The sequence below is a fragment of the Rhinoderma darwinii genome, chromosome 1 (assembly GCF_050947455.1).
Source record: "Rhinoderma darwinii isolate aRhiDar2 chromosome 1, aRhiDar2.hap1, whole genome shotgun sequence".
Taxonomy (NCBI): domain Eukaryota; kingdom Metazoa; phylum Chordata; class Amphibia; order Anura; family Rhinodermatidae; genus Rhinoderma; species Rhinoderma darwinii.
Window position 1 is genome coordinate 398,468,991 of NC_134687.1, and position 144,179 is coordinate 398,613,169.

Genomic DNA, 144,179 nt, shown 5'->3' on the forward strand with positions numbered 1-144,179 from the left:
CTTAGTCCTTGCACAATATCCATTGAGCAATTTCCTGTTGTAAACTAGACTCTGAGCAATTTACTGGACAGTCTGTTGTGTTAAAAGTATCCAACCATGATTACAAATTACCCAATTAATAAAAATTAACATAATATTTGACTTAAGCATTAAACATCTTCTCAGCTTCACTTATTTTTCCCAGAAGTTCCCAGTCACGGAAGTTACGTATCCACTGTCAAATCAATTAAAGAGAAACTGTCATTGTAGGAAACTTTTGACATGTCTTAGTGACATGTCAGAAGTTTTGATCAGTGGGGTGCGGGTGCTGAGACTCCCACCGATCGCTGAAACGAACGGGCAGAAGTGTTTACCTGAGCGCTTTGCCTCTTCGTCTTCGTCTAGTATGCCTAAAGACGAGATCACATAGAAAGTCTATGAGTGCGTCTCATAGACTATTAAAAACCCCATCCACGTGTAGAGGGAAAAAATCATAGCAGAATTGAGGGCATGCTGCAGATTTTCTAATCTGCAGCATGTAAATTCTGTTGCAGATTTTCACCGCGGATTTCCCCCTTTTGGGCTTGTCCACACGTAACGGAATTGCTGCAGAAAACTTCTGCAGCAATTCCGTGTAAACTAGCAGAAATTCCACTGCAGGAAAAAACGCACCATTCCCTGCGGTTTTTACTGCAGAAAATGGTACGTATTAGTGCTGCGTTTTTCTTAATGCTGGGAGACAGAGACATCTCCTCTGAAAAATGCAGCAATTCAGTCCACTTTCCGCAGCAGGAATTGACAATGCTGCGGTACGAAAAATATGCACAGCAGGTGAATTTCTGGTCGGATATCTTACGCAGCATGTGAATGAGATTTGTTAAATCTTACCCACTTTGCTGCTATTGTATTCTGCTACGTATTTTCCATCCGCAATTCTGATGTGGAAAATACTCAGCAATTCCGTTACGTGTGTACAAGCCCCTACAATGCATAAGGTAAAATCTGCATCAAAATCTGCCACAAAATTTGCATGTAACACATGCAGATTTCGTCCCAGATTAAAGAGAACCTTTCACCTCCCCAAACATGTGCAGCTGAGTGCAGCATGTTATAGGAAAGGCTTCACAGACCCTGTCTCACGTAAAATTATTTTTCTAACTCCTTCCGTTATTTACATATCGGTGCCGTTATATTTGGCGCCCGATATGTAAGTAAGCCCCTGAACAGTCAATGGGACGTTTCTAACTAACTAAAAGGCAAGGGGGCGTGATGTCTCCGCCCTGACACTGTCCAATCAGCTGCGGACAGTGTCAGGGCGGCTTGCGCTGTGTTCCCTCCCGCGAGAACACACACAGACTTTTTTTTACTTAATTCCGACCCCAGCTGTTTAACCCTTTTATCGCCTGACTCTTTGATTGCATCACCGGAAACCCAGTGATGCAATCGGAGACTGGGGAACCCTCGGCTGTCAGCCCTGAGGTCCTAGAAAGGACCCAGGGCTGTCTGCTTAGTAAGCCTGCTGTTAGGGCACACAATATGTTGCCCTAACAGAACTCTGTGTTATTGTGACACTGTGTAATGTTTTAGCATACACAAGTATGCTAATATATTATAAGTAAAAAATAAACTTGTAAATAAAGTTGTCGCATTATGTAATTAAATTTTGTTTAGCAAAAAAAAAAGTTATTATTTAGTATAAAATACATTTTATTGGTATGATTTACACAGTAGATTTTTTCTACTCCTCAAACCACATAGGAAATGTAGCAACAAGCCGGGAGACAGATGGTAATGGCGTCTGGAGAGACTAAAATGGGAAACAACCGGGTCAAAGTACCAAAACAGTACTAGTCAGAATAACAGACAAGGACATTAGATTACTATGAACACTATGAATATAAAAGAGAAACAGATATATTCAAGGAACATTTGAAAAAGTTAGAAAAATAAAGGATGACCAGCTGATACCACGAGTGAGACTGATGGTGCGTCTCGGACATGTAAATCACATTTTTATTGTAGCAATGTTATCTGTGTATATTTGACTTATGTGTTTGAATAGCTGCATTCATATATAAATAAATATGTTTATGTATTTGTTATACAAAATGTAGGTATGGTCATTCTTTAGCAATCGCAGGCAATATTGCCTTTGTCTTTGGAGGCTGCACTACTAACAAAGTTCTGGTAAGTGGCATTTTCTGTCATCTTTATTACTTTGTAATTGTAATATCACATAAAACGTCCAATATTGGCCACATAACACGTGAAATATCTACTATGGCCTATAACTATTGCACATATGTTTTCAAGCTATTTACTGTTGATTAATCATAAACCTAATTGAACACTTCATTTAATAATGAAACTCCTCTTCTTGTTGGGTGTAAAGTCTGGGGTCTAAAGGTTCAAACCTACAAATTCAAGCACGCTAAATACAAATACCCAACCGGCTGGTTCTCAGGTGCTTTAAACCAAATGACTGACTCCTTACAAGATGTTCGTCTCTTAGCATACAGTGTGGGTAAAGTCTGTAGTCACAAAGATGAATACTTCATTATTAAAGGGTTGTCCAACAATTAAATATAAAATTCCTCTGTTGTCGAAGAAAAAATAAACATTTTTAAAATTGAACCATTTAAAAAAAAAATATTCATGTGTGTAGATATTGATCTATTACTATGTGCTATATTACACTTGAATGGGAGAAGGCTGTAATACTGTGGACCACCGCTATAAGTGTGTCAGTGATTCACAGTGCTGCGGCCCCTTCAAAACAGCTGATAGGCGGATGTTGGACCCCAACCTATCAGATATTGATGTCCTATACTCAGGATAGGCCATCAATTTCTTAGGGCTGGAAAACACCTTTAACTGGTTGCCGACACAGGACGAGAATACTCGTCCTGAGCGGCGGGTACTTGGCGCATCAGGACGTGTATTCTCGTCCTGTGCGACAGCCAGTGTCCGCACGCCATGATGAGCAGGGCAATGGTTGTAACGGCTGTAATACACAGCCACAGCCCCGCTCTATCGGCGGAGAGAAGAGAAACCTCTTTTCTCCGGCGATAACCCCTTGAATTCCGCGATCAACACGTTTTGTTAAATAAATAAAAAAATAGTAAAGAAAATACACAAAAATAATTTTTTTTGTTACAATAAATAAACTTTTCAAAATATAAGTCCCAAAACATCAAATAATATACACATATCTGGTATCGCCACGTCCGTAACAACCTGTACAATAAATGTATAATGTTATTTATGATGGTCAGTGTATGGTGTAAAAAAAAGAACGAAAACCGCAGTGGGTCTGCTTTTTTTTGTACATTTTTGCCAAAATAACAATTTATAGAAATTAAACGATAATGTAAATGTACCAAAAAATGGTACATACATAAAGTACAACAAAGTCTCATACAGTTATGTCAGACAAAAAATGAAAACGTTATGAGCGCCGGGATGCAAAGAGGAGATATAGAATAATAGATCGGTCCTCAAGGCCAAAATTGGCCGTGTCCTTAAGAGGTTATTGCCTATGGGATACATAAAATCAGCCGAGTGAGCTCACCCTAATGGAGAGCATGAGAAGCAACCTCTTCATGGAACAGGATCAGACATTTAATGCATATCAAATCGATATATCAGAGATGTCTTTTGTGGGAAAACCTCCAGCAAAGTTCTGGTAAGTGTCATCTTCCATCACATTGCAATTGTAATATCACGTTCCTCCGTGACTGATCCTTTATATAGAGGTCTCTGATGTTGAACAAATCTCATTTTTATCCGGGCACCATGGATTAGAAGCTTCACTGGCAAATGTGTCTGACATATTCTTTAAACATATGATAAAATAAATGCTTCTTTGCTCATATATTTAGGAATATTATATTGAGTATGAAAAAGTAATTATAGTTTGATAATATAGTCATTTTATGTTAAGTTTCACAGTAGAATAGTACAGTATAACCTGACCTGATTAGTGTGCCTTACGTTAGACAAGCGGGTCCTAAGATCTCTGCCGAAGGCGAAGGCAGTGGAGGTCAATTGTGACATAAAGAAAAGCAGCTTGACCCAGTAGTATAATCGACCCCACCGATCCAACAAAGCAGTGTTTCCAAACTTTGTACCCTCATGTACCCTAAAATGGTCATATTTTAAGCCTTCCCTTGGTATTGCACAGGTGATTATTATCTTTGGGATATCCAGATGTGGATACACTTTATTATAATATTGTATCTACATGTATCGCCCTTCTTACAGTATTACAGATTACAATGGTAAGGGATTACAATGGATGAGTACCAATATAGAAAGATAGGGCCGAGGTTGGGGGAATCTACAGTATCATCTATGATCATTGGATGACTAAGCAGAAAGTTATTCTACTCGATCCGAATATTGTTTTATGAGGGATTTGTACAATGTAATATTCTTTTCTTGTAATCAGTGTAATAAATTATTCATTACAGAAATCAGTTTATTAGCCGTCAATATACAACAGGTTTAATTACAATATAAAAACCATCATCATAGGAAAATTTGTGTTTTTTTCTTTATAAATATTCTTGGCAATATTATTTTTGCTGAAAACACATATATTTTTAAGAATTGTATCAATTTGCCAAGTTATTTCAAATATTTTCAGAACTAATTAATGTATTTGTGGTTTTTTTATAGGATGAGAAGCCAGTTTATGTCAATGACTTTTACATGCTTACAAGTAAGAATTTCTTCCTCAATAATATATAAAATGTAAAATTGTGGTTTGTTTGGTTACACCTCGTTTTATATAATGCGGACAGTAAATTACTGACTTTTTTAAATGTTTTTTAATACATTTATTATATAAGCAAAAGCTGGGAGAGCATCCCAAATGGAGGAAAAGAATAAAAGGAAAAACTTAGGTTTCTTTTTTTGGATCCTCTCCAGGTTTTTACAAAAAAAAATAATATATATATATATAATAAAAATAACTGCACCAAACTGCGTTTTTGGAGCAGGGCTTCTTAATCTATGTTTGAGTATCTTTGTATGGGTAGCGATTAAAGGATTTTTACAGAATTAGGGAAACATGTCTGTTTTCTGCTAGAAACAGCACCACACCTGTCCAAGGCTTGTGCCTGGAACTGTAGCTCAGCTCCATTGAAGTAAATATGACCGAGTTGCAATACCACACACAACCTGCGGTGCAGGAATGGTGGAGAAACGGTGAATACAGTGTATTGGAAAGTTTTTCATTTGACTATTTTACACCTAGGGCTGGGCGACAAATCAAATTAATTTGATTAATTCGCCCTGGAGTCGTGTGACGATTCTGTTTTTAAACAGAATCTGTAATGATGGGGGTAGGGAAACAGACAAGTGAGCCCTAATCTACCCGCCACTCAGTCCCTGCCTACTTGCAACGACCCGCCCTAGGCGACGGGGTACAACTGGGCGACGGTCCCTACACTCAATAAGTGAACGACAGACAAACAGACAAGGGAACACAGAACCTAAGGGAAACGGGGCAGTTGCCCACGGCAACACCGTGAGCAACAAGAGTAGTAAACGAGCCGAGTCAAACCAGGCGAGTACGAGGTGCCAAACGCAGAGCAGAAGAGTAGTGAACAAGCCGAGTAAAACCAGGAGAGCACGAGGTACCAAACGCAGAGCAGGAGAGTAGTCAACAAGCCAGGGTCAATACGAAGCAGGGACAAATAGTACAAGAAGCTGCAGCAGGGCCAGGAAACCAACAGAGAAGATTCACAAGCAAGGAGGAACAGGAAAGGCAGGTATAAATAGACAGAGGACGGGAGCTAGCTCCGTCTGGCCAGGCTGCGATAGGCTCTCACACTCCTAAGCCTGCCATCCTGAGTGGTGGAAGATGGAGTCAGTCTCACAGACCTAGAAGCAGGTGCAGACTGATTACCTATGGGCATTGATAAAGAAGCTGTGCCTGGCAGATCCTTTACAGAATCGTTGAATCGATTTAATAATCTCACCGTCTGGCTGAGCTACAGGAGGAAGCTTTGCCCAAGCGCATCGTCACCTGTGACTAAAATGGAGTCGCTCTTTTACCACTGTTGCTCCCCTCCTCGGACGCTGGCCACCATTCCATCCACTCAGTAAGGAGAGAGGAGACACAGGACGCAACATTGCTGTCTCTTCCCACCTCCTCCGCAGTACTCATCTGTTAATCATCTATTGGCTGGCAGCTTATGAAGTCATATGCTGCCAGCCAATGGCGGTAGATCATTCAGAAAAGGGATGAGTGGGACAATGTAAACTAAGATTGGTGCCAAAGCCCCTGACATCACGGTCCATATAGGGACAGTGATGTCAGTAGGGGAGAAGGAAGCGGCTCTGCTCCGGGACAGCATCTCTGGGGAAGCCCTGACATCACTGTCCATATATGAACAGTGATGTCAGGAGCAGAGCAGTGTCCCAGACAGAGTCCTAGTAGTGCTCTGCTCGGGACTTTTGCTCTGTGATTGCCCCTGACATTACTATCCATATATGGACAGTAACGTCAGGGGCTTCCCCAGAGCCCGAATACCGGAGCAGAGCCTTTACTATCGCACTGCCAGGACTTCAAACTCTGCTCCGGACATTACTATCCATATATGGGTAGTGATGTAAGGAGCAGAGCAGGAATCCCAGGCAGAGTGCCAGTAGATCTCTGCCCGGGACTATAGCTCTGGGGTTGCCCCTGACATTAGGGGCTCCTCCTGAAGCGGAATCACCAGCGAGAGCGTCGGCAATGCTCTGGTTGGGGATTCCACTCCTAGAGGGAGTCCCAAAGGCGCTACCTACAGGGAGAGGGTCTGTGTGACGCTCCCTGGGACGGGGGGCTTTGTGGCACTACCTGGGAGGGGGGACAGTGTGGCACTACCTGAGAGTGGGGGCTGTGTGGCACTACCTGGGAGGGGTCTGTGTGGCACTACCTGGGAGAGGGGCAGTGTTTTTTTCAGTTTATTTAATAGTAATAATAAAATTGAGATTCAAATCGAAAATCGCTCATAGGGTTGAAAAAAAATCTAGATTTTATTTTTTGCCAAAATCGCCCAGCCCTATTTACACCCAAGCTAGAAAATACCTTTCATTACTAAATGCTTTGCTTTTGCTCTGGACAGACACAATACTGAATTACTGAATTTCATAATTCAATGTAGCCAACATTGAAAGGTAATTCAGGTGCAGTTGCATTGCTTACAGACACTCTTGACCTACAGCCTCGTAGATTATTTTGCACAAAAGACATACATACCAAATTCGTCAGAATTTTTCTGGCCACTAGGATAATGGTAATAATCCAAAATGTATAAATATAATTATAATTGGTGTTATGAAATGTTACGTAACTGGCAGGGATGTACGCAAGGGGGGGGGGGGTTTACACCCCTTTTAATTGTATCGGCTTCCAGGATGCAGATACAATTGAATCCTATGGCCCTACCCCACCACACCCTCTCAAAGGTTGCAAGTTGCTGCCTGCGAGGCACAGGGAACTCGACGCAGGCTGCCACGATGTGGGGTAGTCATCGATGCTGCCTGTGTCATGCCACTGACAAAGCGGGTGACCGGCTAGAAAAGGCTTGTATCCTGAGCTGCTCCGTTTATTGTGGGAATGGGGTTAGGTGCTCAATGTGTGGGGGAACTAAGGGGGCACTTTAACTGTGTGGGGGACACTAAGGGGGCATTTTAACTGTGTGGGGGCACAAAGGGGGCACTATCAATGTGTAGGAGCAGTAACTGGGCACTATTACTGTGAGTATGGCACTAAGTGAGCAATATTACTGTTAGAAAGGCACTAAATGGGCACTGTTACTGTGGGGAGGGCACTACAGGGTACTGTTACTGTGAGGAGGACACTAAGAGGAAACCATTAAATTGTGGGGGGCACTATACTGTGTTGTGGGCATTATTACTTTGTGTGGACACATGGGGGGGCACTGTTACTGTGTAGAGGCACTAAAATAGCACTATTACTGTGTAGGAGCACTAAGGGGCACTATTTTATGGGAGGTTACTATAGTCATGGGGCACCTGGGGTAGCAGTGGGAAGCAGTATTTGGAGAATCAGCAGGATAGTACTGGTAAAGCAGCAGAATGGGAAATTTTTGCAGAGGGTTGGGGAAAGGTGGGGAGGGTTCTAGAAAAGGGAGGAGCCAAAGATGTCTAGACAGCAAACTCTGCAGCAAAGATGTCTAGACATCAGACTCTTGGTAGTCTGTGCCGGATGAAGAAACAGCAAAATGAACGATTCCACTAAAAGAGGATGCGTCTGGCTTTCTCCCCGAACTGCGGCAGTCACATTCTCTGTACTACTACTACTACTACTACTACTACTACTACTGCTACTGCTACTGCTGCTGCTGCTGCTGCTGCTGCTGCTGCTGCTACTGCTACTGCTACTGCTACTGCTGCTGCTGCTACTGCTACTGCTACTGCTGCTGCTGCTGCTGCTGCTACTACGCAGCATAAGGACAGGCATGGCAGGCTACACAGTGCAACAGACTTTTTGAGCAGAGTATGTGGCTGACCGTATTTGGGAGAAAATAGAGCAAAGTAGTTTAGGAATCTTTCTCCCCGATAACCGACGGCCGTAGTCTCTGCTCAGCCTGCTGTTGTAGGAGCTATGAGAATGAGGGGAAGATCAGTGTGCAAAACTGAGTTTAACTAATGCTTCATAATGAATTTAAAGAAAAAAAAACCTTGATATAATCCTACGTACACCCCAGGAAACTGGTATCCACATTGTTAATTTTCTGATCTTGGGGAATAACCTCATGGAATTATGCGGAGTAGACAAAAATGTTTATTGTGGCACTGAATGTAGTGGACCCCGTTTAATAGTAAACAAAAAAAGGAAAAGGTGGTCAGGTCACCTAACTTAATCCATTAAATATGACGTGGGATCCATGCATGGAGGCATCTGGAGCAAGAAGTATTCAGAGGAATTGATTATCTACATTTAGAAAAAAATTCTCTTTCCATATAGCCATAGAAATATTTGCTAAAGGAGGGGAGAAAATGGCCCCCATTCCCCAGAGGCTCCTATCTTCTGGAGAAATAATCCTGGTCAAGATAATTCTACCGTCATGACCAAATTTTCTTTGATTAGTGTATGATCTATATCGTTCCAGGTAATAACATAGAGATTGTACAGCTTACATGTGTGGGTATGCTGGAATATAGAGCTACTACATCACAAGAAAGCCATGGGGAGTCACTGAACCATTTCACATTTTTCAAGGATGAAAAAATCCTTGATCTGTGATGACAAACCGCCGTGGAATTGTAGTGTTTGCTGAATGAATGTAAAGTTTTATATCATACGTACATACCAGGTGGATATCAGTGCTGGAACCTACTGCCTTTTCTTTATCAATGGTTAATAGTAGTTACCAGAGATTCCTGTCACCTGGAGAAGACGTTTTGGCATATATGACACCTAAGCCTGGTCTGTGCAAACTTACAAAGATGGGTCAAAAAAATATCTCCTCAGAACTAAGGGATCATAGTGAGGTGAATAAGCGGCCAATCGCCTACTCAATAAGCATGATCCTTTCTTATATTAACTCTTTCTCTCCATTCAATAAATACATAAGGTGCTTACCCACCTACTTCATCTCTTGAATGACAATTGTTGCCCACATCTTAAGAATAAATAGCAAAAGGTGCTGTGATTTTAGTAACGTATTTTGTGCAACTCTTTTTGATGTTAATCTAGTAAAGCAATGTTTATATTAAAGGACCCCTTTAGCCAAGAGTAGCTACTCAACCAAATATGAGTTTAATAGAGGGCTGTGATGTCCATATTGTATCACAAGAGCAAAAATGTACACAGTACATCTATTTATCAAACCAAAACAAAAGATCATATCTAGTTGTGTAAGTTGCACAAAATGCTGTACAATTGTTATAATTGGGTAAAATAATTTATTCAACAGTTACACCCAATGATCTAACATGGGAACTCATCCCACAGACTGGCCACATACCAACCCCCAGAGAGGGCCATGACATTTTGTAAGTATTATATATGATTAGTTTAAGAAGTTTTTCTTTGTTTCATACTCATTAGTTAGTGAATAAGTACAAATCCACAGATATCATAAATGTAAATTCTACATTTTATCTGATTACCTACATTCGTCTTCAAAATTGATCCATTAAATTGTTTCACAAAATCTTACCTAGTGTCCATGGAAAGGAACATTGTCAAAGATAGCCAAGTGAATTATCAAGTATTTAGTAAAATTTTTCTTTTTCTTTGTTTTTTTCCGGGTGGTGTTATATTTTTCATTGTTACTATTTTGGGGTACATACAACTGATTGACTAACTTTTATATATTTTTTAGTGGGTATAATGGGGAAAAAAAGCAATTCCGCCATTGTTTTTCGGGATTATTTTTTCTTATGTTGTGATGTACTATTTGCCATGATGTACTATTATGTAATGGAGCTGGAAAAGGGTTAGGGCACTAAGCTCTTAAAGAGGCTCTGTCACCAGATTTTCAAACCCCTATCTCCTATTGCAGCAGATCGGCGCTGCAATGTAGATAACAGTAAAGTTTTGTTTTTTTTCAAAAACGAGCATTTTTGGCCAAGTTATGACCATTTTTATATTTATGCAAATGAGCCTTTCTCAAGTACAACTGGGCATGTTTAAAGTTATGTCCAAGTGGGCGTGTATTGTGTGTGTACATCTGGACGTTTTTACTTGTTTTACTAGCTGGGCGTTGTGAATAGAAGTGTATGATGCTGACGAATCAGCATCATCCACTTCTCTTCGTTACCACCCAGCTTCTGGCAGTTCAGACACACAGCGTGTCCTCGCTCATCCGACGCGATGAAGTTCCTGTGGGAGGAAGTGAGTGACGTCACAGCGTGATCTCGCAAGGACACGCTGTGTGTCTGTGCAATGCCAGAAGCTGGGTGGTAACGAAGAGAAGTGGATGATGCTGATTGCAATGGGCTTGGCTGAAACACCCGAACTCAACAGAGATGTCTATATACTTCTGGCCATACAGTCTTTAACTGTGTGTGTGTGTGTGTGTGTGTGTGTGTGTGTGTGTGTGTGTGTGTATATATATATATATATATATATATATATATGCACACACAGTTAGGTCCAGAATTATTTGGACAGTGGCACAATCTTCACAGTTTGGGCTCTGCATGCCACCACCACATTGGATTTGAAATGAAACAACTGAGATGCAATTGAAGTGAAGAATTTCAGGTTTAATTCAAGGGGTTGAACAAAAATATCCTGTGAAATGTTCAGGAATTGCAACCATTTTTCTACGCAGCCTCCTCATTTCAGGGGCTCAAAAGTAATTGTACAAATTAACATTACCATAAATAAAATGTTTTTTTTTAATACTTTGAGGAGAATCCTTTGCAGGCAATGACTGCCTGAATTCTGGAGCCCATGGCATCACCAAACGCTGGGTTTCCTCCTTTGTGATGCTTTGCCAGGCCTTTATTGAAGCTGTCTTCAGTTATTGCTTGGGTCTTTCTGCCTTAAGTTTTATCTTAAGCAAGTGAAATGCATGCTCGATCTTTGCCTAAAAAAACTCCTGGGTTGTTTTGGGTCATTGTCCATCTGTACTGTGAAGCGACATCCAATCAACCTTGCTGCATTTGGTTGAATCTGAGCAGAAAGCATATCCCTGAACACTTCAGAATTCATCATCAATAAACACTAGTGACCCAGTGCCTATGGCAGCCATGCATGCCCATACCACCACACTGCCTCCACCATGTTTTACAGTGGATGTGGTGTGCTTTGGATCATGAGCCGTTCCAAGCCTTCTCCATATTTTCTTCCTCCCATCATTCTGGTACAGGTTGATCTTGGTTTCATCTGTCCAAAGAATGCTGTCCCAGAACTGGGCTGGCTTCTTTACATGTTGTTTGGCAAAGTCTAATCTGGCTTTTCTATTTTTGAGGCTGATTAATGGTTTGCACCTTGTGGTGAACCCTCTGTATTTGCTCTCCTGAAGTCTTGTCTTTATAGTAGACTTAGATACTGATACACCTACTTCCAGGAGAGTGTCCTTCACTTGGGCAGCTGTTGTGAAGGTTTTTTTTTTCACATTGGAAAGAATTCTACGATCATCCACCACTGTTGTCTTCCGTGGACGTCCAGGCCTTTTGGAGTTCACGAGATCAACAGTGCGCTCTTCTTTTTTTTTTGTCAAGAATGTACCAAACTGTTGATTTGGCCACTCCTAACATTTGTTCTATCTCTTTGATGGATTTCTTCATTATTTTCAGCCTAACGATGGTCTGTTTCACTTGCATTGAGAGCTCCTTTGACCTCATGTTGTGGGTTCACAGCAACAGATTCCAAATGCAAATGCCACACCTGGAATCAACTCCAGACCTTTTACCTGCTTAATTGATGATGGATTAATGAGGGAATAGCCCATGCAGCCCATTAAATAGCTTTTGAGATGTAATTCCTAAACCCTTCCTCAAATTAGGATGTGAATACCCTCAAATTAAAGCTGAGATTATGCACTTTTAGCCCGTATTGATTATATAACATAATTTAATATGTTTTGGTAAACAGCTAAAATGGCAAAACTTCTTGTTCCCCTAGCTTTTCATTTTCCGTTTACTTTTCCTATTCTCCTCCCCTCCTCTCAACTCCCACCCCCCTTTTTTTCACTCTTTTTCTCTCCCTTTTCTCTGCAGGTATGCTGCGTCACGTACAGACGGATCTGCTGATAGGTTCGTTGAATGTTAAGGGCTTATATAGCCCTGGAGAGCGATCCATCCTTCTGAATCTGTTAAAAAGTAGACATCTGTATGTTGCGTTCTTTAAAAAAACTCACTTATGTGAACAGAAACCATTCAAATTGTCCAACTTATGCTTTCCCCATGCTTATCATAGTTACACGCCTGACCCGAAATCCAGGGAGACGAGTATCCTCCTCTCACGTTCCCTTCCATGAGAATTTCTAGAGTCTCGCAGTGATGGCATGGGGCGAATGCTTCTACTTAAGGGCTCTGTTGCCTCCCACCTTTGCCTCTTTATACTTACCCAATGTGGGTCAAGGTACGGCTCTTATTAGCTTTTTAGAAACCCTTGAGGCATTCGGGGAGGGTACCATTGTCCTGGGCGGGGACTTCAATGTTGCATTGGATCCTACTATAGATGTCTCTAGCAGATCGTCGTCGATTTTGCTTTCCCAACTTTGCCGTATCAAACGGTCCCTTCATGACCAGAATTTCATTGACACTTGGTGTTTACTACACCCGTCAGATAGGGATTTTTCTTTCTATTCCCCACCACATGATACTTATTCCAGACTTGACCTATTTTTTATCAAACATCATTCTCTCCATTCCCTCAAATCTGCGGACATTGACACGATCACCTTCTCTGACCATGCGCTCGTCACATTGGTCCTTTCTTTTCATTCCCCGCTCCCTCATCAGTCTCAATGGACACTGAATCCCTCCCTTCTCAGTGACTCGGCAGCCACATCTGATATCCAACGCTCAATTGAGGAATATTTTACACTCAACGCCACAGACGATACTAACCCACGCGTAATTTGGGAAGCCCATAAATGTGTCATCCATGGTACGTTTATCAAACATGGCGCTCGTTTGAAAAAGGAATGCTCCACAGCCATCACCCATCTACTATCGGAGATTGAGATTCTAGAGACCTCTCATAAACGTTCCCGCGATCCAGATTGTAAGATATCTCTACTCCAGAAACGGGAAGACCTTAGAACCCTCCTGATGTCCAAGGCCAATGTCACGAGGGGTACGTGGATCCACTGGGCCGTACCGCCTTGATGGTATGGCAGCTGGCCAACACCACACAGGTCACAGTCTATAGTTCGTATAGTGTACCTGTGGTAACTCAGACAGTAGCAAGACAGGCTCAGCTGGGACTAGGCAGCAGGCAGATGTCAGGCGTGGTGTAGCAGGACAGGCGTGGAACACAGCACAGCACGACTTCAGCTCAACACAGCACTTAACCAGGATAGCACGGGATACAGGTTACAGGTAGCAGGAACAAGGAAAACTGGGAACTGGAAAACACTAGGAGACCATTTGCATAGACATACTAGGATAACGGCAACAAGGCTCAGGCAAGATAGGAAGGGGCAGAGCCCTTCTTATAGTCCAGGGTGCTCTAGAAGCGATCAGCTCAATCTCACACCAGTGTGCGCTCCAAGGCTGACTGAGCTCACGAGCGCACCCTGGTGGCCACTGTGGAACAGGACGGCCTTATGTGCAGACATCTCTGGAGAGAAGGGCGTCGACCAGACGGAAGGAGTTCGTGGTCAGAGACCACAGACGTTACAGCCAAAGCTACATTATCCAAATGTAAACTGCATTTTTATGAGTATGGAAACAAATGCAGTAAATCTCTCGCTAGAGCACTGCGTATTCAACAAACACATACTTATATACCCTTTATAACTCCTCCTTCCCGCCCTCGTGCCCACTTGCCATTAGACATAGCCTCCACATTTCGCGACTTTTACGCCTCTTTGTATAACACTGACTCCACTAATCCAGCCACCCTCTCTAGAAACTTCCGATTAAAACCTACATTGCAAACTCTGGCTTTCCCTCCTTATTGGAAGAAAATCTCACTGCCTTGGAAACTCCAATTTCCTTGCAGGAGCCGTCTTATGCCCTCAAACATTCTCAGTCGGGCAAAGCTCCCGGTCCTGACGGAATTTACGTTACCGTACTACAAAAATTTTTTTGATGCTTTGATTCTACATTTCTTAAATTCCTTCAACTCTTTTTCCACTTAATCAACCATCCCCTCTGATGCACTTAGGGCACACATAGCAGTGATTCCTAAACCCGGTAAAGACCCCTCACAATGCGCAAGTTACAGACAGTTTCTCTTCTCAACACAGACATCAAGCTCTTTGCAAAGATTCTTGCTGTACGTTTGGCATCGTTGCTGGGGGATGTCGTTCACACGGATCAGGCTGGATTCATGTTAGGTAGAGAGGCACGTGACAACACGACAAAGACAATTAACCTTATCCACAAGGCTAAGGTATCTAATATACCACTCATGTTCCTGTCCACAGATGCTGAGCAAGCATTTGACAGAGTCAATTGGACATACATGGAAGAAACCCTTCTCCTACTTGGCCTTAAATCCCACTTGATGGGCTGGATAATGTCCTTGTACTCTTGCCCCTCTGCTAGAGTCTGAAAACGGTATCCTCTCAGATGGGTTTTCAATTCACAACGGGACCAGACAGGGTTGTCCCTTATCCCCTTTCATTTTAGTTCTGACCCTGGAGCCTTTTCTTCGTTATATTCGAGCAAACCCTGACATTAAAGGGCTGAAAGTGGGTGCTACGGTGGATAAGGTTGCGGTATATGCGAATGATGTATTATTTTTTTTGACCAACCCATCCATATCCCTCCCAAACCTGATGCAGGATTCCAACAATTTTCTAAACTGTCTAATTTCTAAATAAATCTCTCTAAATCAGAAGCTATGAACATCTTCCTCCCCTCCCCTCTCTTACCTACCTTAGAACACTCCTTTAGCTTTAAATGGAACTCGGTAGCCCCCAAATATCTCGAGGTTAACATCCCAGCTGACTTGAAAAACCTATTCAGCATAAATTTCCCTCCTCTCCTTGCCGACATAAAGTTGGACTGCTCTAGGTGGACGAAAGGTACTTTCACGTGGATGGGACGATGCACCATATTCAAAATGAACATCCTTCCCAGGATCTTAAACCTGTTCCAGGCCCTCCCTATAGCCATCCCAATATCGTTTTTCAAATCGGTCAATTCCCTGCAAATATCATTAGTTTGGAATGACAAATCTTCTAGACTCAAACGCACACTTCTGTGTAGAACTAAGGAGTCAGGGGGCCTAGCATTTCCTGATATTAGAACTTACCATATTGCATCCCACCTCTCGTGGGTAGTCGATTGGTGCAGACACGCTCTCTTCAAACCGTGGGTGTGTTTGGAACAAAGTGTCTCTGAGGTTCCCCTTGCTGTCATCCCGTGGTTGGACCGTAATCAACTCAAACCTCTTCGCCAACAGCCTACTATTGGCCCTACTCTGCTATGTTGCTCCATCTCCTCAGTGAGGTCATCTCTTATCCCAGTTCACTCCTCAATGTATCCCATTCTGGCGAACCCATTTTTCCCATCAGGTCTGACAGACCCAGTCTTCGATCCTGGTTCACCTCAGGCAAGTTTAGAGCAGCTCATTTCCTGAGTGGTGCGGACTGGCTCTCTATTTCTGACCTGTCTGAGTTACCTGACCTTCAGCGCTTAGGTCATTGGAGATCCCTTCAACTTCAACATTTTTGTTCCTCCATTTCGTCCCCTTCTTTATGTCAAACGAACAGGACACCTTTGGAAGATTTATGTGTTGGATCTGATCTGATTCGACATACGTTGTCGAAAATTTACACTCTACTTCAGAATCCCCCTGATCTCCCTCCCCTAACTACCTCTCACAATGGGAGGCTGATTTGAACATTTCCCTCAACTACACAACGAAAACGCATCCTCACTCTGGCCCACAAGACTTCGATCAGTTCTCGCTATCAAGAAGCTAGTTTAAAACTACTATCTCGCTGGTACAGGGTTCCGGTTTGTCTGTACTGCTTCTTCCCTACAGTATCTCCCCTTTGTTGGAGATGTGGATTGGAGAATGGTACCTTCCTCCACACCTTTTGGTCCTGCTCTCTTCTTGTGCCGTATTGGGATGGAGTTAAGAAGGTGATCCGCGAGGTCACAGATACAGTCATTCCTCTGGATGCAGCTTTCTTTCTCCTCTATCACTGCGACATTCCTGTTATATATAAACGTTCACTGCTTCACTTTTTAGTGATGGCAGCATGTCATTGCATTCCATTAAAATGGAAAAATTCTTCTCCTCCTGCTCTGTCCCTCTGGATTTCCAAGGTCAATGACCTCATGCATATGGAAGACTTGACCTCCACTATCAATGACTCACATGATAAATTCTGCCAAACATGGGCTCCATGGATTATCTTTCAGAGCTCTGACTCATACAAAGACATCCTTCGGGTGATAAGTCTTGACCAAAAACCCGGTTGAGGTACTTTCGTGGCGACGTGGCATGCCTCACTATGTAGTACTACATTCCTTCCTCTCTTCTCATCCTCCTCTTTGCCTCCTCCTTCCTCCTCCTTATATTGGTCTTGTTTCTTTAGACGTTTACTCCAATTGTTATTTGACTTCTGAAAATCTTCTCACTCACCTTACGTGAGAATGCTCTACTGAACAGTTTCATTTCCCATGTATATTGTTTTTATATTCTTTTTTTTTTTTTTTTTTTTTTTTTTTGTATACTGTGAATTCAAAAAGAAAAAAACAAAAAATATTTTCCAAAACATACCAGGCACTCTTTGGGATAAGAATAATTTTGTATACATTTTTATTAAATTCCATATAAAAATATATTTTAAAGATTTTTCATATATAAATATATCTCTTTCCTCTTTTATCCATAATACAAAGATTTTTTATAGGAAAAGAAAAGGGTTTGAGAAAACACATTTGTTTCAAACTAGATGTACATAATTTAAAAAAATGTCTCCTGGCCAGGATACCAACACAGACTTTTATAACATTACTTCCATTAATTTATCCCCCTCTAAACACAATGACATGTCATGATGAGATATCTAGGTAATAGGTGTTCTATACATAAGCCATAATCAGACCCATATAAGAGATTAGCTATAAGAACCGGTTCTGAAGATTTTTTATCCAGACACCATTGGTCTCCGTTCACACTTGCGCTTTTTTCTTTTTACTCCTTCTTTTCTAATTTTGATCCGAAACCAACAGAGACAGTTCCTCTTGTATGATAGCAATGCAATTGTATATAAGGGGTTAAATATTCATCTTTAAATCTTCCTATACTCGGGGGCAGCCGAGATTTCACCCAAAGGTGAGCAAATTTAAGCAATCAGGATACTAACTCAGACTTTTATAACATTACTTCCATTAATGTATCCCCCTCTAAACACAATGACATGTCATGATGAGATATCTAGGTAATAGGTGTTCTATACACAAGCCATAATCAGACCCATACAAGAAATTAGCTATAAGAACCGGTTCTAAAGATTTTTTATCCAGACACCATTGGTCTCCGTTCACACTTGCGCTTTTTTCTTTTTTTCTTCTTTCTTTTTCCTCCTTCTTTTCTAATTTTGATCCGAAACCAACAGAAACAGTTCCTCTTGTATGATAACAATGCAATTATATATAGGGAGTTAAATATTCATCTTTAAATCTTCCTATACTCGGGGGCAGCCGAGATTTCACCCAAAGGTGAGCAAATTTAAGCAATGGAGCACGCTCCTACATTTAAGAGTCGGACACCATTTCAGACACCATTGGTCTCAGTTCACACTTGCATTTTTTGCTTTTTCCTCCTTCTTTTAGAATTTTGGTCCGAAACCAACAGGAGCAATTCCTCTTATATATGCAAATATAGATAAAGAGTTGAATACTCATCTTTATGTTGATCTCGCAACTCAAGGTGGACTGAAAGTTCACTCTTTTTCAATATGTTCCTCCTCCTGGAGCAATTGTAGGGTTAAGGCAGATTTTAGAAATATATCAATCGGGTTTTTCACCCCTTCAATCTCATCATTGGCATGAATTCAAGAGTATTCAACTCTTTATCTATATTTGCATGGCTATTATATAAGAGGAATTGCTCCTGTTGGTTTCGGACCAAAATTCTAAAAGAAGGAGGAAAAAGCAAAAAATGCAAGTGTGAACGGAGACCAATGGTGTCTGAATAAAAAATTAACGTGGATACCAGCATAGCAGGATTCCGACTCTTAAATGTAGGAGCGTGCTCCATTGCTTAAATTTGCTCACCTTTGGGTGAAATCTCGGCTGCCCCCGAGTATAGGAAGATTTAAAGATGAATATTTAACCCCTTATATACAATTGCATTGCTATCATACAAGAGGAACTGTCTCTGTTGGTTTCGGATCAAAATTAGAAAAGAAGGAGTAAAAAGAAAAAAGTGCAAGTGTGAACGGAGACCAATGGTGTCTGGATAAAAAATCTTCAGAACCGGTTCTTATAGCTAATCTATTATATGGGTCTGATTATGGCTTATGTATAGAACACCTATTACCTAGATATCTCATCATGACATGTCATTGTGTTTAGAGGGGGATAAATTAATGGAAGTAATGTTATAAAAGTCTGTGTTGGTATCCTGGCCAGGAGACATTTTTTTAAATTATGTACATCTAGTTTGAAACAAATGTGTTTTCTCAAACCCTTTTCTTTTCCTATAAAAAATCTTTGTATTATGGATAAAAGAGGAAAGAGATATATTTATATATGAAAAATCTTTAAAATATATTTGTATATGGAATTTAATAAAAATTTATACAAAATTATTCTTATCCCAAAGAGTGCCTGGTATGTTTTGGAAAATATTTTTTGTTTTTTTCTTTTTGAATTATTGCTCTCCGAAACGGCACCGTGCCATATATGGATTGCATATTTTGGGATTTCTATTAGGTATGGTTTATAACCATTTTTTGTGTTTAGCTCATACTGTGAATTCCTCTTGCTCTGTAAAATGGACCTTTTAGGTCATGAAAATAAAGAATAAAAAAAAAAAAATGCCAAAACTGGTGTCACTCTCCAAATAATTCTGGACCTAACTGTGTATGTATACGTGTATATATATATATATATATATATATACATACACACACATACATACATATACACACACACACACACACACACACACACACTGTAAAAAGGGGTAAAGGCATAAAGACAAAATAAAAAAGGAAATTGTTTAAATCCTAAAATTCTGTTTTACAAAATGCATCTTCCTCCACTTATCAGGCTCTTTTTAGCCCCTCTCCCTCCTAACTGTTCAATCACTCTGAATTTACTATCACCTCACTGAGGGATCAGATTATAGCTGCCATAGAAGTCTATGGAAAGGGAAGGGGAAGGATGGAGCAGAGTAAGAAAGAGACAGAGAGACACAAAAATGCTGCAGCTTTCTAGTAAGTGTTATATTTCACCCCAGTGCTGGATTCCGAGCTACATTGCCCATTACAATGTCCTCCATGCTGCATCTTCTATATATGCAATAGAGATAGCAGAGCAGGATTCTCCTCTTCTCTATGTGTGCAGTGTATAGAAGAGATGATAGCAGTTAGGCTCTGGCCACTAGCTCAGGGAAAACTGAGAATTAAAATATAGCCTGCAGAGGGGAAAACTGAAAAAAAATGCCATATACAACTCATATAATGGCCAGAAATATTGTTATTCCTCATGTACACACATATGCCAGCTTATTCTGAAAAGTCACCTGAAAAGTTAGTTACGCTTTAAAACAACCTGAATAAAGTTGTTTTTTATGGACTTGATCTTCACCTTTAAATACTACTTAAAGTTTGATGCTACAAACAACATTCAATTTCATTATTTACAGTGTTGTGAGAAAGAAAATCTTTTTATTTGGAGGTCACGATGACAAAGGTGCTGTTGAATGTTTACCAGGGATATACTCATTTGACCTGGGTAAGAACCGTTAAATGGTGTGGATGTTTTTGTTCAGTGCCTGTAGCAAATATTTATGTCTAAACCTAAAATTATTGGCTTTGGTGATGTGATTCAGAAATCTCTAGGGTTATCCTGGCCTGTTTCTATATTTATTGTGGTCATTTCAGGTACATTAAAATGGGAAAAATTAAAAACGAACGGAGCTGCTCCTCAAACATTGAGCCATAGTCTTGCCACAGTTGGTGAAAATGTCTTTGTTTTTGGTGGTATCTACCATGGAAAAGTTGTAGATGACCTGCACATGTTTAACACAGGTATTGTGCCTTATAGAACTTGTATGTTTATCTGTAGTTATATATTTTTCCATTACTTTAATGCTTTATTCCAATTAATTATGAGGTCAAGGTGAATGCCAGTGAGCCTGAGGTGAAACAAGAACAAAAGATCTTTGCTATGTTTGTTGTACTAGAATCAGTTTCTACTTTCAGTATAAGGAGGGGACAATTCAGAGACAATATTCAATACAATGTGTATCAGAATGATATTTAGACATTTTTATACACATGACCTTAGCTATCAATTTTGCATAACACTGAAAATCATCCCTATAGTTCCACATGTAAGCAGATTTTTCAGTTCTTGATGGCTCTTTATTTTGAAAGTGGCCAAATCAACATATGATAGATCTGTTTGCTTCTCCTTCCCTCATTGATGTGGCTTCTTGAATTTCCCTCTTGATAGATGGACATTCAACTCACCCCCACATGACTGGCAGGCAGAAGAGAGCAGTGGGACCATATGGGTCAACACTGTGCTGTCTCCCTACACAGCATAGCCAGACTGTTGCACTGTACTATTTTCCATATTACCAAAATGCTAAGAGATGTATTACTTCATAAGCAGCTCACAGCATCAGTATAATTATTTATTATTTTTTATATAACTATTTTTTATATAACTATAATATACTGCTCATAGTAAGAGTTATAATTAACCCCAGTGCTGGATTCACAGCTACAATGCTAATTATCCTCCATGCTGCTGCTACGGCTTCTATATATGTGGTAGAGATAGGGGAGCATGATTCTCCTCTTCTGTGTTTTCAGCGTAACAGATAGGCTCCACCAACTATCTTAGAGAAAACTGAGTATTAGTGCTAGAGCCTGCAGGGGGGAAAACTAATAAAAATATCATATAATGGCTAGAAATAGTGTTATTACTCATGTACACACATATTACAGCTTATTCTTAAAAGTCACTTGAAACGTTAGATACGCTTTAATGTTGATAAACAGAGGCATCTATCAGATTCTCTAAACAATCTAAGCTAACAGGTACAGCAGGAATCACTGAGTGTCCACCTCTAAACTCCTGATCAAGGAAATTTACGAAGAAAAATGCACCACAATTCAGGCTCAAATTGCGACACAGAAGTGACTTACATGGCGTGTGCTAAATCTTTAATGCATTTTAGACACTTTTTCCATGTTCCTCAACAGTCTTAACAAGTGTCTAAAAAAGAAATAGTAAAATGCACTTGATTTTTTAATTACCTGCACATTTTTTTTTGCGCAAAATACTGGTGTCAAATATGGCAGCCATGAGTTGGCATAAAAGAGAGATAAGTGTGTGGCAATTAGCTAGATGCACCAAATTTATCATTAAGCATGCCATTCTTATAAATTGTGCACAGTTGTATCTTATTTTATGACAGTATTAATTAATCTACCCCATTGTATGTAAAATAGTGCATCCCTCTCAGCCAATCAGCACAGAACCTAGTTTTTGATCCTTTACCAATGTAAATTTTTATTCATTTTCTTCTTAACAATGATTACATTTCAGTGTCGGAAACGTGGGTGCCAGTAAAAACATCTGGTTCATTGCCTGATGCAAGGTAAGAATCTACATTATTTTACAGATAAAAATTATGACTACTATCATCATAAATACATAACAACTGTCTTTGTCCAAACTATAGTAATAATATAGCATTAATGTGTTATATTAAGGTTGGGCCACGCATTTGCTACTGTTGGACAACACATATACATGTTTGGAGGCTGTTCAGCAGATGGAGTTTACTGCAGTGATGCGTACATGCTGGATACAGGTAAATTATTTCCTTTCGCACTAGACATATCCAAAAATAATTATAAAAAAATCTGTCTAGTTCATAACCTATAAAACTCTAGAAAGTTCTGTTTTCTCTTTTCTATCATAGAAGTCGATAAATGTTATTAGAATAAGTTTTCTGTGTTTAATAAAAAACAAAATTCTGTGCAGATGGGGCAATATGCATCAAGATCATTGACCAATTAGCAAGGCGCGTTGACAGTCTAATGTAACTTAGACTGCTTTCTGAGAGTTTATCATAGCTTGCTGGCATTATGAAATAATTTTTTTTTCAGACAAAACAAAGTTCTAAAAAATACATATGATGCAATGAACAAATAAATATGATGACAAAGGCAAAATAGGTTCTGTGAGTGAAGCACGGCTTTGTATGTTTGTTTCTAGAAAGAATCTGCCATGAGATAGGAGTACTATGTATAGGAACATCAGTAACATACCCATAGAGAGTAAAACCTGTCTGGACACATATATGCTGCTTCTAATGTTCAGATGAATTTGTCTTATCAGGGGTCCAGCATTAGGAGTGTCTGTCTGACGGTTTCAGTAACAACCAGTAGCGTAACTACCGCTGTAGCAGCCGTAGCGGCTGCTATGAGGCCCGCGTCATGAGGCGGCCTGTGCCGCCCGCCGATGCGGTCCCCCCCTATGCCTGGTGGCGCCGTTAGCAGTTGTTATGGCTGCTACAGCGGTAGCTAGTGACAGCCACCCCCTCTTGCAGTAATTGTACCTGCGTATATAGCACGCAGGTACAAATACATGCATTAGCGCTGAATGGCACCTGACCATTCAGCGCCTTACAATTACCCTAATTGGCAGGTAATGAGGTAATCGCGCCGCATCCATTGTTGAAAGGCACTGATTGACGGGGCAAGTAATTTCGCCTTGCCAATCAGCACCTTTCAATGACACTAGTGGCGCAATGACTACATCGCGCTGCTTGCTTCGTTCAGCCCCAGCAGACTTGCTCAGAAGAGACCAGGTCTGCATTGCCACCAGACGACGCGGGAACCAAGGAGTGACCTCTCCTTATATGATAGATATCAAATAGAGAGAAAGCGAAGCAGCACTCAAAATCAAAATAGGTTTATTCATCCAATATCCAATGCAACATTTCACCCTCTCTATGAAGGCATTTTCATGCAATCAAGCATTTTGCTTGAAGATGCCTTCATAGAGAGGGGGGCTGTATGGCACTATCTACAAGGGGGACGTGGGGGCGCTATTTACAAGTGGGGTGTGACACTGTCTACAGGGGGGCTGTATAGCACTGTCTACAGAGGGGCCGTATGGCACAATCTAAAGGGGGCACTATCTATAAGGGCGGCTGCGTGTGGCACCTTGCGGGGCCCCAGGCAAAAGTTTGCTATGGGGCCCAGTCTTTCCTAGTTACGCCCTGGTAACAACGTTCGTGGAAATGCTCATTGACCAACAGTTGATATATGACAGGGATCCCCTTTGTACTGTGCCTCCCACATTCATCTAAATGGCAGAAAAAGTATACAGTCCCAGTGGCAAATTATTGGCATTACCTGGTCCATTGTATGCTGGCTTCCTGGAACATGTGTAAATGGGAATCACAGCAATACTTTAATCAAATACATAAAATAAATGAAACCTCTGTTTTAATTTGTATTATATACATAGAATAGCATGATGCAGAGAAAAAAGGTAATATATTTAAATGAGTATATAATTTATTTTCTGTAGTCTAAGTAGTATGTAGAGATGGTTAAGCACAATAAGGGTGAGTTCACACAGAGTTTTTGCAGGAGGAAAATCTGCCTCAAAATTCTTCTGCGTTTTTTGCTTCTTTTTTCGTCCGCGGCCATGTCACTGGGAGGTCAGAGGCGCCCGAAGATAGGGCATGTCCCTGTTAAAAAAATGCCTCCCATTGAAATCAATGGGAGGCATTTCCGCCAATTTTTGGTGCGTTTTGCAGCGCGGTTCCCGTGTCAAAAAACTAGTCAAAAAACTCTGTGTGAACTCCCCCTTAAGCAGCAGTCGTATGCACTATGATGCAAAACAATTACCAACAACCACCATCTTCTTTATTATATGAAAAAAAAAAACATCACTGCTAAAGATGGCTATCCAAAAACTTGCCAAAATATTTTTCTGTGGATCCTGAAAATCTCATATCTATGGTGCCTCAGGTTGGATTTTAAAGGAACACCCCCGGCAAAGCTCATAAACTAGGTTATGCCAATTACAGGGGCCAAAGAGGCTGGTACATAACACAAGGGTTTAAAAAACACCAAAGAACGAACACATATGAAATGCAGGGGGAGGTAAGACCGCACAGGGAGATATAAGCCAGGGTCCGGTTATCCTAAAATCTGAATTTCTCAGTGAGGTAAGCGGCACAAGAAGTATGGGGAGTTAGTTGTCAGTTAAATGAGCATTCAGTCCATAGCTATCTTAACTCTATGGACAACTTTTTTTTTTTAAAGGTACATTTTATTATGACCTCAATAAAACTGGTATCAAAATCACAGACACAATAGGTATTACAAATGTATCCAATTGTAAAAGGTCAGAAAAGTAAAAAAAATATATAAGAATACATGTCTACATATATCAATTTAGTTATACAAACATAGAACAAAAACCCTAAGGCCCCATTCACACGAGTGTGAATCACATCCGTGTGCAGTGCGTTGAAACAACGCACAGCACACGGATCGATTGATTTCAATGGGGCCATTCACACATGCATGATTTTTCACGCAGCGAGATTCCGCTGCGTGAAACTCACTGCATGTCCTATATTGGTGCGTTTTCACGCACCTATGCACCCATTGAAGTCAAGGGGTGCGTGAAAACCACGCACCGCACACGTGTGCGGTGCGTGATTTGCCCATCAATTCAGTTGAAAATAATAATAATTTTAAAAAAAGATGTGCTTTGCAAATGCGTGCATAACGCATGGCCCTCGCAAAGCACACTGATGCATAACGCAACACACACGTACCCGATTCACGCCCGTTTTTCACCCGCATGAATGGGATAGGCTCGTGTGAATGAGGCATAACAAACAGCTTTCCATTACTCAAGAGAGAAAAATATCTAGTAATTGCAGTCCATCAGGAGAACCCAGTGGAAGAGTAAGCAGACCAATAGAAACATCAGCAGCTCCACAGTCCAAACAATCTCAGTAGGAATACATAAAATGGGGGAGCCAAAACGATTGACTAGTATGAGGGTTAGCCACCAAGGAATGCCATATTTTTGCAAATTTATCTGACCATCCGCATGTTTTATATGTGATTTTGAAATGGGTAAGTTTGGAGTTTACCATTGTAATCTATGCTATGAGGATTGTTTTTTTTGCATAGACCAATAAAAGCATCACAGGGGATCTAGAAGCTACAGTATTTATAAGTTCCTCCACCAGAAGGAGTAAGCAGACTTTCAGTTCAATAAATTCCATTACCTCCAGAAATAAAAAAAACTGGACATTCCCAAAACATATGTAGAAAGGAACCATCTACTCTTTGACAGCGTGGACAGATAGGAGAATATACTGTAGTTTCCCAACCCTAAACAGTTTAGAGGGAGTGTAATAAATCTGATGAAAATGTTTTCTCTCGGGGGCGTGGCTTTGACATGGCGCTGACCAGACGTGCTGCTTGAGAGCTCCGCTCCTGCACTTCCCTAACCCGCTCATAAGCACATTAATAAGCAATATTTTATCACCCTGATGGTCAGGAAATCCAAGGCTTCCACGGGGACTCCCTACTGTACACGGCAGATGTCTTCAGCCGGCTCTATCCAGAGATTTCTGACCGACGCTGCATCGGGAACATCATCCAAGATGGCGCCGCTGGAAGGGAGGCGAGATGGCGCCGGGACTTCGCTTCCAGAGGGGCTATCATCTGCGGCCGGCGTAGCTGCATCAGGTACTGCTAGTACCTTCCCCTCGATATCGGGCTCTCAGGGGCAGTTTCCCTCCTTTCTGGATGGGATTGAACTGTGCTCTTCTGGGGCTGAGATGGCGCTGCCTACGCGGGACTGTTCGCCACGTGGTGCCTGTAATGGCGGCCGGGTTTCTCCCTTATCCTCCCCTCATGTGCTGGGGCCTGCAATTCTGCCTTCTACCTCTCCCAGAGATATGGTTATCCATCCCTCCTCTCATTTTGGTGTTACTGCTGTCCTAGGGGATGATTTACAGGGCCTGAGACGACAGCTATCAGCATTGCCCACTAAACAGGACATGGAGCGTTATGTAAACCACCTGGAGACGACATATAAATCGGAAATACAATCTCTTACTACCAATTTATCTCAATTGTCCGATCAAGTACAGCGGATGGAAAGCGATGTATCAAATATTACACAGCAACAAGTTTCTCATGCCGACCGATTAGATCAGCACTCTCAGCAGATCCACACATTATTTAATCTTGCTGAGGATCATGAGAATCGGAATCGCCGTAATAATATTCGGCTGAGGGGCATTCCTGAGGATATCTCTCCGGGTCAACTCATTCCTGCTTTACAGTCTCTGTTTAATTCTCTACTTGGGCGCCCTGCTGACGATCCCTTGGAGCTGGATAGAGCACACAGAACCTTAGGTCCGCGCAGCCCGGATCCTGATAGGCCTAGAGATGGGCTATGCCGTGTCCATTTTTTTTCTCTTAAGGAGCAGATCATGAGGAAGGCTCGAGATAAAGGCGAGGTCTTCTTACAGGGAGTCAAGATCCAGCTGCTGTCTGATTTGTCCAGAATGACTCTGGACAAGCGCCGGGTGCTACGTCCTTTACTGGACGTCTTGAGAGAACATGAGATTTCCTATTCCTGGGGTCACCCCTTTCAGTTGCAGGTTCGCAGGAATGGCGCACTGCTGAGTGTTCGGGACCCGGGGGACGTTCCAGATTTCTGTGATGCTCTCCGCTTGCCTAGAGTCTCTCTCCCGGATTGGCCTTATGTTCCCATCCCGCCGCCGCGTCCACGGTCACGCAGGCGAGGTCGTTCTCCTGCTTCTCCTATGAGGCGTCATGATGGGCGTCCAGCGGAGCCGATGTGATGCCCTTTTAATGTCTCTGAATTGCAGCCTGCTGTCGGAGTTTAATTACAATGTTTATTGCGTTTATCAGCTGAAGCAATTATATTCGTAGTTACATATGGTCATTACTGAGTGGGTCTGCATTATGCTTCACAGGTGATTGCTGTTGGAGGCCTGGGGGTCACTAATAGCGGTCGATTGCCGTTAATATGCCACAATTGCGAATGTATTTTTTCTTATTATTTTTCTTTATTGCTAAACCTGTTTGTACATTTATGCTGATAATGAATGCATTCAGGGGTGTTCGCGGCTGGGGTTTCTTTAAGGCCCTAATAACAATGTAACTCCTTAATTAATTATTTTTGGGTAACGCAATAAGTGCCTTGGTTTTCCTTTTGTGTTATATCGTTATTTGCTATATAAAATTTGCTGGGTTGGGGGGTGCGGGGCACTGGCTAGACCTTGTCCTGACACTCCTCCTCTTAGGGTTTCACTGGTTATATCCGGTGTATATTGGATTGTTTCTCCTTGATTAGATCAAGGAGTGGGTGCTTGTTTCACCCGCTTGTTTGTCCTTGTTGTCGTGTCTCCCTTCCTTGTCTGTCCCGTCCTTTTCTTCATTGTTATAGCACATTTCTTGATTTGCTAGACATACGTGCGTTGGAAATGGCGCAGCTGAAAGTCTGTACATTTAATGCTAGAGGGCTTAATGTCCCGGAAAAACGGTCGCAGATATTGTATAATATGCACAAAGAACGGGTAAATATCCTGTTTTTACAGGAGACTCATTTTCAGGTGGGCCACACTCCACAGTTTACAAATCGCTATTATCCAGTGTGGTTCCACAGTACCAACTCGGAATCCTTGTCCAAGGGCGCTAGTATTTGTATACACAAGTCACTCTCTCATAAACTGGTAGACGTTCTGGTTGACCCGGGTGGTCGGTATGTGTTTCTCAAACTGTCCATTCGGAATAAGCTGTTCACCTTGGCTAATATGTACCTCCCCAATCAGGATCAGGCGCGAGTATGTTGTGGGTATTTGCGGAAATTGGAAGAGTTCACGGAGGGAGTTTTGATTGTGGGTGGTGATTTTAACCTGACGTTCGATTCTAGGCTTGACACCTCCTCGGGCAGGTCTGCGGTACCGAAATCCCATTTGGGAGCCTTGAAAACTGTGATGCATTCCATGCAATTGATTGACGTGTGGAGGATTCTTCATCCTCAGGTAAGAGAATACACTTACTTCTCCCCGATACACAATATGTATAGTAGACTGGATGCCTTTCTTATTAGCCACCATTTGCTTACCTGGCAACCTATTTCGGAGGTGGGCCCTATGGTTTGGTCGGATCATGCCCCTGTATTTCTAACGCTTACGTTTCCTAGTTCAGTACCCAATTTCCAATCTTGGAAACTTAATGATAATTTACTGGGCGACTCAGTGTGTGTGTCAGCCCTTAAGGACTCACTTAACAGTTTTTTTGAGGTACACACACGTGACACTACCCCATTACCACTGCAGTGGGAGGCGTTAAAGTGTGTAGTCAGGGGAGTTCTGATCCAACATGGGGCTCGGTTGAAGTGGGAAAAAGGGGTAGCCATTACGCGGCTCCTTGCTCAGATACGGGACCTGGAATCCCGCCATAAACGAGTGCTTTCCTCACAGTTATTTGCGGAACTCACTGCAGCGATAGAATCCTTGCGTTCTCTGATAGACCAGTCACACGCTCGATTCAGGGACCGTATGCGAAAACACTCGTACGAATTTGCAGATAAATGTGGCAAGTCTCTAGCACGGATACTACATCCTCGCACCCAGGCGTCGTATATCCCTAAAATTACTTCCCCCTCGGGTGGTGAGGTTCATGATCCGGTGGGGATCACCGACTGCTTCAGACAGTATTACTCGGCATTATACAATCTTAAAGGCCATTTTCAGGATATGCAGGTGGATGCGTTACGTGATAAAATAGACCGGTATGTACATGACACTGCGCTGCCGTCCTTGGGGGGCGGGGAGGCTTTGGGACTCGAGGAGGATTTTTTGGAAAGGTGGAGCGTGCTATTGGGGAATTCCCCTTGGGCAAAAGTCCAGGACCCGATGGGTTCAATAATAAATTCTATAAAACATTTAAGGATCAATTGGCTCCGTTCTTGACGAAAGTTTTTAACTCAGTGTCTTCCTCGTGTCCCTTTGCACCCCAGTCCCTTGAGGCTCATATTACCCTTTTACCAAAACCGGGCAAAGATCCGACGGTGTGCGCAAACTTCCGACCAATATCATTGATAAATGTAGATGTTAAGATTTTTGCGAAGTTACTGGCCTCTCGACTCTCGCCTCTCTTACCAGATTTGGTCACAGATGACCAGGTGGGGTTTGTGCGCGGCAGAGAAGCACGGGACAACACTAACAAGACCCTCCTTTTAACATCATACTGCCAATCCCATAAGATACCGATGTGTTTACTCTCGGTCGATGCGGAAAAAGCATTCGACAGGGTACATTGGGTGTTTCTCCGCAGTGTCCTGACACAGGTTGGCCTTGGCGCCGTTATGGTGGATAGGATTATGGCATTATATCAAGGGCCTACAGCCCAGGTTCGAGTTAATGGGTTGTTATCTGACTCTTTGTCTATTTCTAATGGCACGAGACAGGGGTGCCCACTCTCACCTTTACTCTATGTTTTGGTCATGGAACACCTGGCCGTGGCACTGCGGAACAACCCTAATGTTAATGGCGTCTATGTTGGCGCAAAGCACCACAAACTAGCATTATATGCCGATGATCTCCTCGTGTACATTACAACTCCCATGGTTTCCTTGCCATCTTTGACTGGGGAATTCTAGCGTTTTGGCCATGTGAGCAATTTCAAAGTCAACTATTCCAAATCGGAGGCATTGAATATATCTCTCGATTCTACCTTAGCCACCCATCTCGCTCGGGTTTTCCCGTTCAAATGGCAATCTACATCTCTAAAATACCTGGGGGTGCAAATTCCCACACACCAGTCGGATCTGTTCGCTTTGAACTACACACCCATTCTGCAGCGCACCTTGAAGGATTTAATGGCGTATGGTGGGAATCGCATATCGTGGTTTGGGCGCATTAATGCGGTAAAAATTGACATTTTACCCAAATTCCTTTACATATTCCAAACTGTCCCTATCATGATTCCAACGAGCTTCTTCCAAGTTTTGCATAGGGCCATAACTAAATTTGTTTGGGGCTCCTCTAAGCCTCGTGTTCGTTTTGCTGTCCTTAGTCGGCCGAAAAAGGAGGGGGGAGCAGGTTTGCCAGATTTTAAACGCTACCACCAAGCTGCGTTACTGATGCGATTAGTAGACTGGTTCCGTTCAGGTGCGGGTAAGCAATGGGTGCGCATTGAGAAGGCCATGTCTCCCCTAGCATTGTTGTCTCTACCTTGGTTGTCTGCTTCTCAGAGACCTTCATCTTCTCTGCCTTACCTCACACGTCAGTTTCTTGTAGTATGGGAGAGGATCATTGCTACGATGGACATTGTTCACCGTCCAGGCCCTCTAACCCCTCTTTTTGATGATCCTTCCTTTCCTCCGGCGGTGGGTGTGGACATATTCCTCTGTTGGGAGAGACAGGACGGTAGTTTCTTGGCTAAGACTCTTACACCTGAGGGTACAATTTTGTCACAGGCTGTGGTCTCCGGGGCCTACCCGGGGGGACGTCCGGTTTGGTGGTCCTATTTTCAATTGCGCTCCTATCTTTTTTCAATGGGCGACCGTTTTGCTTTACTGCAGGTTAAGACTCCTCTGGAACACTACTTGTTGTTGACTACTGCCCCCTCTCATGTGTTGTCTTTTTTACACGGGATCCTTCTCCCTAAATACGATTACGCTCAGTTGACATTCACAGCCGCATGGGATGAGGAATTGGGGATCCGACACTTTGCTGAGGAGTGGGGCACATCTTTCTTACTGGCGCATAAACTGCCGACTTCGTGCTTTGCCCAGGAAAAAAATTACAAGATTCTCACTAGATGGTATCGCTGTCCTTCTTTACTGCATAGGATATTCCCTGAAGTACCTGATGAATGCTGGAGGTGTGGGGAGGCTCATGGAACCATGCTGCACATTTGGTGGGATTGTCCCAAACTTCGTCCCTTTTGGGAAAAGATTTTCGATCTCGGTAATAAACTCTTTCACACTGAGGTTCAGACTTCGGCCTCTATTGGTTTACTTTCCATGGTTCTGGGATCACTCTCACACCTCAAAAAGAGTGTCTTTCGGCATTTTTTGACAGCAGCAAGAACAGTGATTCCTCGTCGTTGGAAGTCTAGCACTGTGCCTTCTCTGAAGGAATGGGTGACAGAGGTGAATGGAATTATGAGGATGGAGGAGTTGATGTCTGCTGATCAGGGTAAAGCTGAGCTCTTTGTCCGCACCTGGGCAGTGTGGGCTGGATTCCGGGGTGGTGATGATTTACCTCTCTGGCTGGATGGCCTCTTTTGAATATCTACATAAAGTCTACTTTTTGCGTGCTATACCCGTATGTGTTTCCCTTTGTTGTCTTGTGTTAGTGTTAGTCTGTCGTATAAAGTGCACTTATAGGCGATAATTGTTACCCACCTGTGGGGACTGGTTCCCCTAAATAATGCACTATCTTTGCTGCTCTTATGGGACTGTTATTCTCATTACATTCTTATATAGTTTTCGCCTACTGATTAGGAGGCTACCTCCTACTGCTGCTCTGTGTCTTTGATACTTTATATAATATTGAAGTGTTATAGTGCACTGTATGTGAATTTTGCAAATGTATGAAACTATGTATATGCTGTTTTGTTGTGTATATTTTCAAAATAAAATCTTTGATAAAGAAAAAAAAATAATGTTTTCTCTCAATAAGGCTGTCTCTTGCTTATATTAAGGGTCCAGTCAAAGCACTCAATATTTCTTTATGATCGTCAGTAGATATAGAGGGAAGAGTCTGAGACCATCGGTCTAGAGCTCTATCAAGTTTGTTAGAGGAGACACGTAATAATTGTTTATAAAGTATGGACATTAGCTTAAAGGAACAGTGTCACCAAAATTTTTTTTTTTATATCAGTTTTATGTTAGGGTTTTATTAAAAACGTTTATATTTATTTGTGTGTTTGTGTGTTACTTTTTTCTATTTTTACACTTTTTCTTCCCTATGGGGGCTGCCTTTTTTTTTCCATTTCTGTATGTGTCGATTAACGACACATACAGACATGGAATACAGCAGCTCCAGTCCCATAGGGACTGCGAACGGGGCCCGTTCCATCCACTATGGTGTACACCGTGTGTGTGGGAACGGCGCATGCGCCGCTCCCACACAGTCCGATTTGAAATGTGCGCCGTCTGGCGCCATTTTCCTGTGGACCTGAAGTCGCGGCCGGGCAGTAAGATTACTACTTCCGGTCGCGGCTTCCGGACTTGTGCACATGGAGCAGCGGCAGCAGACGGAGCGGACGGACCGGAGGGAGCGGCGGCGTCAGGAGCAGGTAAGTTAGGTCTGTGTATGTACGTGTTTCAGTGTGTTTTACTAGTGTATGTAAACCTTCTACACTGTGTGTTAGCTCAAAAAATGGCGACACACAGTGTAGGAGGTTAGACCGTTCAAACCCCTCGTTTCTCCCGGCACTAGCCAGGATAAAGGAGGGGGGGATTCTGAGAGCTCACTAGAGCGAGGGATTTTTTCCCAATTTTGCAGCATAAAGCAATGTGGTTGCTTTACCACATACAATGCTGCAATTTTGAGAATTGCTCCATTTAGTGACCAGTGCTGGGAAATATTATAAATTGAATCCAATTTATAATATTTCCTGACTCGTGAAAAAAATAAAAAAAATTAGAACAATGTTTAATCACCTACACACTAATTGTTTAACTAAAAAAAAAACAACATGTTTTGCTGGCAACACATTCCCTTTAACCAATGTTCCCTGCATCATCCAATCCTCCACTGGGGATGTACACAGTCTGACATTGTAACCTGCAAATTGTGACCAGAGGGCATGTCTAAGCTGATAATAATGGAATCTGAGATTGGATGACACTTGGTGTTTGGCCCTAATTTGTGCAAAAGTGGCAACTTTATCCTCTACCGCCACATCACTCAAAGTTAGTATACCTAAGGCCGCCCATCTACTGGGGTCAGAGAGTCGTGGTATCTGTGTCAGGAGTGGATTATACTAAAGAGGTGTCCTAGATGACCAGGACACCTCTTCAGACCAGAAAAGTAAGAGTGTCCTCTGCCAAACCTTCAATGTTGTCTGCATCAAAATTGTAAGTAAATGACCTGAGGGAGGGGCCTGCTCATATAATAACTTAACGAAGGCCTTGTAAAAACCAAATATTGACACCTCAAGGTCTGTAGAAGGGTAAACCACCACCAAACATACACTAGTTGACTGGCTAGGAAATAGACATAGAGATTCGGAAGGGCCAAACCGCCTTGCTCCATAGGTAGTTGTAGTGTACCAAAAGCAATCCGAGGGACTCCTCCCGCCCAGATAAAGGATCTATGATCCTTATCTACATTAGAATAAAATGAGAGAGGTAACCATACAGGGGAATTATGGAAGAGGTATAAGAATCTAGGGAGGGATTTCATCTTGAACAGATTAATACGACCCGTTACTGTAAGGGGGAGATGTTTCCAGCTATCAAAGTCTACCTTAAGTCGTTGTAGCAGGGGAGTAATATTATCAGGTATAAAAGTATGTGTATTAGAACATATCACTATTCCAAGGTATGTGATCTTATCGGCCCATTGCAGAGGAGAGGGAAGGTCAACCTCTCTGGCCCCTGCTTCCACCGCCATTATAAATGATTTCGACCAGTTCACTCATAGACCGGAAAAAGTTGTAACTGTGTCCAATAAATTCAGTAATGCTTGTAAAGACCATTAACCCCTTCCCGCACACGGGCGTAACTGTACGTCCAAAATGCAAGTGATTTCCCACATTCGGGCGTACAGTTACGCCCAAGCTTCAAACTGTCACCATGTCAACAGACATGGTGACAGCGTCCCGATCGCAACTGTCATAGACAGTTGCCGAGCAGGACTCGCGGGCACAGGACCAATCAGAGTGGTCCCGTGCCGGCACGTGCTGTGATTGGTCAGTCAGTACTGACAGGCCAATCACAGCGCAGGAGCAGTGGTTTGCCGGCATCTCCGTCTCTGACAAGCTCATTCCTGTCAGAGAGCTTGTGAGAGTCGGAGACAAGAAGAAATAGTGTTAAAGTGAAAAAAAGAACAAAAAAACCCAGCGATCTGCCCCTTTTCTGCCCTTTTGTGCCCACTAACCAGTGATCACCCCCTTTGGTGCCCACTGGTTAAGAAAAAATAAAATAATATATATATATATATATATATTATATATAATTTCAGTCCCCCACAGTGTCCTTCTGCCGTGCTGTGATCTGTCACTTGTCGCAGTACCCGGTCGCCATCACCCTGCTGTGTCCCTAGATTGCCCAATGCCCGAGTTCCCTGTTAGGTAGCAATGCCACGTCTCATTTAGTTTTTCCCCTGGTAGGTAGGGTACCCTTACTCATTGAATACAGCTAGGTCTGTTCTCATTCCACGGTTGAGAGTAGCGGTTTATTTTTTGATAAAAAAAATGTAAAAAAATAAGTTACAAAAAAAATGTGTTCGTTAGTGGTAGCAAGAGTTTATTAGTATGGCCAAAAGAGTCTTTTCAGCCGAGAAAGCATATGAAATGCTGTGTTCCGACACGGATAGCGCGAGTGAAGGTGAAGAGCAGTTCGTGCTTCCATCTTCCTCTGAATGCAGTAGAGCCGTAGGTCCTGCTCTGCCGGAGCTGACCTGGGAAGCTGCGGAGAATTATGCCCCCCAGGTGCCTGAGTTTACAGCCCCCTCAGGCATTCAAATTGAAATTACCGGTTTCAGCCCCATTGATTATTTTCAACTTTTTTTTTCAGACTCCCTTTTAGAATTAATTGTCCAGCAGACCAACCTTTATGCGGAACAGTTTATCGCCCAGAACCCCCACTCTTATTATGGGGGAAGCCAAAATTGGACCCCCACAAAACCAGTGGAATTGCGGAAGTTTTGGGGCATTTTTTTACGTTTTGGTCTAATAAAAAAGCCCAGTATTAGAGACTATTGGTCCCCTGACATTTTATATAACACCCCCATTACCGCACAGTAATGACAAGGAAGCGATTCGAAGCCATCCTAAAGTTCCTGCATTACAATGATAATAGCCAGTGCCCACCCCCACAGGACCCACATTTTGATAGACTATATAAAATAAGACCATTGATTGCCCACTACTCCCAATTTTTTTCCCAAGTTTATACCCCCCAACAAAATATTTTGGTGGATGAATCCCTAGTCAGCTTCAAGGGTAGACTGCACTTCAGGCAGTATCTACCCAATAAAAGAGCCCGATATGGCATAAAGCTCTACAAGCTGTGCGAAAGTGCCACCGGTTACACGTACTCTTTTAGGGTCTATGAGGGAAAAGACTCCCAAATAAATCCCCCAGAATGCCCCCCCTTCCTAGGAATTAGTGGAAAGATTGTATGGGATCTTGTCCATCCTTTGCTCGGCAAAGGATATCATGTATATCTGGACAACTTCTACAACAGCGTCCCATTGCTAAAAGTTCTCTTGTCCAGATCCACCTTGGCGTGCGGAACAATCCGCAGAAATCAGAAGGGCCTCCCCAAAAATTTGCTCGGTTACATCCTAAAATTAGGAGAGAGCAGAGCTGTCTGCAGCGACGATCTGCTCCTCCTAAAGTATAGGGATAAAAGGGACGTCCTTATGCTGACCAGCATTCACGACAGCAGAGGCAGCCTTGTCCCTGTACGCGGATCCACCACCCAAGTTCCCAAACCATTCTGCGTACAGGAGTACAACAAATATATGGGTGCCGATGACCTGTCTAACCAGGTTATAAAACCGTACAGCGCCATGCGCAAGACCAGGGTATGGTATAAAAAGCTGTCTGTGCATCTTACACAGATGGCTTTATAAAACGCCTCTGTCCTCTGCAGATATGCCAGCAGTGAGGATACGTTCCTGCAATTTCAGGAAAAGATCATAAAGTCCCTGATATTTGGTGACCAGGAAGGGGAGGGCAGTTCATCCGGCTCTTCCGTCAGCAGGATAATTCCCGGCCAGCATTTCCCCACAGAAATCCCCCCCACTGAAAAAAAAACAGAATCCACCCAAAAAATGCTGTGTGTGCGCCAAGCGAGGCATTCGTAAGGACACCACATACCAATGTGAGATGTGTCCCACAAATCCCGGCCTGTGCATGAAAGAATGTTTCAAAATCTATCATACCTCCTTCGATTTTTAATTCATTTATTCTTCATTCACCTTTTCGGTCTCCCATATTGGCCATGAATAATTATTCTTTTTTTTTACTGACCAGCCCCATTTAAAATTTGATCATTTAACCCCTTAAGGACGCAGCCTAGTTTGGGCCTTAAGGCTCAGAGCCCATTTTTCAAATCTGACATATTTCACTTTATGTGGTAATAACGTCGGAATGCTTAAACCTATCCAAGCGATTCTGAGATTGTTTTCTCGTGACACTTTGGGCTTCATGTTCGTGGTAAAATTTGGTCGATATATTCAGTCTTTATTTGTGAAAAATTGCAAAATTTAGAGAAAATTTACAAAAAATAGCATTTTTCAGAATTTAAATGCATCTGCTTGAAAAACAGACGGTTATACCACCCAAAATAGTTACTAGTTCACATTTCCCATATGTCTACTTTAGATTGGCATCGTTTTTTGAACATTATTTTATTTTTCTTGGACGTTACAAGGTTTAGAACATAAACAGCAATTTCTCATATTCTTAAGAAAATTTCAAAAGCCTTTTTTTGAAGGTGCCAGTTCAGTTCTGAAGTGGATTTGAGGGGCCTATGTATTAGAAACCCCCATAAAACACCCCATTTTAAAAACTAGACCCCTCAAAGTATTCAAAACAGCATATAGAAAGTTTTTTAACCCTTCAGGCATTTCACAGGAATTAAAGCAAAGTGGAAATGAAATTTGCAAATTTCATTTTTTCTGCTGAATTTCAATTTTATTCAATTTTTTTTTAGTAACAGAGAAGGTTTTACCAGAGAAACACTACTAAATATGTATTGTCCAGATTCTGCAGTTTTTAGAAATGTCCCACATGTGGCCCTACTGCGCTCGTGGACTAAAACACAAGCCCTAGAAGCAAAGAAGCACCTAGTGCATTTTGAGGCCTCTTTTTTATTAGAATATATTTTAGGCAGCATGCCAGGTTTGAAGAGGCGTTGAGGTATCAAAACAATGGAAACCCACCAGAAGTGACCCCATTTTGGAAATTACACCCCTCAAGGAATTCATTTATGGTTTTTGTTATCATTTTGACCGCACAGTTTTTTCACAGCACTTATTTGAATTGGGCTGTGAAATGAAAAAAATTATATTTTTTCCAATAAGATGTCATTTTTGATCAAATTTTCTTATTTTCACAGGGAACAACATACCCCATTTTGTTGCCCAATTTGTCCTTAGTGCGGCAATACCCCATTTGTGGTGATAAACTGCCGTTTGGGCCCATGGGAGGGCTCAGAAGGAAAGGAGCGCTATGTGTTTGTTGGAGTCCAGATTTTGCTGGATTGGTTTTCGGGTGCCATGTCGCATTTGCAGAGCCCCAGAGGTATCAAAGCAATGGAAACCCACCCGAAGTGACCCCATTTTGGAAACTACACCCCTCAAGGAATTCATTTATGGTTTTTGTTATCATTTTGACCGCACAGGTTTTTCACAGCACCTATTTGAATTGGGCTGTGAAATGAAAAAAATTATATTTTTTCCAATAAGATGTCATTTTTGATCAAAATTTCTTATTTTCACAGGGAACAACATACCCCATTTTGTTGCCCAATTTGTCCTTAGTGCGGCAATACCCCATTTGTGGTGATAAACTGCCGTTTGGGCCCATGGGAGGGCTCAGACGGAAAGGAGCGCTATGTGTTTGTTGGAGTCCAGATTTTGCTGGATTGGTTTTCGGGTGCCATGTTGCATTTGCAGAGCCCCAGAGGTATCAAAGCAATGGAAACCCACCAGAAGTGACCCCATTTTGGAAACTACACCCCTTCAAGGAATTCATTTATGGTTTTTGTTATCATTTTGACCGCACAGTTTTTTCACAGCACCTATTTGAATTGGGCTGTGAAATGAAAAAAATGATATTTTTTCCAATAAGATGTCATTTTTGATCAAAATTTCTTATTTTCACAAGGAACAACATACCCCATTTTGTTGCCCAATTTGTCCTTAGTGCGGCAATACCCCATTTGTGGTGATAAACTGCCGTTTGGGCCCATGGGAGGGCTCAGAAGGAAAGGACCACCATTTGGCCTACTGGAGCTTTTCTGGTGCTAAGTCATGTGTGCAGAAGCCCCTGAGGTACCAGTACAGTTGAAACCCCCGAGAAGTGATCCCATTTTAAAAACTACACCCCTTAAGACATTCATCTAGAGGTGTAGTGAGCATTTTGACCCCACAGGTACTGTGTAAAAGATAATGCGCAGCAGATGGTGCAGTGTGAGATTTGCAATTTTATATATGTATATGCCATTTCAGTGTCCAATATAGTGTGCCCAGCATGCGCCACCGGAGATATACACCCCTTAAATTGTAATGTGGGTTCTCCTGGGTACGACAATACCCTACATGTGGCTGTTATCAGCTGCCTGGGCATACGGCAGGGCTCAGAAGGGAAAGATGAGGGGGGTAAGCTGTGCGGAGTGCATCAGGGTAAATTAAAAATCAAGGGATGTATGATACATTTTAAAACAATCTTTTATACAGAGCCCTGGTTTTTCGGGACACGTGTCACATTGGTATATTGTGTTCTTCCTTATCCCCCTCTTATAGCAGACTCTGCACCTCTTTTGACTCTTTCCCTTTCCACCGGTTTGGGGACCTTCTCCTGGAAAGTGTTGCCCTGGTACGATGCGTGTGGCCTCGCTTCCAGAAGTACTGGGTGCCCCCCCTTCCTGGTCCCTAAAGATTAGATCTTGAAATTCCAGGAAAGTTCCCCTCTGGCCTGCACATCGACGTAGCACAAACGCATTGTACAAAGCCATCTGTATGATGTGCCCGGCCAGCTTCTTATACCACACCGCATGGCGCTGTAGGGCTTCAGGACTTGATTTGACAAGTCCATCTCTCCCATGTACCTATTGTAGTCCAGGATGCAGTCTGGTTTGGGGGTGGCCTTTCCTTCATATATCCTAAACCTGTAGGTATACCCTGATGCACTCTCGCACAGCTTATACATCTTCACGCCATACCTTGCCCTCTTACCTGGCAGGTACTGGCGGAATTGAACCCTCCCTTTAAAATGTACCAGGGACTCATCAATAGAAAAACACTTCTCGGGGGTGTATGCTTGGGAAAACCGGGCACTGGAACGGTCTAATAGGGGTCTCCGTTTATACAAACGGTCAAAACTGGGGTCATCTCGGAGTGGGCACGGCTCATTATCAGTATAATGTAAGAAGCGAAGTATTGCCTCATTTATTTATTTTTTTAGGTTCCAGTTCATTTCTGAAGTTGCTTTGAGGGGCCCATATATTAGAAACCCCTATCAAACACCCCATTTTAGAAACTAGACCCCTCAAAGTATTCACAACAGCATTTAGAAAGTTTATGAACCCTTTAGGTGTTTCACAGAAATTTAGAGCAAAGTAGAGGTGAAATTTACTCTTTTTATACCATTTTTTTTATAACACAAAAGGATTTATCAGAGAAACGCAACTCAATACTTATTGCCCAGATTCTGCAGTTTAGAGAAATATCCCACATGTGGCCCTCGGGCGGTAATGGACTGAAGCACCGGCCTCCGAAGCAAAGGAGCACCTAGCGGATTTTGAGCCCTCTTTTTTATTAGGCACCATGTCCGGTTTGAAGAGGTCTTGTGGTGCCAAAACATTGGAAACCCCCCAAAAGTGACCCCAATTTGGAAACTAGACCCCTTGAGGAATCCATTGTAGTTTTCTTGGGGTGCATGCGGCTTTTTGATCAGTTTTTATTCCATTTTTAGGTGGCGTGGTGACTAATAAACAGCAATTCTACTATTGTTTTTGTATACTTTTTTTTTTACAGCGTTCACCGTGCGCTATAAATGACATATTCACTTTATTCTGCGGGGCGATACGATCACGGCGATACCAGATGTTTATAGTTTTTTTTTATGTCTTATGGCGTTTGCACAATAAAATACGTTTTGTAAACAATCATTCACTTTTTGTGTTACCTTATTCTAAGAGCCAGAACGTTTTTATTTTTCAATCAATAAAGGCGTGCGAGGACTTTTTTTTTGCGTAACGAACTGTATTTTCCATCAGTACCATTTTTAGGTACATGCGACTTTTTGATCTCTTTTTATTCCATTTTTTGGGAGGTGAAGTGACCAAACAATTGTGATTGTGGTACGGTTTATTAATATTTTTTTTTACGGCGTTCACCGTGCGGGATAAATAACAAAATAATTTTGTAGCTCAGGCCGTTACGGACGCGGCGATACCAATTATGTATAGTTTATTTGTTTGTTTATATATTTTTATTAATAATAAAGGACTGATAAGGGAAAAAGTGGGACTTTTACTTTTATTACTTTTAAAACTTTTATTTTCTTATTTTTACACATCTTTTTTTAACTTTTTTTTTACTTTATTACTTTGTCCCACTAGGGGACATGAGGGCAGGAGGCCCTGATCGCTATTCTAATACACTGCACTACATGCGTAGTGCAGTGTATTAGAACTGTCAGCTACTCACTGACAGCAAGCATAGTGGGTCCTGACGTTGTCAGGACCCACTAGGCTTCCGTCTATGGCATAGCCGGACGCCATTGTTTGGTGTCCGGTTGCCATAGTCACCATCGCCGGCCGCTATCGCGTAACAGGCCGGCGATGGCAGCTTAACCCCTAAAAAGCCGCGATCTCTATAGAACGCGGCTTTTAAGGGGTTAATCAGCGGGGACACAGCGATCGGTCCCCGCTGTAGGAGCTGTGACAGCTGCTGAACAAGACAGCAGCGTCACAGCTCCTGTATGTGTCGGGAGGACGGCCGAAACGGCCGTTACTCCCGAGACGTACTATTACGGCATGGAGCGCGAACGATACAGCTGCCATGACGTAATAGTACGTCAAGGAGCGGGAAGGGGTTAAAATTTGTAAAAAAAACACCTAAAATAAAGCTAAAAATTCTCACTATACCAAGGACCCGAGTGAGTGTCTGTCTCATCCAGGTTGCAAATCTGGGTGAGAGGAATAAATCCAGATAAGATTGGTTGTCTCAGCAAATCTTTTTTTGCTGAGGCCTTTGATTTATTTTTTGGGTTGGATTTTATGGAATGGTGGGTAGGTTGGTTGTGGGACCTGCCATTCCCTCTCCCTCCATAGCGGGTTTTCCAGGTTGCCCTCCTTATTTACTCAAATTACAGTATTTCTTATTATACCCTTAGATGAATACCTAGAGGGTTTTCACTTCACAAATTAAAAATTCTCACTATACCCCTAGATGAATACCTAGAGGGTTGTCACTTCACAAATTAAAAATTCTCACTATACCCCTAGATGAATACCTTGAAAGGTGTTATATTACAATCTAAATCTTCTCACTATACCACTAGATGAATTCTTTGAGGGGTTTAGTTTCCTAAATGGGGTCACTTTTCTGGGTTTCTAATGTTTTGACACCCCAGAGCCTCTGTTTTCATGACACAGGGCAGTAAATGCCATCGTACTAGGCCTCAGATGTTGCATGGTGCTCTTTACATTCTGAGCCCCGCCACGTGCTCAAACAGCAGTTTATCTCCACAAATGGGGTATTGCCGTATTCAGGAGAAATTGCGTAACAAACTGGGTGCTTTTTCTCCTTTAACCCCTTGTAAAAATTATGAATTTGGGGCTAAAGCAGCATTTTCTTTGAAAAAAAATCTAAATTTTATTATTTTACTGCCCAGTGTATGAAACACCTATGGGGTCAAACTGCTCACTATACCACTTGAAAAATTCCTTGATGGAGTCACTTTTGGGGGGTTTCCACTGCACTGACACCTTTACAAATGCGACATGGTGCAGAGAAATCAATCCAGCACTCCAAAAGCTAAATGGCGTGCCTTCCCTTCCGAGTCCTTCTGCTTGCCAAAACAGCAGTTTATGACCACATGTTGTGTATTTCCGTACTCTGGAGAAGTTGCTTTACAAATGTTGGGGTGCTTTTCCTCATTTATTTGTTGAAAAAAATAAAAATTTTGAGGTAAAGCTACATCTTATTGGAAAATAATGTAATTTTTCATTTTAAGTCCCCAATTCTAATGAAATCTATGAAACACCTGTGGGGTGAAAATGCTCACTACACACCTAGATGAATTCCTCAAGGGGTGTAGTTTCTTAAATAGAGTCACTTTTGGGGGGTTTCCACTGTTCTGGTACCTTAGGAGCTTTACAAATGCGACATGGTGCTGAGAAATGAATCCAGCAAAATCAGCGCTCCAAAAGCTAAATGGCGTGCCTTCCCTTCCAAGTCCTGCCGCTTGCCCAAACAGCATTTTTTGACCACATGTTTGGTATTTCCGTACTCTGGAGAAGTTGCTTTACAAATGTTGGGGTGCTTTTCCTCATTTATTTGTTGAAATCTATGAAACACCTGTGGGGTCAAAATGCTCACTACACCCCTAGATGAATTCCTCAAAGGGTGTAGTTTCTCAAATGGAGTCACTTCTGTGGGGTTTCCTTTGTTTCGGCACCACAAGACCTCTTCTAACCTGACATGGTGCCTGAAATATAATTTAAGAAAAGGAAGGCCCAAAAATCCTCTAGGTACTCCCTTGCTTCTGAGGCTGGTGTTTCAGTCCAGTAGCGCACTAGAGCCACATGTGGGATATTTCTAAAAACTTCAGAATCAGGGCAATAAATATTCATAGTTACATAGTTACATAGTTAGTACGGCTGAAAAAAGACACATGTCCATCAAGTTCAACCAAGGGAAGGGAAAAGGGAAGGAAAAATTTCTACACATAGGAGCTAATATTTTTTTGTTCTAGGAAATTATCTAACCCTTTTTTAAAGCCATCTACTGTCCCTGCTGTGACCAGCTCCTGCGGTAGGCTATTCCATAGATTCACAGTTCTCACGGTAAAGAAGCCTTGTCGCCTCTGCAGCTTGAACCTTTTTTTTCTCCAGACGGAGGGAGTGCCCCCTTGTTTTTTGAGGGGGTTTTACAAGGAACAGGATTTCACCATATTTTTTGTATGTGCCATTAATATATTTATATAAGTTAATCATGTCCCCCCTTAGTCGTCTTTTTTCAAGGCTAAATAGGTTTAATTCTTTCAATCTTTCCTCATAACTTAAATTCTCCATGCCCCTAATTAGCTTCGTTGCTCTTCTTTGTATTTTTTCCAACTCCAGGGCATCCTTTCTATGAACTGGAGCCCAGAACTGAACTGCATATTCTAGATGAGGCCTCACTAATGCTTTGTAAAGTGGCAATATTACATCCCTGTCCCGCGAGTCCATGCCTCTTTTAATACACGACAATATCCTGCTGGCCTTTGAAGCAGCTGATTGACACTGCATGCTGTTATTGAGTTTATGATTTACAAGTACAGCCAGATCCTTCTCAACAAGTGAATCCGCCAGTGTAGCTCCCCCTAGGACATATGATGCATGCAGGTTGTTGGTACCCAGATGCATAACTTTACATTTATCTACTGGTCTGTGTTGGTTCAGAGCGCACAAGATTGAAAGAGGTGCACGAATAGGGTCCCAACCCAATTGTATATAGAAAAGTATCCGGCACACAAATGTGGTTCAATTTTGCGATTTTATTAAATTCGATGCCATGGCATCGAATTTAATAAAATCGCAAAATTGAACCACATTTGTGTGCCGGATACTTTTCTATTTACATTTATCTACATTAAACTTCATCTGCCAAGTGTGTTTCTCTGGTAAAAAGCTTCAGTATTACAGGAAAAATGGATTAAAATGGAATTTCTGCAAAAAAATGAAATTTGCAAATTTCCCTTCCACTTTGCTTTAATTCCTGTGAAACGCATAAAGGGTTAAGAAACTTTCTAAATGCTGTTTTGAATACTTTAAGGCTATGTTCACACGGAGTATTTTGCAGGAGGAATATCTGCCTCAAAATTCCGTTTGGAACTTTGAGGCAGATTTTTCTCTCCTTGCACGCCGATTTTCGCGCCGTTTTTCGCCCGCGGCCATTGAGCGCCGCGGGCATAAAACACCGTGAAATACGCTTTCTCTGCCTCCCATTGAAGTCAATGGGAGGTCAGAGGCGTAAACGCCCGAAGATAGGGCATGTTGCTTCTTTTTCCCGCGAGGCAGTTTTACTGCTCGCGGGAAAAAGACGCCGACGCCTCCCATTGAAATCCACGGGAGGCGTTTTCGGCCTGTTTTTGCCGAGTTTTGCGACGCGGTTTCCGCGTCAAAAAACTCGGCAAAATACTCTGTGTGAACATAGCCTAAGGGGTGCAGTTTTTAAAATGGGGTGATTTGTGGGGGTTCCTAATATATAAGGCCCTAAAAGCAACTTCAGAACTGAACTGGTACCTAAAAAAATAGGCTTTTGAAATTTTCTTGAAAATATGAGAATTTGCTGCTAAACTTATAAGTCTTGTAACGTCCTAAAAAAATAAAAGGATGTTCAAAAAACGATGGCAATCTAAAGTAGACATATGGGAAATGTTCGCTAGTAACTATTTTGTGTGGTATTACTATCTGTCTTACAAGCAGATACATTTGAATTTAGAAAATGCTAATTTTTTGCAAATTTTCTCAAAATTTTGGTGTTTTTCACACAAAAATATTGAATATACCGACCAAATTTTTTCACTAACTTAAAGTACAATATGTCACGAGAAAACAATCTCAGAATCATTTGGATAGGTAAAAGCATTCCAGAGTTATTACCACATAAAGTGACACAAGTCAGATTTAAAAAATGAGGCTGTGTCATAAGGTCCAAAAGTGGCTGCGTCCTTAAGGGGTTAAGAAAAACAAGCTTAACATCAGCATAAAGAGAAACACGCTCCTCCCAAGTGCATAACCTCTATGGCCAACTTTAGTGAAAAAAAATCAAGAAAATAAACATTATCGCCTCCTCAAGCGCTGCACTTGGCTATTCCACCCAGGCACAACTCTAGTTTGCTTATAACATATTTAAAGCCCTGAGTGTAGAGGATAATGCTGCCATTATTTACTTTTTTTTTTTTTCCATAGCTACTTTGTCGTGGCAGTGTTGTGAGATCAAAGGAGAGAGCCCAGCCGGAAGGAAATTTCACTCATTTACAGCACATCATGATAAGGTACTACGCAAGACAAAAAGGTGCAATAATACAGAATAGACAGGCCTTGTCAAATTGCCTCTTTGATGCTACCAAGTTACTAAATCTAAGCTTAAATGTAAGCTTGAGATAATACACTGAGATTTGCCAGGTACCCAATACAAATACACATTTAGCCATGTCTGAAAGCAAATACAGGTTAAAGGGGACCTGTTACTAGATTTTAAGGCACCACTAGCATATTGTTACACTGCTGGAGTTTAGCGACTCAACAGGCCCCTCTCAAAACTGTCCGTTTTAGCTTTTTGGCTAAAAATAAGTTCTAATACAGCGTACGCTGAATGTAAACTACCAGTGAAGAGACCTGAGATGAGTCCAGGTGTACTGCCCTCGGCTTCACCTGTGCAATGAGCATGTGCAGGATGCCATTGGACTTATCTCAGGACTCTTCTCCGGTAATATACATACAGAGTACGCTGTACTATAACTTCATTTCAGACAAAATTCTAAACCGGGCAGTTTTGAGAGGCATGTTTAGAACACTATTCTGGAAAAAATGTACAAAAAAAAAGGTGTAAATACATTGACAAATGTGGGCAATGGATGTAGCGATCATTGCAGCCAATCTGACTTGTCAACTCTTTTGTTCAACTAGATTTCGTACCACATCCTATTTCCAAAATTAAATATATAAATTATATACATATACTGCATATATATATATATATATATATGTATATATATATATATATATATATATATATATATATATATATATATATATTTACACAGTGCATTCAGAAAGACTTTAGACCCTTTCACGTTTTTTACATCTTGTCATGTTGAGGCCTTGTGCTAAAACAAAAACAAATTCTGTTGTTTCCCATTATTCTGCACTTAATAACCCATAATAACAAAGTGAAAACAACATTATAGAAAATTTGGAAAGTTTATTAAAAATGAAAAACTCCAATTTTGCATGGACATAAGTATTCAGACCCTTTGCTATGACACTTGCCGCCTCACCAAACTAAGTAATCGGGGAAGAAGGGACTTGGTAAGAGAGGTGACCAAGAACCCAATGGTCACTTACGCCTGCTTTGGGTACTATGCTCTCACCTAGTTTATCACAATTTTCATTCACACAAAACACCTGGCTCTCGTCCATTGATGGAAATATACATAAGATTAAAAAATTAATTCATTGCAACACACGACATGTAGTATACCAAATAAACTCCACTCTTTGTGATTTATCTTACGTTGGGTGCCTTAACGTTAGAATTAGAGAAGATCTTAACGGAGCCACTAATCCCGAAGTTAGAAATCCTTCTAATGCATGTAGACATTTTGTTCATGTGCATCAAGGGAACACCAGCAGCTTTCAGTTTTCAGGAATTGAGAGGGTTAATAAACCAGTACGAGGTCGTGATCATAGGAGAGCATTACTAAATCGTGAGGGATACTGGATTCTCATGTTAAATACTAAAGTCCCTAATGATCTTAATGAAAGAAACTATCTTTTTATGAATTACTGTTTTGTACAAATTTTGTAACTTTTTTGAGATCTTATATATTTTGTATGTTTTATATGTCATCCACTTTTCTATTATTGTATACACCTGATTAAAGTGGGTGGTTCTCTGGCTACTATTTCAGCTACACACTTTCACTTCCTCCCCTATCTATGAGTAATGGCTCTTGAGAGCTAGAAACGCGGCAGAGGGGACAGACGCTTTATGTTATCTGTTCACTTCATATTGCTTGGTTTTATCCGCTGGCTATTCTAATTAAAGATAATTATTTTTACATTCCACAAGGAGTTCTGATCCTTTCCTCCTGAATATGGCCAGAAAGAAGCAGGGGCATTGCTAGGGTCTTAAAAGGTCAGGGGCACAAGCCCCGAGACATATATTTACCACCACCCGCCAAAAAATATTTTTTCTTTTTACATATATAACGGAGATAGCATATCTATAAGACTAAGGCTTCTAAAGCTACACTGCTGGATAGAATTGGATGCATTGTCTCAGCAGACAGTATCACACATGATAGGCTTAGAGATATGGCCCCAGCAGACTGTATCACACATGATAGGCTTAGATACATGGCCCCAGCAGACAGTATCACACATGATGGGCTTAGCTATATGGCCCCAGCAGACAGTATCACACATGATGGACTTAGGGCTCATTCAGACGAGCGTAAATCTCGTCCGTGTGCTGTGCGTTGAAATAACGCACAGCACACGGACCCATTGATTTCAATGGGGCTATTCACACATGCATGAGTTTTCACGCAGCGAGTGTCCGTTGTGTGAAACTCACTGCATGTCCTATATATGCATTTTTACGCACCTAGTCGCGCATTGAAATCAATGGGTGCGTGAAAACCACGGACAGCACACGGACGACATCTGTTTGCTGTCCGTGTTTCACACATCAATTACACTGAAAAAAAGTGCTTGCAAGTGTGTGAAAAACACATTCCACACGCATAGCACACTGATGCAAAATCCAACGCACACGACCATATTTACACGCGTAAATCTGTCACGTTCATGTGAATGTAGCCTTAGATACAGGCCCGAGCAGTAAGTATCCTTGTACTAACCCTCAGGGGAAAACTTGCCATTTCTGAGGCCTCAAGCAAAGTTATGTCTCGGGGCTCTAATCAAAGACACCTGTAGAGGGTTCCCCACACAATGCCCCCTGTATATAGTGTCACAACCCCCTGTATGGTTCCACACACAGTCCCCTTGCCATACATCTCCCTTGTTGACAGTGCCATGCAGGCCCCTGTAGGTAGTCCCACATACCCACCTTCTCTCAGCAGACAGTATTATACATGATACGCTTAGATACATGGCCCCAGCAGACAGTATGACACATAGGCTTAGATACATGGCCCAGCAGACAGTTTTACACATGATAGACTTAGATACAGGGCCCCAGTAGACAATATCCTTGTACTAACATATATCCACACCCCAAGAAAAATGTGCGTGCGTGCGTGTATGTGTGTATATAATATATATATATATAAGACAGCATATCTGTAGCACCCTAATCCTATCCATAGCTATAGGGTCAGATACAGTGGTTCAGCAGACAGTATCACACATGATGGGATTAGATGCAGTGGCTCAGCAGACAGTATCACACATGATTGGATTAGATACAGTGGTTCAGCAGACAGTATCACACATGATAGGATTAGATATAGGGCCCAGCACGCTGACATTGCGGCTCCAGCGCTGGACCCAGGAAAGGTAAGTATAATAATTGCTTTGCTATTTTATGTGTTTCTACATTTATTTATTTTTGTGCGTTTGTGTTGTTTTACAGGTTCGGTTGTTGGACTACGTCGGATACGAGGACTACTTCGATTACGTCTTTTTTTATTCTCAATAAAATGGTTAATGAGGGTTGTGTGGGTTTCTTTTTATTTCAATAAAATATTTTTTTTATGTCCTTGTATTTTTTTAAACTTTATTACTACCGCCTTATTAATAGATGATGGTTGATTGACAGCGTCCATTACTAAGGCAGGGCTTAGTGTTAGCCGGTGCAGAGGCTAACACTAACCCCCATTTTTACCCATGGTACCCACCGCCACCAGGGGTACTGGGAAGAGCTGGCTACGATCCAGTACACGATCATCTGTAGGGCTCGTCAGGCAATGGAGTGGCCACAGGCTGGTATTATTAAGCTGGAAAGGCCAAAAACAGTGACCCTTCCCACCCTGGTAATGCTAGGCTGCTGCTGTATTGTATCTGGCTGGTTATGAAAAATGGGGAGGCCATGTCATTTTCTCCAATTATTTATTTAAAAAATAAAAATACAATTACATGGGGTCCCCACCAATTTTCATAACCAGCAAGATACAACACAACAGCAGCAGCCTAGCATTACCAGTGTGGGAAGTGCCACTGTTTTTGGCCTTTCCCAGCCTAATAACACCAGCCTGTGGCCGCCTCAGTGCCCCACCTTCACTACAGATGGTCAGGTACTAGATCGTACCCGGCTCTTCCCGGTACCCCTGGTGGCGGTGGGTACCAGGGTAATAATGGGGGTTAGTGTTAGCCTCTGCACTGGCTAACACTAAGCCCTGCCTTAGTAATGGGTGGTGTCAATCAGCCAGCGGCCATTACTAAAGCGGTAGTAATAAAGTTTAAAAGAAAATACAAAGACATAAAAAAAATATTTTATTGAAATAAAACCCCCCCAGACAACCCTCATTAACAATTTTATTGAAAATAAAAAAAGGCGTGATAGAAGTAGTCCTCGAATCTGACGTAGTCCAACGACCGAACCTGTAAAAAAACATTAGTAACACATGTTGTAGGCTTAGATGCAGGGCGCATGTGTGATACTGTCTGTTAGACCATGTATCTAAGCCTACCACAAGGTTCCCACTTGGAGCCTCAGCGGCTTGGTTACAGCTATAACAAGGTCTGGCAGAGGTAGTCCATTCACTGAGGCAACTGTCAACGGGCTCTCTAGAGGGGTGGTGGGCAATTACAGAAGGTCCATCAGATCTCTGGTGATGAAATTAGAAGCGGATCCAGAGTCCAGATAAGCAGAGACCTGATGCGTTTTCTCGCCGGACACTATGGTCACAGGTATGGACAATTTAGACGGAAGTCCATCTTTACCCAAGGTTGTCACTCCTAGCAACCCTAGGTTTTGGGATCTTTGGGGACACCGGCGCACAAGATGGCCATCGAGACAGCAATAAAGACAGTCCAGATGTGCGTCTGCGTTGTCTCTACTGGGTAGATAACTTATACTGGTCCGTTATTACCGACTCCTTAGGAGGATCAAGGTCTGAGGACAGCAGGGGTTGCTGCAAAGTAGGGACCAGACTAGGAAGTGCTCCCTCCCGTCGAACCTCTTGGAGGCATTCTTGGATCTGTATATTAATCCGGGCAGACAGAAGGATGAGGTCATCCAGTATAGACGGCAGATCCCAGGCGGCAATTTCGTCCTTAATTCTAGAAGATAGTCCATGCCAGAATGCAGCCATCAGAGCCTCGTTGTTCCATAACAGCTCTCCCGCCAGGGTGCGGAAGAGGATGGCGTACTCACTCACGGAGGTGTCTCCTTGGCGCAGGTTAATCAAAGAGACCGCTGCAGATGAGACCCGTCCAGGCTCCTCAAACACCATGCGAAAAGTCTGGAGTGAGGCTTGGAAGTCAAGGGTCTCTTCATATAGCCCCTCACACTTTTAGCAAAATAACCAAACTTTACATACTCACGTAAACCCGTACCCGTGCAGTCTTCTTCCAATGCAGGTCTGCTGGGGCTGAACGACGCAGCGCTGAGTGGCAGGGCAAGTCATTCTTCCCGGCCAATCAGTGCCTTTCAAAATTGCGTCGTTGAAAGTCACTGATTGGCAGGCTGCCTTGCCCTGTCATTCAATGACGCAAGCGGCGCGATGTTATTGCGCCGCTTGCGTCGTCAAAAGGCGCTGAGTGGCAGGGCAAGTCGTTCTGCCCGACCAATCAGCACCATTCAACGTGCGTCGTTCAAAGGCCCTGATTGGCAGGCTGCCTTGCCCTGTAATTCAACGACGCAAGCTGCGCGACGTCATCGCGCCGCTTGCGTCGTCAAAAGGCGCTGAGTGGCAGGGCAAGTCATTCTACCCGGCCAATCAGCACCTTTCAACGTTGCGTCGTTGAAAGGCGCTGATTTGCAGGCTGCCTTGCCCTGTCATTCAATTAGGCAAGCGACGCGATGTCGCACCACTTACGTCTGTGAAAGGCGCTGAATAGCGGGGCACGGAACATGTCCCGCCATTCAGCGCTTATGCATGTAATTGTATCTGAGTCCTATAGACGCAGGTACAATTATAGTGCAGGAGGGGGTGGCGGCGGCTGGTTTCAGTGGCGCCGCCGCCCCCTCAGAGAGGCAGCAGGGAGCCACCTGAGGCTAGATGCTCATCTCGCCTCATGGACGGTGTGGCCCTGGGGCCGTGTGGCCCTCCCAGGGAGGGGAGCTGCGTGACACTATCTACAGTGGGTACTACATATATGGGGGTACAAACTTGGGGCCTAACTTCTTTATGGGGGCATAAACAGGGCCTAACTTCTATATGGGGGCACAAAGTGACTTTTCTGCCATTTTACTGCTACCGTGATTTTCCTCACAAGGGCCCACATAAACCTTGAGTCACTCATGAGGGCTTTGTGGTCATCTCATCTGAGGGCACAGTACTGCTAATGCAATATAGAGATAGAGTTAATCCTGATATCATAATCTATTGATAAAAGCCATATTCAGCGCTACTCAAGCGGAGATTCATCTCCACATCATTGTATTTGCTCTATCTGTCAAACCTTTTCGGTTGGAGGCCTTAAAGACATATAGTGCATCATTACCCTTTAAGGACCATATCGTCCAGACGGGGCGATCGTCCCCAAATGAATTTGCCCTATCTGTCATGCCTTTTTATATATATATATATATATATATATATATATATATATATATATATATATATATATATATATATATATATATAAAAACAAATTCCAGACTCTACAGAATCTTACCTGGAATCCAGTAATGAAAATATCTTTGGAGTCCTCCTGGCCTGCTTCCTGCACTATATGCCTACCAAATTACATTTTCATAGGCTGCCTATACTGTACGGTATCAATTGTATCAAGTCTGTACAGTTAGCAAACCAGGACATGTGTTTTTTGTATTGATGCCAAAAGTTTTACAAGTGACAACCTTTGTTATAACATCATTATTATTAAATATTCTTTTTACAGGATATCTACTTGTTTGGAGGCATCACAGAAACGGACAATGAGACTGAAATGTTGAAATGTGATGTGATTAAATTAAGTCTTGGTATGTGATACAAAAATATAAATGTGTTATATAAATTAAATGTAAAAAAAAAACTGAGCAATCCTAATTATGAGCCATTTGTAATATTCATAGCAGCAGGTAATGAGTGTGTTGATCTTGTTTTAAGGGAAGTAACCTACACATTTGATGTTTGTGAGGATATGGATGTGACATGGGAAGCGCTTGATACTAGGTGAAAGTGTAAAAAGAAAAATACACTGTTAACAGAGGAATAAAGAACAGAAGCGGGTGGATTTTTTTAACATTTTGTTTCTACATTTATACTTTAATCTCATAAAGCCATTCTCTATCAATACAGATGTATTATATGGAACCTGTAATGGTTATTAGTCTATTTATATGCAGAAATGTTGTGAAAGGAAAACGACACTGTTGGCTCAACCACAGTTGATTTCCCAGATGTAAGGTATGTGTGTATATATATATATATATATATATATATATATATATATATATATGTGTATGTATATATATATATATATATATATATAAATAACACCAAGTGATATATAGGGAAAATGTGAAATAAGTTCATGGTATTGGTATGTATTTACCTTTATTCCAGAGCAAGCAACTGTTGAGTTGTTTATGGCAAGCAAGACTTGAAACATGTCTTAGGTATATTGTACTATGAATTCCTAAAATGTACTGATTCTCCTTGCAAAGAAAGACATTCTTAAAAAAAAAAAAAGTATGTAAAATAAAATTGGCTCTCTAGTGCCACCTATAGGTGATTATATCCGGGCATTCCAAATACATGACAAACCCTAAATATTAGGTTCTGGAACACTAAAACACAAGCAGTTCACCTGATCCATCTTCCTGAATCACTGTATCTTAACTACTGGTATGGCATTCATTTGCTCTATGATGTTCAAAAAGACAATATGGTTGAGGACATGCTTTTTTAATTAAATAAACATCTAAAGGATGCCCCCAAGGAGTTGAAGCAGTAGGTAGGTTTGGAAATGCTGCATATTACTTCCAAATTTTTTAGCTACTGGTTTAGTAAACTGTGCATCTACCTTCTCTCAGCCAATCACTTACATGAGAGTTTTTAACTGAGATGCTGATGAGTGAAGATCAATGTGAAAGGGAACCATTATTCTTTATATCTTGAGGCTGATATGTCATTCTGGTCCTGTCAAACTGACAATTTCCTAGCAGACGTAGATTTTACTCTATGGGGCGTAGCAAGGTACAGGCCTGTGCATGGTCCCTACCTTGCTATCCCCCCCTGGTCAGACTACTCCCCTTCCATTAAAATTATACTTCTTGCTCCTCTTCATGCCTCCGGCTCCCTCATCACTCCATCGCTGCTCATACGCTGGGCAGCATCAGGACGTAGTATGCGATGCAGCATTGATGATGTTAAATGCGTCAGGACCTTGTATAAGCTGCGTTGGAGTGATGACGGAACCAGAGGAGAGAAAAGGAGTGCCAGTGGCGTCGCTGACACCAGGCATCCAGGGCCCAAGTGACTGCCACATTCAATTGTATCTGCGTCCTATCAGCTGCCTGTTCCGCCATACACTAGGCTGCAAGCCACATTAGGCCTGCAGCTTATAAGACGCTGGGACAGGATCCCTGAGCAGGCCACCGCAATGACATCCCTGCATTGCGCCGGCCAACGCAAGGATTCCGTCTCGGTGTCTCATAGGCTGCAGAAATGAGGAGGCTGTAAGACTCTGCAGCTCTATTCTTAATGGGAAAGAGGCTAGGTAAGTATAAGTTTGTTTTTTTTTGTTTGCGGGCACTATCTACAAGGCGGGGTATGTCGTAACTATCTACAAGGGGGGTGGCACTATCTACAAGGGGGTGTGGCACCATCTACAAAGGGGTGTGTGGCATTATTTACAGGGGTGTATGTGGCACTACCTACAGGGGGGTGTGGCACTATCTACAAGGGGTATGTGTGGCACTGTCTAAATGGGGTGTGTGGAACTATTTACAAGGGGGGTGTGGCACTATCTACAGGGAGGTGTGTGGCGCTATCTACAGGGTGTGTGTGTGTGTGTGTGTGTGTGTGTGTGGCACAATCTACAATGGGGGTGTGTGTGTGTGGGGGGGGGGGAAATCTATAGGGGATGGGGCACTATCTACAGGTGGTGGCACTTTCTACAAGAGGTGGTTTTGTGGCATTATCTACAAAGGGGGGGGGGTGTGGCACTATATACAGGTGGCTGGCACTATTTACAAAGCGCGACTGTGTGACACAATCTAGAGGAGGCTGTGTGGCACTATCTACAGGGGGTGTGGCACTGTCTACAAGAGGGTGTGTGACACTATCTACAAGGGGGCACTTTGTGGGGCACTCTCTACAGGTGTCTTTGATTAGGGCCCCAGACTTAGCATTGCTTAGGGCCCCATAAATGAGAAATTTGCCCCTAGTACAAGGATACTTACTGCTGGGGACCTGTATCTAAGCCTATCATGTGTGGTACTGTCTGCTGGGGCCATATATCTAAGCCTATCATGTATGATACTGACTGCTGGGACCCTGTATATAAGTCTTTTGAGTGTGATACAGACTTCTGGGGCCCTGTATGTAAGCCTGTCACGTGTGATACTGTCTGCTGAGCCAACGTATCTAATCTTATCATGTTTGATACTGTCGGCTGAGACAGTGTGTCCAATTATATTCAGTGTGGTAGTTGTAGGGGCCGTAGACTTATAGATCTGCTGTCTCCAATATATAAAATTTTATTTTTCTTCAGGGTGGGCGGTGGTAAACTTATGTCTTGAGGCTTGTGCCCCTGACCTTTTAAAACCCTAGCAACGCCCCTGAGGAGGTGCTGAGGTTAGTATGTGGTGTTTTTTTTTTGTCTGATGGGGCGGAATGTATGGCGCAACGCTGCGGTTGTTGCGTCACAACTGTGGCGCACCACCTGCCCAAAAGATGCGACACATATAAGTTAACTCCAACTTTTTAGTCTATTAAGACTGGAGTATAAAATGCCAGTCTTAGTAAATTCCACGACTATCCTATGTAAAAAACATAATTTAAAAAATGGAGCAGTAGCATACAGTAGACAGATTACAGTTGACATTTGTTTTTTAAAGCACTAGTATTTATTAATTTCCTTACCTGGGTTTTATTCCCTTGGCAATAAGTAACAAATTATTATAAATAGTGGAAATTTATGAATTATATATCTTGCAATCTTGATCGGTAAAGGGCAGGATATTTATGACAGGGATTTTTAATATAATAATCCAGGCAGAAACACATTAACTATTGATGCACTGCAGCTTGGATACAATATGACTAATCTCATGACTTTAATCTGTTTTAGTAATACTTAAACCCTGCTAGATATTCTCAATCAATATACACTTTTCACAATACAGTCTGAATGAAATGTTCCTACAGTATATATAATATGCACTAAAATCATATAATTCTAAATAATGCACATGCTATTGGATTAGACATGAAAAAGTACCATTATTATTTCATAGGCTTTTCTTGGTATAGATGTGCCATCTGGTCATACTCATCCCATCTGTAGCCATAACTTTCATTACTTATTTCTGCAACTTTCACATCTATGTTGGAAATATGCAGCCAAAAGTAAATGTGTCTTATGTGTGAATGTCAGCCTTTAGACAAATGTAAATGCAAGCAGCAACTGGCGCCTGCAGATTATGCTCACCCTCTGCGCTGTGTAAGGGTACTTTTACAGTGGCAGATTTTCTCCCTGTAAGGAGCGCCGATCGACAATATAGCAAGTTGATTGGTGCTCATTTAGCTCCATTTACATGGAACAATCGTCGGAACTATGTGTCCCCGAATAGTTCAGGCACATACAGTTTAATTTATGTCGGCAGCAAATCCCTGTTTACATGGCAAATCGTGCTGCTGACAACCAATTATATAATTCCAGCATAAAAGATTCAATCAGCCAACAAACAAGAGTTTGCACGCTTGTTGGCTGATCGCTGGGCACTCGGTTACACGGGCCAATGAGCATTCAAAAGTGCGCTCGTTCGTCCCGATCATCGGTCAGTGTAAAAGGGCCTTAAATAGTCACAAATGCCCCTCGGCTTCCTTGATGTGAGGTTCCTTAACTTACAGCCAGGGGTGGACATATCATATTCGCTGCCACCCTAAAAGCAGCTTGCAGCTTCCTATTTATTAGAATACATGTAAGGGACTGAACTAATGAATTTCATAGTTCACAGCTAATATTGGATTGTTAGGGAGACTTATGGGGGAGGCTGATCTATGATGAGCTTTTGAAGAGCAAGGGTGTCATGACTGTGGGGTATGTGGACCCACTAGACCGCTCCGCTGTAGCGGAGTAGCAGCTGGCCAAACAAGAGTCAATGATATTCTTTAGGACAAGAGTACCTGGATAGAAGACTTGGCAGACACTTGGCTTAACAGACACTTAGCTTGGCAGAAACTTAGCTTAGCTGACACTTGGCTTATGACTAAGACTCTGTTCGGTTCGAAACGCGTAAGCGTCCTTTCCCGGGAAAGTTTTATTCTGTTTTTAAATGTTATGGATTAAAAATTTATTTTTTTATTGGATCGAGTGCTGGACTTTATCTTCAATCTATCTATGACACTTGGCTTAGCTGGCACTTGGCTTAGCTGACACTTGGCACAGATGAAGTGTAGTTGTCTGGGCCCTCGGGCCGGCACGTGCATCAGGCATAGATGGTAAACTCGACTCCAACACTAGACTTCGCACTGGAACAAACACAATTACTGGATATGGGATACAGGTTACGGGAAAATAGGATACACAAAACAGCTAAGGGACCATTTTCAAAACGAACATGGGTAGACACAACAACATTCAGGCAAGGAGGAAGATGGCAGAGTCCTTTTTAAAGACCAGGCTGCGTTGGCATTAGGTAGGGTCAATTTTACTGGTGCGCATGCTGGCTATTTAAGTCCGGGAACGAGCGCGCGCACCCTAGAGGAAGCAAAGGAGAGCTGCAGACGCCGGCAAGCTCCAAGTGTCCTGCGGTCACGTCTGCCGGTGAGTAGGACGTGCCTACAGTCAGTGACCGCAGGCACAACAGTACCCCCCTTACGCCCCAAGACCTCTCCTCATGACTAAACCCTTTCCAGTCCACCAGATAGAAGGTCTTCCCTCCTACCCTCTTGTAGTCCAGGATCTCCTTTTCCTCAAAGACATCAGAAGAACCGCTGGGAGCAACTGCAGCATCAGGGGATTTTCTGTAATGGTTCAGGACCGCAGGCTTTAGGAGAGACACAAGAAACGAGTTGGGAATTTTGAGAGTAGGAGGCAGCCGAAGCTTATAGGCCACAGGGTTTATTTGTTGCAAAACCTCGAAGGGGCCTAGAAACCTGGGAGTGAATTTGTGGGAAGGAATCTTTCGACAAATTTTTTTGACGACAGCCACACGTTTGACTCCAGGGGAAAACTGAGGAGGAACTTTTATTTTCCTATCGGCATATCTTTTCATGGGATCAACTGACTTTCCCGTGCCCTGCTATCTGTATCCTGTATCCCGTGCTGTGTTTTGTTCCTGAGCCTGTCTAGTGTTGGAGTCGTGTTGTGCCGCCTGCCGTTATACACCACTTCTGGTGTCATCTGCCACTCCTGGTATCATCCGTCATGTCTGGCACAACCTGCCTTGCTTGCTGGTATACACCACGTTTCGTGTCATCTGCCTTCCCTTGTATCATCCGCCACGTCTGTCGCAACCTGCCACATTTCCCACCCGTGCCTAAGCCTCTGCCACTATCTGGACTATCTCAGGTACCCTTGTGTTACGAACTTTTGTATAGACTTTGCATAGACTGTGACTTGGCCAGCTGCCTCTCCACTATGGCGGGGCAGGCTAGTGGGTCCACATACCCGAAGATCTTGACAATACGCTCAGTCAACGGATCCCGCTGGCCAACCTAAGACCACGGTTCAGGTGATGCAATCGGATATGCGTGACCTGCGTGCACACCAGGATCAAATCCTCGTGGCAGTAAACTATCATTGCCCGACTGGTTCAGCCCCCTGCTCCTCTTCAAGTTGCTGCTGGCGCTCCACTGCCTGTTACTCCTCCTATCTGTTCCAGATCCACAGTTTCGCTGCCTCTACCACCTTTATATGACGGAGATCCTAGAGGTTTCCTCAACCAATTTACCATCCATTTTAGACTGCATACTCACATCTTCCCCTCTGATGAGGCCAAGGTAGCGTTCATCATTTCCTTTCTTGCTGGTAGGGCCCTGGCATGTGCGAACACTATCTTGAAACGAGGGGGCCTTGAATTCTCGGACCTTGCGTTATTCCTAGAGACTTTTTGTACTGTGTTCGAGGAGCCAGGTCAAACATTCTCTGCAGCGGCCACACTGCTAACTCTCAAACAAGGAGAGTATGCCATCTTTTGTACACTGGCAGCAGAGTTGGCTTGGAACTATGAGGCATTGGTGGCGACATTTTGGCAGGGACTGTCCTCACACATCATGAAAGAGTTAGCAGCCCGTGATCTTCCTTCTACCTTGGATGCTCTTATGCTGTTGGCTACCCGGGTCATTTCCACAGACTGGCACCCTCGTTCCAGAGACCACTATTGCCTCCTCCTGTTGCTCTACCTAAAGAACCTATGCAGGTAGACGGAATCAAATTATCTGAGCAGGAGAAACAGCACAGACGCTCTTCAGGTCTGTGTCTGTATTGTGGGCTTAAAGGCCATTTCATTCGCCAATGTCCACAAAAGCCGGGAAACTCCAGCACCTAGGTTTGGTTGGAGAGACAACCCTAGGTGGTACGACGCCAAACGTCAAAGCCTCTCCCAAGTTATCTATTCCTGTGACCATCATCTCTGGAGAGACATCACACTCCTCCTCGGCCAATCTGGATTCCAGAGCAGCTGGATTTAGTGGATCGCCTACATCTACCCACAGTTCTTCTAGAGAGACCCCTGGCTCTTGCCTCTGTAAATGGTCTACCATTGCCCAATCCTATTGTGTCTGTCACTAAACCACTGACACTACAAATCGGAGTTCTCCACTTGGAACAGATTACCTTCCTCGTTCTACCTAAAGCATTATGCTAGTTTTGCGGACGTCTTCAGTAAGAAGGAAGCAGAGACTCTTCCCCGCCATCGCATCTACGATTGCCCTGTTGAATTACTTCCTGATGCCTCGCCACATCAAGGTCTAGTTTATCCTCTCTCCCTGCCAGAGACTGTAGCTGTGTGTACCTACGTTAACGAGAACCTCGAGAGAGAGGGTTAATCTGGAAGTCATTCTCTCCGGCCGAAGTCGGATTCTTCTTCGTGAAGAAGAAATACGAATCTCTTCGTCCATGTCTCGACTACTGGGGCCTGAACCAAATTACGGCTAAAAATAAGTATCCCTTGCCTCTTATCTCAGAAATTTTTGATAGAATACGTGCGGCCAAGTTGTTCACAGAGCTGGATCTACCCGGAGCTTATCACTTGATCCGTATCCACAAAGGTGACGAGTGGAAAACTGCATTTAACACTCGAGAAGGCCAATACGAATACCTCTTGTTGCCCTTTGGACTATGTAATGCTTCAACTGTGTTCCAGGAGTTTGTAAATTCGATTTTACAAGACCTGCTGTATGTCTGTGTGGTGGTCTATCTGGACGACATCCTGATTTGATGACATATCGGAAGCATGTTCGCCAAGTTCTTTCGCGGTTAAGGGGCATCGTCTATATGCTAAATTAGAGAAATGTGTTGTAATGACAGGGAATAGGGAAACAGACAAGTGCACCCTAAACTACCCGCCACTCAGTCCCTGCCTACTTGCAACGACCCGCCCTGCGACGGGGTACAACTGGGCGACGGTCCCACACTCAATAAGTGCACGACAGACAACCAGATAAGGAAACACAGAACAAAGGGAAACGGGGCAGTTGCCCACGGAAACACCGTGAGCAACAAGAGTAGTAAACGAGCCGAGTCAAACCAGGAGAGTACGAGGTGCCAAACGCAGAGCAGGAGAGTAGTGTACAAGCCGAGTCAAACCAGGAGTGTACGAGGTACCAAACGCAGAGCAGAAGAGTAGTCAGTAAGCCAGGGTCAATACGAAGCAGGGACAAGTAGTTCAAGAAGCTGCAGCAGGGCCAGGAAACCAACAGAGAAGAATCACAAGCAAGGAGGAACAGGAAAGGCAAGTATAAATAGACAGAGGGCGGGAGCTAGCTCCGTCTGGCCAGGCTGTGATAGGCTCTCCCACTCCTAAGCCTGCCATCCTGAGTGGTGGAAGATGGAGTCCGTCTCACAGACATAGAAGCAGGTGCAGACTGATTACCTATGGGCGTGGATACAGAAGCTGTGTCTGGCAGATCCTTAACATGTGTGTTCGAGAGGAACTCTCTGCTCTTCCTCGGCTACATCGTATCTGACCGTGGTCTCAAGATGGATCCAGAGAAGGTGAGATCCGTCTTCGAATGGCCACGACCACAGGGTCTTCGTTCCATACAACGATTTCTGGGATTTGCAAACTTCTATCGGCAATTCATCCCGAAACTTCTCATCTCTGACCGTTCCAGTTTCGGCCCTCACCAAGAAGGGAGTGAACGCTAGGATTTGGTCTCCGAAGGCAGAATCAGCATTTACAGATCTCAAGAGCGCTTTCACCTCCGTATCTGTTCTCCATCACCCTGATGCTTCTCGGCAGTTCTTTCTGGAGGTGGATGTCTCTTCCATAGGTGCGGGAGCACTACTATGCCAAAAGAACTCTAAAGGCAAGATGGTGGCTTGTGGCTTCTTCTTAAAATTATTCTCTCCAGCAGAACACAATTATTCCATCGGGGATAGGGAATTGCTGGCCGTCAAGTTAGCCTTAGGGGAGTGGAGACACTTCCTGGTGGGTGCTATCCATCCTATTATCATCTATACTGACCACAAGAACCTTACGTACCTACAGTCGGCTCAACGATTAAATCCATGCCAAGCCAGATGGTCATTGTTATCCGCCCGATTTCAGTTTTTGCTTCACTTCCATCCTGGAGACAAGAATGTGAAGGCTGATGCCGTGTCTCGCTCCTTTGAAACCAATGACTCTGAGGAAACTCCTCAATACATCATAGATCCTTCTAGGATTATTGCCGCTAAACCTCTGAAAATTAGAGACATTCTTGCTGGAAAAACTTTTGACCGTCTTGCTGACCAGAAGAGAATTCTCCGCTGAGGACACAACTCTAAACTAGCTGGGCACTCTGGTGTCCATAAAACGCAGGACTTCATAGCTTATCACTATCGGTGGCCTACTCTGCCTGGAGATGTTGCACTATGTCTCTTCATGTATGAACTGTGCCTCAAACAAGTCTACACGCTCCAAACCTGCTGGTTTGTTACTACCTCTGCCTGTTCCTGATGCCCCTTGGCAGCATATCGCTATGGACTTTATCACTGTCCCCCCCCCCCCCCTCAGCTGGATGTACTATGATCGGGGTAGTAGCGGATCGTTGTTCTAAAACGGCACATTTTACTCCATTGATTAGTCTTCCGTCTGCTCCTCGCCTGGCAAATCTGTTTATTCTGCACATCTTCCGGCTACAAGGACTTCCTTTGCATATTGTCTCGGACCGGGGTGTACAGTTTACATCCAAGTTCTGGAGAGCCCTGTGCAACCTGCTAGACATTAAACTGGACTTCTCTTTCGCCTATCACCCGTGGTCCAATGGTCAAGTGGAGAGGATCACATTTTGGAGAATTATCTTTGCCATTTCGTTTCCGCCCAACACGAGAATTGGGTACAACTTCTGCCTTGGGCGGAATTCTCGTACAACAATCACATAAGTAATTCTACTGCCTCTTCTCCTTTCTACATGGTCTACAACCAACATCCACGAGTTCCTCTTCCTGTGCGAGCCATGACTCCTCATTTGGGACTTTTATTCATATCTGGCAGCAAACGAAGTCTGCGATCCTCCAGGTAGTGGACCGCATGAAAAAGCATGCTGATAAAAGAAGAAAAGCTCCTTCTCAGTTCTCTCCCGGAGTTCAAGTCTGGCTATCCTCAAGGAACATTCATTTGAAGGTGCTCTCATACAAATCTGCTCCCAGGTTCCTTGGACCCTTTGAGATCCTACAAAAGAGAAACCCTGTCTCCTATATGCTTCGTCTGCCTCCTATCTTCAGAATCCCCAACTCCTTTAATTTGTCCCTCCTGAAACCTGTGGTCCTGAACCGATACAGTAAAACTCCTAGTCCTGCAGTTGCTCCCATCGCTTCATCTGATGTGTTTGAGGTGAAGAAGATCCTGGACTGCAAGAGGGTAGGAGGAAGAACTTTCTATTTGGTGGATTGGAGAGGGTTTGGTCCTGAGGAGATGTCCTGGGAACCAGAAGAGAACCTTGATGCCCCTACCCTCATTAAGAAATTCCTCTCTCGCTCTGGTCCCAAGAAGGGGCGTAAGAGGGGGGATACTGTAACGTTCGTCGACCGTCGTTCCTACTCACCCCTCCGCGGCCATGGAATTGTGAATGCTGGCTGGCATCTCCTTCCTAGGATACGCCAGCACTCACTTCCGCTCCGCGGTGTCCCGTAGTGTGCGCACACAAACACGTGCCCGGCCTTGAAGGGCCAGCGCGCGCACATGTATAATATGGTTAGTTAGCCATAATCACCATGGATGAACTTTCAATCCCTGCCTGAGCGTATTTTTTCCATGTTCATATTGAAAATGGTCCCTTAGTGTTATCCTGCTCCCAGTGTTTCCCATGCCCTGCTACCTGTATCCCGTGCTGTGTTTTGTTCCTGAGCCTGTCTAGTGTTGGAGTCGTGTTGTGCCGCCTGCTTTTATACACCATGTCTGGTGTCATCTGCCACTCCTGGTATCATCCGCCATGTCTGGCGCAACCTGCCATGCCTGCTGGTTTACACCATGTCTGGTGTCCTCTGCCATCCCTGGTATTATCCGCCACGTCTGGTGCAACCTGCCACATGTAGCCCCATTCATGCATAAGCCTCTGCCACTATCTGGACTATCTCAGGTAGCCTTGTGTTATGAACTTTTGTATAGACTTTGCATAGACTGTGACTTGGCAAGCTGCCTCTCCGCTACGGCGGAGCGGCCTAGTGGGTCAACATACCCGAAGATCGTGACATGTATACAATGAAGAATGAAGTAGAAGCCATAGACTCACTTGTATGGTTATTGTATGAGAATTCCGCCCAAGGCAGAAGCTGTACCCAATTGTCATGTTGCACAGAAACAAAATGACAAGGATAATTCTCTAGTGTTTGGTTGATCCTTTCCACTTGACCGTTGGACTGTGGGTGATAAGCAGAAGAAAAGTCCAGCTTCACATCTAAAAGACTACATAGGGCTCTCCAGAAATTAGACATGAACTATACACCCCGGTCAGACACAATATGGAGGGGTAGTCCATGCAGACGAAAAATTTGCTGAATGAACAGGTTTGCCAGACAAGAAGCAGAGGAAAGGCTAGTTGTCCCATTTTGGAAAAATGGTTCACCTCTTCCCAGACAGTAGTCCATCCAGCAGAAGAGGGAAGATCAGTGATAAAGTCCATGGCGATGTGTTGCCAGGGAACATCAGGCACTGGTAGAGATTAGAGCAGAACAGCAGGTTTAGAATGAGAAGATTTGTTTAGGGTACAGTTAGCACAGGAGGAAACATAAAAATCTTTCCAGGAGGAAAGTCCTTGATCTGTAGATGGTTTACAGCAATAATCCTAGAATGATCAATAATGTGTTGAGGGCTTTCTTCAGAGTCGTCAGTCTCGAATGACCGGGACAGGGCATCGGCCTTAATGTTTTAGTCCGTAGGACGGAAGGGAAGAAGGAATCAAAATCTGGCAAAGAACAGCGACCATCTGGCTTGACGAGGTTTTAGTCGCTGTGCAGACAGCAAATATGAACAATTTTTGTGATCTGTGAAGATGATGATGGGATGAGCAGCCCCCTCTAGCAGGTGTCTCCACTCTTCCAAGGCTAACTTGACAGCATGTAATTCTCGGTCCCCAATGGAGTAGTTGTGCTCAGCAGGAGAGCAGAGTTTGGAGAGAAATCCACATGATACTGCCTTACCCTTGGAATTATTTTGAAACAGGAGTGCTCCAGCACCAATGGAAGAGGCATTAACCTCCAAGGAAAACTGTCGAGTCACATCAGGATGAAGGCAGAAGTAAGGTGCTCTTGAGATTGGGGAATGCCGACTCTGCCTCAGACGTCCAGTCCTTTGTGTTTACTCCCTTCTTGGTAAGAGCTGAGATGGGTAAAGGGACGAGAAATTTGGGATGAACTGAAGATAAAAATTAGTGAATCCAAGATATTTCTGTATTTCTCAGAGACCTTGAGGACGTGGCCACTCCAAGATGGACTTCACCTTTGCCGGATCCCTTTGAAGACCACGATCAGAGATAATATAGCCCAGGAGGGGCAATGATTTATTTTCAAATATGCACTTCTCGAATTTCGCATATAAGCTGTTCCCCCTTAACTGCCACAAGACTTGGCGTACATGCTTCCGATGTGTCATCATATCAGGTAAGTAGATCAAGATGTCATCCAAATACACCACCACACAGACATACAGAAGATCACGGAAGATGTCGTTCACAAATTCTTGAAACACTGCTGGAGCATTACACAGTCCAAAGGGCATTACAAGATACTCGTAGTGACCATCTCGGGTGTTAAATGCGGTTTTCCATTCGTCACCCTTGCGGATACTGATCAGGTTATAGGCCCGCGTAGATCTAGCTTAGTAAAACTTTGGCTCTACGAATCCTGTTGAAGAGCTCAGAGATAAGCGGCAAGGGGTGCTTGTTTTTGACCGTGTTTTAGTTTAAACCACGGTAGTCGATGCATGGTCGAAGTGATCATCTTTTTTCTCCACAAAGAAGAATCTGGCTCTGGCTGGTGAAGTAGACTTCCTGATGAACCCACTCTCTAGGTTCTCCTTGACATACTCCAACATGAAAAAAATGGAGAAAAATGCCTCCAGCTCACCTTGTTTGCTAACTTGCTTAGATAGCTCCGCACGGATCCTCGTGTCGGCTCACGACAAAATAGCAACGGCGGGGAAGAGAAAGTGGATCCAGCGTAGATGCATAAAATGGAAACTTGTTCCGAGTTTAATTAATCAAAAAACTAAAAAATCAGGACTTAGTTGCAGATGTAAAATCCTGGAGTGTGAGGAGAAATAACATAGATAGAGAGGGCCTACGCGTTTCTGACGCTTCCAGCGTCCTTAGTCATGGCTGATAAGTCCTGATTTTTTAGTTTTTTGATTAATTAAACTCGGAACAAGTTTCCATTTTATGCATCTACGCTGGATCCACTTTCTCTTCCCTGCCGATACTCCAACATGGCCTGGGTTTCCGGCAAGGAGAGAGGATAAACCCATCCACGTGGGGGTGAGGCTTCAGGGAGCAACTCGATAGGATAGTCATAAGGACGATGAGGAGGAAGGACCTCTGCCTCCTTTTTGCTAAAAACATCTGCGTAACCAGCATACTGTGGAGGCAGTCCAGAGAGAGACTGAGGCAGTGAAGAAATAACAGGACACACCTGAGGCAGACAGCGGTGAAGGCATCGGGGTCCCCATTGGAGGACCTTTCCGGAATTCCAATCAAGGACTAGAGCGTGCTGGCGAAGCCATGGCAATCCCAGCAGGATGGGGTTAATAGCTTTGAATAGGACATAGAAAACTATTAGTTCTGAATGGAGGACCCCTATCTGTAATCTCAGAGGTTTGGTGATTGATAGGATAGGGTCCATCAGAGGTTGTTCATCTACAGAAGCGACCACCAGAGGTTTTTTCAGAGGAACTGAGGCCACGTGGAAACGGTCTACTATATCCTACTGGATATAAAGTTTGAAGCCACTCCAGAATCCAAATAAGCATGAACAGAGTGTGATCCTTCACCGGTGACACAGGAGTAGAAAGTCTGGGAGAGAATTTAGTAGTGGCGGTCGATTCATCTAGGATTGTCTCTCTAATCAACCTTGGTGCTGGAGTTTCCCGGCTTCTGAGGGCATCGAATGTCTGTGCTGCCGCTCTTGGTCGGACAGTCTGAGTCTGTCAATTTGCATTGGCTCCTCCAGGGGTGCAATAGGAGAGGGCAGTAGAGGTCTTTTTAAATTTGGGTGCCAGTTGACACTCTTCTCCTGGCGAACTTCCAGAGTACGCTCTTGGATCCTCATATCGCTCTGGGTTGCCAGGATTATTAAGGCATCCAAGGTAAATGGAAGCTCTCAAGCTGCCAGCTCATCTTTTATACGAGTGGCAAGTCCCTGCCAGAAAGTTGCCACTAGGGCCTCGTTATTCCATTCCAGCCCCACTGCCAACATACAGAAGTGGATGGCGTTCTCTCCTACAGTAGATTCCCCTTTCAGGGAGTCAGTAGTGAGACAGCAGCAGAAGATGTTCGGCCCAATTCCTCAAACACGGTATGGAAAGTCTCTAGAAATAATGGTAAATTACAGGATTTCGGAACTTCTCGTTCCAAAATGGGGTTCTCCCATGCCATGGCTTTGCAAGCCAGGAGAGCGATAATAAAAGTGACCTTGGCCTCATCAGAGGGGAAGAGATGAGTCCGTAACTTGAAGTGGATCTTGCACTGATTAACCCCTTCGCTGACCAAGACGTGCTATTACGTCCGGGTGTGGGGGGTGATATTTGGAGCACGCTCACACGCTCCATATGCTGCAGGTGTTGGCTGTATTTTACAGCGGACACCCGGGACTAACAGCCGGGAGCAGCAATTGCGCTGTTCCTGGCTGTTTAACCCCTCAAATTCTGAGGTCAATCGCGAACGCAGCATCTGAGGCATTGAAAAGAGGGGGGCAGCCCCCTCCGACAGCTCATCGCCCCCCGCCCCCGCAGTGAGATCGGGGGCTGATAGCGGTTCTTATGGCAGCCCAGGGGCCTAATGAAGGCCCCCAGGGCTGCCTTCATTCTGCCTCTGTTAAGCCCTGCCTGTGGCAGAGCTTAACAGTTGCCTGTAAAAATGACGATATACTGCAATACGTTAGAAAATAAAAAAATGGCTTCGTCCCAAAGGGGTTAATGAAGCCTCTACAGGTCTTTGCATCCCCGTCGTAACAAGGAGGTAGAGGCAACGAAATTCCAGACCCAGAACAGGCAGCAGGCTAAACAGGAGGTGGAGTAGAGGGAGTAGCCACGGGTGGAGGATCCAAATGGGTAACTATGGAGTTAATAGCGAGTAGAAGCTGATCCTGTCATGCTCGGAGATCAAGTATGTCTGCTTGTATTAATTGGACCGCAAATTTGGGTTGACCAGCAGGATCCATGGCCTGAGCGTACTGTCAAGACTGTTGGGTATGTGGACCCACTAGGCCGCTCCGCCGTAGCAGAGTAGCAGCTGGCCAAACAAGCGTCAATAATAGTCTTTAGGACAAGAGTACCTGGATAGAAGACGTGGCAGACACTTGGCTTGGCAGATACTTGGGTTGGCTGACACTTGGTTTAGCTAACACTTAGCACAGATGAAGTGTAGTCGTCTGGGCCCTTGGGCCGGCACGTGCACTGGGCACAGATGGTGAACTTGACTCCGACAATAGAATTCGCACGGGACAAACACAATTACTGGATACGGGAAAACAGGATACAGCTAACTATTTGCAAAACAAACATGGGTAGACACAACAATGCTCAGGCAAGAAGGAAGAGGGCAGAGTCCTTTTTAAAGTCCAGAGTGCGTTTGGATTGGGTAGGGACACTTTCACTGGTGCGCGTGCTGGCCCTTTAAGGGAAAGCAGAGGAGAGCTGCATCCACGTGTGCTGGCGCCTCCGGGGAGGGAGACACCGGCAAGCTCTGAGTGTCCTGCAATTGCAACTGCCGGTGTGTAGGACATGGCGGTGGTCAGCAACCATGGGCAGAACAAAGCGGCTCATATTCTGTTCTTGCATGGGGGCCTTCTGCTGTCTGTGCCCACCTCTGCTTGCTGTATCTATAGAGTCGAATAGGTTGCTTTGTAATAAGAGTTCAAAGTTAACATTGATCGTAATGGGGTTGTCTTGAGCTGATGAAGAAGATCACTGCACAGACCTCAAAGAATATGGGTCAGACATATGGGTCAGAGTCATGGCAGAAGATGTTTTCAGGTGAGACTTCTATATAAGTCATTTTTTTGCATTATGCTACATTATATATGTTTTTCTTGCAGCAAAGATGAAATGGAAGATGCCACTCTATTTTGGCATTCCGCCAGCATGCAGATATAAACATACATCTTTTGTTCTGCAAAGTCATGTAAGTGCTGTTCATATGGCTAATGTTCTATAATGTTGGAAGTCTCTGTTTTAGATCAGTTTGGACAATAATATTGCTAGTTTAACATGAATGTACAAAGCCTAGGAGGGTAGTCCAAGCACAAATCCTATGAGCCCATGTATCAGTATACAAAAATAATCTACTCAAAGCACTTAAAGGGGTTTCCACATTCAGAAAATACAGCTTATTCATTGTATAATGAAAAGTTAAGCAATTTTGTAATATACTTTTTGTATCAATTCCTCATGGTTTTCAAGATCTCTGCTTGTAGTCAATGATTAGGAACCTTCATTGTAAACTTCCGGTGGCTGAAAATTTGTCCTGGTCTTCTGATGATCACACGGTTGTCTGGTTTGTTACAAAGGAGAGCTCTTATGATTGTAAAGTAACTGTAAAGAGCCATACATCTGTTACATGACCAAGACAGACTTCTGTCTCTAAACGTAAGCAACGATGGTTCTCATTTAGTGACTACAAGCAGAGATCTTGAACGCCATGAGAAATTGAAACACAAAGTATATAAGAAACTTGCATACCTTTTCATTAAGCGCTAAAAAGCTTTATTTGCTGAAATCAGAAAACCCCTTTAAGCCCTAATTCACAGTGCATTCAGGGCATCCAATTGGTCAAATTTACTAAGTCAATTCAATGAAAATGGCGCACATTTATAGGAAACAGCCGTTGATTTTCTTTCCTGCCTGTAAGACAGTTCAAAATGTGCCAAATTTATTAAGAGGTGTGCGCTTTTAACTGAATTTTACACAAATCACTCCTACTACCTCTTCTACTTTAACTGACATAAAATACTCCATTCTTAGTAAATGTGGGTTATTGTTTTTATACTGCTAAGGAAAATAATTGTATACACTGGTCCACATCTACTAAGACTGGCGTATCTTACGCTAGTCTAAGTAAACAATGTAGTTGGAGTGATTTGCGCAAAATTTATTAAAAGACTTATGCCTCTTAATAAATTTGGTGCATTTTGAACTGTCTGATTGTCACAAAATAAAATCTGTGCCGGAATTTTCACTATTGTCTCCTTCTTTCTTCAATAAATGTGGCCTGAGCTATGTTTCCGTGGATACCACGCCCACTTTTCATGTCATTTTCCAAATTTGGCAAACGACAAGAAATGTTGCAAATTTTACCGCAAATGTAGTACACATCACTGTTTGTGACTTTTTTTAGTCACAGTTTACACCAAAATAGGGCATAAACGGCATAATAAATGTGGGCCATTGTCTAAAACAATGACCTAAAACTACTATAAAACTGGCATTTGGGTATATAAATTAAAACATCAGTAATCTGGTGTATGGACTAAAATGATAATCACATGCCAAAGTGGTCACGCCGAAGCTATCGCCAGCCCTTATATGTATTACATAGCATGACAATAAGGGGACTTTAAATCAAGAATTATAGCGCTATACTTTGAGGATTTTCTCTAGTATATTATGGTTATGTTAATAAAACATTTTTTCCCCAATATTGAAGCTTTTTGTATTTGGTGGAAGAAATGAAGAAAAAGACTTCAATGATGTAATGGCCATGAAACTCATAAACCCTTCCGACAGACAACCCAGTAAGTTATATGTTGCAATGTTACAATGGAATAATGTAGAAGTCAGTAAACAGAGTATGGTATATCCTTAAATAAAAACATACAATGAAATGAGAATATTGAGTTTCTATGGTTTAAAAAGTTGACATTATTTTTAATTATTTGCAGTAATGAAAGACATTCTGTTAGAATGTGGAATTCAAGGCATAAGTAATGGGTATGTATAACAATTTAACGATATATTGAAAATAGATTATACTACAACCTAAACTCCATATTCTTACTCTTGATGTTACCCTGTATTATAGAGTAAGGGAAATGTAGGAAACCCTAAGGCCAGGATCACACACGCAGTTTTGATGCAGCTTTTGGCTTAGTTTTCTTTAGACTAATCCAGAAGTGGATCCAAAAGAGAGAAAAGGTATAACACAAAGACTGATGCATCATTTTTCTTTTGTGTTCTCTCCTGGCTAAAGAGTTTGGCTAAAGAAAAATGGAGTAAAAAACGTTGACACAAAAACTGCATCAAAAACACGTTTGTGATCCTGGCCTAAAGGCTCGGTAGAATGTATGATTGTGATAGTCCAGTTATACTTACTGCCTCGTATAAGATAGATAGATAGATAGATAGATAGATAGATAGATAGATAGATAGATAGATAGATAGATAGATAGATAGATAGATAGATAGATAGATAGATAGATAGATAGATAGATAGATAGATAGATAGATATTTTATTATTGTTATGAGATAAGAAGTTGTCTTAGGCCTGGAAAACTATTGTACTGATGCATGTCTTTTCGTATTATTGTCTTTCTCATGCTTTGTAGATATACACCAACCAAAATCCCAAAAGTGAAATACCATCTTAGTGAGCTGGAGCCAAGAAAAGCCGGTTCTACACACACCATTCCTGTAAGTCCATATAAGTAAACTTATGATCATTTAATACATTTGGGTTGTTGCTTTGCAACAGGCACTATAGCCACAATGTGACTACTCTGGATCTCCAGACTTCTATTCAACAAAACCACAAGTCCTACATGATGATATGCCACCAGAATGCCTGTCCACAGCAGTGGAATTTGGCCATAGATCTTTCATACAGGCTTCCCTTCAGTCCAATTGCTACATTAAAAAAAATATCAGATCTCTGCATTCTTTAGTACTAACGATATTGACCCAAGACTTCTGCTAGATTTTCATGGCAAATGTATTAATTTTGTTGTTGCAGGAAGATAAACAAAGCAACTTTGTGTCTCTTCGTACTGAAGCGATAGAAAAAATAAAATCAGCCTTTGTCTTGTTAGACTCAGAATTTGAAAAATTTGATCTGTAAGTATTGCTGTGTTATTCTGCTATTACATATATGCTAATATTATATACAGGTCAATGTACCACCTACTGTAAATGATGTGAGTAATAGAAATGACCACGTAAAAGGAACTCTAAGGTGACTTGCAATGTTCTTAACCATTTAAAGTAAGAGGTTACATTATTTCTTAAAATAAAAAATGTAGCTGCTGCAGAACCTCGTTTCTCAGAGGAAGCAGGGGCTTCATCTGAATCAGTGATTGTACAGCATGAGGCACTTCTTTAACCCTTTCACGACCAAGGGTCATTGATGCCCCTGTGTCCAGGTCAAATTTTCAATTTTTTATATGCACTTCTTTGAACGATAATATCTTTGGAAACGCTTTGAATATCACAACTATTTTTACTTTGTTTTATTTACAAGACTAATGAGGCTTTCATTTTCTAGATTAGTTTAATGAATTCAGTGTTTTTAATTTTTACTATGAACAGACAAATCACAAAAAATTTAAGAAAAAATACTTTTTTGTAATTTTTTATATATTATTTATATGTATGTATATATATATATATATATATATATATATATATATATATATATATATATATATATACATACACTATAGAGCTCTGTAACAATTAGTCCTCTTCTCTCTCCGTCACCCTGGATCGCTGTGAGGGGAGAGTGAAGAGGGCTATATACACACGACCGTGAAAAGAATGACGTCAACAACGAATCAACTGTCAGTTTTTCATGGCTGTTTTGCATCAATGTGTCTCAAAATTTTAATCCCTCTGACAGTTTTTTAACCGTCATTTGCCATCCGTTTTTCATGGACGTTAAGAAAAATGGATGAATTTTTTTCGTTAGGGCTTTTGTCCCAACCTCCTGAAAACACCACAGTGCCCATGTAGATAGTGATGCAATACCACTGTATATAGTGCCACATTGCCCACATAAATAGTGCCAGTGCCCACATAGATAGTGCACACTGTAAATAGTTCCACAGTGCCCACATAGTGCCACAGTTTTCCCTGTAGATAATGCCCACTTAGTGCCACACACAGTGCCCATGTAGATAGCGCCACAGTGTCCCCTGTAGATAGTACCAATATAATGCCACAGTACCCATGTAGATAGTGCCACACCCCCTGTATATAGCGCCACCTCCCCTGTAGATAGCAACATCCCCCCTGTATTTAGCAATATCCCCGCTGCAGATAGCGCCATCCCCCCAGTAAATTGCACCCCCTTCCTCCAAATAGCACCACTGTAGCTCCCTGTAGGACCGGAAACCCTCTGGCCGAAGATTCCGCTCCTACAGGAAGCCCCTGATGTCTCTGTCCATATATGGACAGTGACGTCAGGGGTTAACTCTAAAAGCGGAATCCCCTGCCAGAGCGGAGATTCTGCTCCAGGAGTAGCCCCTGACCTCACTGTCCATATATAGATAGTGACACCAGGGGCTTCTCCAGTAGCAGAACCCCCTGACACAGAGCGATCTGACATGGGGGATTCTGCTCCTAGAGAGAGCAGCTGACGTCATTGTCCATATATGTGTTGGCCGGGGATTCCGCTCCTAGAGTGTGCCACTAACGTCACTGTGCAAATGGACAGTGACTTCAGGGGCTCTGTCTAAAAGCGGAATCCCCAGCCAGTGCGATCTGACACAGGGGATTCCGCTCCTAGAGTCAGTACAGGTGGCGCTATTTACAGTGGGGGGTGTGATGGAAAGACGGTGGGGGGCTCCCTCATTAAATCCGTTCCAGGCTGCCGACGTCTATACACGTGCTAACTGCATGGGGCATCGGCAGTTAGAACGTACACAGCCGTATGGCAGTTGTGAAGGGGTTAAAGTGAGGCTCTGTAGTGACTACGGTTATTTTGATCCTTTGTAATTTCATTATTTTTGCCGGTATATTTGTTCGCTGAGGATGTGGGTGCATAGTTGATGGTGAAACTGCAGTCAAGCAGGCTGTAAAACATCAGTATTGGAAATTATCCATGTGACATGAATTAACTGCTCTCATGACATAAGAGATATGAACCTAATGCTTACATTCATTGTGTTAGGTGTGTACATTCCTTCACGGTGACACAGAGCACATGATTTGGGGAAAGATTGTGTCATTGCTGTGACTTGTAGGCTACTTCAATATTACCCTATGGGAAAAAAAAGTTGCCAGTGAAAATCGTAAAAAAAAAAACAACAACTATTATTTTTACCATAGTGAAGCATTAAAATTGCTTGCCAGTCATGGAAATTATGTGATTTTACCACAAATCAGTGACCACTCTGTGTAACCTTGGAGCCATAGCCTTATTAATTTCTATTTTTCTTGTATTATCTAATTTTATTCATTCTTTTACACTATTGTGCAGCATATTGGATGTCAGACAATTGGATGCCATTTTATTATATATGTTAATAAAGAATGTGTTCATGTGCGTATTATATGGCTCCCTGCACATGCTGCAGATTTTGTTGCAGAAATCCATACAGAGCAGAAAAAAACCCATTTAGATGAATGAAACAGATGTTTATTCACAGAAATTTTTGTAACAAAATTTGCAATGTGTGTAGGGGGCCTATAAGATCTAGGCGTGAATCTCCCATGTAATAAGAATGTCAGCGCCATATGATCCTACATTTAGGCTATACACCAATGGTTGTAAATGGGTAGTTGGCCACAAAACAAAAGGAACAATTTACTTGGCCCATTCCACTGTCCTAAAAGGAGAAATAAAACCCTTTTTGTTCCTATAAATGTCACACAGAATTGCCAGTAATGATACTCTCTCCGAGCTCTACATCACAGAAGCCTCGGTTTACATAACAAGCCTTAAACCTCTGCATGAAGGTGGAATAAATGTTGTGTGCTCTGATTTTATGCTGGAGACACCGAGTTAGTAAAGGGTATAAATGTGTTAATGGTGAAAGCCTCTCGAAGCATTTTAAGATTCCAGGTCAGTGTATTTGTTAAAGAAAATCTGCAACAAACTTGGGTTAAGTGCATGTGAATGTGGTTTTACAGAATCACATTCACATAGTGCCAGAGAAAAACTGCCTGGATTTGAAGACATTCTTCGGATTTTCAACACATGTCAATTTTGTCACGGATTTCAAGCGCTGCCACTGCTTGGTATAGCGCATTGTTTTTGTACACATTGTGTGAATAGGATTTTCACAAATCTAAACTTAACCAGTTCGGGACCGGGCTATTTTGCGCCTTCAGGACCAGACACCATTTAGCCCTTTTTAGCACGCGTTAGTTAAATGGCTATAACTTTTTTATTTGTTGGGCTAACGACGTGATTTTTTGCGATGTTTTTTTCCGTAGACAATGCAGGTTTCTTTTTTTATCGTTTTTATACACACCTTTTTTGCTATTTTAGAGTTTTTATTCATAAAGTTTGAAAATAATAGTAAAAAAATAAGCTTTTTTATGTTTCAGCTATTTTTTTTGCTAATAACATAGTTTTACCCTAAAATAGACCTTTTATTTGTGATAGTCATTGTCTACCGTAAATTTTAATATATTACATGTCTATATTAGGGTAATTTGGTCAGCGCTAGTGTTACAAAAATGATTGGCGGAGAGGGAACGTTTTTTTTGGGGTGGGTATTTTATGTGTATTTATTATTATTTTTTTTTTTGCACTTTACTTTACTATCTTTTTTATTACTATGGTCTGTCCCTCAAAAGGTCAAAAAAGACCTTTGGGGAACTTTATATATATTTTTTCTTTCTTTTACACCATCTTTTTCCACTGTAACTGGAGCTGCACAGCAGCCCCAGTTACAGGGGAAATCAGCCCTCTCATAGTGACGATAGTCACTAATAGGGCTGTGCTGGGTCTTGTAAGACCCAGCAGCAGTCTCTCAGTAACGGCACCCGGCGATCATGTGACAAGTCACATGAACACCGGGAGGAATAGAGACAGCGCCGCTGCTGCTGTCTCTATTCCTATACACAGCGTTCATTGAGCGCTGTGTAAAAAGACATTGGAGAAGACAGAAGCAGCGAAAGTTGCTTCTATCCTCTCCTCAGGGTCCCCGGCAGTCACTGACAGCCGGAGACCCGACATTCAGCTGCCCGATAGCGCGGGCAGCAAGCTAAAACCCGAGCCGTAAAAAGTCTATGGCTCGGGTTTTAAGGACCCTGACCGCTGGCCGTAAAAATACAGCCAGCGGTCGAGAACCAGTTAATAGATTGAAACTTCCAGCCATTGGGGTAAATTAACACAAGCCCAAAACGTTCCAAAAACATCACGTGTCAAAAGTACCTTGAGATTATTTATTTTAGAGTGCCCGTACACTCTAGCATGCCAAGGGGCCAAGAAACGTGCAGCAAAATCGCAAGTTGTTTTACCGCAATTTGCTGTGCGGTTTTCAGCTGCACAGCTTGTACAGGTGAGAAACATTGAAGCCGTGTTCTACACCTCTGCAAGCTGTGCGGCCCTAAACTGCAGCAATTCACAGTAAAACCTAGTACGGGCTGGCTAAACTAGTCTTGGATGTGTAGCACAGCTGCTGCATGTACATGTGCATAGGTATCAGTTGTTGATAATGAATAATCAGATTCATTCATTTCTGCCATGTGAAGCTGTGAAACTGGTCCTTAGGTTAGTCTCACAGTTTTTTTTGTGCTCGTAAACCCTGGCCCCAACCGGGGGGTCTGATGACACAAACTAGCAGCATCATGGGGACCTATTACTTCGCATCATGAGACCTGCTCGTGTGAAACTGGCCATAATCAGATATACCAAGTATCCTATATTTCACAACTATGCATTATACCTAGTATTGTTACCTGTCATTAGGGTTAGACCTCATGCACATGGCCGTGCCTGTAATCCTTGGAGTATGGGAGCGCGGCCCGTATAATATGAAAAGTAGGACATGCGCCATAATTCCTGGCACGGTTCTACAGCACAGACCGAATAGAACTGAATGGGTCCGTAATTGCGGACCTTATTACGGTCCGCAATTACGGAGATTTTTTACGGTCATGTGCACGGGGCCTATCTATGTAAAACATACCGGGGGAGATTTACAATACAAAATCCAAATTGTATTCTTGTCGCGGTTTTTGCAACACCATAAACCGCAACAAAAATGGCAAGTAATTACACCCTTTATGAAAGTTTTGAAAAGTGTTAGAAAGGAGGATGACTAAGAGAAATGGTAAAATGCAATATATGTTTAACCCCTAACCGCATGACTCAGTAACTCGCGGGAAGTTACTTTCCGCACGAGGACGTATAGTTACTGAACCGTTCCCGGTGTACACTCTGAGTGACAGTGTGTATCGTTGAACCAGGAGAGCAAACTGGGAACTGGAAGAGCAAACCCTTCCCGGGACTTGTAGTTAAGTTCGTGAATAGTAACTATGCCCCCCCCCCCGTCCCATGTGACCAGCAATGCACCAATAGCAGCGGTCCATTGCAGGAGATTGTTGTGATTGGTGGGTCTGGTCAGACCCACCAATCACAGTGCGTTTTCACCCAGGTGAAAAATACCGGACACAGGCTCTGGTCTCTAGAGGGTGAAGAGAAGTTGGAGAGATCAGAGCCTGTGTCATGTTCTGAGCCCCCAAGAGTGAAATAAAGAGAATAACCCCTCGTTTCCAGCTCCCCTGTTTCCAGTGTATGAACCTACCACCTCCCAGTGTATAAGGGAGATTTATTTTTTTCGCCATAATTCACTAAAAATAATAATTAGATTTAGTTGTTAGGTAGTTGTCTAGCTCGTCTACGTCAATTCGTCACGTCAGTTTTCAGTTAGCCAGTGTCAATCCATCGCGTCAGTTCATCAGTGTCAATCTGTTGTGTCAGTTGTGTCAATCCGTAGCGTCTGTGTCAGTCCGTTGCGTCGCTTGTCAGTTAGTCAGCATCAATCCGTCACTGTCATTCGTGACACTTGTCGTCCAGCGTCAGTAAGTGTCAGTTAGTAAGTGTAGTAAGTGTTACTGTTATATAAAAAAATTGTGTTTGTTAGTGTTTTATGTGAAGGACAGGACAAAACAGCCCCCAAACTGTCCCCCCGTCCTGACCACAACTGGAAAGATAGTGTGGGACCTCCTGCACCCACTGTTTGATCAGGGTACAACTTGTACTTGAACAACTAGTGCACAACTGCACCCCTGTTCAAATCTCTTGTAGACAAAAAAAACTGTGGCGTGTGGGAAGGTGCGAAAAAACAAGTGTCACCTTCCCAAGACCCTCATCGGCCAACCCCCTGAAAATTGGCGAAAGCAGGGCATTGCTGCAGGATGGAGTCCTGTGTCTCAAATATAGAGACAAAAAAGATGTCTGCATGTTGACATCTATGCATGATGCCAGCTGCACCCCTGTCCCCACATGTGGATTCACATTATCCACAATCATGCCTGTGTGCATTCAGGCATATAATACATTCATGGGGGCAGGGCTGGCCTTAGGTTGAATGACGCCCCTTACGGGACTCTCTATTGCAGCCCCCTAAACAAACAAAAAATTAACCATATATATATATAGACATGCACATACTGGAACATATTTACTGTACATACATAAAGACAGATATTTAGACATACAGGTCAAATATACATACACACATTCTGCAATATATACATACATGTAAATATATAGACGTACAGACACACACACACACACACACACACACACACACACACACACACACACACACACACACACACACAGCAGATAAATACACAGACAGGAACATATACAAGTACATAAGAGGCACATATATACAAGCACAAAGACACATTCACAAACAGACCCATATATACCCACACAAGCACAGATATACACAGTGCAGATAATGTAGTAGATTTCACATGCAGTCCTATGTAACACCACAGATAACACAGTGATAACTCTCTGAGTACAGATAATGTAGTAGATTTCACATGCAGTCCTATGTAACACCAGATAACACACAGTGATAACTCTCTGAGTACAGATAATGCAGTAGATGTTACCTGCAGTCCTAAGTAACAACAAAATTAACACAATGATAACTCTCCAGGTACAGATCATATAGTAGATGATAATTATACCCACAGGCACATATAAACACACACACACACACACACACACACACACACACACACACACACACACACACAGAGGCATATATGTAAATATATATATATATATATATATATATATACACTACCGTTCAAAAGTTTAGGGTCACTTAGAAATTTCCTTATTTTTGAAAGAAAAGCACAGTTTTTTTCAATGAAGATAACATTAAATGAATCAGAAATACACTCTATACATTGTTAATGTGCTAAATGACTATTCTAGCTGCAAATGTCTGGTTTTTAATGCAATATCTACATAGCTGTATAGAGCCCCATTTCCAGCAACCATCACTCCAGTGTTCTAATGGTACATTGTGTTTGCTAACTGTGTTAGAAGGCTAATGGATGATTAGAAAACACTTGAAAACCCTTGTGCAATTATGTTAGCACCGCTATAAACAGTTTTGTTGTTTAGAGGAGCTATAAAACTGACCTTCCTTTGAGCTAGTTGAGAATCTGGAGCATTACATTTGTGGGTTCCATTAACCCCTTAACGCTCCATGACCTACTATTAGGTCATGCTAACTGTAGCGTTCGCGCTCAGTGACCTAATAGTAGGTCATGGAGTAAACACGGCGCCGTTCGCGCGGGGCGCGTTCATGAGCTGTGATAGCTGCTGTTTCCGACAGCAGACTATCACTGCTCAATGTGCCGGGACCGATCGCGGAGCTCCCCCGCCGATTAACCCCTCAGAAGCCGCGTTCAATAGCGATCGCGGCTTCTTAGGGGTTAATCCGCCATCGCCGGCCTGCTACACGATAGCGGCCGGCGATGGTGACTATGGCAACCGGACACCAAACAATGGCGTCCGGCTATGCCATAGACGGAAGCCTAGTGGGTCCTGACAACGTCAGGACCCACTATGCTTGCTGTCAGTGAGTAGCTGACAGCTCTAATACACTGCACTACGCATGTAGTGCAGTGTATTAGAATAGCGATCAGGGCCTCCTGCCCTCATGTCCCCTAGTGGGACAAAGTAATAAAGTAAAAAAAAAGTTAAAAAAAGATGTGTAAAAATAAGAAAATAAAAGTTTTAAAAGTAATAAAAGTAAAAGTCCCACTTTTTCCCTTATCAGTCATTTATAATTAATTTAAATATATAAACAAACAAATAAACTATACATAATTGGTATCGCCGCGTCCGTAACGGCCTGAACTACAAAATTATTTTGTTATTTATCCCGCACGGTGAACGCCGTAAAAAAATATATTAATAAACCGAACCACAATCACAATTGTTTGGTCACTTCACCTCCCAAAAAATGGAATAAAAAGAGATCAAAAAGTCGCATGTCCCGAAAAATGGTAATGATTGAAACTTCAGTTCGTTACGCAAAAAATAAGTCCTCGCACGGCTTTATTGATTGAAAAATAAAAACGTTCTGGCTCTTAGAATAAGACAACACAAAAAGTGAATGATTGTTTACAAAACGTATTTTATTGTGCAAACGCCATAAGACATCAAAAAAAACTATAAACATCTGGTATCGCCGTAATCGTATCGCCCCGCAGAATAAAGTGAATATGTCATTTATAGCGCACGGTGAACGCTGTAAAAAAAAAAGTATACAAAAACAATAGTAGAATTGCTGTTTATTAGTCACCGCGCCACCTAAAAATGGAATAAAAACTGATCAAAAAGCCGCATGCACCCCAAGAAAACTACAATGGATTCCTCAAGGGGTCTAGTTTCAAAATTGGGGTAACTAATGGGGGGTTTCCAATGTTTTGGCACCACAAGACCTCTTCAAACCGGACATGGTGCCTAATAAAAAAGAGGGCTCAAAATCCGCTAGGTGCTCCTTTGCTTCGGAGGCCGGCGCTTCAGTCCATTACCGCCCGAGGGCCACATGTGGGATATTTCTCTAAACTGCAGAATCTGGGCAATAAGTATTAAGTTGCGTTTCTCTGATAAATCATTTTGTGTTATTAAAAAAATGGTATAAAAAGAGTAAATTTCACCTCTACTTTGCTCTAAATTTCTGTGAAACACCTAAAGGGTTCATAAACTTTCTAAATGCTGTTGTGAATACTTTGAGGGGTCTAGTTTCTAAAATGGGGTGTTTGATAGGGGTTTCTAATATATGGGCCCCTCAAAGCAACTTCAGAAATGAACTGGAACCTAAAAAAATAAATAAATGAGGCAATACTTCGCTTCTTACATTATACTGATAATGAGCCGTGCCCACCCCGAGATGACCCCAGTTTTGACCGTTTGTATAAACGGAGACCCCTATTAGACCGTTCCAGTGCCCGGTTTTCCCAAGCATACACCCCCGAGAAGTGTTTTTCTATTGATGAGTCCCTGGTACATTTTAAAGGGAGGGTTCAATTCCGCCAGTACCTGCCAGGTAAGAGGGCAAGGTATGGCGTGAAGATGTATAAGCTGTGCGAGAGTGCATCCGGGTATACCTACAGATTTAGGATATATGAAGGAAAGGCCACCCGCAAACCAGACTGCATCCTGGACTACAATAGGTACATGGGAGGGATGGATTTGTCAAATCAAGTCCTGAAGCCCTACAGCGCCATGCGGTGTGGTATAAGAAGCTGGCCGGGCACATCATACAGATGGCTTTGTACAATGCGTACGTGCTACGTCGATGTGCAGGCCAGAGGGGAACTTTCCTGGAATTTCAAGATCTAATCTTTAGGGACCAGGAAGGGGGGGCACCCAGTACTTCTGGAAGCGAGGCCACACGCATCGTACCAGGGTAACACTTTCCAGGAGAAGTTCCCCAAACCGGTGGAAAGGGAAAGAGTCAAAAGAGGTGCAGAGTCTGCTATAAGAGGGGGATAAGGAACAACACAATATACCAATGTGACACGTGTCCCGAAAAACCAGGGCTCTGTATAAAAGATTGTTTTAAAATGTATCATACATCCCTTGATTTTTAATTTACCCTGATGCACTCCGCACAGCTTACCCCCCTCATCTTTCCCTTCTGAGCCCTGCCGTATGCCCAGGCAGCTGATAACAGCCACATGTAGGGTATTGCCGTACCCAGGAGAACCCACATTACAATTTAAGGGGTGTATATCTCCGGTGGCGCATGCTGGGCACACTATATTGGACACTGAAATGGCATATATATATATAAAATTGCAAATCTCACACTGCACCATCTGCTGCGCATTATCTTTTACACAGTACCTGTGGGGTCAAAATGCTCACTACACCTCTAGATGAATGTCTTAAGGGGTGTAGTTTTTAAAATGGGGTCACTTCTCGGGGGTTTCAACTGTACTGGTACCTCAGGGGCTTCTGCATACATGACTTAGCACCAGAAAAGCTCCAGTAGGCCAAATGGTGGTCCTTTTCTTCTGAGCCCTCCCATGGGCCCAAACGGCAGTTTATCACCACAAATGGGGTATTGCCGCACTAAGGACAAATTGGGCAACAAAATGGGGTATGTTGTTCCCTGTGAAAATAAGAAATTTTGATCAAAAATGACATCTTATTGGAAAAAATATCATTTTTTTCATTTCACAGCCCAATTCAAATAGGTGCTGTGAAAAAACTGTGCGGTCAAAATGATAACAAAAACCATAAATGAATTCCTTGAGGGGTGTAGTTTCCAAAATGGGGTCACTTCTGGTGGGTTTCCATTGCTTTGATACCTCTGGGGCTCTGCAAATGCGACATGGCACCCGAAAACCAATCCAGCAAAATCTGGACTCCAACAAACACATAGCGTTCCTTTCCTTCTGAGCCCTCCCATGGGCCCAAACGGCAGTTTATCACCACAAATGGGGTATTGCCGCACTAAGGACAAATTGGGCAACAAAATGGGGTATGTTGTTCCTTGTGAAAATAAGAAATTTTGATCAAAAATGACATCTTATTGGAAAAAATATCATTTTTTTCATTTCACAGCCCAATTCAAATAGGTGCTGTGAAAAAACTGTGCGGTCAAAATGATAACAAAAACCATAAATGAATTCCTTGAGGGGTGTAATTTCCAAAATGGGGTCACTTCTGGTGGGTTTCCATTGTTTTGATACCTCAACACCTCTTCAAACCTGGCATGCTGCCTAAAATATATTCTAATAAAAAAGAGGCCTCAAAATGCACTAGGTGCTTCTTTGCTTCTAGGGCTTGTGTTTTATTCCACGAGCGCACTAGAGGCACATGTGGGACATTTCTAAAAACTGCAGAATCTGGACAATACATATTTAGTAGTATTTCTCTGGTAAAACCTTCTCTGTTACTAAAAAAAAATTGAATAAAATTGAAATTCAGCAGAAAAAATGAAATTTGCAAATTTCATTTCCACTTTGCTTTAATTCCTGTGAAATGCCTGAAGGGTTAAAAAACTTTCTATATGCTGTTTTGAATACTTTGAGGGGTCTAGTTTTTAAAATGGGGTGTTTTATGGGGGTTTCTAATACATAGGCCCCTCAAATCCACTTCAGAACTGAACTGGCACCTTCAAAAAAAGGCTTTTGAAATTTTCTTAAGAATTTGAGAAATTGCTGTTTATGTTCTAAGCCTTGTAATGTCCAAGAAAAATAAAATAATGTTCAAAAAACGATGCCAATCTAAAGTAGACATATGGGAAATGTGAACTAGTAACTATTTTGGGTGGTATAACCGTCTGTTTTTCAAGCAGATACATTTAAATTCTGAAAAATGCTATTTTTTGTAAATTTTGTCTAAATTTTGCAATTTTTCACAAATAAAGACTGAATATATCGACCAAATTTTACCACAAACATGAAGCCCAAAGTGTCACGAGAAAACAATCTCAGAATCGCTTGGATAGGTTTAAGCATCCCGACGTTATTACCACATAAAGGGAAATATGTCAGATTTGAGAAATGGGCTCTGAGCCTTAAGGCCCAAACTAGGCTGCGTCCTTAAGGGGTTAAACTCTCAAAATGGCTAGAAAAAGAGAGCTTTCATGTGAAACTCGACAGTCTACTCTTGTTCTTAGAAATTAAGGCTATTCCATGCGAGAAATTGCCAAGAAAAAGGAAGATTTCCTACAACGGTGTGTACTACTCCCTTCAGAGGACAGCACAAACAGGCTCTAACCAGAGTAGAAAGAAAAGTGGGAGGCCCCGCTGCACAACTGAGCAACAAGACAAGTACATTAGAGTCTCTAGTTTGAGAAATAGACGCCTAAAAGGTCCTCAACTGGCAGCTTCATTAAATAGTACCCGCAAAACGCCAGTGTCAACGTCTAAAGTAAAGAAGCGACTCCGGGATGCTGGCCTTCAGGGCAGAGTGGCAAAGAAAAAGCCATATCTGAGACTGGCTAATAAAAGGAAAAGATTAATATGGGCAAAAGCACACAGACATTGGACAGAGAAAGATTGGAAAAAAGTGTTATGGACAGACGAATCGAAGTTTGAGGTGTTTGGATCACACAGAAGAACATTTGTGAGACGCAGAACAACTGTAAAGATGCTGGAAGAGTGCCTGACGCCATCTGTCAAGCATGGTGGAGGTAATGTGATGGTCTGGGGTTGCTTTTGTGCTGGTAAAGTGGGAGATTTGTACAAGGTAAAAGGGATTTTTAATAAGGAAGGCTATCACTCCATTTTGCAATGCCATGCCATACCCTGTGGACAGCGCTTGATTGGAGCCAATTTCATCCTACAACAGGACAATGACCCAAAGCACACCTCCAAATTATGCAAGAACTATTTAGTGAAGAAGCAGGAAGCTGGTATTCTATCTGTAATGGAGTGGCCAGCGCAGTCACCAGATCTCAACCCCATAGAGCTGTTGTGGGAGCAGCTTGACCGTATGGTACGCAAGAAGTGCCCATCAAGCCAATCCAACTTGTGGGAGGGGCTTCTGGAAGCATGGGGGGAAATTTCTCCCGATTACCTCAGCAAATTAACAGCTAGAATGCCAAAGGTCTGCAATGCTGTAATTGCTGCAAATGGAGCATTCTTTGACGAAAGCAAAGTTTGAAGGAGAAAATTATTATTTGAAATAAAAATCATTATTTCTAACCTTGTCAATGTCTTGACTATATTTTCTAGTCATTTTGCAACTCATTTGATAAATATAAGTGTGAGTTTTCATGGAAAACACAAAATTGTCTGGGTGACCCCAAACTTTTGAACGGTAGTGTATGTATATATATATATATATATATATATATATATATATATGTGTGTGTATATGTATGTATATTATGAAGTGCACTTTCAAACTGGAGATACACTTTAAAAAATAATATTTCCATTAATTAATTGCCATGGATTGGTTAAAGTTTTATAGATTACTATATATGAAAATGTTAAGGGCAGCAGAGTATATAAGGGGCAGCAGTGTATATAAGGGACAGCAGCGTATATAAGAGGCAGTAGAGCATATAAGGAGCAGCAGAGCTTATAAGGGGCAGCATATCTTATAAGGGGCAGCAGGGTGTATAAGGGGCAGCATGGTATATAAGGGGCTGAAGAGTATATAAAGGGCAGCAGGGTATATAAGGGACAGCAGGGTATATAAGGGGCAGCAGGGTATATAAGGTGCAGCAGGGTATAGAAGGTGCAGCAGGGTATACAAGGGACAGCTGGGTATATAAGGGGCAGCAGGATATATAAGGGGCAGCAGGATATATAGGGGGCAGAAGGGTATATACGGGGCAGCAGGGTATATAAGGAACAGCAGGGTATATAAGGGGCAGCAGGGTATATAAGGGGCAGTAGAGTATATAAGGGTCAGCAGGTTATATCTGGGGCAGCAAAGTATATGGGCAGCATCAGGGTATAGAGGGGCAGCAGGGTATATAAAGGGCAGCAGTGTATATAAGGTGCAGCAGAGTATATAAGGGTCAACAGGTTATATAAGGTGAAGCATGGTATATAAGGGACAACAGGATATATAGGGGGCAACAGGATATATAGGGGGAAACAGGGTATATAGGGGGCAGCACAGATATCTTCATTTTATCTGTTCTACTTTAATATTGAACACTCACTTTTACAAAAAGACAAACACATGCAGACAGATATATACACACACATACTGTAACATATACACATACAAACACAGAGACACATACTGTATACACACTACACACACACATATACACACAGACACACATAGAAACTTACTATCTCTCTATGCTGACAGGATCACAGGCTTCTTGCAGGACGAGCTGTGGGCGGAGCTTCCTCATCTGATCTTACTCCTCGGCTCTTATTTACTCCGTGTGTGTAACTGAGCAAAGGACAGAGCAGAGCAGAGCCCAGTGGCACCCCCTGCATGTTGGGAGGGTGCAGTGCCCTGTCCACTTGCACAGGTCGCAAAATTTGGTACAAGAAATTGGCAGTGAACCTAGTCCAGATGTATGATCTGCACAATTTTTTTAGGCCAATGCTTTTCCCCAAAAATCATCCAAGTAAAATTAAGGCCTCAAAATCTTTGTGGTGCTCCTTCACTTCCAGGCACGTTTTTTCAGAAAAAAAAAAGTAGATTTTCATCTTCACAGACTAATTCCAATAAATTCAGCAAAAAACCTGTGGGGTCAAAATGCTAACAATACGCTAGAAAAATTCATTGAGGGGTGCAAAATAGGGTCACATTTGGGGGGTGGGGGGTTTCCACCCAGGGCTTTGTAAACGCGACATGGCACCGAAAACCATTCCAACAAATTCTATGCTCCAAAATCCAAATGGCACTCCTTCCCTTCTGAGCCCTGCCGTGGCTCAGAAGGGAAACAGTTTATTACCACATATGGGGTATTGCCATAATCGGGAGAAATTGCAAATGTTGGTGCTTTTTCTCCTTTATTTGTTGCAAAAATTTTAAATGTCTGTTTTTTCATAGAAAAGGTAGATTTTCATTTTCACACACAAATTCAAATAAATTAAAGAAAAAACGGTGGGGTCAAAATGCAAACTATACCCCTAGATAAACTCCTTAAGGGGTGTAGTTTCCACAATGGGGTCACTTTTGGGGGGGTTTCCATTTTTTTGGCCCCTTCAGGCCGTTTCAAATGCGACATGGCACCGAAAACCATTCCAACATAATCTGCGTTCCAAAATCCAAATGGTGCTCTATCCCTTCTGAGCCCTGCCTCAGAAGGGAAGCAGTTTATTACCACTTATGGGGTATTGCCATAGTCGGGAGAAATTGCAAATGTTAAGGTGCTTTTTCTCCTTTATTCCTTGCAAAAAATAAAAATGTCTACATTTTTTTCAGAAAAAAAGTAGATTATCATTTTCACAGACTAATTCAAATAAATTTAGCCAAAAAAACGGTGGGCTTTCCAAAAATGGGCTCACTTTTGTGGGGTTTCCACTGTTTTGGCACCACAAGATGTATGTATTTTGGGGTACATACAATTTATTGATTAACTTTTATTAAACTGTTTTTTTGGGGCCATTGATTTTTAGGATTTGTTTTTATGTTATTCACCGTGTGGTATGAATAACATGTTAACTTTTTTTATGGGTTATGATTATGGTCATACCAAATATGTATACTTTTTTTTTATGGTTCTTCTTTGTGGGGAGAGATGTAGGTGCAGCTTGGTGCGGGAAGCGGTTAAAAGCGATAAATTAAATAGATGACCGTGTAATGCATCAATGCACCAGGTCCAAAAAGGGGCAATTATCACGTAGACGAGCGTTCACAGAGTGCTCATTCCCGATCATTGCCCTGTGTAAACAGGGCAACGATCAGCCAACGAATGAGCAAATGCTCATTCATTCATCGGCTGATTGTATCGTTTATGCTGCAGAAAATATTTTGTTGGCAGAACATCTCCCTGTGTAAACAGGGAGGTGTGCTGCCAACATAATAGAAATGTATGGGGACATACGATCGCAGTAATGTTCGCTCGTCCCCATACATTTCTCCTTGTGAAAGGAGCAATCGAGCGCCGATCAATGAGCTGTCTATTTGATCGCCGCTTGTTTACACGGGCCCTAGTTGGGCCATGTAAGAGGACCCTTTCAGAGCTGCTCTCCGTTGGACAGGGGTTGTTGTGGTGAGACAGCCCCTTTAATTACTTTTTGTGTTATTTGATTTCTCCTGTCATTTTGCTGTCCTATTCCAGCTTCACATTAGTTATTTCGAGTTGTTTGCGACTTTTATATGCCACAAGTTGCAATTTGGCAGTTTGATGGAAAAAGGCAGGGTTACACCCAAAACATTGCATGTTGTAATAAAAACACCTTGTTTTTTCACTACCTCCTGTATGGGTTCCATATTTGACTTTACTGGTTTTTATTTTATGTCCAATTGGTGGGTATCACTGTGACCACAATTATTTGCAGAAAGATGAGACAGATTTATTAAGAGGCATCTTATTCCAGTGGAGCAGAAAGCTAAGACTGGCATATGAAATGCCAATTTTAGTAAATCTGCCCTTTAGTTTAAAAAAAATTAGAGTAAAGAAACTTACCATTAGACCACCTTTAGACAAGGTAGAAAATTTCAGATGCAGATTAGTGATACATGCGGATTTTGCTTTGAATTTCACCCTTTGCACTGTAAATGTTTAAATAGGCTGCATAAATCCTTCACACTTAGGTCATACTGTTTTTTTTGTGTGCAGCTTTATACCATATTAACCCCTTTCCTCCGCAGCCATTTTTCAGAATTTCGTTTTCGCTTTTTCCTCCCCACCTTCAAAAAGCAATAATTTTTTGGTCGAGCAGCTGCACACAAGCCTAAGATCACCATGCACAATCACAGCTCCCTTCTTTGCAATTCACCCCACCAAGATCAAGGCCTGGCCATGGTGGGATGACATCATAGGTTAGAGACCTTACAATGGAACTGATCCTGGAATTCCTTGCTTGATTTTCAGCCCCCTTGGGCAGATTCCAGGCGTGTTTCCTGTAGTTACCTGTGAGTACCTGTGTTTGACCTGGCTCTGTCTCGACTCCCCTTGATTCAGTTGTCCATGAAATGACCTGTGGCCTTGATCCTGACCTTGTCTCCGAATACTGATTTCTAGACTTGATGTTTCTCGCCTGTTACCAACCTGGATCCATTTGACCCAGATAATGTTTAAATCCGCCATCTACAACCTGACCGTCTATTGTGGACTATCCTGGGGACCATAACCTTCAAATCCTACAGGCAAGGTCCACACCCAGGGACGTAACTAGGAAAGACTGGGCCCCGTAGCAAACTCTTGACTGGGGCCCCCCCAGGTGCCACACACAGCCCTCCTTATAGATAGTGCCCCCCGTATATTGTGCCATGCAGCCCTCCTGTGGGCAGTGCTATACAGCCCCAGCTGTAGACAGTGTCACACCCCACTTGTAGATAGTGCTCGATGCCCCCCCTTGTAGATAGTTCCATACAGCCCCCCCTGTAGATATCGCTATAAAGCCCCCTCTGTATATAGTGCCATACAGCTACCACTGTCTATAGTGCCACACAACCCCCCTCCCTTGTATATAGTGCCACACAGCCCCCACTTAGTAGATAGTGCCACACAGCCCCCACTTAGTATATAATGCCACGCACAGACCCCTGTAGATTACGGCACACACATCCCCCTGTAGATAGAGCCACATCCCTCCCCCTTGTAAATAGTGCCACACAGCCCCCCTTAATAGTGCCACACAGCCCCTTGTATATAGTGCCACACAGCTCCCCCATGTGTATAGTGCCACACAGCTCCCCCTCGTGTATAGTGCCACACAGCCCCCAAGTAGTACAAGGCAGTGGCGCATTAGAGAAAGTTGTATCAGCCAGGGGGATGTCAATCAAACATGGAAAGGTGGGTTTGGAGGCAGGACTATGTGACTCTTCAGAATAGCGGCACCGCGCCATGACACTTTAATGAATAAATAGCATATAGTGCGCGCACGTTTTAAAAGTGGCTTTTATAGATTTTGCTGCATCTGAAAAAAAACATACATTTGGAAATATTGTCAGGTCATGTATTACCGCATGCAGGGCCGGCCTTAGGATAGATGGTGCCCTGTGCGAAATTATCTTTTGGCGCCCCACCCCATCATATAAAAAATGCCCCATAAAAAAAGGATAATGCCCCCACACAATAATGTCCTATATAGTGCCCCCACACAGTATAATGCCCCTTTAGTGCCCCCCATACAGTATAATAATATTTAATAATATATTATAACCCCTTCAAGGACACAGTATTTTGTCCTCTAATTGTGCCCACACAGTATTATGCCCCCTAAGTGCCACACACAGTATATTGCCCCTTGTAGTACCCTTACACAGTATAATGTCCACTTAGTGGCCCACACACAGTATAATGCCTCCTCCCCTGGCTGCCACACACACCCCCTCCTTGTAGATAGTGCCTTCCTGTAGATTGTGCCATACAGCCTTCCTGTAGACAGTGCCAACATCCCCCACCTCCACCTTGTAGATCGTGCCATACAGCCCCCCACCTCCCCCTTGTAGACAGTGCCCCCAAACAAACAAAAAAATGTAACTCACCTAGGCACCGTTCCCACGATGAACTGAGCTGCTCCACGACGGGATCCTCGCGTACGCCGGCGTGATCCTGTAGCCTAGTACAGAGTTTCCCAAGCTTTTCGGACTCTAGGCACCACTGGAAAAATAAAATTTCCTCAGGGCATCCCTACCAAAAATTGTTAAGAGAAAGACAGAAAATGGCTAAAAACAAGCACTACACTTGTATAATATGTACGCACAGCGTTTTTTGTAAGGCAAAAAAAATCTGCCTCAAAATTCCTTCAGGAACACCCTCACCCTGATCCTGCCGTCAGGTGGCAATGCAGATCTGCTCTCTTCTGAGCAGGTCTGCTTGAACGTTGAAAGGTGCTGATTGGCAGGGCAGAATGACATGCGCCGTCAATCATCGGCTTTCAACCACGGAAGCGGCGCGATGATGTCATCGCGCCGCTAGTGTCGTTAAAAGGCGCTGATTGGCGGGGGCAAGTCTTGTAAGGCGCTGAATGGTCGGGCATGGAACGTGCCTAGCCATTCAGCGCTAATGCATGTATTTGTACCGGCGTGCTATAGACGCAGGTATAATTACTGCAAGAGGGGGTGACTGTCGCTAGCACCGGGCCCCCTCTGGTTCTAGCGACGCCACCGGGCATAAGAGGGTCCGTGCCACCTAGCCCATAGATGTTAGAGACTCAGCGGCACAGGCCCCCGTAGTAGCGTTGCTACCGCTGTAGCAGCTATAACAGCTGCTAGCGGTGCCACCGGGCATATGGGGTGGGTGTGTCGGCGGGCAGCACGGGCCCCCTCATGCCACGGGCCCCATAGCAACGGCTGCTGCAGCGGTAGTTACGCCACTGTCCATACCTCCATGTGGGGATTCCTTAGACTCCGTCACCTGGGTTAGCCTACACCAACTCAATAACATTCTCTGTCATTCTTCTTCCTTGCCTGCTGACAAACTCCTCCCGCGCCTGAGTGTAACTCCATGTCCAGCAAGTTTGCATAGTGTCACTGAAGTCTGTTCCCATTCTGCTGTGCTACTCTGCATCACCACTTTTGAGCCATCCCCTAAAGTACGAGTTTTGATAGCCAGGTACCGGCATCCAGGTACAATTTTGGCTTATAGTCAAATATGGAGCATTACAGCCAAGCATCAGCAGGAGTGGTGTAAGGTACGCTACAACTGGACGCTAGGGCATTTGAAACGTGTTTTTTTTTTTTGAGTTATGAATCATATTTTACTTTCTGGCAGCCAGATGGATGAATCTAGGTTATTGCCGTGATGATGCTACCTATTCGAATGCAAAGTGCCTACTGTAAAATTTGGATGAGTAGGGATAATGGTCTGGGGCTGTTTTTCAGGTTTTAGGTTAGGCGCCTTATTTCCAGTGAAGGGTAAGTAAATGCTACAGCACATAAAGACATTTTAGAAAGTGTGTGCTTCCATTTTGTGACAACAATTTGGGGAAGTCCTGCTCAATTCTTCTCGTTTAAAGGGTAACTAAACAATCAACAAACATGTCATAGTGACATGTCAGAAGTTTTGATTGGTGGTCGTCCGAGCACCGAGACCCCCCCCCCAATCACTAAAACGAACAGGCAGAAGCGCTCGTGTGGGCGCTGAGCCGATTAGTTTCTGTTCGGCTTTTTACGGAAATCAATGTAACGGTGTACGGGCTCAATAGAAAGTCTAGGAGCCCGTACACTGCTACATTGGCTTTCCGGAAAAAGCCGAACAGAAACTAAGCGGCTCAGTGCTCACACGAGCGCTTCTGCCTGTTCGTTTTAGCGATTGGTGGGGGTCTCAGTGCTTGGACCTCCACCAATAATAAGTTTGTTGAATGTTTGGTTACCCTTTAACATCAGTGTCTGACCTCACAGATGCTATTTTGGCTGAATTGGAACAAATTCCCACAGACATACTCCAAAATCTCATGGAAAGCCATAACAGAAGAGTAGAGGCTGTTATAGCCGCAAAAGTGGGCCCAATTCCATATTAACACTTAAAGAGGCTCTGTCACCAGATTTTGCAACCCCTATCTGCTATTGCAGCAGATAGGCGCTGCAATGTAGATTACAGTAACGTTTTTATTTTTAAAAAACGAGCATTTTTGGCCAAGTTATGACCATTTTTGTAGTTATGCAAATGAGGCTTGCAAAAGTCCAAGTGGGTGTGTTTAAAGTAAAAGTCCAAGTGGGCGTGTATTAGGTACGTACATCGGGGCGTTTTTAATACTTTTACTAGCTGGGCGCTCTGAGGAGAAGTATCATCCTCTTCTCTTCAGAACGCCCAGCATCTGACAGTGCAGATCTGTGACGTCACTCACAGGTCCTGCATCGTGACGGCCACATCGGCACCAGAGGCTACAGTTGATTCTGCAGCAGCATCAGCGTTTGCAGGTAAGATTTTATACTATAAGATCGACTTACCTGCAAACGCTGATGCTGCTGCAGAATCAACTGTAGCCTCTGGTGCCGATGTGGCCGTCACGATGCAGGACCTGTGAGTGACGTCACAGATCTGCACTGTCAGATGCTGGGCGTTCTGAAGAGAAGAGGATGTTACTTCTCTTCAGAGCGCTCAGCTAGTAAAAGTATTAAAAACGCCCCGATGTACGCACCTAATACACGCCCACTTGGACTTTTACTTTTAAACACACCCACTTGGACTTTTGCAAGCCTCATTTGCATAACTACAAAAATGGTCATAACTTGGCCAAAAATGCTCGTTTTTTAAAAATAAAAACGTTACTGTAATCTACATTGCAGCGCCTATCTGCTGCAATAGCAGATAGGGGTTGCAAAATCTGGTGACAGAGCCTCTTTAAGGTTTTGGAATGGGTTGTCTAACAAGCTCATATAGTTGTGATGGTCAGGTGTCCACATACTTTTGACCAAATGGTGAACTTATTTATTTTGCTCTTTTTTTTCATTGATTTAGCAAATTGTGAAAGAAAAACTTTGCTGATTGCTGCAACAATCAATGTTTTTTTTTTGTTGTTGTTGTGGCGTTAGTGTTCTGCTTTGTGCAGCATCAATATCGCTTAGGATGAATACATACAAAACTTATTTTAGAGATGAACAATTCTTTCAAATATCTTCACTGTAATGATTGTTTTGCATCAGCGTAGGAAAACATTCCATGTTTGTTATTTTTACTATTAAAGATCCTTGTCATATATAGCGGAAACTCCTTTATTTCTAGATTAAGTATGCGCTGTTTATTCTATTGCCCTAGGCTATGTTCATATGTATTGCTCCCTCAGTAAAAAAAAATCTTGAAGCTTTCTTAAAGACACAGTTTAAGAAAAATATTCCTAGAACTACTTTTATGGAAATTTGTGGAAACATGAACATACCCTTAGGCTCTATGCATTTGTCAGAGCGATGTGCATGGAGTCTGTACAGTGACGCACAGCGTTACTACAGCACCATATTATTTAGTATGGTGCCTCTATATAAAATGGGTGACATCTGGAGATACAATATGGGTCCCAATGTATGCTATATGGTATTATGGAGCCGTAACTCATCCGTGCGCATGAGACCTTCAGTGTTTTATTCAAGCAGATAGATGGCATTGCTAACGTAATTTCTTGTGACGCAAACACTTTTTTACAAAAAAATACTAATGCAACTATACATACTTTCACAATATTTGTAATATAATTTCCCTAAAACTATCACTACAGTTTTAAAAATGGACAGATATTTTGGGTATACTACACTGATCAATCGGATTGTTCAATCAAAGCATTTATTTAGACATGTTAAAGTGTTGCCAATATCAACCAATCAGACTACTGCCTTAATGTGCCAAAGGGCCCCTGACAAATGAGAGCTGGAATCTGGTTGGTTGCAGTGAAGAACGACTTCACATTTTGCTTGCACCAGTTTCTCTTTCTATATCTCACCTACAACAATTTTTTAGAGAAAGAGGAAAATTTGCCCAGGATCAAGCTGCTTTCTTTCAAGAAAAAGAAGAATTCAACAGACAGTACAAGATTCAGCAACAGGTTTGTGTTATTGGTTCTCCAATTCTAATTTCTCAAATTTTTACTTTCTTGTTCCTTACTTTTATTTGCCCGTTGTAGAAACCAAAAAATAGCATTATGGCTATGATATAGTGCAATATAAAATGATTATATAATAGTACAAGTATTATAATATAAGCCAGTGTGTCTAAGACCTCTGTCCGAGCCACTAATAAAAAGTAAAAAAAAAACAAGAATTCAATTTTCAAGCCCAGATTTTTCATAGAATTTGTGTGTTTATTGTAAAGTATGTAATAGGTAAGTATGTAAGTTGCTCTGCACATCCTGAAGTTACTGATACTTCTTAATGCAGCATGTTTATATGTAGGAACTTCAGGAAATGTTGGAAAAGCACAAGCTACAAAATGAAGCATGGCTTAAAGCAAGGGCAGAAGAGAATGACAAAGAAAGGAGGGACATTTGTAAACTAAGAGTAAGTTGAGATTGTGATGGGGACATTTCCGGTGGCCATTTATCTTACACAGCTTATTTTTATGCATATATCCTTTTATCTGTGCTGATTTTAGTTGTCAAGTGACATTATATGGAAGAATTGATTTGTGATTGTTTTGATATTTGTGTGAGTTAGTGCTAATATGACCAGTAACACACTTATGTCAGCAAGCGGTTGTTGGAACTATTAGGCCAGAATTACACACAAGTATTTAATGCAGTTTTTGGCTCCGTTTTTTTTAGCCAAACACCGGAGTGGACACAAAAGAAAGGAGATGCATCAGTCTTTACTTTATATATTTCCTTCCTTTTAGATCCACTTCTGGCTTTGGCTCAAAAAAATGATCCAAAAACTGCACCAACAACTGCATCAAAATGGCGTGTGTAATCCTGTTACTAAATGGAAATCTCTTTGACTATATGCAGTGCAGCCACTAGGTCTTATAGAAAATTGGTATTGTTCCTAAATTACTTTAATATTTGCTGTCTAAAACACAGTCCCACGTACCAATTTTCCATAGGAAAACCCACCAGAAAAGTAGTGAGTCTTTAGGAAATGCTTCCACATGAAAAATGTAACTCTCCTCTCTGATACAAAAGGTCCATAAGACTGCCTCTGGTTACCTAATACCCTTGTCATGCCTTATTTTACAGTTTCACAATGACAGGGTAAACCATTTACATGGCGCTTTAGCTACAGGTTTCTTCCTTTTAGAGGATAGCACTGCCTAAATTTCCATAATTTTCCTTCTGGTCTTAACATAGTCGAATCAGTATTCCAGTGAGGCTAGTCATAAACCATGCTCTGTGCAGAGGTCAACCTTAGAATTGAGACATATCCCAAGACTCCTTCTGGGGTAAGATATTGACTTACAGGGTAGTCATGGAATTGGTCATTTAGAAAAAGACACAAATTTTTGTTGAAACGATACACTGAATTCCAACATCATGAGTCACAAAATTGCCCTTTTCACTAGCCATTATTTAAACAGGAAACCCAAGGCATGAGCAGCGCTGCTTGGCTGTTTCCATAACTCCTATACAATAGAATGGAGAGTGCCGCGTGGCCCCCTCTCCACCAGTCCAGCCAGGACTCAGAGCTGAGACCCGCATCTATCAGACATTTATGGCATATCCTATGGATATGCCATAAATATCCAAATTGGGAAAACCCCTTTAAGCTATATGCACATGCAGTGGATATTTTCTGCAACAGAAATGGCCTGAGATCCATGGCAAAATCTGCATGTGTTACATGCAAATGTTGCTGCAGATTTCACTACTTGCAATGCAGAGAAATGCACCACACATTTTTTTTAGCAGCATCTGAACAGAATTTGTAAAACCCCATCCACCAGGGGCGTAACTAGGAAAGACTGGGCCCCATAGCAAACTTTTGACTGGGCCCCCCCCCTCCCCTGGGTGTCACACAAACCCCCCCCCCTTGTAGATAGTGCCTTTTTTACAGCCCCCCCTGTAGGGAACGCCATACAGCCCCCCATAGGGAACGCCATACAGCCCCCCCTGTAGGGAACGCCATACAGCCCCCCCCTGTAGGGAACGCCATACAGCCCCCCCCTGTAGGGAACGCCATACAGCCCCCCCCCTGTAGGGAACGCTATACAGCGTCCCCAACCCCCCATAAAAATTAGACCTACAGTGTGAAAAGACAAAAGACATGTATCCCCTATCCACAGGATAGGGGATACATGTGTGATCGCTGGCAGCGATAGGGAGAACGGGGGACTGAAAGTCCCCCAAGTTCTCCATGACTAACCTCTGGCTTCCAGCGTCTGCGCAGCTCAAGAAAAATGAAAGGAGCGCTGGTCACGCATGCGCACAAGCGCGACCGGCGCTCCATTCATTTCTATGGAGCTGCCGACACAGACGCCGGAAGTCCGAGGTTTGTGATGGAGAACTTCAGGGGACTTTCAGTCCCCCGTTCTCCCTATCGCTGCCAGCGATCACACATGTATCCCCTGTCCTGTGTATATCCTGTGGATAGGGGATACATGTCTTTTGTTTAATGGCAGAGCGGGGAGATACCTCCCTGCTCTGCCGTAGTGTTCAGTGGCGTCCCGCTGTAGCAGCCATAGCGGCTGCTAGCGGAGCCTCCGGCCATGGTGGGGGCCCGTGCCGGCGGGCGACACGGGCCCCCTCATGCCGCGGGCCCCGTAGCAGCCGCTACGGCTGCTATAGCGGTAGTTACGCCACTGCCATCCACAAATATCATACTTTTGTTGCCTATTTTCAGTGCGGAATTACACTGAAAATCAGCAGCAAATACGCTACATGAGAAATCTGTAATTGTAATACAATGTAATTTTTTTTGTTTTTTTACAGGAATCATACATTAAACAGTATTTGTTTTCAATTCCTAAACAGCAAACATGTTTCCAGAATCGATACATATGGTTATGTATAAAACCACAATAACAAACAAATAGAGTTTAGACTTTAGAGTATGTTATTGGGGTAGTGGGGGCATTTACTTCTATTATGTTTATTAAAGTCTAGATTCTTGTATACTGCCTGTGGCGCATCAGACACAGGCTGCTATAAAACAGCTTCTATTTGCTGACAATATTTTAAATTCTCTATGCTACAATATACCCAAAACCATATTATGTACCCTGGAGTTTCAAGAAGAGTTCCAACAGTAATTCAGGTAATATGAAAGGGAAGTCCAACGCTGCGACGTTCAGAACACCAATGGCGTTACTGTATCAGATCCAAATTGTTTACCTATTTTGTGCAGCAGCTATGCCCTAAGTAATGTTACACACCCTTTATGTGCAAGTCTATAATAATAATAAATTGCAGAGACATATTTTAATTGCTCCTCAGGAAGAAATTCTTCAACAACAGGAAAAGATGAAAGAAGAACAGCAAATGATTGAAAAACGCAATCAGCAGTTGATTTCTATCATGCAACAGTTCAAAGGAATGTAAAATGCTTTTATGTTAGGGGTAAAAGCAGGAAAATAAATCCTGAATCCTTCAACTATGTTTTAATCTGAAAAATGGGTGTGATTTTCACTTACTATCAACACAACATTACTAAAAGGTTATGTATTTTTCATATATTTTACACTTGGCATTTGATACACTGAAGAATACTAAAAACTACATACATTATATGAGCAAAATAAAACTAACAAACCAATACCAGTATGTTTTTTTTCTCTTCTATTTTTCATTTTCTATGACTTTAGTTACTTTAAAGGGATTGTCGACTTTGAACAATTTGTTAGAAGGTCCCTGGAAAATAAGAGTATCACAGGTTGCCCCACTTCTTAAACCCCCAGCAATCAATTTGTCCATTGGAAGCAATGCACAGACGTGTCGGGTCCTCCAGAGCGAGAAATACTCTATGTTGCCACAGGGACATTTTCTGTGTATCATTTATTTGATCCATTAATACAGGATTCATCTGTTCTGGAGGGGGTTTATTTACTCAGATGTCATCTTACTATGTCTATCCGTATATACTGGAAATGAGTGGCATGACTAGAAGTGGAAAGGATCTTGGACAGTGGCGTAACTACCGCCGTAGCAGCAGTAGCGGCTGCTACGGGGCCCGCGGCATGGGGGGGCCCGTGTCGCCCGCCGGCACGGGCCCCCACCATGGCAGGAGGCTCCGCTAGCAGCCGCTATGGCTGCTACAGCGGGACGCCACTGAACAGTACGGCAGAGCAGGGAGGTATCTCCCCTCTCTGCCATTAAACAAAAGACATGTATCCCCTATCCACAGGACAGGGGATACATGTGTGATCGCTGGCAGCGATAGGGAGAACGGGGGACTGAAAGTCCCCTGAAGTTCTCCATCACAAACCTCGGACTTCCGGGGTCTGTGTTGGCAGCTCCGTAGAAATGAATGGAGCGCCGGTCGCGCTTGTGCGCATGCGTGACCAGCGCTCCTTTCATTTTTAGTGAGCTGCGCAGACGCCGGAAGTCAGAGGTTAGTCATGGAGAACTTCAGGGGGACTTTCGGTCCCCCGTTCTCCTTATCGCTGCCAGCGATCACACATGTATCCACTATCCTGTGGATAGGGGATACATGTCTTTTGTCGGACACGCTGTAGGTTGCATTTTTTTGGGAGGGGGGACGCTGTATGGCGTTCCCTACAGGGGGGGACGCTGTATGGCGTTCCCTACAGGGGGGGGGGGGCGCTGTATGGCGTTCCCTACAGGGGGGGGGCGCTCTGTATGGCGTTCTCTACAGAGGGGGGGCTGCATGGCGTTACCTATGGGGGGGGCTGTATGCCATACAGCCCCCCCTGTAGGGAATGCCATACAGACCCCCCTGTAGGAAACGCCATACAGCCCCCCCTGTAGGGAACGCCATACAGCCCCCCCTGTAGGGAACGCCATACAGCGTCCCCCCCTGTAGGGAACGCCATACAGGCCCCCCTGTAGATAACGCCATACAGCCCACCCTGTAGAGAACGGCATACAGACCCCTCTATAGATAACGCCATACAGCCCCCACGAAAAAATAAAAAAGTTACGGCTCTCAGAAAATGGCGACACTAAAACATGATTTTTTTTAGAAGAGTATTTTTACTGTGGGAATGTAGTGAAACGTAAAAAAACTATATAAATTTGGTGTCGCTGTAATTGTATCGCCCCGCAGAATGAAGTTAACATGTTGTTTATACTGCACGGTGAACACGGTCAAAAAAAAACAAAAAAGAAACGTGCTGGAATGGCTGTTTTTTTGGTTTCCTCATCTCCCAAAAAATGGAATAAATAGTGATAAAAAAATCGCATGTCCCCCAAAATGAAACCAATAAAAATTACAGCTCGTTCCACAAAAAACGCGCCCTCACACAGCTCCGTCACCGGAAAAATAACACGTTATGACTCTCAAAACGCAATGGTGCAAAATGATGCTAAATGACGGCCCAGACTCATTTTTAGGTCCAGTAGAATTTCACAAAATACCCCACATCATCATTTGCTGAACCCCACAGGTGGATCCCGTAGACGCAGCGGAGATTTGGAAACTTTAGGGCCTTGTGCGGCTTATAGGGCTAGTGAAGAAGTCAAATATAAGGCAACACTGGAGCGCAGATATTTTGTATAATACCCAATAAACCCGGCCTGTGTATAAAGGATTGGTTCCAAGCGTACCACACCAATCCATGGATTATTCATTCACCCCATTATTACATCATCCTATTATGACCTGTTGCACTCCGCCTAGCTTACATATACCCTGATGTTCTCCGCCCAGCTTACATATACCGATGTACTCCGCACAGCTTACATATACCCTGATGTTCTCCGCCCAGCTTACATATACCCTGATGTACTCCTCACATCTTACATATACCCTGATGTACTCCGCCCAGCTTACATATACCCTGATGTACTCCGCCCAGCTTACATATACCCTGATGTACTCCGCCCAGTTTACATATACCCTGATGTACTCCGCACAGCTCACATATACCCTGATGTACTCCGCACAGATTACATATACCCTGATGTACTCCTCACATATTACATATACCCTGATGTACTCCTCACATATTACATATATCCTGATGTACTCCGCCCAGCTTACATATACCCTGATGTACTCCGCACAGCTCACATATACCCTGATGTACTCCGCACAGCTTACATATACCCTGATGTACTCCTCACATATTACATATACCCTGATGTACTCCTCACATATTACATATACCCTGATGTACTCCACAGTTTACATATACCCTGATGCACTCCGCCCAGATTACATATATCCTGATGTACTCCGCCCAGCTTATATATATATACCCTGATGTACTCCGCCCAGCTTACATATACCGTGATGTACTCCGCCCAGCTTACATATACCGTGATGTACTCCGCCCAGCTTACATATACCCTGATGTACTCCGCCCAGCTTACATATACCCTGATGTACTCCGCCCAGCTCACATATGCCCCCACATTATAAGCTGAAATACCACTAATACACCAAGCAAAATCTGCGCTACAAAAGCCAAATGGTGGTCCAACTGAGCCTGGCAGTGTACCCAAACGGCAATTTCTGACCACATATGGGGTATTCTGGAGAACCCGCTTAACAATTTATGGGATGTGTGTCTACGGTGGTGCAAGCTGGGCACAACACATTGGGCACTGAAATGGCATATTTGTGGAAAACAGCAATTTTCAATCTGCAACATCTATTGTTTACTCATTTTTGCAAAACACTTGTGCTGTCAAAATGCTCACTACACCCCTAGATCAATTCTTTGAGGGATCCAGTTTTCAAAATGGGGTAATTTTTTTTGGGGTACCACTGTACTGGTACTATAGCTCAATGCAACATGTTGTCAAAAAACGAATCATGTAAAATCTCCACTCCAAATACTAAATGGCGCTCCTTCCCTTTAGATAATTGCTGTGTGTCCAAATAGCAGTTTATGACCACATATGGGGTATTTCCGTACTCTGAAGATGTTGCTTTACAAATGTTACGGTGCTTTTTCTCCTTTATTTGTTGAGAAAATGAAAAAAATTTAACTAATGCTGCGTCTTATTGGAAAATAATGTAATTTTTCATTTTCACTGCCCAATTCTAATAAAATATATGACACACCTGTGGGGTCAAAATGCTCACTACATCCCTAGATGAATTCCTCAATGGGTGTAGTTTGCCAAATGGAGTCACTTTTGGGTAGCTTCCACTGTACTGGTACCTAAGGGGCTTTGCAAAAGCGACATGGCGCAGAAAAACCAATCCAGCAAAATCTGCTCTCCAAAAGCCAAATGGCGCTCTTTCCCTTCTGAGCCCGGATGTGTATTCATACAGTACTTTATTACCACATATGGGGTATTTCCGTACTCTGGAGAAGTTGCTTTACAAATGTTACGGTGCTTTTTCTCCTTTATTTGATGAGAAAATGAAACATTTTTACCTAAAGCTACGTCTTAGTGGAAAAAAATGACATTTTTCATGTTTACTGCCCAATTCTAATGAAATCTATGAAACACCTGGGGGGTCAATATGCTCACTACACCCCTAGATTAATTCCTCTAGGGGTGTAGTTTCCCAAATGGAGTCACTTTTGGGGGGTTTCCACTGTACTGGTACCTTAGGAGCTTTACAAATGCGACATGGTGCCGAGAAATCAAACCAGCAAAATCTGTACTTCAAAAGCTAAATGGCGTGCCTTCCCTTCTGAGTCCTGCTGCTTGCCCAAACAGCCGTTCATGACCACATGTTGGGTATTTCTGTACTCTGGAGAAGTTGCTTTACAAATGTTGGGGTGCTTTTCATAATTTATTTGTTGAAAAAAATAAAAATTTTGAGGTAAAGCTACATCTTATTGGAAAATAATGTCATTTTTCATTTTCACTGCCCAATTCTAATGAAATCTATGAAACACCTGTGGGGTCAAAATGCTCACTACACCCCTAGATGAATTCCTCAAGGGGTGTAGTTTCCTAAATGGAGTCACTTTTGGGGGTTTTCACTGTACTGGTACCTCAGGGACTTTACAAATGCGACATGGTGCAGAGAAATGAATCCAGCAAAATCAGCGCTCCAAAAGCTAAACGGCGTGCCTTCCCTTCCGAGTCCTGCCGCTTGCCCAAACAACAGTTTATGACCACATGTTTGGTATTTCCGTACTCTGGAGAAGTTGCTTTACAAATGTTACCCTGATGTACTCCTCACATATTACATATATCCTGATGTACTCCGCCCAGCTTACATATACCCTGATGTACTCCGCACAGCTCACATATACCCTGATGTACTCCGCACAGCTTACATATACCCTGATGTACTCCTCACATATTACATATACCCTGATGTACTCCTCACATATTACATATACCCTGATGTACTCCACAGTTTACATATACCCTGATGCACTCCGCCCAGATTACATATATCCTGATGTACTCCGCGCATATTACATATACCGTGATGTACTCCTCACAGCTTATATATACCCTGATGTACTCCGCCCAGCTTACATATACCCTGATGTACTCCGCCCAGCTTACATATACCCTGATGTACTCCGCCCAGCTCACATATGCCCCCACATTATAAGCTGAAATACCACTAATACACCAAGCAAAATCTGCGCTACAAAAGCCAAATGGTGGTCCAACTGAGCCTGGCAGTGTACCCAAACGGCAATTTCGGACCACATATGGGGTATTCTGGAGAACCCGCTTAACAATTTATGGGATGTGTGTCTACGGTGGTGCAAGCTGGGCACAACACATTGGGCACTGAAATGGCATATTTGTGGAAAACAGCAATTTTCAATATGCAACATCTATTGTTTACTCATTTTTGCAAAACACTTGTGCTGTCAAAATGCTCACTACACCCCTAGATCAATTCTTTGAGGGATCTAGTTTTCAAAATGGGGTAATTTTTTTGGGGGTACCACTGTACTGGTACTATAGCTCAATGCAACATGGTGTCAAAAAACGAATCATGTAAAATCTCCACTCCAAATACTAAATGGCGCTCCTTCCCTTTAGATAATTGCTGTGTGTCCAAATAGCAGTTTATGACCACGTGTGGGGTATTTCCGTACTCTGAAGATGTTGCTTTACAAATGTTACGGTGCTTTTTCTCCTTTATTTGTTGAGAAAATGAAAAAAATTTAACTAATGCTGCGCCTTATTGGAAAATAATGTAATTTTTCATTTTCACTGCCCAATTCTAATAAAATATATGACACACCTGTGGGGTCAAAATGCTCACTACATCCCTAGATGAATTCCTCAATGGGTGTAGTTTGCCAAATGGAGTCACTTTTGGGTAGCTTCCACTGTACTGGTACCTAAGGGGCTTTGCAAAAGCGACATGGCGCAGAAAAACCAATCCAGCAAAATCTGCTCTCCAAAAGCCAAATGGCGCTCTTTCCCTTCTGAGCCCGGATGTGTATTCATACAGTACTTTATTACCACATATGGGGTATTTCCGTACTCTGGAGAAGTTGCTTTACAAATGTTACGGTGCTTTTTCTCCTTTATTTGATGAGAAAATGAAACATTTTTACCTAAAGCTACGTCTTAGTGGAAAAAAATGAAATTTTTCATGTTTACTGCCCAATTCTAATGAAATCTATGAAACACCTGGGGGTCAAAATGCTCACTACACCCCTAGATTAATTCCTCTAGGGGTGTAGTTTCCTAAATGGAGTCACTTTTGGGGGGTTTCCACTGTACTGGTACCTTAGGAGCTTTACAAATGCGACATGGTGCCGAGAAATCAAACCAGCAAAATCTGTACTTCAAAAGCTAAATGGCGTGCCTTCCCTTCTGAGTCCTGCTGCTTGCCCAAACAGCCGTTCATGACCACATGTTGGGTATTTCTGTACTCTGGAGAAGTTGCTTTACAAATGTTGGGGTGCTTTTCATAATTTATTTGTTGAAAAAAATAAAAATTTTGAGGTAAAGCTACATCTTATTGGAAAATAATGTCATTTTTCATTTTCACTGCCCAATTCTAATGAAATCTATGAAACACCTGTGGGGTCAAAATGCTCACTACACCCCTAGATGAATTCCTCAAGGGGTGTAGTTTCTTAAATGGAGTCACTTTTGGGGGTTTTCACTGTACTGGTACCTCAGGGACTTTACAAATGCGACATGGTGCAGAGAAATGAATCCAGCAAAATCAGCGCTCCAAAAGCTAAACGGCGTGCCTTCCCTTCCGAGTCCTGCCGCTTGCCCAAACAACAGTTTATGACCACATGTTTGGTATTTCCGTACTCTGGAGAAGTTGCTTTACAAATGTTGGGGTGCTTTTCCTCATTTATTTGTTGAAAAAATTAAATTTTGAGGTAAAAATACATGGTATTGGAAAATAATGTCATTTTTCATTTTCACTGCCCAATTCTAATGAAATCTATGAAACACCTGTGAGGTCAAAATGCTCATTACACCCCTAGATGAATTCCTCAAGGAGTTTAGTTTCCAAAATGGGGTATTTTTTGGGGTGTTTCCTTTGTTTCGGCACCACAAGACTTCTTCTAACCTGACATGGTGCCTGAAATATAATCTAAGAAAAGGAAGGCCCTAAAAGGCTCTAGGTGCTCCTTTGCTTCTGAGGCCGGTATTTCTGTCCAGTAGCGCACTAGGGCCACATGTGGGATATTTCTAAAAACTGCAGAATCAGGGCAATAAATATTCAGTTGTGCTTCTCCGGTAAAAACCTTCAGTATTACAGGAAAAAGTGATTAAAATGGAATTTCTGCCAAAAAAATGAAATTTGTAGATTTCCCCGCTACATTGCTTTAATTCCTGTGAAACGCCTAAAGGGTTAAAAAAAAACTTTCTGAATGCTGTTTTGAATACTTTGAGGGGTGAAGTTTTTAAAGTGGGGTGATTTGTGGGGGTTTCTAATATATAAGGCCCTCAAAGCCACTTAACAACTGAACTGTTCCCTAAAAAAATGGGCTTTTGAAATTTTCTTGAAAATTTGAGAAATTGCTGCTAAACTTATAAGCCTTGTAATGTCCTAGAAAAATAAAAGGATGTTCAAAAAATTATGCCAATCTAAAGTAGACATATGGGAAATGTTAGCTAGTAACTATTTTGTGTGGTATAACTATCTGTCTTACAAGCAGATACATTTGAATTTAGAAAATGCAAATTTTTTGCAAATTTTCTCTAAATTTTGGTGTTTTTCACACAAAAATATTGAATATATCGACCAAATTTTTTCACTAACTTAAAGCACAATATGTCACGAGAAAACAATCTCAGAATCGCTTGGATAGGTAAAAGCATTCCCGAGTTATTACCACATAAAGTAACACACGTCAGATTTAAAAAATGAGGCTCTGTCATTTGGTCCAAAAGTGGCTCAGTCCTGAAGGGGTTAAAGTAAAAGTACAACTGGGCGTGTATTTTGTTCGTTACATCTGGGCGTTTTTACTTCTTTTACTAGCTGGGCGTTGTGTATAGAAGTATCATCCACTTCTCTTCACAACGCCCAGCTTCTGGCAGTGCACAGACACAGCGTGTTCCTGCAAACGCCGATGCTGCTGCAGAATCAAATGTAGCCTCTGGTGCCGATGTGTCCTCGCTGGTCCGACACGATGCAGGACCTGGGGCAGGAAGTGAGTGACGTCACAGCGTGATCTCTCGAGAACACGCTGTGTCTGTGCACTGCCAGAAGCTGGGCGTTGTGAAGAGAAGTGGATGATACTTCTATACACAACGCCCAGCTAGTAAAAGAAGTAAAAACGCCCCGATGTAACGAACACAATACACGCCCAGTTGTACTTTTACTTTAAACACGCCCAGTTGTACTTTAGAAAGCCTCATTTACATAAATATAAAAATGGTCATAACTTGGCCAAAAATGCTCGTTTTAAAAAAAAAAAAAAACGTTACTCTTATCTACATTGCAGCGCCGATCTGCTGCAATAGGAGATAGGGGTTGCAAAATCTGGTGACAGAGCCTCTTTAAGTGTTATTTTATTACCACGGATCCTATTTGAATACATACTATATCTTATTGAACTGAGTGAAGCCGATACATGTAGTTAGGTCTACTAGAATAAGATATATTTGTATAGCTTAGATGTGTGGAACGCCAGGGATTTAAATTGATGCAATGAAAGAAATATGGTCATTGCCATTTAACTTGTGCTTTTGGTGCTGTCATCTCAGGGCAGATACATGTAGTTTTTCACATCCGCACGAGGAGGTGACTTGTGACTTCTGTGTCGCCGGTCTGCCTCTGGGATGTTACGCATTGTCGCTTCTGTGTGCAACATTCTACCACCTAAAAAGGAGGCAGAACTGTTATTTGCTGAGGAGAGAAAACAGTCATCTGCCATTACCAAGAAAAGCAGGGATCGGCTAATATCTTAGTCATCATTAGTTACCTCCCAGAATTTAACATCTGTCATCTTTAGCTATTTCATAGAGGAGTAGAGTAGAGAAAAAGGGAAAGTCCCTTCTCTAGCCTTTAACAAGGGTTAGGGTTCAACAAAGGCAGTAACCCTTTGTTTTCCAGTGAGATATTGTAATATTGGGTACTGTTTTAGTATTTAAAAATCTTTATTCAGTACAAAAAAACAACAACAACAACACACAGACATCTTCCAAAGGTCGAAAAAAACAGATTATATAAATCAAAGTATTTTCCCGATTTCTATTACCCTCCCCCTAGAGGACAAAGCGCAAACTGGAGGAAGAAATGGAAAGGGAAAAAAATAAAAATGTTCAATTTTGTTTTTACTCCATATCTGTTACCCATAAATATTTCCCAGGAATTCCACTTAAAACAATAAAGATCCATTTTTACCAAGTTCACCATTTCTAAAATTTCCTAAGCTTATTAACACTACGTAGCCAATCGTGGATTTCGGGAGCTACCAGATTCATCCAATTTCTGTCAATCTCTTCATGAAAAGCATTTTATAAATCATTAGGGTATTATTGCCCCCTCCCTTCTATATTTTCCACTCTTCTCAGTATACACAAGCCAATTGTACATTTGTAAACATCCCTTATAATTTCAATCAAATTACACCAGAAAGGTTGTATCTTGGAACATCTCCACCCCCTATGTGATATATCTGCATCAAACATTGTGCATCTCGGACAAGCCGTTAAATGCCTGATTTTAAAGTTATAAATTCTTGTGTATAATAGAAAAATGTGCCACCCTGTGAGATGGAATATTGGGTGCTCTTTATTTTAACATGAATAATAAAAGTGACGTTTCAAATTTATAATTTCCACTACTGCCAGCGATAAGATCTGTAATACTAGTGGTTGGGTTATCAATCTTATTTTTTAATTGATATATACATGATGGGCTGTAGTGAAACAATTGAATGTCCCACAGGTATCTGCCGTTTTTTTTAATTACTTTTGCTAATACTGCGAGTGATTATAAAAGTATATCAGGGAATTGCTGTACATTTCCTAAACTACACGTTTGAAGAAGATGAAACAGAACAGCCCATAACTATTTAATAAAGGAAATGCCACACTCTTCGAATAGAAGTAAATATAGCAACTTTTGGCACTCCAGCTGTTGTGAAATTGCATTTTCCTGCATGCCCTGACAGTTTTGACTGGAATACTAAAGTCTGGCTGTCGGGGTATGATGGGAATTGTAGTTTCACAACAGCTGGAGTGCCGAAGACTTTTGTGAAAACTGCCTGCCATAGAGCCTGGATTTCGAAAAAATTTCCAGCTTGGTGTATGTTACAAGCTACTGGAGGAAATGCTTAGTGCAGAGACATATTTTGCTTTAAGAAAAGATTAGATCCGTTGGTCCCCCACGTGTAAAGTATACTTAAGGGGTGAACCTAAGCAGGTTTTCCTACCTCTTCATACCTTCTGAGTTTGAATATTTCTAGGAATACAGTGGTAGGAAGAGAGTTATACATCCCATAAGTGTAAGTTGGTGGCTTGCAGAACATGACAATAATTTGAATGTACAGAGTGGGCGTCCGATCGTTTCATTCCCATTTGGGATGATGACAGTTTTCATAGTGTGAACAAAATTAAATTATCCAGAGTACCATTTTATAATATACATTAAAAAGGGTTCCACAGGAGTACTAAATGTAAAATATATGTTGTTTTGGTAACATTGGGAGGATTAACAAAGGACATATGGGTATAGGCTAAAGACCATATTAACAAAGGCCTAAAACCTTTACTCAACACTTGCAGAGTGTCAGAAAAGAGGTGGCGCAGCTTTATTGTCCATGTAGTATGACTTATTTAAAAGAAAAGGTGAGGTGAGGTTTGACAGGTAAGACATTGCATGTTGTATTCAATTGATATTCCAGAATATTCGTAAATATGCTCCATTATGTACCTCTTTTTTACTGTAGTTTAGGGTGGTTTCAGATTTCCTTTAAGTGTGCATGCAAATAGTATGCAATGCAGCATTAAAATAACATTTTACTTTGTTTTAAAGAAAGGCCTGTTAAAAGGAGCCCGGTTTAGACTGTCTATACACGTGAATTAGTTGTCGGCCAACAGCTATCTCTCCCACCTCCTCCATAAACATGCACACTCGGATCGGTAATAGCGAGAAGGTAATAAGCTGCTGCCAGATTTCTCTGGCGGTGCTTTATTTTCCAGGGTAATAAATAAACGTGAATGCTGGATCTTTCTTTCCTCTAACATTAGACACTGGGAGAGTCTCTGATCATCATCTGGTTCTACCGATATTTATCTAATGTACAGTATATGGCCAGCATTAGCAGACCAGTTGCTTTAAGCGCCATTGTATTATAAATACCAACGAGAAGAGGGCAATAGATTCTAAGTAGCTGCAATTATTTTAAAGACATTTTTCAGGGCAAACCTGTGAAATGGTACAAACCGATGTGTTTCTACCATAATTTCTCTATTCTTCTCTAAGTTTGCTAATATTTGCTAAATGTTAAAAGTCCTTTACCCATCTCAAGTTCTGTATCCTGAGTCCAGTGACTGTGACCAGTCCTGTACCCGTGTCAAGTCCTATAACATGAATCCAGTGTCCGTGACCAGTCCTGCTTCCAGAAATCCAGCAAAACCCTGCTTCCAGCTATCCGGCACCAGCCTGCTTACAGTAATCCAGCACAAGCATGCTTCCAGTTATCCAGCACCTGCCTGCTTCCAAGTAATCCGACACCAGCCTGCTTCCAGTGATCCGGCACCAGCCTGCTTCCAGTGATCGGGCACCAGCCTGCTTCCAGTGATCGGGCACCAGCCTGCTTCCAGTGATCGGGCACCAGCCTGCTTCCAGTAATCCGGCACCAGCCTGCTTCCAGTAACCTGGCACCAACCTGCAATTGGACTGTGTCAAGCCTGCCACCATGGTACCATCTACCTGTGTTAGACCCATATCTGTCTGGCCAGCGGCTACTCCATTACGGCGGAGTAGCCCAGTGGGTTCACATCCCCAGTGGACATTACAACCAGGGCCGTACTGGCGATCTGGAGCTCTGGCAATTGCCAGATGGGCTAGTGTACTGTGGGCTGATTGGCTGCCACCCAGTTTTTTTTAAAAGGGTTTTCCCAAGAATCATAAATTATCACCAATTTGCTTATCGCTAGTGGCCCCACTGCTGGGACCCCCACCAATTGTGAGAACGAGGGTCCTGAACTCCCAGTTCCGCCTCACTGCTCGACCGCAGTGAGGAAGACATTGAATGGAGCAGTGGTCGAGCTTGCGCACCGCCACTATATTTATTGTCTATAGGAGTACAGTGCTCGACTCTTTCCATCATTCTCAGTCAGTAAATGGAGCGGCTGGCGCATGACACTTGTTCTTACGATGGGTGGGGAGTCCCAGTGGTGGGGCCGCCAGCGATCAGAAAATTATCACCTTTCCTGTGGATAGGTGATAATTTATGATTTTGGGAAAACCCCTTTAATTATAGCTGCGGATTGGGTGTCTGATCAAGATTATGTGTAAGCGGCCGCTAATACTTCGAGAGATGCCAAACGGAAAGTAGTGGGATAAAGTTTGTTGCCTCTATATAATCGAGCAGCAATCAAGTGGCAAAGAGGAAGCAGTGCTTCCATTCCCAGGAGGGAAGAGTCGGCGCATCAGCCCAGCATTGGTTACTCCACTGTTTGGTCTGTGGGGGTGGATTTACATCGGTAGATTTCGCAGACATCTTTGATAAGAGCCGTAAGCCGTAAGTTAAAGGAAATGTGTCGCTAGAAATAATTTTTTTTAGTTAAACAGTTAGTATATACATGGTTACACATTGTTCTAATTTTTTACATTTTTTCACAAGTCAGGAAATATTATAAATTAGATTCTAATTTATAACATTTACATGTGCTGGTCACTAGAGGGAGCAATTCCCAAAATTGCAGCATTGGCATGTGGTAAAGCAACCTCATTGCTTTATGCTGCAAAATTGTAGAAGACACACTCGCTCTAGTGTGCTCAATTAATCCCCCTCCTTTATCCTGGCTAGTGCCAGGAAAAAGGAGGGGATTGAATGTTCAAACCTCCTACACTGTGTGCCGCCATTTTTTGAGTGAATGCACAGTGTAGTAGGCTTACATACAGTGGTAATCACACAGTAAACCACGAACATACACAAACATAACTTACCTGCTCCTGCCGCCGCCGCTGCCGCCGCTCCCTCCGCTCCTAGTTCTTGCTCCTGAACATATATCCAGAAGCCGCGACCGGAAGTAGTCATCTTACAGTCCGGTCGCGGCTTCCGGTCCACATGAAAATGGCGCCGGATGTTGCTCGGCCGAAGACCTTCCTTTTGGACTGTGTGGGAGCGGCGCATGCGCCGTTCCCACGTAGACGGCGTACACCGTAGTGAATGGAACGGCTCCCGTTCACATTCTTTATGAGGATGTATGTGCCGTATTCCATCTCTGTATATGTCGTTAATCGATGAAAAAAAAATGGCAGCCCCCATAGTGAAGTAAAAGTAAGAAAAAATAAAAAAGTAAAACACAAAAACACAAATAAATAAAATTTATTTTAATAACACACTAAAAGCAAATTTATATAAAAAAAATAAATTTCCAAGACACCTGTCCTTTAAGTTCTGATCTCATCTACGTCAGAGTCTATGTCACAGTTTCCGTCAGATTTGACGGGAAATATAATGCTACATATTGCACCACGCCCTAGCCCAATTAAACCCCATTGTAAGTTAATGTTCTAGTTTCAGTGGCATGTGTTCTATGTGTGAGTGGCACATGTGCAGCATGTGTCCCAGATTATTCATGTGTACAGAGCTGGCCAAAAGTTTTGAAACGGACACAAAAATTGGTTTTCACAAAGTTTGCTGCTCCAGTTTTCATAGTGGCAATTTGCATTAACTCTAGATTGTTATGAAGAGTGATCAACTGAATTGCAATTAATTGCAAATACATTCCTTGCCATGAAAATGAACTTAATCACAAAAAAAACATTTCCACTGCATTTCAGCCCTGCCACAAAATGACCTTCTAACATCATTTCAGTATTCTTCTCATTAGCTCAGGAGAAAGGGTTAACAAGGACAAGGCAGCTGATATCAGTCTGTCATGCTGATTGAACTGTAAGAGCAGACTGGTTGCTTTAAAAGTGGAATGGTGCTTGAAATAATTTTCTTCTTCTGTTAACCATGATTACTTCCAAGGAAACATATGCAGTCAAAAGGAATTTACAGGAAAGGACATTGCTGCTTGTAAGATTGCCCCTAAATCAACCATTTATAGGATTATCAAGAACTTCAAGGAGAGAGGGTTTATTGCTGTGAAGAAGGCTTCAGGGCGCCGAAGAAAGTCCAAAAAGTGCCAGGACTATCTACTAAAGAGGATTCAGCTACGGGACTGTACACACCTGTACACACAGTGAGGTGAAGGCTTTTGGAGGCTGGCCTGGTGTCAAGAAGGGAAGCAAAGAAGCCACTTCTCTCCAAGAAAAACATCAAGGACAGACTGACATTCTGCAGGAAGTACAGGAATTGGACTGCAGAGGACTGTGGTAATGTTATTTTTTCTGATGAAGCCCCCTTCAGACTGTTGGGGACCTCTGGAAGAATGATTGTCCGGAGAAGAAAAGGTGAGCGCTACCATGAGTCCTGTGTCATGTCAACAGTAAAGCATCCTCAGACCATTCATGTGTGGGGTTGCTCTTCATCCAAGGGAGTGGGGCTCACTCACAATTTTTGATAAGAACACTTCCATGAATAAAGAATGGTGTCTAAACCTCCTACAAGAGCAACTTCTCCCAATGATCCAGGAGCAATTGGGTGATGAACAATGCTTTATCCAGCATTATGTTATAGCGGCATTATTTTTATATACATACATATATATATATATATATATATATATATATATACACACATATAGCAGCATTATTTGTGTACAGTATATATTGGTGGTATTTATGTGTACAGTGTATATGATGACAATATTCATGTGTACACTATATATCACTGCATTGATAGTGTGTATAGTATGTAGCGCCATTTCTAAGAATATGACGAATTTGGGCAGTAAGGATGTCATGATCTAGGGGTATGTGGACCACCTAGGCCGCTCCGCCGTGGCAGCCAAAGCTTATAAGAGACAGGGTTTATCTGTTGTAGGATCTCAAAGGGTCCGAGGAACCTGGGAGCAAGACCTTAACTCCAGGAGAGTACTGAGGAGGAACTTTTCTTCTTTTATTGGCATGCTTTTTCATGTGGTCCACTGCCTGGAGGATCGCAGACTTAGTTTGCTGCCCGATATGAATAAAAGTCCAAATGAGGAATTTGCTACTGGTACTTGAGTCATGGGTGGCACAGGGAGAAGAACTCGAGGATACTGGCTGTGCACAATGTAGAAAGGAGACGAAGCAGTAGATTAAATTGTGTGACTGTTGTACGAGAATTCTGGCCAAGGCAGAAGTTGTACTGAATTGTCGTGTTGGGCAGAAACTAAATGACGAAGATAATTCTCCAAAATTTGATTGATACTCCCCACTTGACCATTGGACTGTGGGTGATACGCGGAAGATAAGTCCAGTTTAACATCTAGCAGGTTGCACAGGGCTCTCCAGAACTTGGATGTAAACTGTACACCTTGGTCCGAGACAATATGCAGAGGAAGTCCGTAGCCAGAAGATAGCCAGAGGTAGCCAGAAGATATGCAGAATAAACAGATTTGCCAGACGAGGAGTAGACAGAAGACCAGTCAACGGAATAAAATGTGCTATTTTAGAGAAACGATCCACTGCTACCCATAATTTTTTCATTTGCAATTACATATTTTACTAGATGCCTACTCAAAACAAATTAATGGATGCAATTAAAAAATAATTTTAGTTTACAGAATAATTAGTTATTGAAATAGTAATTTAAATGAGATGTAGTGAGTTAAAGTTCTAATTGCATTACATTACTTCTACGTTCATATATTTTCAATGTCAATAAAGGATTAAAATAAAGCCGATATTGGTTCCTATGTAAAATTCCTTATCTACTAAAGTATTTATTGCAAAATTGTTAATAATTTCAAATGAAATGGTTGAAAAGAAAAACAATATTTCTGTTATTTTATAAATGGCATTTCACACAGCATTGGTGTCCCGATCTAGGGGTATGTGGACCCACTAGGCTGCTCCGCCATAGCGGAGAGACAGCTGGCCAAGTCACAGTCTATGCAAAGTCTTATACAAAGAGTTCGTAGCACAAGGGTACCTGAGATAATCCAGACAACGGCAGAGGCTATGGCATGGATGGGGCTAGATGTGGCAGGTTGCGCCAGACATGGCGGATGTTAACAGGAGTGGCAGATGACAGCAGACATGGTGTATACCAGCAGGGCTGGCAGGTTGCGCCAGAAGGGGCGGATGATACCAGGAGTGGCAGATAAAATCAGGCATGGTGTATAACAGCAGGCGGCACAGCATGACTCCAACACTAGACAGGCTCAGGAACTTAACAGCACGGGATACGGGATACAGGTAGCAGGGCACAAGATCACTGGGAGCCAGATAACTCTAAGGGACCATTTGCAACACGAACATAGGAAAACTACAATACTGCTCAGGCAAGGTGTGAATGGGCAGAGCCCTTTTTATAGTCCATGGTGATTATGGCTAATTAACCATGTTTTACATGTACGCGCGCTGGCCCTTTAAGGCCAGGCATGAGCGTGCGTGCGCGCACTACGGGACACTGCAGAGCGGGAGTGAGTGCTGGCATCTCCTAGGAAGGAGATGCCGGCCAGCACTCACAAGTCCATGGCCGCGGCCGTCGAGGGGTGAGTAGGAACGATGGTCCACGGCCGTCATAAAGGATCACTAAAACACTGAAATCATCCACTTAATAATTAAATAATTTCTCATTTATCCAAAAATGTATTCAATAAATAAATTACAGACACGTTATATATCCTGGTGGTGTATGATGTACTATATTTATTGCACACATACACTACCGTTCAAAAGTTTGGGGTCACCCAGACAATTTTGTGTTTTCCATGAAAACTCACACTTATATTTATCAAATGAGTTGCAAAATGACTAGAAAATATAGTCAAGACATTCACAAGGTTAGAAATAATTATTTTTATTTGAAATAATAATTTTCTCCTTCAAACTTTGCTTTCGTTAAAGAATGCTCCATTTGCAGCAATTACAGCATTGCAGACCTTTGGCATTCTAGCTGTTAATTTGCTGAGGTAATCGGGAGAAATTTCACCCCATGCTTCCAGAAGCCCCTCCCACAAGTTGGATTGGCTTGATGGGCACTTCTCGCGTACCATACGGTCAAGCTGCTCCCACAACAGCTCTATGGGGTTGAGATCTGTCCATAACACTTTTTTCCAATCTTCCTCTCTCCAATGTCTGTGTGCTTTTGCCCATATTAATCTTTTCCTTTTATTAGCCAGTCTCAGATATGGCTATTTCTTTGCCACTCTGCCCTGAAGGCCAGCATCCCGGAGTCGCCTCTTCACTGTAGACGTTGACACTGGCGTTTTGCGGGTACTATTTAATGAAGCTGCCAGTTGAGGACCTGTGAGGCGTCTATTTCTCAAACTAGAGACTCTAATGTACTTGTCTTGTTGCTCAGTTGTGCAGCGGGGCCACCCACTTCCCTTTCTACTCTGGTTAGAGCCTGTTTGTGCTGTCCTCTGAAGGGAGTAGTACACACCGTTGTAGGAAATCTTCAGTTTCTTGGCAATTTCTCGCATGGAATAGGTAATGTCCGCTGATAGCCCATAATCACAGTCTGGACATGCTGGGAGTTGTAGTCCTCTCCTCCTATAGCTCCTCCCTGTAATATCCTCTGATTTCCCATAATAAATAGCCTTCATTTCTAAGAACAAGAATAGACTGTCGAGTTTCACATGAAAGCTCTCTTTTTCTAGCCATTTTGAGTTTAATCGAACCCAAAAATGTAATGCTCCAGATTCTCAACTAGCTCAAAGGAAGGCCAGTTTTATAGCTCCTCTAAACAGCAAAACTGTTTACAGCGGTACTAACATAATTGCACAAGGGTTTTCAAGTGTTTTCTAATCCTCCATTAGCCTTCTAACACAGTTAGCAAACACAATGTACCATTAGAACACTGGAGTGATGGTTGCTGGAAATGGGCCTCTATACACCTATGTAGATATTGCATTAAAAAACAGACGTTTGCAGCTAGAATAGTCATTTAGCACATTAACAATGTATAGAGTGTATTTCTGATTAATTTAATGTTATCTTTATTGAAAAAAAACTGTGCTTTTCTTGCAAAAATAAGGAAATTTCTAAGTGACCCTAAACTTTTGAACGGTGGTGTATATTCTTAAGATTTCTGCAATATTCTATTTATTACTAAAAACAATGACATATGATTGAAGAGAGTCTATTTATGGGTATTGTCACCATCTCCAGTAGAGGTCTCCATTCCTGTTGTCTTCCTTCTGTGCTGCTCAAACATTTTATAGCTTATAATCAGACACGGTTTCCGTATGAGAGTTTTGACCAGAGTATACATTCAGTCCATAACATGCTGCTCCAATTTAGCAGTTTTGTGGGATTTATTGATTTATGAAATATCTGAATAGCACAAAAGGAAGGCAACATTTCAAGGAGCATCAGAAACCATGTATCATTTTTTTTTTATATCTGAACGGTTTGCCTGCAACTGCGCAAACATATTTCATAATCAGTAGGTGGGCCTCTATGATTTAAAATGGCAGGGATGATTTTATGTTCCAGTCCGGCCCTAGTCACAACATCTGAGCGGCAAACTGCAGAAATGGGCTGTGTCCGGTAAAAGTCATCATAGATGTCTGGACTGGATGGAGAAGAAAAGAAGAAAAAGAATTTCTAGAATCTGAGAAGATGTCACCTGTGAGTCACTCAATGTAAAGGTTTATTCTGCCTCTAAGCAGTACTGTAGTCAGTGTATAATCTGCAGCGAGATGATGGTTGGCATGATTTTTTTTGGGTGAAACAGCAACTCCCATCATATACTTACCATTGTTCGGGCCATGCTGAGAGCTGTAGTTTTACGCCGTACAAACCTATACAGCAGGGGTTGCACTAAATTTGCAAATGATTTCAGTACTGAGCTGTATTTGTGCTGGTGCTGTATTTATGCACTGAGCTTGGTTTTGGTGCTGTATTTATGCATTGAGCTTGGTTCTGGTGTTGTATTGATGTACTGAGCCTTGTTCTGGTGCTGTATTTATGTACTGAGCTTTGTTCTGGTGCTGTATATAGGTATTGAGCTTTGTTCTGGTACTGTATTTATGTACTGTGCTTGGTTCTGGAGCTGTAACTATCTAGGAAATATTTATAATAACAAAATTGAAGGGCAGATGGAATTGTTTTCAATTAATTGTATATTTAATGGGAACCTGTCAGGTAGTTTTAACCAACTTGAACCACCACCATGCGGTAATACATGACCTGACAGACTTTTAAAACGCTGCACGCTGCATGCTAATTACTCATTAAAGGGTCATGGGGCGGTGACGCTATCCTTAAGAGTCACATAGCCCTGCCTCCAAACCCACCTTTCCATGCTTGATTGACATCCCCCTGGCTCTTATACATCACTACCAGTCTCCTCCAATTTTCTCGGATGCGCCATTGCCTTGTACTCCTTGGGCACTCAGTGTTAACTGCAGTCCTATGTAACACTACATATAACACAGTGATAACCCTCTGAGTACAGATAATGTAGTATATGTCACCTGCTATCCTATGTAAAACCACAAATAACACACTCTGATAACTATATTTACAAATATATAAACACACAAGGCATATATATATATATATATATATACACATACACACTAACATAGACATATATCCACATATACAAACACATACTGGGACATATACACACACACAAACACAGACACACATAGACACGAACCATCTCTCCTTGTGGACAGGATCACAGGTTTCTTCCAGGGAGGGTTGTGAGCGGAGCTTCCTCATCTGCTCTTGCTCCTCGGCTCTTGTTTCCTCCTTGTAGTTAGGGGCAGTATAAAGGGGTCCAAGAAAAGGAAGGCCAATCCTGTTTCTGTTATTCCAAGCAAAATTGACAGGTTGGGAGATGATGCGAGGGTGTCAGTTTCAGAAATGGCAGCCCTAGTGGATAATGATCTCACTAACAGCCGGGAGAACTGCCCAGCTAGTAGTCGGTGGGATGGTAATACAAGACAATTAGTAGTTGTAGGGGATTCTATAATCAGGAAGACGGATAGAATAATTTGTTGCCAAGACCGCCTCAACCGAATGATTTGCTGTCTCTCTGGTGCCAGGGTTCGGCATGTGGTGGAACGAGTAGATAAATTACTGGGAGGGGCTGGTGATGATCCAGCTGTCATGGGTACCAACGACAGAATACATGGTAGATGGAGGAGCCATAAGAATAATTTTTAAAAACTAGGCTACAAGCTGAAGGGAAGAACCTCCAAGGTTTTTTTTTTAAACTCGTTTTATTAAGAACTGTTGCATTAACAAGTATAAAATCAGTCACACATCTGACTGTAAAATACATCACATTGGAACAAGGAAATGTACATACAGAAAGTCATGTAATGAGAACACAAAGTATATTCCATGAATACAAGATGCCATAAACAACGGCGCTCATATTGGTTTACATTGAAGTATGTATGACCATTACAATAAAAAGAAAAAAAAAAGAACAGAAATAAAAGAAAACAAAAACAGCCTGGGACCGATGTCACCCATGAGAATCTAATAAATCAGGCACAGCAGGTTCAAAGAGATACACAGTAAAAATGCGGGTCACCTATGTTACTACAAGGACCTCCAAGGTTGTATTCTCCGGAATACTGCCTGTGCCATGCACATGACAGAAAAGACAGTGGGAGCTCAGGGAATTAAATGCATGGCTTAAGTCTTGGTGTAGAGGAGAAGGCTTTGGGTTCCTAGAGCACTGGGCTGACTTTTCATTGGGGTACAAATTGTATTCTGCAGATGATTTGCACCTAAACGGAAGTGGGTCCGCGGTGCTGGGGGGAAAGAATTCTATCAATGGTGGCAGAGTATTAAAACTAGGGTTGAGGAGGGAGGTCAATGTAGAAAATAAAGGGGTAGTTAGGTTAGAGAGGGGTCAGACTATATTGGTGGGGAGAAATAGACTGTGGGGAGAGGACTAGGCAACAGGATAAGGAGATCCTTTTGTTACAAAACTACATTGAAAATAAAAATGCCCAAATATTGTCAAAAATTAACATTTCTGATACCGAACGTAGCAAATTGAAATGCAAGTTATAGTGTATGTTCACAAATGCCACAAGTGTAGCAGGCAAAGTGGGGGAGCTTGAGGTCTTGGTACTGAAGGAACATATAGATATAGTTGGTGTTGCTGAAACATGGCTAGGCTCTTCGCACGACTGGGCTGTAAATCTAAAATGTTTTACACTGTTTCGAAAAGACAGGGCAAATAGGAAAGGCGGTGGTGTATGTCTGTATGTGAGAAGTGATATGAAGGGGAGTGTGAAAGAGGAAATAGTGGGTGAAGATTGTGAGGAGGTTGAAACCTTGTAGGTAGAATTACAAAGGGAGGTAAACACTGAAAAAATTACTTTTGGTGTAATCTATAGACCCCCCCAATATAACTGAGGAGAAGGAAGGTCAGCTATATAAACAGATGGACCGGGCTGCACAGGCTGGTACTGTAGTGATAATGACAGATTTTAAATACCCAGATATTAATTGGTGTCATGGTTCGGCTTTAACTGCAAAGGGGAGAAATTTCCTCAACCTGTTACAGGAAAATTTTATGGGCCAGTTTGTGGAAGACCCGACTAGAGGTGAAGCTCTGATGGATATGGTCATTACTAATAATGCAGAGCTTGTTGGGAATTTCAATGTTCGCGAAAACCTAGGTAAAAGTGATCACAATATACAGGGTGGGCCATTTACATGGATACACCTAAATAAAATGAGAATGGTTGGTGATATTAACTTCCTGTTTGTGGCACATTAGTATATGGGAGGGGGGAAACTTTTCAAGCTGGGTGTTGACCATGGCGGCCATTTTGAAGTCGGCCATTTTGTATCCAACTTTAGTTTTTTTCAATGGGAAGAGGGTCATGTGACACATCAAACTTATCGAGAATTTCACAAGAAAAACAATGGTGTGCTTGGTTTTAACGTTACTTTATTCTGGTGTATTCTTATTAGAGGAGCTAATATTTTTTCGTTCTAGGAAATTATCTAGGCCTTTTTTAAAGCCATCTACTGTCCCTGCTGTGACCAGCTCCTGCGGTAGACTATTCCATTGATTCACAGTTCCCACAGTAAAGAAGGCTTGTCGCCTCTGCAGAGTGAACCCGTTTTTCTCCAGACGGAGGGAGTGCGTGCCCCCTTGTCTTTTGAGGGGGTTTTACATTTAACAGGTTTTTACTATATTTCTTGTATGGGATATTTATATAAGTTAATCATGTCCCCCCTTATTCGTCTCTTTTCAAGGCTAAATAGGTTTAATATTTTTATCTTTCCTCATAACTTAGATTCTCCATGCCCCTTATTGTTACTTAGTTACTTTTCTTTGTATTTTTTTCCAACGTCAGGGCATCCTTTCTATGAACTGGAGCCCAGAACTGAACTGCATATTCTAGATGAGGCCACACTAATGCTTTGTAAAGTGGTAATATTATATCCCTGTCCCGCGTGTCCATGCCTCTTTTAATACACGACAATATCTTGCTTGCCTTAGAAGCAGCTGATTGATACTGCATGCTGTTATTTAATTTATGATCTACAAGTACACCCAGATCTTTCCCTACAAGTGACTCTCATAGTGTAGCTCCTTCTAAGACATACAGTTAGTTTCACAATTATTTGGACAGTTACACAATCTTCATGATTTGGGCTCTGCATGCCACAACATTGGATTTGAAATGAAACAACTGAGATGCAATTGAAGTGTAGGCTTTCAGGTTTATTTCAAGGGGTTGAACAAAAATATCCTATGAAATGTTTAGGAATTGCAACCATTTTGCTACACGGCCTCCTCGTTTCAGGGGCTCAAAAGTAATTGGACAAATTAACATTACCATAAATAAAATGTTTGCTTTGGATCATGAGTGGGTTCCAAGCCTTCTCCATACTTTCTTCCTCCCATCATTCTGGTACAGGTTGATCTAAGTTTCATCTGTCCAAAAATGCTGTTCCAGAACTGGGCTGGCTTCTTTACATGTTGTTTGGCAAAGTCTAATCTGGCATTCCTATTTTTGAGGCTGATTAATGGTTTGCACCTTGTGGTGAACCCTCTGTATTTGCTCTCATAAAGTCTTCTCTTTATGGTAGACTGAGATACTGATACACCTACTTCCAGTAGAGTGTTCTTCATTTGGGTAGATGTTGTGAAGGGGTTTTCCTTCACATTGGAAAGGATCCTGCGATCATCCACCACTGTTATCTTCCGTGGACGTCGAGGCCTTTTAGAGTTCATGAGATCACCAGTGCGCTCTTTTTTTTCAAGAATGTACCAAACTGTTGATTTGGCCACTCCTAACATTTGTTCTATCTCTCTGATGGATTTCTTCATTTTTTTTTCAGCCTGACGATGGTCTGTTTCACTTGCATTGAGAACTCCTTTGACCTCATGTTGTGGGTTCACAGCAACAGCTCCCAAATGCAAATGCCACACCTGGAATCAACTCCAGCACCTGCTTAATTGGGAATAGCCCATGCACTCCATTAAAAAGCTTTTGAGATAATTGTCCAATTACCTTTGGTCCTTTGAAAAAGAGGCAGCTACATATCAAAGTGATATAATTCTTAAACCCTCCCTCAAATTAGGATGTGAATACCCTCAAATTAAAGCCGGGAGTCTGCACTTTAAGTCCATATTGATTATATCACTGTATATTCAATATGTTTTGGCAAACAGCTAAAACGGCAAAACTTGTGTCACTGTCCAAATAATTCTGGACCTAACTGTATGATGCATGCAGATTGTTGGTACCCAGATGCATAACTTTACATTTATCTACACTAAACCTCATTTGCCAAGTGGATGCCCAAACACTTAAGTGTGTCCAAAACAGCTTGCAATTTACAAACCTCTTCCATAGACTGAAGATTACTACATAGCTTGGTGTCATCTGCAAAAACAGAAATAGTTCTATTAATCCCATCCTCTATATCATTAATAAATAAGTTGAATAATAGTGGTCCAAGCACGGAACCCTTGGTTACACCACTTATAACCGGGGACCATTCAGAGTAGGAATTGACTACAACTTTCTGGATATGGTCCTTGAACCAATTTTCAATCCAATTACAAACTATACTTTCTAAAATGATAGTCCTTAATTTACCCATTAGAGGTCTAAGGCTGGATTCACACGAGCATTTTCCATCCGTAATTGACGGAACGTATTTCGGCTGCAAGTCCCGGACCGAACACCCTGCAGGGAGCCGGGCTCCTAGCATCATAGTTATGTATGACGCTGGGAGTCCCTGCCTCTCCGTGGAACTACTGTCCCGTACTGAAAACATGATTACAGTTGTCCCGCAGCGAGGCAGGGACTCCTAGCGTCGTACATAACTATGATGCTAGGAGCCCGGCTCCCTGCAGTGTGTTCGGTCAGGGACTTGCGCCCGAAATACGTTCCATCCTTTACGGACGTAACATGCTCATGTGAATCCAGCCTAAGAGGGACAGCGTCAAATGCCTTTGCAAAGTCCAAAAATACTATATCCACAGCGGCTCCTCAGTCTATGCTTCTGCTCACCTCTTCATAAATACATATCAGGTTAGTTTGATATTTTCTGTCCTTAGTAAAACCGTGCTAGCTTTCACTTATAATACTATTTTTTTTGTCACATACACCTGTATATAGTCCCTCATTAGCCCCATTAAATATTTTTCCCACGATGGATGTTAAGTTTACTGGTCTATAATTACCTGGGGAAGACTTAGAGCCCTTTTGAAAATAGGCACCACATTTGCCCTGTGCCAGTCCCTTGGCACTATACCAGTCACTAGAGAATCTCTGAATATTATGAAGAGGGGGACAGAAATAACTGAACTAAGTTCTTTAAGAACTCTAGGGTGTAACCCATCTGGTCCCGGAGCCTTGTTCACATTTATTTTATTTAACTTAGCTTGGACCATATGTACATTCAGCTAATTAACTAGTTAACTATATTAGTTGATATATTAACAGTACTGGCACTGGCTACATTACCTACTCTTACTTCTGTTGTATATACAGAGCTAAAGAACCCATTTAGTAACTCTGCCTTCTCTTGATCCCCTGTGACCAACTCCCCATTACCACTATTTAGGGGTCCTACATGTTCAGATCTTGGCTTTTTTGCATTTATATACTTTTGGGATTTGTTTTGCTATCCTTGGCCACCTGCCTTTCATTTTGTATTTTTGCTGATTTTATTACTTTTTTGCAGATTTTATTAAGCTTTTTGTCATTTACAAAGGCTAGGGCTGTATCCCTTTTTTTGTTATATATTGCCCTTTTTACAGAAGGTGTAAGACATGTGGGGTATAATTTTAGTCGTTTATACTTGTTACCTATAGGAATAAATTTTGCACTATAATTATACAAAGTGGATTTTAAGATTTCCCATTCATCATTTCTACGATTATTTGATATTAGTTGTTCTCAGTCTATATCCTGAATTGCAGCCCTCATCCTGGGGAAATTGGCCTTCTTAAAATTAAGTGTTTTTGCCCTCCCAGCCTGTGTTTGTTTTTTACAGTGTAGGTAAAATATAACTACAGGGTGGGCCATTTATATGGATACAACTAAATAAAATGGGAATGGTTGGTGATATTAAGTTCCTGTTTGTGGCACATTAGTATATGGGAGGGGGAAACTTTTCAAGCTGGGTGTTGAACATGGCGGCCATTTTGAAGTTGGCCATTTTGTATCCAACTTTAGTTTTTTCAATGGGAAGAGGGTCATGTGACACATTAAACTTATCGAGAATTTCACAAGAAAAACAATGGTGTAGAATTTTTGATTCATCCCTTCCCTTTTTCCCAACCCTTGGTTTAACTTGATGGACATGCTTCTTTTTTCAACCATACTAACTATGTAACTATGTAAGTTGCAGAACCTCTACTAAAGTGCTCCATCCATAGTGTGGTGTCACGTCCAAAGGAACTTCATTAACATCCTCCATTGTCACCCTCATCAAATAAAAAATATTTCAGTGGTATTTAAGGCTTTGCGTATTATTAATCACACACCAGGGGTGGAACATCCACTTTCTACTCCTATAGTCTTCGTTACATTGATTATTACTGTATCTGCGCTTTCATCCCATAGCTGGACCACCCTTGTCAGTAGTGTTTTTCCTAGTTTCTGCCTGTATTTAGCTCCTAGGTTTGTAAATTCGGTAGGTCTGTAAGTTCTGCAGTAGTATAGGACCGTGTTTGGTGCAATCTTGGTACATTCTGTTGGAGCTTTGCCAGATATGGCTCAGAGAACAATATTTATATATGCATGCTAGTATAACAATGGTATAGAGGTAAAACACAAAGACATACAATTCTGACATGAAAGCAATTGTATCCAAAAAAAAGACAGTCCACACATAAACTATGCTGCGTAGATTGAGTTTTGAAATGGCATTCCTATTGTGGTACAGAGCAGCAACACAGAGCTTTACCACTTCCACCTGGGCATCAAACAGCAGATTGGCCAGTTCTTATTTAAATAGCCATGGTATGTACATAGCGCCACCCCCAGGCGAAGGCACTCACAATATCTTTGTACTGTATGTTTATTGCTCTTGTTGTGCACTTTCATGTAACCTGTATTGTATGGTTCTGTATACCTTGGTGTCTGTTACGGTTGTTATTACCTCAGTGAGCCACACAGTGACCTGCCCCATCTTCTGGTTTGTGAAACGTTTTTAATGTCATGTGAATTTTTAATAAGGAATTTAAAAAAAGATTTATTTTTATATGCAGGAATGTGCACGCATCAATTTCACTATAGGTTTAGTATATGTACCTCGATGTGGTTGGATTTAACTCTTAGGGTATGTGCACACACACTAATTACGTCCGTAAGTGACGGACGTATTTCGGCCGCAAGTACCGGACCGAACACAGTGCAGGGAGCCGGGCTCCTAGCATCATACTTATGTACGATGCTAGGAGTCCCTGCCTCGCTGCAGGACAACTGTCCCGTACTGTAATCATGTTTTCAGTACGGGACAGTTGTCCTGCAGCGAGGCAGGGACTCCTAGCATCGTACATAAGTATGATGCTAGGAGCCCGGCTCCCTGCACTGTGTTCGGTCCGGTACTTGCGGCCGAAATACGTCCGTCATTTACGGATGTAATTAGTGTGTGTGCACATACCCTTAGGTAACCCTTTATAGAATTTAATGACTATACACAGGCATGTGGGGAGATTGACCTCTGCTGTCCTTTGTTTTTTTCGGCATTTACCATGTAAATACTCAATCCAGAAAGTCAAAACATTTAGACAAATAACGTGTACCCAGTCAAAAACGAAAACTTCCAATTTCTCCTGAAATGTCATGGGCAGTAGTGTAAACTCTTCCAGTTTAAAGTTCAGCTCCTTACTATGCATACTTCTCCTGACTTCTAATTTAGAATCAGGTAGTGTTTGTTATATTGAAGAGGGGCTGCTTGGTTCCCAAGGTTGTACCTTGCTATCCTTTTTTGTGCGAATCACTGTGTGAGTTGCTTCTAAGGGTATGTTCACACGTAGTGACCAAAAAAGTCTGAAAATACGGAGCGGTTTTCAGGCGAAAACAGCTCCTGATTTTCAGACGTTTTTGTAGCAACTCGCATTTTTCGCGGCGTATTTTACGGCCGTTATTAGAGCAGTTTTTCAATGGAGGCAATGAAAAATGGCTCCACAAACGTCCCAAGAAGTGACATGCACTTCTTTTTCGCAGTTGTCTTTTTACGCGCCGTATATTGACAGCGACACGTGAAATTAAGGCTCGTGGGAACAGAACACCCCGTAAAACCCATTGAAAGCAATGGGCAAATGTTTGAAGGCGTATTAGGGGTGTTTTTTCAGGCGTAATTCGAGGCGTAAAACGCCCGATTTAGGTCTGAAAACACTGCTTGTGAACATACCCTAATAGTCACACCCCAGTGCCATGAACTGCTTAACTGTTATACCTTTGTGTGAATAGTCCTGGAGTTAAAAACAAAAGCACGAAAAATAGCTGTGGCGCCAATGGGGTTAATAATAGCGGATCGCTCTATTATACTGCTCAAAGACTAGATGAGGCAGGGTAGTAACACTATTACCCATCCCTCTCCCTGGCTCTGGAAGCAGGGCAGAGCTCCATCTATTACATGGAGACTTTACTAGTCTATGGACACTTTTCTGTCCATTAACTCCATTCAATGCAGATACCATAAAGCACATGAACTCTGCTACACTGTCTATACAGAAAATACAGCTAGTAATAAGCACATTGGGAGGAATTTATCAAACAGTTTGTGCCAGTTTTGTGGCGCAAAAAAGTCCCTAATTATGGTGCACGTCCTACTTGCACTAAAATTTTGTTAATTTCCTCTGCACTTGTCAATGTTAAAATGTGCTGCAAAAAATGGTTGGATTTATTTGGAGTGGCCGTGGTCTCCATCTTTCTGCGACATTTATTAAGCTAGAAAATGTTATTTTGTGACTATAAGACAGACCAAAACATGTCAAATTTATTAAGAGTTTGTAATGCCCGCGGTCGCTGGCCGCCGGCATTCCCCGCTCATCGGCAGCCGCGACCGCAGGCCTCTTAGGGCTTGCCGGCGTCTCCTCCTCCAGAGACGCTGGCACTCACTGCTCTCTCCCCTGCTGCTACTCTTAGGGTGCGAGTGCGCGCATCAGCAAATTAGTCCCTGTCCAATCCCAGCACACCCAGAATTTTAAGGACTCTGCCCACTTCCAGTTCTAGTGCCTAAGTTGAGTGTCCTAGGAGACTCCACCATCTGTGTGTGGTGCCTGTGCCAAACCGAGTGTCCGAGACGACTTCACCATCTGTGTCCGGTGCCTGTGCCAAACCGAGTGTCCGAGATGACTTCCCCATCTGTGTCCGGTGTCCTTGCCAAACCGAGTGTACGAGGTGACTTCACCATCTGTATCCGATGCCCGTGCCAAGCAGTGTCCGAGATGACGTTCCCATTTGTCTGGTGCCCGTGCCAAACCGAGTGTCCGAGACGACTCCACCATCTGTGTCCGGTGCCCATGTCAAACCGAGTGTACGAGGTGACTTCACCATCTGTATCCGATGCCCATGCCAAGCAGAGTGTCCGAGACGACTTCACCATCTGTATCCGATGCCCATGCCAAGCAGAGTGTCCGAGACGACGTCACCATCTGTCTGGTGCCTTTGCCAAACCAAGTTTACGAGGGGACTTCACCATCTGTGTTCGGTGCCCGTGCCAAACCGAGTGTACGAGAGGACTCCACATCTGTATCCGATGCCCGTGCCAAGCAGAGTGTCCGAGATGACGTCACCATCTGTCTGGTGCCTTTGCCAAACAGAGTTTGCGAGACGACTTCACCATCTGTGTCCGATGCCCGTGCCAAGCGTCCGAAACGACTTCATCATCTGAGTCCGGAGTCCTAGCCAAGTCCATTGTCCGGGACAACTGCACTACTCCAATCCGGTGTCCTAGCCAAGTCCAGTGTCTGAGACGACTGCACTACTGGCATATACCCGTCTGGCATATACCCACTTCTGACCTTCCAGCTCCTTTATCTTTACTGACTCTCACATACTCTGTGAATCATCAGCTGCTCCGTTACGGCGGAGTGGCCCAGTGGGTGCATATACCTGGAAGTTGTTACAGAGGTGTGCCCTTTTTAATACATTTGGCGCAATTTACTCCAACAAACTTCAGTTTCGCGTTTCGCAATTCAGTTGCTTCCTCAGGGGGATATGCACATCTCCCCCTGAGGAAGCAACTGAATTGCGAAACGTGCGTTGGGGCTTTTGTGTCGGAGCGAACACTGACTTTTACTACCATCATTATGGGTAAGCTGCTGTCATCGGTTTCTGACTACTAACTGCACTTTGCACCTTACTATGAATCTTCTCCTGATTACCTGATGTTCACTTATAACATGGAGTGCTTGAGCTATATAGTATCTCTATTTTTGGCACATTTATTTATAATCTAAAAGGGGTATTTGCTGTACTGATCGGAACTAGTGGACAGCATCTTTATTTTCCCATGTTCTTATTAGATATACCAGTAATCGCTCCCAATCTTTTTTACTAGGGTCTTGTCCTTTTGTTATACTTTTTAATCTTGTATTAATATGTGTTAATAAAAATATTCATTATTTATACATAGGTTTGGCTTTAAACTCTTTTTTGTGTTGTTGGTATATAGCTTGGAGTTGCCTATTTAGTAAATTTATGGGGGGACCTTTCTCTTCATGTGAAACGTACCTAGCCCACAGCACTAATGCTACTGGAGCATATATATTGACCATATTTTACATTGGTTACTTCTAGGTGTTACACTTTCAGGCTATAGTTCATACTGAGATGAAACTGTAAATTGATGAAGAATACATAGTACTATAGAATATTTTGATGATAAATATTTATAACTTTACAATACAATATTTAAAAACATTTACTTGTGAAGCAGTTTATATCCCAGGTATCCCCACACAAAAATTTGTTGCAAAATAGTGGCATTTAATGCACACCTATAGCTTAAAAATATAAAAATGTGGGAGAGTGGCATGTCGGAGTTGGTGTGCAAACAAATGTATGCAGCTCTTTTGATCCCAGCCCAGTAAAACACTTAGCCACCTACAGCACCTGAATCTTCTCCACATAGGCAACAGAGGGAAAACACCACAAAAATCCTACTGCCAGCCCCTACTCTCTATTCCCTAGAGGAAATCAGAGCTTTCTAGCAGATCCTGGCCCAGACTCCTCTAGTAACACAGTAATGGTGGACACAGCCTCGGGGCTGAAGGAAATTGGGACTCACACAACTCTGCTTCCTGCCTACAGGAGAAAATATGAAGAGATTTGTCAGAAAGGTTACTCGCTACAAATACAAAATCTCATCTTTAAACTCAGACCTATGCCAGCTTATGGATAGGATGTCTGTCTCTGAGACAGCCAAAACCTCCTTGTCGATACCCTACAACAGTGGTTCCCAACCGGGGTGCCGCGGCACCCTGGGGTGCCGTGAAAACCCTCCAGGGGTGTCGCGACAACCCTCTGAACCACTGCCATGGCCGTGCTTTCTCTCCTCCTCCTCACAGCGCGAAGTGCATGTGAGGAGATTTTTTTGCATCCCTCATCTCCGTAAATGGCACACACCCCCCCTTCCAGTAGATAGCGCCACTGTAGCTCCCTGAAGGAGCGGAATCCCCCTTGGCCGGGGATTCTGCTCCTGGACGGAGCGCTTGATCTCTCGGTCATGAGGGGCAACTCCTGAAGCGGAATCCCCGTCTATAGCATTGCCGGCGCAGAGGCCGGTGATTTGTCTCCAGGAGAAGCAGTGATGTAATTATCCATAAATGGACAGAGACGTTATGTGCTTCTCCTGGAGTGGAATTCCCGGTCACAGCATCGGCAACGCTGTGGACAGGGGATTCTGCTTCAGGGGTTGCCCCTGATGTCACTGTCCATATATGGAAAGAGACTTCAAGCGCTCCGTCCAGGAGTTGAATCCCCGGCCACACAGGGATTCTGCTCCTTCAGGGAGCTACAATGGCGCTATCTACAGGAAGAGGGGGGGGGTACATCTATGGAGGTAGGGGGTGCTATCTACAAGGGGGGGTGTAGCACTACCTACAAGGGGGCTGTGTGGCACTACCTACAAAGGGCTATGTGGCACTACCTACAAGGGGCTGTGTGGCGCTACCTACAAGGGGGTGTGTGGCGCTACCTACAAGAGGTTGTGTGGCGCTACCTACAAGGGGGCTGTGTGGCGCTACATACAAGGGGGCTGTGTGGCCCTACATACAAGGGGGCTGTGTGGCGCTATCTGCAGGGGGCATCTGTGAGTGGCGGGCTGATGGTCATTTTACTGTGTGTGGAGCTTATGGTCTTCAAGTGGTTTCCACCTCTGACCTCCAATTGAAATTAATAGCAGGCAGAAAAAACCTGCAGCACTCGTTTGAAGTGCTTTTTTGCCTCTTCTGCATCTTTTGCATTAGCTTCAACGGCTTAAGAAAATGCAGGCAGAAAAAAAACCAAAAAACCCCAACAAAAAAAACGAATAACGCTGTCAATTAAAAATCTACCTCAAAATTCCTAAAGGAATTTTGAGGCAGATTTGTTCTGCCTTACAAAAAACGCTGTGTGAACATACCCTAAGAGTGTAGTGTTTGTTTTAAGCTGTTTTCTGTCTTTCTCAAAACAATTTTTGGTAGGGGGGACCAGGAGGAATTTTTTTTTCCCAGGTGTGCCTAGAGTCCGAAAATGTTGGGAAACGCTGCCCTACAATGATCATACCCAGCAAAGTATATATATATTTTTTCTACATATTGCAGGCTCAAGGGCCAGCAAAAAAAAATGGAGGCTCAGGGACTTGTCATGGTACTCCAGGACATTTTAACACATCTTAGTAATGCCACCAGACTCTGCCCTTGAGCTAGACCACACTCATAGGTCTATGGGCTCCTATCTGAATGATGCAGCATAGTTTGTGTGATGTGATCTATAGAGTCCACCATTATAGTCAGGAAGCCATCTTGTGACTGGCACATGTAAAAGGAGACAATTAATTATCAAAGGACTACCAAACAAGTTATGACACCCCTCTCCTGTTCGACATTGCTGAAAAGGAGGGCATTACGGCTTCTTCTATATGGACTCTGCAACTTATAGACCTTGCTTTATCCATAGGGAAACACTGATGCTGGAACAAAAAAGGGTCTTCCCTAAACTGTTGCTTTAGCATGGACATTATCTTCACTGAACAAAAAGGGTCTTGCTCAACACTAAGACAGCCCAAGCCCAATATCCCTCCTCCATTAAATTCTACAGTAGACACTACGAATTCTAATAGGTAGCGTTTCCCTGGCAACCGCTAAACCCAGATTCATCCATCGGACAGCCAGATATTGAAACATGACTCATTACTCCACAGAATACATTTCCCCGTGCTCAAGAATCCAGTGGTGGCATTCTTTACACCACTACAGCTAAGACATGGCATTGTGCATGATAACCTTAGGCGTGTGTGCAGCTGCTTGAATATGGAAACTTACAAAGCTCCCCAAAAAGTTTTTGTGCTGATGTAACTTCCAGTGGCAGCTTGGAACCCCACGGTTTGCTCTTTGCAACGCTACGTATTGTTTTACCAGTATTCGTTTCTACTACTTTTCTTGGCTACTAGCTACATTTTTATAAGCGCACTATTTAAAGTTTTGGCAGTTGACCCCCTGAGTGAAGCTGCACGGTCACAAGCTTTTTCCCTTTACTCCTATGGAGACGGCATAGGATTTGTAGTTACAGGTTTTTTTTTTCTCTGCCCCAGATTTGCTCCAAGCAGATTTCCCATTTGAATTTTCTCTCGTCTCTGTATTTCACCTTGGCATAAAAGTTTTCTTCATTGCTATGTCACCCCTCTTCATTTAATGTCCCAAAACATTAGAAAATATCATATACGTAAGCAATAGGTTAATCTCTTGCTCCTTCAAGAGACACATTTTAAGATGGGCTTGAAAAACCCTCAGTGACGCAACATAGAGTGTTATCCCACAATTGGAAGGCAGTGATTACACAATCCGTCCAGGGCCTTGTCCCAAAAAAGTGAGAATGATCATGGATACAAAAAAAAAAAGGGGGACCTGTCTTTGGTGCGGCTACTGAATAAACGTAACTCAGTTGAATTACTCAGGAGTTATTTCAGAATCTCACCCGCTCCTACCTAAGGCATTACATATTAAGAACAAGCAAGATACTTTCATTTAGGGGAAAACAAGAAAAATACAAGTTTTAGGTCAAAGGTGACTAAAATTGACATTATTTACAAACCAGAAGATACATAAAAACACAGGTGTGCTTAGGCTGCATATTTTGAAATGATGTTGTCAACTAGAAATATTCTGAAAAACAAATAGTAGCAACATTGCGTCTATTGGTTGCCATGGCAACCTATGCAGGGCACAGGGCTACGTTTTACCATGTGAAACTGACTCACTGTGAGGGGAGGACCAGGCGAGACGGGGAAGTTGTTGGTGGTACTAAGAGCATGTATTGATAACAGCTGGACATCTAGGTTACTGGTGATGTTGTGGTGAACAGGCAAGATATTGATGCCTGGAGGGATCAAATGATTGGACATGCACCTGCACTACAGGATAGCTATTGTACATATTGATTCCACAGCACTAACCCACTTTCTGAAACCATAATGATTCATAGATCCTAGGCACATGTTGTGATGTCTTCCTGACATGGCCACAAAAGCAGCTATCTATTCTTTAACCCCTTAGTGTCTAAGCCTGTTTTGGCCTTGTGGACACAGCCGATTTTTCCAAATCTGACATGTGTTACTTTATGTGGTAATAACTCCAGAATGCTTTTGCCTATCCAAGCGATTCCGAGATTGTTTTCTCGGGACATGTTGTACTTTATGATACTGTAAAAAAATTGTCGGTAAATTCAATATTTATTTGTAAAAAACACCAAAATTTTGAGAAAATTTGCAAAAATCTGCATTTTTCTAAATTGTAATGTATCTGCTTGTAAAACAGATCGTAATACCACACAAAATATTTACTAGTTAACATTTCCCATATGTTTACTTTATGTTTGCATCGTTTTTTGAACGTTCTTTTATTTTTCTAGGACGTTACAAGGCGTAGAACTTTAGCTAGAATTTCTCGCATTTTCAAGAAAATTTCAAAAGGCTATTTTTTCAGGGACCAGTTCAGTTCTGAAGTGGCTTTGAGGGCCTTATATATTATAAAGTCCCCATAAATCCCCCCCATTTTTAAAACTGCACACCTCAAAGTATTCAAAATAGCATTCAGAAAGTATTTTAACCCTTTAGGCATTTCACAGGAAATAAAGCAAAGTAGTGGTGAAATGTACAAATTTCAATTTTTTTTTTAATGAAATTCATTTGTAATACATTTTTTCTGTAACACAGAAGGTTTTACAATAGAAACGCAAATCAATACTTATTGCCCAGATTCTGCAGTTTTTAGAAATATCCCACATGTGGCCCTATCGTGGTAATGGACTGAAACACCGGTCTCAGAAGCAAAGGAGCACCTGGTGGATTTTGGGGCCTCTATTTTATTAGAATATATTTTAGGCACCATGTCAGGTTTGAAGAGGTCTTGTGGTGCCAAAACCGTGGAAACCCCCCAAATGTGACCCCATTTTGGAAACTACACCCCTCAAGGAATTTTTCAAGAGGTATAGTGAGCATTTTTAGCCCACAGGTGTTTTGCTAAATTTATTGGAACTGGTCTGTGAAAATCTACTTTTTTTTCTGAAAAAACAAACAATGTTTTAGTTTTTACAAGGAATAAAGGAGAAAAAGCACCCCAACATTTGTAAAGCAAGTTCTCCCGATTACGGCAATACCCCATATGTGGTAATAAACTGCTGTTTGGACCCACGGCAGGGCTCAGAAGGGAATGAGGGCCATTTGGATTTTGGAGCGCAGATTTTGCTGGAATGGTTTTCGGTGCCATGTCGTGTTTGCAAAGCCCTGGAGGGACCATAACAGTGGAAACTAAATTTTTCTAGGGGGTATAGTTAGCATTTTGACCCTACAAGTTTTTTGCTGAATTTATGGGAATTATGCAGTGAAATTGAAAATCAAAATTTTTTCTAATAAAATGTAGTTTTAGCTCAGATTTTTTCATTTTAAGGGTATGTTCACACGACAGCGTCCGTAACGGCTGAAATTACGGGGATGTTTCCGCCTGAAAACATCCCCGTAATTTTAGCCCTAACAGCATGTGCAGGCGCTTAAACGCCGCGTCCATTACGGACGTAATTGGCGCTGCTATTCATTGGAGTCAATGAATAACGGCTCCAAATACGCTCAAAGAAGTGACAGGTCATTTCTTTGACGCGGGCGTCTATTTACGCGCCGTCATTTGACAGCGGCGCGTAAATCTACGCCTCGTGTGAACAGACAAACGTCTGCCCATTGCTTTCAATGGGCAGATGTTTGTCAACGCTATTGAGGCGCTATATTCGGACGTAATTCGGGGCAAAAACGCCCGAATTACGTCCGTAATTAGTGCGTGTGAACATACCCTTACAATAGATAAAGGAGAAAAAACACCCCAATATTTGTAAAGCAAACTCTTCTGAGCACAGCAATACCCTATATGTGGTAATAAACTGCTGTTTGGACACATGGCGGAAGTTAGAAAGGACGGAGCGCCATTTGACTTTTGGAGCTCAAGTTTTGCTGGAATGGTTTGCGGCCCCATGTCACATTTGCAAAGCCACGGAGGGGCCAAAATAGTGCAAACGCGGCAAAAGTGACCCCATTTGGGAAACTATACCCCTCATGGAATTTATCTAGCGGTATAGTGAGCATTTTGACCCCACGGTTTTTTTGCTGAATTATTGGAATTATGCAGTGAAAATGAAAATCTACATTCTTTCCACTAAAATGTTGCATTTTTTTCATTTTCACAAGGAATAAAAGGAGAAAAAGTGCCAAGAATTGTAAACCAATTTCTCCCGAGTACAGTAATACCCCACATGTGGTCATAAACTGCTGCTTGGATACACCACAGGGCTCAGAATGGCAGGAGTGCTACTTGGCATGTAGATTTTAGTTGATTGTTTTTTGGGCGCCATGTCGCATTTGCAGAGCCCGAGGTACCCGTACAGTAGAAATCCCTGAGAAGTGACTCGATTTTGGAAACTATATCCCTCAGGGTAATCATCTAGGGGTGTACTGAGCATTTTGATCCCACAGGTGTTTCATAGATTGTATTAGAATGAGGCAGTATGAAAATGAAAAATTATTTTTTTTCCACAAGGGGTAATAGGAGAAAAAACACATAATTTGTTACCCAATTTCTCCAGAGTACGGCAATACCCCATGTGTGGCCCTAAACTGCTAAAGGAGTGCCATGTGGCTTTTAGAGCACAGATTTTGCTGGACTGGTGTATGGGCGCCATGTCGCATTGGCAGAGCTCCCTTAGGTACCAGAGTAGAGAGTAGAGTGTAAAACCATGAGAAGTGACCACATTTTGTAAACTACACCCCTCAAGGCATTTATCATTTGCCTGGACATATGACAGGGCTTAGGAGTGAAAGGTGCATGTGAGACCTATTTTGGTGATTTTTCGCAGCATTAGCCCACAATGGCAGGGCTCTGGGATCAAATAGTAAAACAAACCCCCAAGTAGTGGCCCCCATTTTGGAAACTGCACCCCTGAAGGCATTTTATTAACGGGTGTAGTGAGCATTTTGACCACACAGGTTTGTTTTTTTTCTATAATAAATGAATGCTCAGTGGATGGTGCAAAGTGAAAATGGCAAATTTCCACAGGTATATGCCATTTTAGGGCACAATATTTTGTGCCCAGTTCATGCCACTGAAGACAAATACCTCAAACTGTTAAGCGGGTTCTCCCGGGTATGGCGATGCCATATATGTGGACATAAACTGCCCGTTTAAAATCTGCAGTTTTAGTACAATTTTTCTCTATCCTCTTGAACTGCACCTTGGTTATGTTTGCAACCAAGGTTTAGAACGACAACTCCTATACTAAATCTAACTATTGTTGTCAGTTTGTTTGAGGAAAGCTTTTGTACTTCGAGGTCTTTATAGATGGTGAAAAACGAAGTACAAAAACTTTCTTCAAACAAACGGACTGCAATAGTTAGGGTATGTTCACACGAGGTCATTACGTCCGTAATTGACGGACGTATTTCGGCCGCAAGTACCGGACCGAATACAGTGCAGGGAGCCGGGCTCCTAGCATCATAGTTTTGTACGACGCTAGGAGTCCCTGCCTGACAACTGTCTCGTACTGAAAACATGATTACAGTACGGGACAGTTGTCCGGCAGCGAGGCAGGGACTCCTAACGTCGTACACATGTATGATGCTAGGAGCCCGGCTCCCTGCACTGTATTCGGTCCGGTACTTGCGGCCGAAATACGTCCGTCAATTACGGACGTAATGACCTCGTGTGAACATACCCTTAGATCGAGTATACGAGTTGATTAACTTAATCCCGTTCCCACACCGTCCGTTGGCAATGAAGACCCGCACTCTTCTGAGCAGGTCTGCTGGAATTGAACGACGCAAGCAGCGCGATGACGTCATCTTGCATCATTGAAAGGTGCTAATTGACAGGGCAAGTCATTCTGCCATGCCAATCAGCGCCTTTCATAGGCGCGGTGCGAAGACATCGCGCCGCTTGCATCTATGAAAGGCGCTGATTGGCAGGGCACGATGACTTGTGTCGTTGAAAGGCATGATTGACAGGACAAGTGGTGCAAAGAAGTAATCGCGCTGCTTGAGGTGTTGAAAGGCGCTGAATGGCCGGGCACGGAACGCACCCAGCCATTCATCGCCTATAGTGCAGGAGGGGTTGGCGGCGCCGCCCCCTCAGAGAGGCAGCAGGCCGCCGGCACGGCCCTGGCGCCCCCCCCCACCTTCCCTATTAGTTGCGCCTTCTCCCCCCTAGCTATGCCCCTGAACATGTAGCGAAGCATATCCAAAATTTGTGCTTTACAGTGAAGCGAGTGTAACAATAGTATAATATTAGATTTGATGATTCTCTCTTACCCAGTTGTGTGGCGGCGGTAACTTGGTCCCGGGGTGAGGTTAATATGTAGCAAAGCACATTTTAAATATCTGCTACTGTAGCAAAGTTCACCACTTACGAATGAAGGGACGTGAATATGCATATTACTTACCATAGGCTGTGCTCTCCTCGATGGCGATTGGTTTGCGGTCATGTCGGTCTGCACGATGTACAGTATGTTTATAAAAATTGAGAGGCGGTATATGTATGTATAAAATCTGAATAAATATCTATACGCCTACCCCTCAAATTAAATATAAAATAAAGTACTTGAGAAAGGTAGGAGCAAAGAATTGATATTAAAAGCACATTGTAATGGCTACTTAGATTAGTAGCAATATAAAAGTTTGCGCAAGTGATATTAAAATCCATAATGCTGCTTTAATAAGTTGAATTCTAAATTTGAATATTTCCTGGTGTAGGTTTTTGGACTTGTGTCATTCGTGATTTTTACATTTATTTATTTTTTAGCTTTTGGTATGCGGCGGCTGTTTAAATCCAGCAATCGTACACACCTTACATGCCCCAGAGGAAGCTGGAAGAGCGAAACCCCGGGTTGGGCTACAGAGTTTGGCATGCTGGGGGATATTGATCGTGATCGTTTTTTATGTTTATTTATCCTGTAAGTATGGAATAAAAAGCATGACGTGGTCCAAAAGGTGTTGCACTATTTGTTGCCTTGTTCTCTATTTGGAGATTATAGGTTGGTGACTGATCAGGAGAATCTGGATCAGGTGACTTCTGTATCCCTCGTGGAACTACAAGATGAACAATAGCAGAGCGTACACAAGGAGGACTTGGAACTATCTTTTTGCATACAGTCTGGGGAAAGCGTACCCTCTGAAAATACTTTTGGACTGCTTTTCTAAAGGACCGTGTGAGCAGTAAAAATCTATACAATTGTTTGCATTTATTTTGGGGTGTTAAGGATTTCACCCAACACAATTTTTACCTGCTCTGGTCAAGCATAAATAATACATAGTGAGTTAAGAGCCAAGGACTACTATACATTCTGGTATTATTATAGTAATGTAGCATTGTTATAGTAGTTTAAATAACTAATTGACTATTGATAACTTTGTATTGTATCAAATTTGAAAGTAATGCAGCCCGTCAACTTCACACTTTTTCTATGTGTGGCCCATTTACCCGGCAGACTTTGAGACCACTGTCCTAGAGGAAGTTAAACTGGGAAAGTCACTTGTAGAGAAGGCTCTGAGTGTATTTTTATATCATAGAAGCAGCTGATTGATATTGCATGCTGTTGTTATTTAGTCTAATGCATGACGGTATCTTGCTAAACCTTAACCCCTTCATGACAGAGCCTGTTTTGGCCTTCAGGACGAAGCCAATTTTTCAAATCTGACATGTGTCACTTTATGTGGTAATAACCCCGGAATGCTTTTACCTATCCAAGCGATTGAGATTGTTTTCTCGTGACATATTGTACTTTGTTAGGGAAAAAATGTGGTCGATAAATTCAATATTTATTTGTAAGAAAAACCAAGATTTAGAGAAAATTAGCAAAAATTTGCATTTTTCTAAATTTAAATGCATCTACTTGTAAAACAGATAGTAATACCACACAAAATAGTTACTAGTTTATATTTCCCATATGTCTACTTTATGATTGCATAGTTTTTTTAACGTTCTTTTATTTTTCTAGGACGTTACAAGGCTTAGAACTTTAGCTAGAATTTCTCGCATTTTCAAAAGGCTATTTTTTCAGGGATAAGTTCAGTTCTGAAGTGGCTTTGAGGGCCTTATATATTAGAAAGTCTGCATAAATCACCCCATTTTAAAAACTGCACCCATCAAAGTATTCAAAACAGCATTCAGAAAGTGTTTTAACCCTTTAGGTGTTTCACAGGAATTAAAGCAAAGTAGAGGTGAAATTTACAAATTTCATTCTTTTTATTTTTTGAAAATTCATTTGTAATACATTTTTTCTGTACCACAGAAGGTTTTACCCAAGAAATGAAACTCAATATTTATTGCCCAGATTCTGCAGTTTTTAGAAATATCCCACATGTGGTCCTATTGCGGTAATGGACTGAAACACTGGCCTCAGAAGCAAAGGATCACCTAGTGGATTTTGGGGCCTCCTTTTTTTAGAATATATTTTAGGCACCATGTCCGGTTTGAATAGGTCTTGTGGTACCAAAACAGTAAAATTGAATTTTATTAGTGTAGTATAAAATATGGCTCATATAGCCCAATAGTAACATATATTCAGGCTCAGGCAAGGTAGTCAGGGATAGGAGGTGGTGAGACTCTCCTCTTATAGTATACAGCCCTGACAGCAACTTGCTGAGAGAAAATAATTCCAGCCCACCGGGCTCACAGCAAGTGGTCAGAGAAAAGAGTTAGTCCTGTTGACAGACTAATCTTGGACAATTCTCAGAACCACCGCTGCATTAATTAGGACAACCCTACGCGTTTCAGTGTCACTGGTAAGTGTGACACATCATCAGGGATTGTAAAAGTTGATGCCGGTTAAGCACAATTTTGTGCTAACATTTGTTTCTCCCGGCTCGTGCACGACTCGAATACAAATGGCCGCCGCTTGTGCTTAACCGGCATCAACTTTTACAATCCCTGATGTGTCACACTTACCAGTGACACTGAAACGCGTAGGGCCGGAATTATTTTCTCTCAGCAAGTTGCTGTCAGGGCTGTATACTATAAGAGGAGAGTCTCACCACCTCCTATCCCTGACTACCTTGTCTGAGCCTGAATATATGTTACTATTGGGCTATATGAGCCATATTTTATACTACACTAATAAAATTGAATTTTAATCGTTCTAATCAGGCAGTCAATCTATCTATTCAGTGAACGACATTTACATTACCATTAATTGGTATCAATAGAAACTACAATTCCTCCCGCAAGAAATAAGCCCTCACATCACTCTACTGACGTAAAAAGAAAAAAGTTATGGCTCTTGGAAGGCGGGCAGTGAAAAACGAAAATAAGAAAGCAAAAAATGGATCAGTCCTGAAAGGGTTAATTCATTTCTAATGAAAAAAATGCATGACCCCATGTGGGGTATTTCCGTACCCGGGAGAAATCGCTTTACAAAAATTGGTTGTTTATTTCTCCTTTATCCCTTGTGAAAATTCAACATTTTAGTGGAAAAAAAATTGATATATTAATTTTCTCCGCCTAATTCTAATAAATTCTGCAAAAGACCCGTGGAGTCTAAATGCTCACTGTACCCCTAGAAAAATTCCTTGAGGGGGGTTTCCAAAATGGGGTAACTTGGGGGCTTCCACTGTTTTGGTCTCTCCAGGGCGTTGCAAACGTGACATGGAAGCGAAAACCAATCCAGCAAAATCCGTGCTCCAAAATCCAAATGGCGCTCCATCCCTTCGGAGCCTTGCTGTGGGTCCAATCAGTAGTTTATTACCACATATGGGATATTACCGTAATCGGGAGACATTGCTTTACATATGTTGGGGTGAATTTTCTTTATTATTTCTTGTAAATATTAAAAATTTCTTGAGGGGTGTAGTTTCCAAAATGGGGTAACTTTTGCGTTGTTTCCACTGTTTTGGCACCACAAGACCTCTTCAAACCTGACAAGGTGCCTAAAATATAATCTAAAAAAAAGGAGGCCCAAAATCCACTAGGTGCTCCTTTGCTTCTGAGGCCGGTGCTTCAGTCCATTAGCACACTAGGGCCACATGTGGGATATTTCTAAAAACTGCAGAATCTGGGCAATAAATATTGAGTTGCATTTCTCTGGTAAAACCTTTGTTACAAAAAAAAAAAAAATGTATTAGAAATTAATTTATGCAAAAAAAATAATTGTACATTTCACCTCTACTTTGCTTTAATTCCTGTGAAACGCCTAAAGGGTTAAAACACTTTGTGAATGCGGATTCGAATACCTTGAGGGGTGCAGTTTTCAAAATGGGTCGACTTCTGGGGATTTTCTAATATATAGGGCCCTCAAAGCCACTTCAGACTGAACTGGTCCCTGAAAAAAATAGCCTTTTGAAATTTTCTTTAAAATAAGAGAAATTGCTGCTAAAGTTCTAAGCCTTGTAACGTCCTAGAAAAATAAAAGGACGTTCAAAAAACGATGCAAACATAAAGTAGACATATGGGAAATGTTAACTAGTAACTATTTTGTGTGGTATTACTATCTGTTTTACAAGCAGATACGTTTAAATTTAGAAAAATGCTAATTTTTGCTAATTTTTCTAAATTGTGGTGTTTTTCAGAAATAAATACCAAAATTATCGACAAAATTTTTTCACTAACATAAAGTACAACATGTCACGAGAAAACAATCTCGGAATCGCTTGGATAGGTAAAAGCATTCCAACGTTATTACCACATAAAGTAACACGTCCGATTTGAAAAAATCGGCTGGGTCCTGAAGGGGTTAATATCAACATTATTTCCACTGAATTTTTTCAATTTCACAAAGGATAAAGGAGAAAATTCCGCCCACCATTTGTAAAGCAATTTCTCCCGAATACGGCTATATCCCACATGTGGTCATAAATGTTTTTTCATTAGAAAGTAATTAACCCTTTCCGAACTGATCCATGTTTTGCTTTTTTTCGTTTCGTTTTTCCTCCCCGCATTCCGAGAGCCACAACTTTTTTATTTTTCCGTCAATAGAGTGGTGTGGGGGCTTATTTTTTGCGGGACGAGCTGTAGTTTTTATTGGTACAATTTTTTGGTAGATAAGACTTTTTGAGCACTTTTTATTAAATTTTTTGGGGTAGAGCCAAGGTGACCAAAAAACTGCGATTTTGCAGTTTAAAATTCTTTATTTTTCATGGCGTTCACCGTGTGAGTTAAATAATGGTATATTGTAATAGCTTGGACTTTTACGGAAGCAGCGATACCAATTTTGTGTATTTTTTTACATTACTTTAGAGAAAAAAAATGTGAAAAGGGTTTATTTTTGGACTTTAAATATTACATTTTTTCCACTAACAACAACTATTTTATTAGTCCCCCTAGGAGACTTGAACCAGCAATCGTTAGATCACTGGTAGAATACACTGCAATACTAATGTATTGCAGTATATTGTGATTTTTACAGGCTCCTGTAACAGCGTGATCGCGGTTTCTGTCCGTTAGTCCCGGGTGTCAGCTGTAATACACAGCCGACACCCGTAGCGTATGGTGCGGGCTCAGCGCGAGACGCTCCATATATCACCCCCCACACCACGAAATGCTATTAAGTCATGGTGTGCGAAGGGTTTAATGCGCAGCGAATGGTGCAGAGTGAAAATTACAATTTTCCACTGATGTGCCATTTTCGTGCACTATATGTTGTGCCCAGTTTGTGCCACAAATACCACATAAAATATTAACCGGGCTCTCCCGGGTATAGCGATGCCAGATCGGTGGACGTAAACGGCTGTTTGGGCACGCCGTAGGGCTCAGAAGGGAGGGACGCCATTTGGCTTTTGGTGCGCAGATTTTGCTTGGTAGTAGCTCTGGCGTTTTGCTGGTATTTCAGTTTATAATGTGGGGGCATATGTAGGCTGGGCAGAGTACATCAGGGCATAATAACGGGGTAAATAATTAATAATCCACAGATCTGTGGCCAGTGTCGCACTTATAAATGGCACCCGATCCTATCCGCTTTTGGAATGCTCTGCACATTTTGCATCGCCATAAATCTGGGAGCCGGAACTTTTTTTTATTTTTTCACCACCGGAGCTGCGTGAAGGCTTAGGGTATGTGCACACACACTAATTACGTCCGTAATTGACGGACATATTTCGGCCGCAAGTCCCGGACCGAACACAGTGCAGGGAGCCGGGCTCCTAGCATCATACTTATGTACGATGCTAGGAGTCCCTGCCTCGCTGCAGGACAACTGTCCCGTACTGTAATCATGTTTTCAGTACGTGACAGTGGTCCTGCAGCGAGGCAGGGACTCCTAGCATCGTACATAAGTATGATGCTAGGAGCCCGGCTCCCTGCAGTGTGTTCGGTCCGGGACTTGAGGCCGAAATACGTACGTCAATTACGGACGTAATTAGTGTGTGTGCACATACCCTTATTTGTTGCGGGACAATCTGTAAATTTCATTGCTACCATTTTGGGGTACATGCGATTTTGTTGATCACTTTTTATTCAATTTTTTCGGCAAGCCAGGTGACCAAAAACCATAAATTCTGACAATGATTTTTATTTATTTTTGACGGCGTTTACCCTGGGCTATAAATGACCATTATATTTTATTCTGCGGGTCGGTACGATTACGGCGATACCATATGTATATAGGTTTTTTATGTTTTGCAGCGTTTGCGCAATAAAATAACTTATTTAGAAAATAAATTATTTTTTGTGTCACCATATTCTGAGAGCCGTAACTTTTTGATTTTTCAGTCAAAAAAAAGATGTGTAAGGGCTTGTTTTTTGCGGGACGGGTTGTAGTTCTTATCGGTCTTATTTTGGTGTACATGATCACTTTTTATTGTATATTTTGGGAGGGGTGGTGACCAGTAAAAGTGATTCTGGCATTGTTTTTCGCTTATTTTTTTTGCGGTGTTCACTGTGCGGGAAAAATAATAGTATAGTTTTATAGTTGGGGTCGTTATGAACGCGGTGATACCAAATATGTGTACTTTTTTTTTACGTGTTCATTTTTTTCCTATAATAAAAGACTTATTATAGGAAAAAAAAAGCAGTTCAGGTTTATGTCACTTATAACTTTTATTTTTACACTTTTTTGAAAACATTTTTATTATTATTTTTTTACTTTTTTCACTTGTCCCACTAGGGGACACTTAAGACTTGCAGCTCTGATCGCTGCTGGAATACATTACACACGTAGTGTAATGCATTCCAACTGTCATTGTGACGTAACAGTCATACGGACAGGAAGCATACGACGACCACCCTCCGGCTGGTCCTCATAGGCTTCTGTACATGGCAGCCCGGAAGCCATTGTCTGGCGTCCGGTTGCCATGGGTACCATCGCCAGCCCCCGTGATTTCACGTGGCGGCTGCCGAACGGCGCTAAACACCTTAATTGTGGCGTTCAAAATCGAACGGCGCAATTAACGGGTTAACTGCCGAAATCAGCGGCGATGTGCCGCTGATCGGCAACGGGGAATGCAGGGCAGACACCCTGCACAGTTAACCGCCGCTGCCGTGTAGCGCCTCGGTTAACTGTCAGAGCAGACGTAACTGCAAGTCAAGGTGCGCGAACTTACTGCTCACCTAGACGTGCAGGAAGGGGTTAAAGAAGCATGGACTCGCAGGACCGGGATAAAATATTACCACTTTATAAAGCATTAGTGCAGCCTCATCTAGAATATGCAGTTTGGCCCTGGGCTCCAGTTCATAGAAAGCATGCCCTGGAGTTGGAAACATTACAATGAAGAGCAACTAAACTAATAAAGGGCATGGAGAATCTAAGTTATGAGGAAATTTTAAAAGAATTAAACAAAGTTTAGCCCTGAAAAGAGACGACTAAGTGGGAGGGGGCTTGGGTGGGCCATGAAAAACT

The 144,179-nt window shown here is 42.4% G+C and overlaps 1 protein-coding gene and 1 long non-coding RNA gene across 2 annotated transcripts; both read left to right on the forward strand.

Moving 5' to 3' along the window:
* Positions 1 to 2,108: 2,108 nt before the first annotated feature.
* On the forward strand, positions 2,109 to 20,539 carry LOC142742603 (uncharacterized). Its single transcript, XR_012881410.1, has 4 exons — positions 2,109 to 2,166; positions 4,660 to 4,702; positions 9,918 to 9,996; positions 20,468 to 20,539. It is a non-coding gene; the product is annotated as an uncharacterized LOC142742603 (long non-coding RNA).
* Positions 20,540 to 20,611: 72 nt separating this feature from the next.
* Positions 20,612 to 98,151, forward strand: LOC142758014 (uncharacterized). The gene is made up of 13 exons (XM_075860667.1): positions 20,612 to 20,705; positions 22,384 to 22,435; positions 22,551 to 22,651; positions 45,964 to 46,049; positions 52,810 to 52,891; positions 69,034 to 69,119; positions 70,641 to 70,728; positions 70,876 to 70,924; positions 71,540 to 71,624; positions 71,944 to 72,044; positions 94,430 to 94,514; positions 94,861 to 94,965; positions 97,833 to 98,151. Exons 1-13 carry the CDS (start codon positions 20,612 to 20,614, stop codon positions 97,935 to 97,937), a joined length of 1,119 nt encoding a protein of 372 aa, XP_075716782.1. The 3' UTR covers positions 97,938 to 98,151.
* Positions 98,152 to 144,179: the final 46,028 nt, after the last annotated feature.

Excerpts from the sequence above, each read along its gene's own strand:
- LOC142758014 (XM_075860667.1), top strand. The coding sequence starts at position 20,612 with ATGTCTAAACCTAAAATTATTGGCTTTGGTGATGTGATTCAGAAATCT. Across the intron at positions 22,652-45,963 it reads TGCGTACATGCTGGATACAG|CTACTTTGTCGTGGCAGTGT; the intron begins GTAAATTATTTC and ends TTTTTTCCATAG. Across the intron at positions 69,120-70,640 it reads CTTTTGTTCTGCAAAGTCAT|CTTTTTGTATTTGGTGGAAG; the intron begins GTAAGTGCTGTT and ends CCAATATTGAAG.